The sequence below is a fragment of the Macrobrachium nipponense genome, chromosome 4 (assembly GCF_015104395.2).
Source record: "Macrobrachium nipponense isolate FS-2020 chromosome 4, ASM1510439v2, whole genome shotgun sequence".
Taxonomy (NCBI): domain Eukaryota; kingdom Metazoa; phylum Arthropoda; class Malacostraca; order Decapoda; family Palaemonidae; genus Macrobrachium; species Macrobrachium nipponense.
Genome location: NC_061100.1, coordinates 20,376,716 through 20,501,715, shown reverse-complemented (window position 1 = coordinate 20,501,715; position 125,000 = coordinate 20,376,716). Strand labels below are relative to the sequence as shown.

General features: G+C 41.7%; 2 protein-coding genes across 2 annotated transcripts; both read left to right on the top strand.

Moving 5' to 3' along the window:
- The first annotated feature begins 25,128 nt into the window (after positions 1-25,128).
- LOC135211293 (insulin-like receptor) lies at positions 25,129-67,855 on the top strand. The gene is given in 31 exon segments (XM_064244611.1): positions 25,129-25,175; positions 25,222-25,313; positions 25,907-26,055; positions 26,777-26,968; positions 28,198-28,329; positions 29,450-29,525; positions 30,398-30,570; positions 30,722-30,896; positions 31,445-31,544; positions 32,031-32,192; positions 33,383-33,464; positions 41,224-41,395; positions 42,166-42,346; positions 44,163-44,212; positions 44,302-44,550; positions 47,851-48,053; positions 48,708-48,871; positions 49,815-49,914; positions 50,442-50,523; positions 51,601-51,677; positions 53,738-53,822; positions 54,134-54,315; positions 55,186-55,356; positions 58,679-58,832; positions 59,290-59,533; positions 61,052-61,115; positions 61,117-61,209; positions 62,450-62,621; positions 64,026-64,162; positions 65,187-65,386; positions 67,002-67,855. Coding segments are annotated over 31 exon segments (4,734 nt in total). The 3' UTR covers positions 67,576-67,855.
- Positions 67,856-71,705: 3,850 nt separating this feature from the next.
- On the top strand, positions 71,706-122,217 carry LOC135211292 (dnaJ homolog subfamily C member 3-like). Its single transcript, XM_064244610.1, has 7 exons — positions 71,706-71,935; positions 111,329-111,439; positions 116,457-116,656; positions 116,798-116,941; positions 119,499-119,680; positions 121,600-121,750; positions 122,188-122,217. The coding sequence occupies exons 1-7, from the start codon at positions 71,857-71,859 to the stop codon at positions 122,215-122,217; spliced, it is 897 nt and encodes a 298-aa protein (XP_064100680.1). The 5' UTR covers positions 71,706-71,856.
- The last annotated feature ends 2,783 nt before the right edge of the window (positions 122,218-125,000 follow it).

The following is a 125,000-nucleotide window of genomic DNA, read 5'->3' as shown; positions in this document are numbered from 1 at the left end:
GAGAACCTTTACTTTAACTTCTGTTTCACAGTGTCGCCCGTGGCTTTCACTTTATTTACTGCCAGGATATGAATGAATATTATGGTTACACTGACGACTATGAATGTTATTGTGGTTAACAGTGCACTGTACGAAAGTCGAATGTTGCTATGGTGAGGGCGCAGAATCAGGGAGCTTAAGCATTATTATGGTTTCAGCGCAGATTTGGAACGCTCTTGAGGGAAATGTTATAGTGTTTACAATGCAGAATATGAATGCTATTGTGGTTACAGTGTACTGAAAGGAAACTGAATGTTATTGTGGTTATAATGCAGAATATGTATGCTATTTTGTTTACAGTTCATTGTAGGGAAATTGAATGTTATTTAAGTTGCAGTGCAGAAGTTATTGTGGTTATAGTGCACCGTGGGGACACTGAATGCTATTGTGGATAGGCTACAGTGCAGAATATGAACGATATTGTGGTTACAGTACATTGTAGGGCAATGGAGTGTCATTATGGTTACAGTGCATTGTAGGGAAATTGAATGTTATGGTCAAAGAGGAGAATTTTAACGCTATCGTTAAAAGTTTGCTCCTGTGTAGGCAGTTGGTGCCGTTAGTACTATACCTCACGTAGCGCGCTGTAGGCATTACTGTGTTGTGGAAGTGTTCTGCACCGTATGCTCATCCTTGCCTACTAAAGGATGAAGATGCAGTGATTTTTTTTTCTCTGAGCCAACCTCTGTTGTATATATATATATTATATAATATATATATAGATATATATAGTATATATATTGTTATATATATATATATATATATATATAATGATATAATATATATATATATATATATATATATATATATATATTTTATTTATATATATTTCTAACTTGTCATCACATCGGGCGTTGTTTTACCAGTAGCTTTAAAGGGGAAAGCATCCTCTCTCTCTCTCTCTCTCTCTCTCTCTCTCTCTCTCTCTCCCCACGTACTACGTTTTTTATATGAAGAGGTAGAATATGCCATTCAGTATTGACAACGGTTCGACTAGGAGGGCCTGTTGTAGGCGTTAACCACAATCTTTAACACCCTCTCCCTCTCTCTCTCTCTCTCTCTCTCTCTCTCTCTCTCTCACTGGCGTTTTCCCCGGACGTGGTGAATCTACAAGCGATAGTACGAATCGCCAAAGGGTGCCAAATGCAGGTGATCAACATGAGTCTAGCGATCTCCCGCCTTACGAGAAGCGACTGCAGTGACACTCCCTTTTCTAAGGAGGTTTTGACAAGATTCCTCCTCCTCCTCCTCCTCCTACTCCTACTCTTCCTCTTCCTCCACCATAATTTGATCATAGATAAACGCGATATTTTTCTGTCTATATATCTATCTACACACACACACACACACACACACACACACACACAACACATATATATATATATATATATATATATATATATATATATATAGAGAGAGAGAGAGAGAGGAGAGAGAGAGAGAGAGAGATGCCCAACCCAATAAAGCGTGTATTGGGAACGGAAGAAGAGCTGGGCCTATACATTAAAGCGTATAGTGAGAGGAGTTACAGAAAGAATTAACTCCTCCCCCCCTCCCCACCCCAACTCTCTCTCTCTCTCTCTCTCTCTCTCTCTCTCTCTCTCTCTCTCTCTCTCTCTCTCTCTGTTACGAATGTCAATTTTGGGTGTGGTCAGTGCTTGGACGGGTACCGACAAATAAATGCCATACTCTGATGCGTCAGTTCACGGAAAAATTAGGCCGATGAAGCCTACCAGCAGACAGACCTTGGGAGACAATTTGGAGCCGTGATTGGTCATAGTGATGCCCAAGAGGCCAAACCAGAGACAACCACAAAACTATAAAAAAAAGGGCAAAGGAAAAGACAGAAAGAAAGTGTAAAGAGAGAAAGGAAAAAGGAAAATTTACGAAAAGAGAGAGAGAAACAACCCGAGGGTATCTATGTAACAACGAGCAATGAATTGACACTGAAATTTGAAACCTTAGGGAAATCATTTTATCAAATTTTATGAAAGCCTATGAGCATACTCATCTACGAAAACTTACAGTGACTAACAATAATCTTTATCATCAACCATCGTACATTATCTGGAGATAAGACGCTTAGTATATGCCTGACAGCGATAATTCTATCTACCAAAAGGTCGGGAGTTCAATGCATTTCCTGGCTATAAGCCTATTTTTATAGTACGTCTGACTCCGAAGCAGCGAAACAAAAGCGCAACGGCTTTCTAACATAACGGCTGACCAGGGTGGAGGATTTTAATTGTATGGTCATGTCCGTAAATTACAAAATAAAGAAGAAAAGCTCAAAAAACAGGGGACTAGATGCAATGTAGCCTCAAATACCTGCCTCAAGATAGAGCAGTCAAGATTACGTAGACCACCAAAAGAAAAAAAAAAATCTCTTTTGCCTCATTCTCTACAAATGCTTGGGCTTCATATACTACGTATAAGTTTATTATTTGTTCACAAATTTCCTTAGTTACTTTACAAGTGTACAATGCTGCATCTATACCGGTAAATTTGAAAGCGTTACCTCATGAGTCTAGTGTTTTTATGTCATTACTTAGTTGGCTTACCTATACTCTGTTTTTTTTTTCATCTGTCCACCCGCCTGTGGTGTTTGCATATGGTAACACTGCGTCCCAGGCTTTTGATAATTACATTCAGCTTACATTCAACAATTATAATAATATCCTATTTCGAATATTAACGGTGTAATTCGCATACAGTAAATTATTAAAACACTTTTCAGTTGCAAATGTAGTGTACACCCAGATATCCTTTTATTTACCTAATTACACATAGCGTAACTATGTAAAGCCCGGGACGCAGTGTTACCATACGCAAACACCACAGGCGGGTGGACAGATGGAAAAAAACAGAGTATAGTTTCCATGCATTCACATTATAAGCAGCAGGTTACTTGTGTAAATTTCTTTATAAATTGCAGATCCATAAAGGATTGCGTTTCATGTATTCGAATTTCACCAGGGTTCGATGTTATAGATATTTTTCAATTGAAAACTAACCTAATCTCATTTTACTGTAAGCGTATCTTATGTATTTACATTTAATCACAAAGCACAACTATTATCCACGCCTTTTCTAAGTAAACTTGAAAGCAGAATGCTTTTAAAACAATATTTTGTTTGTTTATGTAACATTCGGATACATATTGCATCTATTATTATTATTATTATTATTATTATTATTATTATTATTATTATTATTATTATTGTTATTATTATTATTATTATTATTATTATTATTATTATTATTATTATTATATTCAGTAGATGAAACCTAGTCATATGGAACAAGCCCATAGGAGCCAGTGACTTGACATTCAAACTTCCAAAGAATATGGTGCTCATTAGGAAGAAGTAAGAGGAAATAAAGTGAAATGCAGAAAGAAGAGATCCTACTTATTATAATAGAAGAAAATAAATTAACAAATAGAATCTAAGAATGTTTTTATGACTGCAACGTCATACGATCATTCACTGAATGCGTTATCAAGCGTTGCAACACGCGAAAGACGTTATCTTTTTTTTTGTTTATCAATATCAGGGGTCTTTTTTCCTTGACAATCGAAAAGTGCTTGTAAACATCTGATAAAATATTATTTACTTCGTTCATTGGTAGGAATAGTGCGATTATTGATATGACATCGGTCTGAATTTGGAGCTATTTCATGAAAAAAGCAAATCAATATGCTAGTGCCCTAATAGGCCTATGTGGCACTATAGGTCTATACTATATATTTGTCTACTAGCCTGATTATTCATCTGAATTTTAACTAAATTTTTGTATTTTTAATTTTCAAACAAATGACTATTACAGTTCTGTAACCCGACTTTCTGTGAGGGCTTATTACTAGAAAATTAATTTTTGCTACAATGTAAGTCATAGTCTATATAATATATATATATATATATATATATATATATATATATATATATATATATATATGTATATATATATATATATATATATATCATATATATAAAACAGTGTAGATTCCCTCTTAGTATTTGAAAGAACACAACTTTAATAAACAAGTTTGAAAATAAACCTTTTTCAACTCCTATTTTGTAACATGCTTTCTTTGTTATCGCTAACATGACGACCTTATGATGACACTTTTACAAAATATAGAAATATAAATGTCATTATATCATGAAAATGAGTATAATGATTAATGAAGATTTTTATTTTGCTTTCGTATCTGTGGTTTAACATTGGTCTAGAGACTCTAGACTGAAATGAACCAACATTAAAACAAGCTCCAGTAAAATGAACAGAATGAAATGGAATCTTCAGTGGCGGTACAAACAGGATGCAAACAAAAGCTATAGTCTAAAAACAGCTTCTCGATCGTATAGACTGAATTTGCATACGAATGGAAGACCAAAACATAAGCCTAGTCCGATCCGTGTTGCTGTGCGGATGTGAATCATAGTATGGCCATGAAACTGTAACAACTATGTGAAGTATATTAAGAGCCAGATGGCGGGATAGAGTGAGAAATGATACAGTAAGGGAAATTACTTTTGTGGTTTCAAGAATACCACGATGGGTTACATATGAGCCGTCACCTTTTGTAGTTTTAGGAACATCATACTTTCGTAGTTTGAGGAATGTAATGAGGGGTTGCATTTCACCGTCAAACTTATGTAGTCTTATGAACGTCACAAACCGTCAAATTTCCATAGGCAGATGAGTTGGGTCAAATTTCCATAGACAGGTGAGTTGCTTAGACAAATCCCTAGTACTACCAGCACCCCCCCCCCCGGGAGAACAGCAAGTGACGGTGTCAGCTGGGCTTATGGAGGCCACCAGAAGACTTTGAAGACCTAGTCCTATGTATGATGAGAACTATCACTTTCCTTATTGCACGATCAGAAAAAAACCTCTAAGAATTAGTTCTATATACATAAAAGGGGAACCATCTTGAGTGATAATAATATACTGAATGATAATATATATCTTATCAGGGATTCTTATCAAACCACATACGCATACCTGAGTGTTCCCTGATAAGCAATAGTTCGGAATGATGATTAAGTTATTTGAGTGAATAGTTAAAGTGCTTTTCAGTGCTATTCCGGCGTTTGCTGAAATGATAAGCCAGTTGTATCGTGTCTAAGACATCGTTATTATTATTATTATTATTATTATTATTATTATTATTATTATTATTATTATTATTATTATTATTATTATTCCTCTGACATACAGATTTCTTATCGCCTCGTTTATTGTTGTACATAAGACACTGATTAAAAAAAAGAAAAAAGAACAACAGTTTCCTGCTGTTTGTGAGAGAAAATGCAAAACCATCGGTTACTAATCTAATCACACTTACAGAGGTATTTCATCACTAATTGACCTTTCCTGTCGTTATCACTACCGTGACTACGGTACCATATTTACCAATGTTCGTTTTTTTTTTCCTTCCTTTTTGCTTGATTCGTCTGTCTACTTGCAGGATTATGAGCAAATTTACAACAAAATAAAAATTAACAAAATAAATAAATAATTTTCCAAGTGAGTGGAATTTGGTGCAGAAAAAATTCCCGCTCTTCATCATTAATGTATTAAAAGAAAATTGCAGTTTCCTGATACTTGTGAAAGAAAACGGGAACGAATGTTCCGTGGGGTTTTACGATCTCTGGTTGCATGTGATGTTGACAATGGGCCCCTTCAGAAGGTATGATTCATGAAATGGTGCAAATCATTCTAAATTCAACAAGGCCATTGCATGAGTATGGTTTGTGGAATGCGATAACAATGAATAAGCCTAATATGTAGGTTTTTTGTATCCTTGTTCATATATATATATATATATATATATATATATATATATATATATGAGTTTGTGTGTATATACGTGTATGTATAATTATATATATATATATATATATATATATATATATATACATATATATATATATATATATATATATTTATATGTAATATATATATATATATATATATATATATATATAGAGAGAGAAGGAGAGAGATGAGGGGGGGGGGAGAGAGAGACGAGAGAGAGAGCAGAGAGAGATAATTTTCACTCATTTCCTTCCTTCCCCAATATAAAACATTTTTTTTAAATAGATAAAACATTCAACCGTCAAAAAAATAAAACATCTTTATAAAATCAGTCTCACTCACCGAAAAAAAAAAAAAAAAAAGCATTCTCCCTCCACGACAGAACGAGAGAAGGCGGCCATTTGCGAGGAAGGCCACTCGCTCGATGCTCGAAAAGTGCCTCCGTCAGCGAATGGTGACTTAGAGTCTCATTCCTCCGGGGAGCGCCCTCGAGAAAACGGATCTGACGGCGTGACGATCGGGTGACGCCGATAACCTCCTCCTCCTCCTCCCTCCTTCGAGGGTTTCGCGGCTCGAGTTACGGAGGGCCGAGGAAGAAGAAACCGATCTTTACTACGGGAGGTTTAAGGAGGACTATGTTTACCTGGTGAGGGGACTGTGTACCGTTCCTGTAGCCTACGGGATAGAAGGCTTATTGAAGTGGTACAGTTCAACGTTAAATCTTATAGTTTTTTTAGGAACGTACTGCAACGTTGCATTTTGATCGTCAGAATCTGTAAATCCAGAGGTACCTTTTAATCATCAAACTCTTTAAATCATTAAAATTCTAGAATTTAGGGTCGATTTACGAATTCAAAATCAGTATATCGTTAAACTTTCGTAGTTTAGAAACGTAATACAGAGGTGCCTTTTAATCATCAAACTCTTTAAATCATAATTTTTTTTTTTTAGTTTAAGGGTCGATTTACGAATATCGCTTTGAAAATGCTGAGTCGGCAACTTCAGTTCAATAGTGGGTATCCCTCTTGATGTCGTGGAGTTGGCTGTTAATGTATTTTAAAAAGTTGTTAATTAAGGTAAGTTTTTAACGGGACAAGGTGGAATTTCCGTCGGAATCATCTATATATTCTTATGTGAGATAAAATTTATATCATAACAAAAATTGGTGAAAAGTGGCCAAGTATGAAATGTGCCAGAAAAGAAAGCAGTCAGTTAAAAATGCAGCTCTGTTTTGTCCTTGATAATAAGCTAGGGGATTTTCATGATTAGCTAATAAAGGAGCGATAATAAATATATTAACATCTGGATAATATGAATTTGAACCACCAAAGATCCAGTAAATTCTTGATTAATTTATCTCTCTTTTAATCCTTTCGATTGACGTTCCAATAATGGACGTAAACGGGGGTATCTCAAATTACTTAGGCTAAAGCAAAGTGATTTAAAAAAAAAAAAAAAAGACGAGGAGAATTTTGAATACCTCTAATACGCATAGGCTCATACGTGTATACATATAAACGCACGTTGCAATAAACATACAAACAGACGTAAATACACACGCTTTATATATATATACACACACATATATATATATATTATATATATATATATATATATATATATATATATATATATATATGAGAATACACCTTCTGGTTTCAGTCTATGCTTTCTTGAATTTAACATTTCAAACATTGCTAAATTTGGGTCAAGATTGTTTAGTTACTAACGCATGGATTGGAACCGGAAAAAGCCACGAACGAACGGACGTAAGAATAAGTACATGCGATAGAGATAAAAAGATAGACAGAGAGAGAGAGAGGTGCAGAATAAAGGCCATTAAAAAATTGGAATCAGAATACGATAGAGGGGAAGGTGAAAATTAAAAGAATTATAAAGGAATAAAGTCATGGAATTGATAAAGAGGCTTAGTGGAATAAAAACACGCAACACAGGGGGAAAAAATAGAATAGACTCTATAAATACAAGGGACAAAGGCATAAAAAAAACTCGTATAAAATAAATCATAAAAAACTCATAGAAATAACACTAAGAAAAACTATACTAAAGAGAGAGAGAGAGAGAGAGAGAGAGAGAGAGAGAGAGAGAGAGAGAGAGAGACCCAGCAGACAAAATGAATAAGAGAAAATTAATTTAATAGCGATTGGACGGAGGCAAAAATGTCTACGGAAATTGATCATACAATTTCGGTCGAGAAAAAGAGAGAGAGAGAGAGAGAGAGTCACGTGATAGCACGAATAGAAGACAAAGGCAGAAGGACGTAAATGAAAGAGGAAAATATATGAAAATGAATGGAAGTGATAAATCCAAAATTGTAAATAAAACACAATTGAGAGAGAGAGAGAGAGAGAGACATTGACTACAGGAAAGAAAGAAAAAAACACACACACGGAATAGAAAGTAAAAAACTAAATATATGAGAAAACGCGGAATTGACGCAAAAAGAAAAAAAAAGAACAATGGAATAAACAAATCAAAAGGAAGCGAGGCACTAAAAAAAGAAAACACGAGTTCCAGTTCCAAAAGCCTTGGAATAAATAAAACTACAAGTGAATAATAATAATAATAATAATAATAATAATAATAATAATAATAATAATAATAATAATAATAATAATAAAGTTGGAATCAAGACAAAGCTAATACTTACATTGAAGTACAAAACAGATCCACTGGAAAGAGGAAAATAAATGTTATATATCTTTTACTTCCAGAATTCTGGAAAATAATCATATTTTTATCTCACAAGTCAACTAAGTCAGTGGTGTTATATATATATATATATATATATATATATATATATATATATATATATATTGTGTGTGTGCGTGTGTGTCTGTGCTATGTGTTGAAATGGGCAAGAGGCCTGATTGGGCCCTGTGGACTATTCCAGCCAAAGAAACGCGGCAAAGTTTAACAAGAAAGGATATCTGACGTACTTTCTTTACAATGTAACTCCTCTCTCTCTCTCTCTCTCTCTCTGTCTCTCTCTCTCTCTCTCTCTCTCTCTCTCTCTCTCTCTCTCTCAGACGTCACGCCCCCTGAGGCAGAATAATTTATTCATCATCACTTTGCCTCCTATTACTCATGCTGCTTAAGAGGATTAGATCCTGACAGCTGGAATCCATCATTATTTCTCACCCTTGAAATAATTTCTGTCATTTTCATTCCTCACGGTACGAAAATTCTTTCGAAAAAAACACAAAAGACAATCGGATAATTTTCTTAACTCTTGGTAAAATTCGGTTTTGTTAACATTTTTTTTTTTTTTTTTGTTCTTTGTAAATGTAAGGATTCTGGGTGTTAGGCCTATGACGTCTGAAACCCAAACCGATCTCTATATCATTTCATCTTTTAAACACTAATCTCTTGTATTCTCATATCCGTAATCCATAATATGTTAACATAAACCTTTATCTCATTTACCTAAAACATCGTGCAATGTCCCGTCACGTCACGTCATATCATGTCATGGTACTACTTCGGCTCATTCATTCAAGAGATATGAGCTAACTGCTGGAAAGGAAGGATGTCTTCAGGGTGACGTCACGATCAATAGACGACATAACACGAGACTACATATTAGACTCCGCGACGCCTGTAGGGATCAGGTCGTTGTCTTAGACTGCATGAAAAAAATCCCTTGACTTTGAAAGGCTTTCGATTGTTTTCTCTTTTATCTCCGTGTTTGATCTGTCACTTATCGCTGTTTGCAAGTTATTCATTTCAAGAGGAGAGGGCAGAGAACGTTATTTGGATAAACTGCGCTATGAGATTCAGTTTAAAATGATGGTTGCGGGAAATGGTTTGTTACTGTTACCACCCTGTTTTCTACAACCATTCAAGTACACATATCTGCCTATTATTTTTTCTGTTTTTATCGCCGTCTATTTGATCTGTCAGTTATTGCTGTTTGCAAGTTATTTATTTCAAGAGGAAAAGCCAACCCGTTATTTGGATAAACTGCACTAAACGATTCGGTTAAAAATACTGGCAATGGTTTGTTACTGTACCACCCTATCTACTTTAATAATGGCAAAAAATTCACACAAACACACACACACATGCATACACACTCACATATGATCAAACAAACAGATAAACAGCAGCTCGGCGAAATATTCAGACTGACAGACACATTACTCTGGATGCGTCAGTTTTAAGTAATGAAATTCCCAGCCACCGTTATGCATCTCCCGTCAGTTTTGCTGATTCGCTTTATAACTATGGAAAATCCTCTAGACTTATTCCTCTCAGATTGATGGTGTGGTAGAGTTTTTTTTATACTTTTTTAATGGTGTGCATTAGTTTTATTATTTTTTTAAAACTGACACCAATTCGTCTATTCTCTCTTTCTTGCATCTCATTATTTTGTTTTTTGGTATTTCCTTTCCATTATCTTCCTCTTCTTTGTCTTCTCTTGAATTCGTCCAGATGAGAGAGAGAGGAGAGAGAGAGAGAAGAGAGAGAGAGAGAGAGAGAGAGATAACAAGTGAATCACAGTATAAACGATGAAAATAAAAACAAATTAAATATGTACTACATTTGCAACAGTAATAGGAAAGCGAAGCCAATGGTACTGCAAGGCTCTCTCACTCTCTCTCTCTCTCTCTCTCTCTCTCTCATTTTGCTGATGCCTTTGTCCAAATTATCAACATAATGATGTTCTTGTCCGAATTATCAACATAATAATGACCTTGTCGAATAATCAACATAATGATGCCCTTGTCCGAATTATCAACATAACGATGCACTCCGAATTATCAACATAATGATGTCCTTGTCCGAGTTATCAACATAATGATGCCCTTGTCCGAGCTATCAACATAATGATGCAATAGCCGGAATTATTAACATAATTATCTTCTAGACGGAATTATCAACCTAATGCTGTAGTCCGAATTATCAACGTAATCATCATCTCATCTGAAATTATCTACATAATTATTTCTTTGTCAAAATGACTAACTATTTTTCCCTCGTCCGAATTATCAACATAATCTTTGTCTCTTACGAATTACCAATATAATTATTTCTTTGTCAAAATCACTAACTACTGTTCCTTCGTCCGCATTATCAACTTAATTATTTCCTTCTCAAAATCACTAACTACTTTTCCTTCATCCAAATCATCAACACAATCACCACCTTGTCCGAAATTATCAGCATAATTATTGTCTTGTCAAAATCACTAACTACCTTTCCTTCGTGCGAATTATCAACATAATCATTACCTTGTCAAAATCACTAAGTACTGTTCCTTCGTCCGAATTATCAACACAATCATTACCCTGTCCGATATTATCAACATAATTATTTCCTTGTCAAAATCACTAACTACTCTTCCCTCGTCCGAATTATCAACGTAATTATTTCCTTGTCCGAAATTATCAACATAATTATGCCCCGAGCGGACTGGGAGTAATTTTGTGCCGTGCTCTTAAACGTGAGAAAATCCACAACAAGGATGTTGACTCTCCAGCAATAAAAGGTGAGTCATTAACAATGACATCGCCTTCTTAGGCGAATTATTGCAAAGTTATCAATGCATAATTATATGACAATTCCAATTATTTGCTGCTATTAATGATCATATTGTCTACAAAGGTACAGTGTTAAATGTAATTATTATTGGTAATTTTTAAATAAAATATGGAAGACGCTGACGATGATTTCAGTTATTAACTTATAATTCTACATAATTTACACAAGCGTCGATGATTATCGCAGTTATCAGTTGTTATCATTGCTCGAAATGTACAAAATACTATTAATTCTTGGAAATATAATTTGTTTTATTAATGCATAAAAATACTGATAATTACAGCAATTATCAACTGGCATCATTGGTCATAACGTAAGCAAAATACTGATCATTATCACAGTTAATTGTTGTATATTATATAGTTAAATTCTTATGAATCAATAATCTCGCCCAAAACGTAATGAGGAAAAAGAAGCAGAATGCAAGCACCAACTAAAACAAACAAGTAAATGAACAATAAGTAAAATGATTAAAACGAAGGAATAAATAAACAAATGAATAAAGAAAGGGAATAGTACTAAAGAGTCAGTGGTGTACTCCGCAGCAAGGCGATGGAACCAGTAACCAAGGCTATGGAAAAGAGGACTCCGGCGGACGTAGTACGTAATGTCGGTTCGTGGAGAAGATTTTATAGTCTCTGATCACGAAACGAGAACTGGGTCTAGTAGCGAGTATCCAGAACAGAGAGGTAGTATCGTAACGTGGTTCAGATTGGTTCAGATATTCATTACCTTGCTCTGATTACGAGAGCTGCTCGAATGGGAAACACGCCGCCGTGCTGGCATAAGGCCAGCTAAATCTGACAACAAAACCAACTTAATGTTAAAAAAAAACACCTTTGATTACCTGTAATTTTTATTATCTTTGAGCTATTACTGGATGGACTGACTTCAAATTTGAAAGTGCTCTGGGTTAAGTGTATTTTCCTGAACAAAATAAAATTGGTAGAGTTAACTTCGATTATCAGATAACCTGGTCATGTCAAGTATTTCATTAAAATGTTCTAGACTTATAGTTTTGCGTGCTTGAATTTCTTTAATATATATATATATATATATATATATATATATATATATATATATATATATATATATATATATATCGTATATTTATGTGATTTTTACATTGATACAGTTTCTTTCTTAAAGTAAAAAGTTACCTTTTAAAGATATCAGACCGTAATTTATCAATTAATTTCCAACTAATTGTACTTTTAAATACTTGTAATAATTATAATGAGTGTATCAGTATCAGATACAAAACGATTAAATACAAGCGCGCGTCACATACTTTAACTGATGGTTTAAAAAAAATTAGTTTAATCATCTCTCATACAAGAAACATACCCATCTATTTATATTAATTTCAAAAGAATAATATCACTTTCTAAATTGTAAGCATTTTGAAAGCAGATGTGAGATTTCCTGAAGTTATATCGAAGAACAAAATAAAAATATTATTCAAGAGACAATAACCACTGGGAGAAAATAATAACGTTCCCACTGCCCGCAACAAAGAACTGAAAATGACGTTATCAGCTGCAGCTGTCAAATGGTGATCCCTCAGAAATATTGTTCTACAGGCATGTCGCCGCCGCCAGCACCGTCAGCAAAAAGGTAAACAATGGTCTATTTGGCCTACGCCTTGCCTCTTCTTGATTACGTACGGCACTAACTTTTCCAAGTCACCTAATATGTATTGATTAGAATCTGAGGCATTGAACGAAATTCCTTTGGTATATAGCAATCAGTCGAATCCTGCTTGGGAGACTTGTGTGAGCTAAGAAACTAGGTTAACTCATATGATTAAAAACCAACCGTAAATTATATCGACAATACAAAAGTACTTCTGTATAAAGTTCTCGTGGCAGGAATGGTTCATATATTTCGCCAACAAACCAGACATAACTGACAGTTACGGACAGACATATTGCTCGTGATCATAGGTTCAAAAACCTAAACCGTAGACCTACAGGTGGTCCAATTGGTTTAGATTAAAATTTGGGTTATGCCAGCATGAGCTCTGGCCCTAACCTAAGCGTAGTAAAAAGAGTAAGGGATTACACACACACACACACACACACACACACACACACACACACACACACACACACACATATATATATATATATATATATATATATATATATATATATATATATATATATATATATATTATAGTGTAGGCCTTGCTCTGGGTTCGACCTGCTATTTGTTTCCTCCCCCCCCCCAGCCCACGATCAACCCCACCCCACCCACCTCCTCTTCCAGCTTTGTGTCTATGTACACATCTTTACTATCCAACCTAGCAACAAGTTCTGTGGGAAATCTCACCTGAAGCTCTAAAAACAAAACATAAACACAACTTGCCTGAATTAGCTCCTTTTAAATAGTTGTTTTAGATGTGTTTCTTCGGTTACTATAGTAGACTAATCAAAACATTGTTGCCATCACTCATTCATTCACTATTACGCAAATTCCGAAAAGAAGAAGAAGAAGAAGAAGTCACGATCAACTGACAAATCTATCACCGCCATTTCAAGTTCGACCGATTCCCGTGTTTATTTCATGATAATAACTACTATACTAAACGCTGCATTAAAAATAAATATGACAAATTCCATTGCCATAAAGCACCCGTTCCTCCCAGGCGGGCAAGGCAAGCCAATGGCGTGCCAGTGTCAGCCATGACGTCACGACCCCGCCTCTAAGCCAATGGAGAGCAGTCACAGGTCGGGACGGATAAGGGACTTTTTTTCCCACCGCTTAGACCGAGTGAAGCTTTTGCAGGAAGTGTTTTGACTTTTCCGGTTTTATTCTCTGAAGAAAGCAGGCATTTTTTTTTTTTTTTTTACATTTTATTTAAGAGTTTTATATTTATATATTACTACGTGACAACAAGGCGTGATTGTGTAAAGCTAATCCAAGCCTGAGATGAACTACTCAAAGGTGAGTTACATTATCACTGGTTTATCAAGGTCTGGCGATAATTGGCCATATTACTTTGATATACTTTGGTTACTTTAATAATCTGAATGATAATTCGCCATTTTATTTTAATTTGTGTTGATAATTTTTTGTACTTTAATCAAAAGGACGACAAACATTTACCGGTTTGGCAGTTAAGTGATGAATAAGGCCGTTATCTGTGTGTGTGTATGTGTGTGTGCGCGTGTGTGTGTTATCGGTTTGGAGCAATTGGATGAAAAATAGATTTCAACTTATTATTATTTGCGTATTCCTGCCAATACGTAGTATATTCATACGTAGGTGTATTTATAATACACATATAGTACGTATACATATCTGGTTTCAGATACATTTGTTTACCCATAAACATGAGTTATAGGTTTTGTATAGGCCTATGTTTCTGTATTTTGAACCTAAATATATATATAATATACGATATATATATATACATATAGACATATAATATATTATGATGTATATAGTATATTTATATATATATATATATATATATATATATTATATACTACATAATATATATATATCTATATATATAGTATATATGAGTAGAGAGAGAGAGAGGAGAGAGTAGAGAGGAGGAGAGAGGACGGAGAGATAAGAGATGAGAGAGAGGAGAGGGGGGGGGGAGGAGTTATATATATATATATATATATCATATATATATATATATATATATTATATATATATATATCATATATATACATCCCTAAACTTAGTTACTTGAGCCTCAGTTCATGTTATTGGTTTGTTATAGAATAAACTTGCTGGCGTTACGACACTTGTAAAATAAAGGGCATTTGATAGTGGTTTGTGTGGAAACTTCAAAAGCAATAATCGAAATTTTCCGAATTACCAAAGCAACGAAAATACATATTAAGTCAGTTACTGCTAATGCAATTACATTTATTCCATATAAATGATCAGTTTAGGCCATTAAATTAACACGTAGGCAAATATCAGTAGTACAGTAATCTTACGACTTCTCAAGTTGTTTACCCAGAGATAATTAGCATTCTTGAAACAATGAATGGTCACGCATTCTGACGCGTATTTTCTATGTATACGCAAATAGAATGATAGCTATACGTCATATTCAAATGTGTATATATAGGCATATAAGCAAGCATAAAGGAGTACACATGCATGTACATATGTACGCATTAGGGTAGACGTATGCGGTGAGAGACTGTCCAATACAGCATTATAGTCTAGTACTACGCGGAGTGCTACGTACCTCCGGCCATATTTAAACTCCTATATTTATTTCTGCTTCACTCGCTGCACTGCCGTAAATAAGAGACGATTTTCGTAAAATATATAAGACACTAATTATGCAAAATTAATATAAATGGTACAAGTTACACGGACTATAATACATGGTACTAATTACACAAGTCATGCAAACTGTCCATACGTTTCACAAAATATGTTTGTGCTTAACATTGGGGCTGCTAAATATATCCGCAGTGTTTGAAGCAGACTGGGTCAATCCTTGTTGATATGCACAAAGTTTTTTCTACATAGCTTTAGCATCGGGTACGTCAGGTGTAACTATAGGTCTAAGTTAAGTTAAGTATATCTTAGTTTTACCAGACCACTGAGCTGATTAACAGCTCTCTAGGGCTGGCCCGAAGGATTAGATCTTTTTACGTGACTAGGAACCAATTGGTTACCTAGCAACGGGACCTACAGCTTATTGTGGGATCCGAACCACATTGTATCGAGAAATGAATTTCTATCACCAGAAATAAATTCCTCTGGTTCCGCGTTGAACTATAGGTCTAGAGAAACAACTTTCTTATATCGTTATCAGCATAAAAAGCAGCGACAGCTATACCTACAGCTCCAAATATAAAGCTACCATGAGCTTATTATTTGGGTTACCTTTGTTATTTGGGAAAATAATAATAACCTGCGTAAGTACAGTTGTCTCTGCTGTTATGATATATGGCAGTAGTTTCTCTAGACCTGCTATAGTTAACACCTGACATATCTTGGTACGTTAGCTACATGGGAAAAACTAATGCATGTCATCAACGAGTTGCCCAGTCGGCTTCAAACAGTGTAGGTGTTAAATTATAAATTTTTTCCATGAATTGATTTTGTTAAACCTACAGTTTGAAGTATAGCTCTTGATTTGGACTTGGGTAACATAGTAGCCATGCATTGGAGTCCATGTAACTAGCCCCATGCATAATAAATATGTATAATAAGTATCGTATGTATTAACGAGAATAGTCTTATGTTTACAGCAGTGCAGTGTAGTGCATGAAGGTGAAATAAATCCGGGAATTGAAATATGGCCGGAGATGCGTAATACCACTCCCAGTAGGCATTAGAGTGACTAGACCATAAAGTATTGGACATGGTGTCACCACAATTCTGTGAAATAAAATCTTCATCGCGAACTATTTATCTTCCATGACATTTTTTTCATGAACAGAAATTTATCAATTCTTCTACTTGACGTATGCTAGGCCGTTAGTACGATCAGACTATTGTTGTCACAAAAGAAAAATAATAAATAAATAAATAAATAAATAGATAAATAAATAAATAAATTGTTGAGGATAAATGATCTTACTTCAAGCAACATGGTAATTTCGAAAAATTAATTCGACAGCATTTGCTTTGTTTTGTGTTTGTCTCTGATATCCTGTATACTACTCATTACGAGTTTTAACTTTGAAATGGTACTACTACATTGTAGTTTTTTTTTTATATACTGTAGTTTAGTGGTTAAGACACTTTAGACGGGAAAAATGCTTATAGGCGAGAAAAAACTGAAAAAAGAATAAAGGAAACATGTCAAAATGCTACGGAAGAAGAAAAAAAAAAGTATTTGTAACTGCGTGTTTGTCAAGTCACCTCTTTTATTTCGGAATTAAATCATAATAAACGTAACGAGACCGGAAATGGGATGGAGGATTTCTGTGGCTTTTTGCGGATTACGGAGGGGAAGGGAGCTGCTCTCTCTCTCTCTCTCTCTCTCTCTCTCTCTCTCCTCTCTCTCTCTCTCTCTCTCTCTCTTGACTTACATAGCTGATCGGATTTCGTTAAATAATTTTTAGATACTCCCAGTTAGTCATATATATATATATATATATATATCTATATATATAATATATATATATATATATAATATATATATATATGTATATATAATATATATATATATATATATATATATCATATATTGATCGACAGATAGATAAATAATTTTGATAAAAGTACGTCTTGAGTGTGATATTGGTCATCTTGCATATATAAGAATATAACGTCAATAGTGAACACCGAACAATTTTTTTAAAATAAAAGAAACGATACAGATATCTAACGTTATTGACGAATAATTTTATTTTTATTTTAGAGAGGGAATAGCTCAATTTATTTCAGCAGCGCCCAAACTGATCCCATAATTTCTTCCTCAGCGCACAAAAAATGAAGTGCTGAAATCAACCGTTATTTTCATCAATCAATCAAGAATTGGAGTTGAATTCCAACCCATGCAACCCGCCATAACCCCACGCCCCCACCCCTCATTCGGTCCCCCTCCCTAGATCAGTCTATAACGGAATAACCACCTTATTTCCGTCTTATTTACTTTAGTTCACGTTCCATCTGGGAATGCTGTATGGTCCATATGAACCCATAAATTACTCTTAGAGTGATTTAACTTGAAAGCAAGTAAGACGAAAAGGAAATAGCAATTTCTTTCAATGAGAGTAAACGTAATCATCTGGGTCCTTCGTTGATGATCTAAGTGGTAACCTCATCGTGTACACTGATTATGAAGCTCATCCTTTGTATCACACGAATGGCTGACATTGCATTCCTCTCTCTCTCTCTCTCTCTCTCTCTCTCTCTCTCTCTCTCTCTCTCTCTCTCTCTCTCTCTCAAGAAATATGGATTGCTATTTCTGGCAAGAACAAGTTAGCTGGTTAGTTCCTCTCTGTTTTAAAACTAAAAATCTATTACCGTTTTGAATAAATAACTGTATAGGCCTACTGTATAACTGTAGACCTACAGTATTTTAGAAACGAGTAATGCAAATATACAGACGTCCTTTTATGGTACTTGCAGCACCATCGGATTAAAAATACAAAATAGTGGATTGCTTTCAACTTACGAGAGACAAACATCTCGCGCAAGCGCGCATGTGTTTGAACAACAATAGTGTCTTCTGTGCAAAGGATTGGCAGCCTGGCCAGGTTTTTCACCTGACGTCAGCAGCCAGCACCACTCGATTGTCAGCCATTGCGGAGTCCTTAAGGCTTGGGTTCACGTACAGCAGAATTTGGCGCGAGTTTAAACAAAGGCTTTTGTGTTTGGAGTATTGTTGCATTATAATTTCTGTTTATCCTGGGAGGTTGGTAGCCCATAAGATCGTTCAGCCCGATCATTTGACGACACCAACGAAGGTAAACGGAGAGAGAGAGAGAGAGAGAGAGAGAGAGAGGAGAGAGAGAAGAGAGAGAGAGTGCAAGTTAAGATTCCTCAAAACCTGTTGACTTGAGGTATCCTGGACAAGAAGCAATCGTTTCATCACAATATCCACCAGAAGATAATTTTAAACATCTTACATCCTGCACCCTCACGCAGTGGTGCTGACAGTTACTTGATGACGAAGCAGCCATAAATACACTTAGGAGCAACTTACTTAAATTAAAGGAGCCGTGTTGCCACAAGGATAAAGGCTAAAGAATCGTTGAACACAATAGACCGACTATTCAACAAGTTGCCTTACGAAGTACAAGTATACGCCATAGTTTCTTAGGCTCAATAGAGTTTTGTGTACAGCGTATGATCAAGGGCACCGAAAATAGATCTATCTTTCGGTGGTTTCGATATAAATGCTGTATAACCGTGGCCTGTGAAACTTTAACCACGGACTGGAGGTGGCCTGTCGTATATCGTTGCCAGTTGCACGATTATGGCTAACTTTACCTTGAATAAGTGAAAAAATAATAATAATGAGCTTAGTAGCCTGCAGTTTGGTATGTTTGATGATTGGAGGATGGATGATCAACATATCAATTTGCAGCCTTCTCTGACCTCAGTGGTTTAAATATATATATATATATATATATATATATATATATATATATATATATATATATATATATATATATATATATGTGTGTGTGTGTGTGTGTAATCTGAGGGCGGGCAGACAAAGCCATCTCAATAGTTTTCTTTTACAGTAAACTAAAATAAAAACGTGAAAACGTAGAGAAATTTAAGAACAACTCATAGGCGTATTATTGAAGAGTAGTTACGGCGTGGAAGACCGGTTAATTCAAGAAAACTGTAAACTGACAGACAAACAACTGTAGTATACCGTTTCATGAACCAAACAATGGCTGAAAGGTCCTTCAGAAAATAAACAAGGGTGACGATGATGATGAAAATTAATAACATGAGGAAATGAAGTTGAGATGATGGGTCTAGACCTAGTTCCTCTGCTCGTATTAATCATGAGTCTAATGTTTTCAGATTTAGGAAAATGGAAGTTGGCAGATCATATCTTATTGTTACTACTGCATTTTTTACTATTAGATTGAAAATAGTCATTGTTTTGTTAATGGGCACTACAGTGACTACAGCAGTGTAATCTCCTAAGAGTATTGTTCATCATCCCTTTATGATCTGCATTGGCCCTTGGCTACACCTCTTTTTAGCCATTTACTTTACCTCCATGAGCGGCTTCTTTTCTTCAATCTTGCTGTTAAACTTCTCTATAACCATTGCTTCGTAGTGCAACTGTGGTGGTTTCTTTCATTTCCAGTTCCAATTTTAGGACCTTGTACTACACCTTTATTTTTTGGATCTCTTATATAATGTTGTCCAGTCACTAAAAGGACAAAAGTGCTCCAGCGTTTGGCTTGACAGCCTAAACTTCATGAGACATTCAAAATCCCCTCTCCTGAGTGTAGACAGGAGATGCTGAATCTATTCACTGAGATTCAGCAAATCTGGAAAAAAAAAAACTTAAAAGCACAAAGTATGATTGTTGTAGTCCCAAGACGTAAGATACTCTTAATGTAGAATTTTTCAACGTTGTGCTTAACTACAAGCAAGAAACTTCTCAAAAGTTTTATCGTAGGTGTCATTCTTAGCAACAGATTCACATTTTAGAACAATAACATCCTGCCTATCTCTTTACTTCATTGCATTAAAATTCGGTATCCTGAGAGATTCTCTGCCGATTTTTGGAGACCTGTTCATTATCAAGATCACCCTCTTTTTGAAATTCATTTCCTTCTTCATTACTCGACATTTTTCCTTCTAGTTTTAATCAGTATCAAGTTGTTCAGCGTCTAGTTTCACTCTGAAGTCAACTTCCTCCATTTTGAATCTTGGTGCGTGAACTAAGAACTAAACAATTGCACTTTCCGTTTTGAGTGATTTCATAGATCCCAGCGTTTGGCCTTAGCCTACATTTTATATTGCAGTTCCAATATCCAGTCATTTTTTTAAGGGGAACACGGAATAGCTGCATGATTTACCTGAGGGAGGGAATGATCCCGTACGTCTAGTTTGGCTGTCATTTTGAAAAACCCGAAAGCCTTACAGGCCTAATTGACCATAACCCCGCTAAACTGACTGCAATTGAAACCTTTAGACTTCAGAGGTTACCTAGGACTTTGAGTCTAGCTTCTCCTGATGGAGGTGTGTAAGTCCAGAGGACACTCATGCTGATTCCTATCTTAATGACTCTATTCACAGACACGTTCGTCCAGTTTAACAAAATATGGCGGGATTCCTTTTGTATTTTCTTGTAATGGCGTTGTAGTGTGGTGTTGGGAAAGCGTGCTGATCTGAATAACGACTTAGACTTAAAAGTCTTACTTATCATGGCCACGAGGTTTCTGTCCGTCTGTATGTTCATGTTTTTAGTCTTTTGGATTATGCTCGTCTTGACGGCACAGAAAAATTCTCTCTCTCTCTCTCTTTCTCTCTCTCTCTCTCTCTTATTAATTGATGTTCATATTTAGTATTTACAATAGCAATATATTCTATTAACTTTGTTATATACCCTCAGTAAATTTCATACATGCTCTCTCTCTCTCTCTCTCTCTCTCTCTCTCTCTCTCTCTCTCTCTCTCTCTCTCTCTAGATACGATAATTGTGCCTTCTGATTCCTAATTTATTCTTTTATGTTTATTTCCAGTATTTACAATGACAGTATATATATTCATTTATCTAATAAATTTCATACACGAATTAAAGACATGTAAATGAGCTGAAATACATTCGGTCTACCAACTTGCCTAACATCTCAGCCATACCAGTAAGCTACAATTAACACTTACGTAATTAAGGGCTAAAATAAATTGATTTTAGCCAAAATCGGAAGATGTTCCATCAAGTTTTCATGACAGCTGAATTCAGTCTCGTAGTCAGCAACGTTTAGGCCTATATATTAACATAGTTTAGTTTTTCAAGCTAACCGTAAGTACGTTGATTAAGTGTTTGAACTTCTTTTTTTTTATTTAAAATCAAACGCGGTGCAATGAAGGCGTTACTTAGTGGGCTCTTGCAGCGTCCCTTTGGCCCCTATAGCGGCAACCCCTTACATACCCTTTACTATACCTTCGTTCGTATTCTCTTTCTTCCATCTTACTTTCCACCCTCTCATAACAATTGCCTCAATTTGGTGTTTATTAAGCACGTGAGACAGGTGGCGGTAGGAGGAGCACTATAGGCTCAGGCAGAGTAAGCAATTCGCATAGCCCTACTGCTTGTCATGAAACGGTCGTATCTAGGATTTTGAAAGTTAAACTATCGATTTAATATATATGCCCGATTAATTTTGTCTTGCGTGGTGTAGAGTGAGATGTTACCTCTCCCAGGACGTGACATTTATTTGACGCTATTGAGAGACCAACAAGTTTTAAATGCTAATTTTTTTTATCGTATGTTATCCCAGGCCGTTTAAGTTGCTATATTCTTTGGAAGCTTGAATTTCAAGTCAGTGGATTGTTCCATTATGAATAGGGCTCAACTTCTATAGATATAATAATAATAATAATAATACGATTCTGCTCTCAGTTTGAGAATTTAATTTCTTTTTAAATCCTTTCTGTTCCCCGGTATGTCACTGATTTCACCAGAAGACTAAAGGGGTCATTTCGACTTAAATTTCATAGGTTACTGATGGGAGGGCTATTCCGTTTGAGAGGTGATTTTAGTGAACGCGGAACTTGCACAGTTATCTATATACGCTTGTTATCTACGCGTCACCTCCGAGGTGCTAGTACTAAACACAGCGGTAGCTCAATTTGACCTCGTGTTTAGTACTAGCACGGTCAGGATTGCCGTTTTGAGGAATTTCGTCTATTAGTGTGGCTTTCTGGTGACATCTGGAAACCCTCCGTGGCTTTTCCGACCACAGGGCACGGCACTGAAGAAAAAAATTCCTCACTTTGCCTTTTTATGTTTTATTATGAAAATAAAGATATAAAGCATAACCTGCTTATTTATACAAATGAATTTTATTGAAATCCTTTATTTTTCTTCGTCAAAAATACTTTATATTAAGCTATTGACGTGTAGTTTTCTAACATCACCGAAAATAATCCTACATGGGAAAATACACATTCTAACCATTAAATCATAAATAAAGTAAAAAAATCAGATGAACTGCATATGGTAACACTGCTAAAAGCCAATGTTGTGAAGAAAAAACGGCATCACTGTTAGCCCCTCGGGGATCCAAGTATTATATACAACCATTTCTATATTGTGTTGTCGAAAAATTATATATTAATAAACGATGTCTTCAATCCCAGTAGTAATCACGGCGTCCCATTGAGCTTCGGCCATATTTAGTACTAGCACCCCAGAGGTGACGCGTAGATAACCAAGTAGCAACCAAGTTCTATAGAGATACATAGACCTTGGTAGCACCAATGTAAGAATTGGTATCGATAACATATCCCCAGTCTATATAAGAATATAAACAGGAGGTAAATACTAAGAAATGTATCAAGTAAAAGGCGTGACGCTTCTTAGGCTCAGGAGATGACAATAATGCTGTCATTTAGAGTAGGTCAGTATCATTGTATGTTGTGTTCTTATTCAAGAGATTCCCCCATTGGTTGCGTGTTTAATTCACGAGTGGACATCTTCACTTGATTCAGATCCGTGGCTTTCCCTTCTTAATCTGAAAGTTTCACTACTGAGCACATGCATTTGCTTATTAACATATTTATTTCTATATTTTTTTCAGTAAACTTTTACACGCTTAGGCTGGGTCCTCTCGAATTGTGTATTCGTACTTTCATACTAATAACTTTTAAACTAGCTCCCTTGCCGTTGTAGCCATAATGACATCTTGACGTTGACTTCATTATTATTTTATTATTATTATTATTATTTATTATTATTATTATTATTATTATTATTGTGATAATTTTGCGGTCATTAAGAGAGTTGAAAGCTTCCCATAGTAAATTCTTAATACTTAATAATGAAATTCTCAACGAGAAACAAGTCCTGAAAATTAAACATCTTGGAGATGTAAAAAAAATCCATTATGTTTAGTAGGTTCAGCTGGGACACATAAAAGAATATAGCTTACGTTAGGTTAGTTAATATACCTTGGCAATATAATTTATATACATACATACATATATATATATATATATATATATAGATATTATTTATGCATATGTGCATATATGTTTACTTATGCAGGGTGTCCATAAAGTCCCAGTACCATTAAAATTATTTACTGACCAGAATGGTACTGAGATTTTGTGGACACCCTGTATATATGTATATGTATAAATATACGTATGAATCCAACGTTAACACCTCATAATCATCTCTTTGCAGATGTGGCGGGTGTCACAAAACTGGGTATAATTACCGAATGTGTTCCAATCAATGGCAAAATGTATAGTTCAAAGTTTCCTCGCTCATTACCACCGCATCAGCCATAGATTGTATCAAATACTGACTCGGTAAAATGCGCACACTAGAAATCTTTGAACAGTTAGCATCTATTGACCTGGAAGAACAGAGGAACTGTTAGTTGGAATGTTAGGAGTCTTTGCAAAATTAGATTAGCAACGAATCAAGCGGGGAGGAGACAGTAGCTCAGACCAAGCAAAGAGGAGAAAGTAGACCGAATCAGGCGAGCAAAAGACTGTAGCTCCAATCAAATGAGCAGGAGACGGTAGCTTTAATCAGACGAGCAGGAGACAGTAGCTCAAATCAAGTGAGTAGGGGACGGTACCTCGAATCAAATGAGCAGGAGACGGTAGCTCAAATCAAGTGACTAGAAGACGGTAACAAATCAAGCGAGCAGGAGACAGTAGCTCGAATCCAGTGAGCAGGACTAGGAGGCGGTAGCTCAAATCCAGCGAGCAGGAGAGACAGTGTCTTGAGAACAATGAACGGATTCAAGACGGATGCCAAATAGCCAACCAAAGCTTCAGATCGAAGATGGCGGCAAATGTCTTGCTCCTATGGATATGGACGTTGCTCTCTCTCCTCCTCACATCTGGGATTGACGGCATCATGGAAAATATCCCAGGAAAGCGAATTAAACCACCGGGCATATTGAAGGACACCCTGGCAGGTATAGTTGGTAGTAACGAAATTACCCTAGTGGAGTGATTACAGTATTACAGTTGGCTACTGGAGTTATGTAACAATATATATATATATATATATATATATATATATATATATATATATATGATTTTACTGAAATTATATAAACAATCGCCTGATTATCTAGTTGAGTTGCCTTGACTTTCCAGTAATTAATGCTTTAGGATTCCTTTCCAGGTTCTTTGAAACTGCATTGCTCAGGTCCAGGAATTTAAGGCCAGGTGGTTCCTTGTTCCCTGCATCTCTCAAGCCCCACGATTCACTCCCAGGTTCAGTGTTCCTAGCACCTTCCATTTTATCTTAGAGTGAATGCTTATGTTAAGTCTTGCCTCGTGTAGTACTAATTAATTAATATATATATATATATATATATATATATATATATCTATATATATTACCTATATATATATATATATATATATCTATATATATATATATAATGTATATATTTATATAATATATACATATATATATATATATATATCATATACATATATATATATAATTCAATATAATATTATATCTATATATATATATATATATGTATATTATGTGTGTGTGCTGTATCTGTTCTAAACTATGAAAACATACTTGCAGGTATTCATTATTTATTTTATAACTTATTTTTGATGAAATTCTTAAGAATTCTTTAAACTGACTTTTTCTCTCCCTCTAAATGTACAAATATACTTGTATATAAATATATATATATATATATATAATATATATATATATATATATATATATATGTATATATAGTGTGTGTATGTGTATACATACAATACATCTACAACATACATACATACATACATACATACATACATACATACATACATATATACGTGCATTGATTCATTGATAGACCCGAAAAAGTCAGAAGCAGCCGTGAACCCTGACGAATCTCGCAGTATCTGCGGAAGTAGACGCATTGTGAACAGCGTGTCGTCAATCAAAAAACTAGAGAACTGCAGAGTGATTCAGGGGGACTTACAAATCATTCTCATCGAAAGTGTGAGTCTAGTTGCTGAGGTTTTTACGGTCGAACAATGTCCGACGGACAAACTGTGTTAACAAATGAACAATTGTCTGCCGGTCTTTGCCTTGTGAGCATAGTAAAAGCAGTCACGGTATACAACCTCATCTGGTACCACTGTTTGTTGCCAGATCTACTCCCATCGTTTCAACGCTTATGACATCATCCTGCTTCGTCTATGATATGGTAACAATGTTTGTCCTTCGTACATTGTTCGACCCTCTGGACGCACCTTTAGATAGTATTGCAACCTTCCTGATGTTCGTAGATTGATATTTAACCTTCCTGATGTTTGGAGACAGAACTGTAACCTTCCTAATGTTCGTAGATTGATATTTAACCTTCCCGATGTTTGGAGACAGAACTGTAACTTTCCTAATGTTCGTAGATTGATATTTAACCTTCCCGATGTTTGGAGACAGAACGGTAACTTTCCTAATGTTCGTAGATTGATATTTAACCTTCCCGATGTTTGGAGACAGAACTGTAACCTTTCTAATGTTTGTAGATTGATATTTAACCTTCCCGATGTTTGGAGACAGAACTGTAACCTTTCTAATGTTTGTAGATGGATTTGTAAACTTCTTGATGTATGCGGATATGCCGGAATATGCTCTTAACTTTCATGCGCTGACGCAAACTTCAATTTTACTTATTAAACAATGAACCTCACTCCGCTTCCCATCTCGTCCAAAACAGGACGAAGATCTGACGGACGAGTGGTCGAATTACTCGTTTCCGAACCTGGTCGAAATAACCGGGTTCCTGCTCGTGTTCCGCGTGCACGGCCTCCAGTCTTTAGGTCAGCTCTTCCCAAACCTGGCAGTCATCAGGGGACTCACGAGGCACAGGGACTACGCCCTGATTATCTGGAACGCAGCACACATGAGGGTAAGTAAGTCTACGCAAGTTTAAAGCAGCTGTGGATTTAACCATTGTAATTGATAGTACGTTTACCTGGTTTTCCTAATTTAATCTGAATAGGATTCCTCATTTGAGCTGAAAATTGTTCCCTATGTATTTGTCTGAAAAGGGTTGCTTATTTAACCTGAAGAGTATTCCCTATTTATTCTGAAAAGGGTTGCTCATTCAATCTGAAGAATGTTCCATATTTATTCTGAAAAGGGTTACTTATTTAATCTGAAGAGTATTCCCTATTTGTTCTGAAAAGGGTTGCTCATTCAATCTGAAGAATGTTCCATATTTATTCTGAAAAGGGTTACTTATTTAATCTATAGAGTATTCCATATTTATTCTGAAGAGGGTTGCTTATTTAATCTGAAAAGTACTCCCTATTTATTCTGAAAATAGTTGCTTATTTAGTCTGAAGAGTATTCCCTATTTATTCTGAAAATAGTTGCTCATTTAATCTGAAAAGGAGTTCTCATTTAATTTGGAAAGGATTCCTTATTTATTAGTTTGGAAAGGATTCCATTTTTAATTTGAAAATGATTCGTTATTTAATCTGAAAAGAATTCCTTATTGATGAAGCTGAAAAGTATTCCCTATTTAATAAAAGTTATTTTCTATTTAATCTAAAGGATTCCCTATTTACTCAAAAAAGAATACCCAATTTGTAAGGCTGAAAGGGTTCTTCATTTAATCTGAAAATGTTCCTTATTTAATCTGAAAAGATTCCCTATTTATTTGTCTGAATAGGATTCTGTTCTCATCTGGAAAAATACTCCTTATTTAATCTGAAAAGGATTCCCTATGTATTTGTCTGATAAGGATTCCTCATTTATTCTGAAAAGATTCCGTATTTAATCTGTAGAGGATTCCGTATCTATTAGTCCTGTCTGTAGTCATGAAAGGGACCCACGAGAATCCCTCTTACACTGAGTTCAGTAATGCAAGGTGGTGTCAAAATATTCAGCAGAGAAAACAACTGTTTATTAAAAGCTGCTGGTGGTAGACCGTTTCCTAGATACATAAAGACGATTTTGTACAAGTTTTACGTTAAATCTAATTCATATGATAACAGATTTGAGAGGTTGTCGTAGTTGTTCTGTATAAGAGAACATCAGAGAAGAGTTTTTTTTTTTTTTTACATAGTGCATAGTTGTGTTTAGTAGAACATTTCCTCTCTGAAGAGTTTTTTTTTTCTTTCTTTTTTCTAGAGTGTAGGGCTAGCCAACTTAACCAGCATCTTAAGAGGCAACGTCTGGATAGAGAACAACGCGAATCTTTGCACAGTCGACACGGACTGGTCCTTGATCACGACGGAGAATTATACAGAAAGCGTTTTCAAAGTGAGTTCGTTTTACCTAATTCATCTTCCCTCATTATGACATTTTCTATGGACAATCATCCCAGTAATCCTATGGTGATAATCTTTGTTTCCAATATACGTTGGGTACTCTACTAGATGGATTAATTGTGTGTGTTATATCCCATGGTTTGTGCAGTTACTTGAGGCACTTGGTTCCCACAGTGTTCCCAGTCAAGAATAGTCACACGTTAAATTGTGTGCTAGCATAGGAAGATGGGATTAAGGTCGTACGAAGAAGAAGAAGAGGAAGAATAAAGTAGTTTATTTAGAGAATGTATTGGTAAATGTAAATAAGATACATGGCTGTCATAAGAAGTGAAAATGGCTGTTGACATTGAAGTAAAAAGGGCCTTTGTATGAGCCGGAAGAAAAAAGGGCCTTTTTTGATGAGATGGAAGAAAAAAGGTCTTTTTTTTTATAAGGGAATGGAAGAGAAAAGGGCTTTTTTTTAATGAGATTGAAGAAAAGGGGTCCTTTTTATGAGGAGATGGAAGAAAAAGGGCCTTTTTTGAAAGGATGGAAGAAAAAAAGCTTTTTTTTATGAGGAGATGGAGGAAGAAGGGCCTTTTTAGATGAGTTAGAAGAAAAAGGGTCTTTTTAGATGAGATAGAGATAGAAGAAAAGGGGTCTTTTTAGATGAGATAGAAGAAAAGGGGTCTTTTTGATGAGGAGATGGAAGAAAAAAGGGCCCTTTTAAAATACCATCTTTATAAGACTCAAACTTAAAAGGTCACTATGTCAGCAACCATCCTTTGTGAATATGTCACTGCGGCTGAATGTACACTCTCTCTCTCTCTCTCTCTCTCTCTCTCTCTCTCTCTTACATTTCAACATTTCAATATGATTTCTACACGGGTTTGACTCACGACTTCTTTATAATAATGATGATAATAATATTTTGTGTATATATAGTTACTATGATATATATAATATATACATATATATATATATATATATATATATATATATATATATATATATATATAATGGGTGTGTATGTATGTATACATGTGCGTGTGCTGTGTTGCGCACACGCTCCTAACCCCCCTCTTCCTTTTTAAGGTAATCTAATCTCTCATTGAACAATGACCTTCTCACAGAGGAATAAGAACGAATGTGACCCTTGTACAAACTGCCAACTCAAGCACTGTCGTTCAGAACCCATTTGTCGAACAAGTAAGTGTCCCCCTCTCCGTTCTAAACAATGATATTAAACCAGTCAAGTTAGTCAAGTTTCTCGAACATTCTGCATGCATATGAGGTTATTGGTAGTCGTCCCCCCCCCCCCTTTTTTTTTTATCTTAACGCCTATACCATCGTGTACGCCGGTAATGTACACTTATTCCAGTGTGTTCTTTTGCATGCACTTTTTCTTTTATCTCTTTTCACAATCATTTTCTTTTATCGTTGTGTACCATCACGTATCATCAATATGTTCCAGAGTAAAACTCCATGCTGGTATACAGTTCGTTTAGTTGACGAAAACATTAGATTCCAATAAGCAATGTCTGTGGTTTTTGCTCTGTACCAATCATACAAATTTCGCAAATTATTGGCGTCCTTATGAAATTATTAAATGTGAGGTTGTTAGCCCCATATTGTAAATTCTGTTCTTAACCTCTTAAATTTATTTTGCCATACGTGGCTGCTGTCCTTATTGGGGCTTGTAATGTTCTGCTTTTTCATGTAGTTTCGTACTTTGCGTAGTAATATACTCTTCAGAAATTAAATTTGTACACTGATGCTTCATTGATCGCCAGTTTTAAAAAGATGCACTTTTAATGTATATTTTAAGTGCAAGTAACAATCTTTGACTTGTAAAATATAGTGTAAATTTCTCTAGAGAGTTTGATAAAGTCAAGAACTTTTAACCCTTAAGGTATAGGATGTCTAAACCCTTAAATTAAGGTTGTACCCACATTATCTGAAGGATAACTAGCTGATGAATACTCATATTCACTGAAAATTTTAGTTGAATATGAAGTTAATGGCTCGCGTGAAAGTTTCCTCAAGAGTGTAGGAGTTTTAAAAAAAAGGACTCCTTGCAGAGTGTGACCCTAAATGTGGGAATCGTGGTTGCGCGAACAACCACTTGTGCTGCCATGAGGAATGTGTTGGTGGCTGTAAGAAGCCAAATGACACTTTATCCTGCACTGCCTGTCGCCACTTTCAGGAGGAGAATCAATGCAAGAAGAAGTGTCACGGAACTGACTATTACAAGGTGAGTAACGCTGGCTTCATTAGACAAACCATGTTACAGAACCGGGGAAAGGAGTCGTCCTGTTACCCCCAAAATGCTACATACATAGATAGCTCTTTCTCCTAATGGGGTGTTCAGTTAAAAGATTTACTCAGCTCATTTTGTTACTCAGTACTTAGGTTACAGGTGTGTTACCAGTTCGAAGTGCGTCGAGATTGGTGGGTACCTTCACGCACAGCCTGGCAGGGAGCAGGAATGCGTCCGCAAGTGTCCACTGGGTTACCAGAACGACACAAAGCCTGATCTTGGAGAGACAAAGGTTCCGTACTGCAAGGAATGCAACGGGGGTGAGTTTAGAGTCTGTTTTTCATTTGCATGATACCTGGACGGTTGCATAACAGAAGTATTTTGAAGCCTGAGGAGAGAAGGGTTAGGCTGAGGAGAGAAGAGAATGGGAAGGGTTAGGCTGAGGACACAAGAGAGTGGGAAGAGTTAGTGTTAGGTTGAGAATGTTTGCAGAAGACACCAGGAGTTGATGCTCAGATGCTGTTACTAGCGGAATGCTGCTCCACAGTGGTTATTTTGGGACTGAGTGAATAACTAGCTTTGTCTTGTTTACAGATACAGAAGTGTTTTTTGTAGTTGTAGACATTAAAAAGTCTGTATCCGAGTCAATCTGTGGCATTGGTAACCTTCAGTCATTGTTCTTGGAGTTTTGCAAGTTTACAATCTTCTTTGGTTTAATGATTTTACTTGAAAGCAATCCTCTACTCAGATCGAGCTTACTTGAGGTTAAACGTGTCGACGTATATTTTACGCAATTTTCGCAAATTCTAGGACAGCCTATGACGTAATGCACAAATCACTGGCCAGTTCAACTTCTCTTTCTCAACAGGCATTTGCGAGAAAACATGCCGAGGTCGGTTCATCACCAGCCCAGGAAATGCCCAGGCTCTAAAGGGCTGTACAGTGATTGCTGGATCCCTTGAAATCAGGTAATCATACTGTATGGCTAAACTTACCAATTAGCTTTTCCAGCATGGAAGGTCAGGCTGCAGATGGTTAAGAATTCTTAGTGACGGCCCAACTCAGCAGACTAAAGATTCACTTGAACATTTGAAGGAAATGAGACTTTCCATTCCATTCAGATGTATCATTATCATCAATGTGAAGGACTTTGACATCAGCTCTTCCCGTAAAGGGGTCAGACTCAGATAAGTTCTCTCAGTGAGTGCTCTTCGTCCTTCTCTGTCTAGTGCTTTTTCGGTCCCTACCTGCAGCCCTTTGCATTCCTTTTATTAGCTCCATTGATAGTCTCATCTAACTCTCTGCAACCTTCTCCTAGCAATTGTTTCATAATTCAACTGCAAAAGGTTTCCCTCCAGTTATACATTTCAAACCTTTTTTACTCTCGACTTCACTTTCAGCACTGAATGACCTCATATATTTTGCATTCCATCCCATTCCCTTCCATTCCACAGCATCTCTGGTGGCGCCAACATCTCGAAGAGGTTGAGAGAAAGCCTGCAAAACATCCGAGAAGTGACTGGCTATGTACGAGTCTTCAGATCGAAGTCGCTGACGTCCTTGGATTTCCTGAAGTCTCTCGCCATCATCGGAGGGGACAAGCTGTACGATGACAGGTTGTTGTTTATTATTATTATTATTTATAAGTTGAACCCTATTCATATGGAACAAGCCCACAAAAGGGGCCTTTGACTTGAAATTGAAGCTTCCAGGGAGAAGTTTTAAGGCCCTTCCATACGGTCGAACTTTGCCCGACAGACTTTGTTTGATGTGACATCATAAGGTTCCGACTTTTCCCGCTTCTGACGTCACACCGAACAAAGTCTGTCAGACAAAGTTCAACCATGTGGATGACATCACATCGAACAAAGTCTGTCGGGCAAAGTTCGATCATGTGGACGGGGCTTAAGAGTAGGATAAAGGGAAATACAGAAAGAAGAGATCTCGCTTATGAAAATGTGAAAAAAATGAATTAATAAATAGCTAACAATGTATTATAATGCGAGGAGAAGAGGAGGAGAAGTTCTAAAATGACGGGTGAGATGTCAAGAAGCAGGATCTCAGATTATTATTGGAGAGAAATGATGTTCGTTTTGAAGTTTAATGATTCCCTTGATATTGGTGCGCGGTAAGATTTCAATCAATTGTTTTCCATAGTAGTTTGTGTGTGTTGCGTACTTTTTGTGCCGATTAATTTCATCATTAATTCCTCCAAAAAAATGCAGATTTCACGAGCTTGGGAACTCTTAAAAAAACAAGGGCATCATTAATTAGTGGACTGCACAACCTGCTTATCATAGAACTCCATAGTTAGAGAATGAATATGATAAAGTCTGCTGTCTTGTGTCAAGCCTTTCTGCTCTCAATTTGCTGAATGACCTCATGCGTCCCAGTGCTCGACCTTTGCCCTGAATTCTACATTCCATTCCATTCGGTGGCAGCTTTCCTTTACCGCAAGAAACGCACTGTTTGTTGTCAATTATTCCAACATTTAAATGCACATGGTGGAGCAGGTGGTGGTGTAGATGTTGGGGAGTAGGTGGTGGAGTAGGTGGTGGAGCAGACATTGTGGAGTGGTATTGTTGAGTAGGTATTGGAGCAGGTATTGTTGAGTAGGTAGTGGAGCAGGTATTGTGGAGTAGGTATTGTTAAGTAGGTGGTGGAACAGATATTATGGAGCAGGTATCGTGGAGTAGGTGGTGGAGCAGATATTATGGAGTAAGTATTGTGGAGTATCTGGTGGAGCTGATATTGTAGAGCAGGTATATTTCAATTCATCATTCGTGACTCAAATCGTCCCTTTCAGATATGCCCTGTTCGTCCATGACAACGAATATCTGGAGACCATCTGGAATCGGGAGATCCAAGGCAATCTCACCATAAGGAAGGTGAGTTCATTTTGAAGAGCGCTCAACGTTCGAAGAAGAAATTTAATACGAAATCTGAATTGTTTATCACGTTTTCTTCGCAAAATCTTAATTGTTCTTTGTCGCACCTTTCTTTTGCGTTATTGAAAGCGTACAAAACTTGGTATTTACAAACAGCAGTTTCTAGAAGAGAACGTTTATATTCGTGTGAACCCTTCACTTGTATTTTTACGGCTGTGCGTTTTTTACTGATTAATAACTATTGGACTTCTGTTTGACATATTTATTCATATCTAAAAAAAAAAAAAAAATGATGAAAATCGGTGTCAGAATGACGAGAAAAGTTATTTTCATACATTCAACTTCCCTGTCAGATATATACTTAGCTATAGACTCTGTCGTCCCCGACAGAAATTCAAATTTCGCGGCACTCGCTACAGGTAGGTCAGGTGATCTACCGCCCTGCCCTGATTGGCAGGACTAGGAACCATTCCCGTTTTCTATCAGATTTTCTCTGTCGCCGGTGGTGTCAACATTGTTGTTACTACCTCCTGACTGGAATTCTTTTTTTCAACGCAATTGATCTTCTTTCGGCCGACTTTTGGTGACGTACTTGGATCGTTGTTTTGGCATTCGCTATCGTGGACTTGTTTTTGGACTTGCTTTTGGATTTTTCTTAAAAATGTCTGACTCGAGTGTTGGTGTGAGTGTGTGTGTGAATGAAGGCTGCAAGGTGAGGATGCCGAAGGCTTCGGTAGATCCTCACACTGTATGCCGACGTTGTGGAGTAGTTGAATGTTCTTTGGCTAACACCTGTAATGAATGTGAAAGGTTGAGTGCTGAAGAATGGAAGACTCTAACTTCTTACTTGAAGAAGTTAGAGAGAGACAGAGTGAGGAAAGCAGCTTCTAAAAGCCTTAGTAGATCTAGATCTAATGAACCTTTATCTAGTTCTGTAGCTTCTTCTCCTCATAATATGAATTATTCTCCCTCTGTATCAGGCCGATCACAGTTTGCAAATCCGACTGATTCTGCATCGGAAATTGCAGACCTGAAAGCTTCCCTTCAAAGGATGCAAGAAAAAATGGCTGCTTTGGAAGGTAAGCAAAGTGATGGTGATATTTCAAGTGATGTAAGTGTCCCCAGTGTAGTGGAGGGGGCGTCTGGTCGGCTCTGTGACGCTCCCAGGTCTAGACCTCTTCCAAGCTCCCTGGCCCAGAGGAGAAGGAAAGTCGAAAGCCTTACGGAGGTTGTGAAGATTCCCCACCGATCAGGCGTCCCTTCGGCAGGCTCTGTATCGCCTCAGACTGCCAGGGACCGCTATAGAAAAAGCGTCCTGCGTGAGTGCTTCTCTTCTTCAGGATCTCCCTCACCGAAACGCGGGTGGAAGGACACGAATCTTTCTCGCCCATTGAAGAGGAACTGGAAAGAGCCTGCTTTGGATTCTAGCCCCCAGCGCTTTTCAGAAGAAGAAGCACCCTCGGTTATCAAGAGAGCTAGAACCTCAAGCGCCTTCCAGATCTCCCCCTCCTCCTTATGAAGAGGAAAGAGAGCCGTCGACCAAGAAGATCCTGTTAAATCTACAGGAGCAGCTAGCTTCTTTGGTGGGAGTCCTATCCAAAGAGCCTCCTCGTAGAAAGGACAATAAGCTGCCTATCAAAAGGTCTAGACACCGATCTCCTGCCAGGCGCAACGAACCCTCCAGGGAAGATGTCGCACAGGTGGCCATCTCTGGGGGGAACGAAGCACTGGACAGGCGAGAGGAAGAAGAAGAAGAAGCGCCAAGCAGGCGCCAGGCAACACCTGAAAGTGATTCGCTTTACAAGACAGAAGTTTTCGCAGCGCGTGAAGAGCCAACCAGGCGCAAGGCGCCAGATTACAACCAGGATCCTTCCAGGCGCCAGACGCCAACCAGGCGCCAGGCGCCAGCCAGGAACGAGGCGCCAACCAGGCGCGAGGCGCCAGCCAGGCGCAAGGAGCCAGCCAGGCGCAAGGAGCCAGCCAGGCACGAGGAGCCAGCCAGGCGCGAGGCGCCAGCCAGGCGCGAGGCGCCAGCCAGGCGCGAGGCGCCAGCCAGGCGCGAGGCGCCAGCCAGGCGCGAAGAGCCTGACAGGCGCCAGGCGCCAGTTAGACAAGAATCGCCAGTGATTAGACATAGGGAGGCGATGTCACTTAGTCCCTCACCTATGAGAAGTCCTTCGCCTTCGGAAAGAGTGAGGTCGAAGGAAGAAACATGCGATAAAAGGGATCGTCTCCTTCTGACCCTCTCGAGCTAGAGGAAGTGTCAGAAGATGAGGCTCCAAGTAAAGAAGGACTATCGAATTATAAAGTTCTAACGGCACTTCTTCTTGAAGAATATGGAGATTCTCTGACCCCAGCTGCTCCTCCTTCTCCGCGCTCTCTCTTTTCGAGTGCTAAAGCTCTGAAATCGTCGTCCTCCCTTAAAATGAGACCGGCCATCTCAATAAAAAGGGCCCTCCAGTCTCTCGGTTCCTGGATACAATCGAAGAAGGAACTGGGGAGGACGGTGTTTTGTATGCCTCCTGCCAGACTGACGGGCAGAAGAGGCATATGGTACGAGACTGGAGAGAACATGGGACTGTCTCTTCCTGCTTCGGCGGAATCTGACTTCTCGAGTCTAGTAGACTTGTCGAGGAGGCATGCCCTAAACTCGGCTCGAGCGACATGGGGCCTTTCTGAATTGGATCACCTCCTCAAGGGGCTTTTCCACGTCTTTGAAGTGTTCAATTTTCTGGATTGGTCCCTTGGGGTTTTGGCCAAAAAGACCCATGAAGCACAAGGCCTCAACCCAGAAGTTTTGCTGAGCATCCTGGCATGCATAGATAAAGCGGTTCAGGATGGTTCGGGAGAAGTCACCTCTCTCTTTGGAGCGGGGATTTTAAAAAAGAGAGCGGTTTTCAGTTCATTCTTGACTAAAGCCGTCTCTCCCTCGCAGAGAGCCACTTTACTTTTCGCTCCATTATCAGAGCATTTGTTCCCTTCTCAGTTAGTGAAGGATGTTTCACATTCGCTAACTGAGAAGGCAACTCAGGATCTTCTCATGCAATCTTCAAAGAAGAATAGACCTGTGGTCATTGAAGAAAAGAAAGGGGCTCGTACATCGCAACAGCCCTTTCGAGGAGGCCCTCCTTCTAAAGTAACCTCCAAAAGGAAAGCTACGGAAAAGCGAGGAAGAGCTTCCTTCCGACCCTTTAAGAAGGGTAAATGAGATCGAGATCCTCCAAACACCAGTAGGTGCCAGGCTACAGGAATTTGCGGAAGCCTGGGCACGGATAGGAGCCGACACCTGGTCGCTGTCAGTCATCAAGAAGGGATATTACATCCCCTTCAAGGACAGTCCTCCCCTGACGTCAACACCGAGGGAACTGTCCGCCAGATACAAGGACCCTGTACTGAAGGATACTCTTCGACAAATGGTGGATCAAATGTGGGACAAGAGGGCAATCGAACTAGTACTGGATCACAACTCCCCGGGGTTTTACAATCGCCTTTTTCTAGTGGCGAAGGCTTCGGGGGGTTAGAGACCAGTCCTAGATGTAAGTGCACTGAACAGATATGTGGAAAAGGAGAAGTTCAGTATGGAAACATCCGCATCAGTCCTTTCAGCCCTACGCCAAGGAGACTGGATGGTATCGCTCGATCTTCAGGATGCCTATTTCCACGTCCCGATTCATCCTTCGTCGAAGAAGTACCTTCGTTTCATGATGGAGGGAAGGATCTATCAGTTCAGGGCCTTGTGTTTCGGCCTGTCCACAGCTCCTCAGGTTTTCATAAGCCTGATGAAGAATGTGGCAAGATATCTGCACCTAAAGGAATAAACATCTCCCTCTACCTAGACGACTGGCTCATCAGAGCCAGATCGCAGAGACAGTGTTTGGAGGACCTTACAACGACACTAGACCTTATAAGGTCACTAGGATTAATCGTAAACCTCGAGAAATCTCAGATGATCCCCAGCCAGAACATGGTTTATCTGGGGATTCGGATGGATTCTCGGGGTTTTCGAGTTTTTCCTTCTCAGAGAGAATCACAAAAGGTTGCGGAAAAGTCTCCAGCTTCTTAGGGAAGGAGCACAGTTCAGCGAGGGAATGGTTGAGCCTTCTGGGGACCCTATCCTCGCTGGAACAGTTCTTTCCTCTAGGAAGACTTCATCTCCGTCCCCTACAATTCTTCCTAAAAAGGGTTTGGAACTGGAAGACAGGACAGCTCACCGACACATTTCCGATTCCTCTAGAAGTGAAAGATCACTTAAAGTGGTGGTTGCCCCCTGTAGAGGAAAACAGAGGTGTGTCCCAGGGAAATTCGGAACCCAAACCAAGTATTGTATTCCGACGCGTCGGAGACGGGGTGGGAGTGCAACCTTGGGAACAAGAGAAGTGTCAGGCACCTGGTCAGAAGAACAGGTATCATGGCACATCAACTGCAAGGAGCTCTTAGCCATACATCTTGCTCTAAAGGGCTTCGAGCTGATAGTCAGAGACGGGGTAGTTCAGATAAACTCAGACAACACCACCGCTCTGGCTTACATACCGAAACAAGGCGGGACGCACTCGTTCTTTCTCTACGAGTTAACGAAAGACCTTCTACTATGGGCACATCGAAGGAACATTATTCTACTGACAAGATTTGTCCAAGGAGAGAGGAACGTGAGAGCGGACAGGCTGAGCAGGAGGTTCCAGGTCCTTCCAACAGAATGGACCCTCCACTCAGAAGTGTGTCAGAGCCTCTGGTCACTTTGGGGGAGACCTCAAATAGACCTGTTCGCCACGTTCCTCTCCAAAAGGATAAGCACCTTTTGCTCATTGGTAGAGGACCCCAGAGCATTTGCAGTAGACGCCCTTCTCCTAGATTGGTCGGGACTATAGCTGGTTCACTTAAGGTAGATCCTTGGGTGAGCCCTATGCCTGCGAGACGTTTGTTTGGCAGCCGTTGATTGGCTGGGAGTGGCCTTCCTCCTGGCACCAGCCAATCAGCGGCCGTCAAACAAACGTCTCGTAGGCGTCGGCCTCAAACGAGAATCCACCTTAAGTGAACCAGCTATAGGTGTGTACGCCTTTCCCCCATTCAAGATCCTGGGGGAAGTGCTCAGAAAGTTCGTGGCCTCAAAGGGGACAAGAATGACTCTGATAGCCCTATTTTGGCCAGCTCGAGATTGGTTCACAGAGGTAATGGAGTGGACGGTGGACTTCCCCAGATCTCTTCCAAACAGGACAGATCTGCTCAAACAACCCCACTTCGAGAGGTATCATCAAAACCTCCCCGCTCTTGCTCTGACTGCCTTTCGACTATCGAAAGACTCGTCAGAGCGAGGGGCTTTTCTCGCAAGGCTGCAAGCGCAATTGCTAGAGCCCGCAGATCTTCTACAATGCGAATATATCAATTGAAGTGGGAGGTGTTCAGAAGTTGGTGTAGGTCGAAGAAGATGTCCTCCTCCAATACCTCTGTGACCGAAATTGCCGATTTCCTTCTTTTCCTGAAAGAGAAATCTCATCTTTCTGTGTCAACCATAAAGGGATATAGAAGTATGCTCTCAGCCGTATTCAGGAATAGAGGCTTAGAATTGGCTGACAATAAGGATCTGCACGATCTAATTTGGTCATTCGAGACGTCAAAGTCAAGAGAACCAAGAGCTCCGAGCTGAAATCTGGACATAGTCCTAAGATTCCTGACTTCGGAAAAATTCGAACCTCCTCATCTGGCCTCCTTTCGAGACATTACAAGAAAGTGCTTGTTTCTGTTGTCTCTCGCTACGGCGAAAAGAATTAGTGAACTGCACGCCCTAGGGTCTCGTGTAGGGTTTAAAGGAGACTCTGCCATCTGTTCGTTTCAGACTCTGTTTCTAGCGAAGAACGAGAATCCTTCAAAGCCCTGGCCCAGGAGCTTCGAAGTAAAGGGCCTGACTAACCTAGTAGGTAGGGAGGTAGAAAGGTCCCTTTGCCGATCAGAGCACTAAAATTCTATCTAGAGAGAAAGAAGCAGATGGGGGGTTCTCAACAAGGTCTATGGTGCTCTGTAAAGGACCCAAAAAGACCTATGTTGAAAAATGCCTTGGCCTCCTTTGTTAGAAGCGTTATAACAGAGGCACATAATAACTGCCCAGATGACTCCTTTAAACTTTTGAGAGTAAAAGCTCACGAAGTTAGAGCAGTCGCGACGTCTCTTGCTTTCCAAAGAAATATGTCGCTAAAGAATATCTTGGAAGCGACATATTGGAGATGCAATTCAGTTTTTGCATCTCATTACTTGAAAGACGTTCGGGTAACTTACGAGAAATGCTTTTCTCTAGGTCCGTTTGTGTCAGCGGATACGGTCCTGGGTATTGGAGCAAGCACCGATCCTTAATTTTATTATATGTGCGTAACCCTCTTGTTGGATATGTTATTGACTTCCTGCTGGAAGGAGTGTCAGATGTCGCACAGACGGCCGTCATTTTTGCTCAGTAAGGAACTCGGGTTGTATCTGACTAATAGAGGGGTACAAATTTTTTTTTTTCTTTTTTTTTTTTACTTTAAAGTGTGCGTCTTGACTGTGTGATTCGAGTTATTGGTTGTTTGTGAGTAGTTTGGGGGATAACTCTTGACAATCTTAGAACTAACACAGGTGTTAGGATCGGGTGATCGGGATCGGTTGTGTGCTCCTTGAATAAGGCGTGTTGTCATGTTAGTGGATTAGCACCCATTGACAAATGCCAGTTAGGCTCTGCCGAGTAAGTGGATAAGACCCCATCGACAGACCCACAAGAACTCTTGGCCACAGATCAATATCTCGCTAAGGCTCATGAGGCGAAGCAGACTCCTAGGCAGTAGCCACGAAGTCTTCCGCCTAATCAGGTAGGAACCAAGGTCTATAAATACCTACAACATATGTTGTTTACCTGTCTATTTCAGGAGTTGGCTGTCTCTTACCCTCCACCAAAGGGTGCCAATCAGCTAAGTATATATTTGACAGGGAAGTTGAATGAATGAAAATGATATTGTTATGATACAATAAAGTTTCATACATACTTACCTGGCAGATATATACGATTAATGGCCCACCCAGCCTCCCCGCAGGAGACAGGTGGAAGAGAGAAAATCTGATAGAAAACGGGAATGGTTCCTAGTCCTGCCACCCAGGGCAGGGCGGTAGATCACCTGACCTACCTGTAGCGAGTGCCGCGAAATTTGAATTTCTGTCGGGGACGACGGAGTCTATAGCTAAGTATATATCTACCAGGTAAGTATGTATGAAACTTTATTGTATCATAACAATATCATGTTCATAAGTCCCAGCGCCTGGCCTTTGGCCTAAAGTTTATATTTCAGTTGCTTCCTTGGAGTTCATTTTCTTGTGGAATGCCTTGCAAATTCAGAATAGCTTTTTTCCCTGTAAATTTGTGTTTAATAATAAATCAAAATTGTAGCCACTTGGCACCACTTTGTTTTATGTAAAATATTTTTGTATATAAAATGAAATCATACTGGAAATAAAGCATTATTGGTAGCATTATTGATATTGAAAAAGAAACCCACAAAATTACTGTGTATATAACGTGCTTACTTATAAGTATTTACATTTTATTTTATAATAAATTGTAAATACTTATAAATAAACACGTTATACACAGTAATTTTGTGAGTTTTTTCAATTTTCAGAAGAAAACGGAAATAAGTTTTTGTTTGGTTCGTTATTAATATTATTATTATTAAAAATTCAGAGTAAACCAACGCGTGAGCTGAAGCGAAGAGATATTGATTTCATTCCAATTCTCGTATTCCAGAGTGAGGCGAAAGTCCTGTTCCACTCGAACCCCCACCTGTGTTATGACAAGATCCGAGACTTCCTGAAGAGAGTAGTAGTAGTTGGGGTGGTGGGGGTTCTAACCCCCACAACAGTGGGGCGATCTAAGGAGTCGTTAGTCATGACGCTCTCGAACGGGAATAAAGTAGCTTGTAAGTAATTTTGTACTTTTTAGAGAATTCCCTCTGTTGGTTCAGTTGATAATGCTCCCTTGTCAAACTGACCGTTTCGTTCCTTTTACTGTACCTCCATTCATATTCTCTTTCTTCTCTCTTACTCTCCGTCCTCACCTGAACATTCTCCTGCTACAGCTTTCAAACGTTTTCATTCTCAATTTCCCTTTCATCGCTGGATGACTTCATGGGTCCCAGCGATTGGCCCTTAGCCTAAATTGTATACTCGATTCCATTGTCGAAATGACCTCACATCAGGCAAAAGGTACAGAGGGACGGATAAGAATCTTTTGAGTTTCCTAAATGAGTGCAGAAGGCCATTGAATCTCATTTTGTGAGTTTATAGGGATGGAATGGGGTTTTTGGGGTAGCCAATAGATCCACCTACTGAACCTCAGCAGCCGCTGGTCTGGTATGGTTCTTCCTGGTTCTAGCTTGCGTGGAGAGGGACCCTTTGGCGCATAGCGCACTGCACGCTAACGTGACAAATCACTAGGTCTTCCTTTTGATACCTGCTGATGCAACGAGTGGAAGTGATCATGGTAAATCAACCTGTTAAAAACCAGTGACCATGAACTTTTGCCCCATTTATCCTTTCCTCTGCAGGTCACATCATGCCCCAGGAGATCAGGGTGGAGCCAACGGACACGAACCTATGAGGCGTCTTGAAGATCTAGTGGGAGGTTCCCACCAAACCTGTAAAAACTAGTGACCATCAACTTTTGCCCCATTTATCCTTTTCTCCGCAGGTAACATCATGCCCCAGGACATCAGGGTGGAGCCAACGGACACGAACCTACGAGGCGTCTTGAAGATCTGGTGGAAGGTTCCCACCATAGATGATGACAGGCTGCTCCTTGGGTATTATGTCTACTACAAAGCCTCTGAGGGGCGCGAGACATACTCAGGTGGAAGGGATTCGTGTACCGAGTGAGTGATTGTTGTTGTTGTTCTTCTTCTTCAGCTTTCCCCATCTCTGTATGTGGTCACTGTTTCCTATAAGGCTTACCCACCTTCCTTTGTCCATGCATCTTGGTAGCTTAGCATGTGCTGGGTTGAGTAATTGGGTCAGATGTTGAATTGTATGGAATTCTTGCACTTATTGACAAACCAATAATTCCTGTAATCGTAGATGTGTTTCAAAAGACCATAGTGTTTCTTAAGGGTATGCCCACAATTCAGTACAATGTCATTGGCAACCTATCACACACACGTCACAACATGTTGAATACGAGTTAATGGTACTCTAGTATTTCATACAATTAACCAACATTTCTCAGAGTCATTCCCTACTTAAGGTCATGGACTTGTTTCCAACCTGTTTGTGATGTCTGCAATAAATTGCCTATATGGTTTATGACATATCACATATGTCACAAACATGTTGAATATGAATTGATAACTCATTGATACTCCTAAGCAGTGCTTCATTTGTTTATCCAGCATTTTCAATGATTCTTTCTCCACTTACAGTTGTCGACTTGTTTTCAACCTTTATGTGATATCTGTCTGATAAATTGCAGACGTATCCCAAACATGTTTAACATGAGTTGATGACTTACTGGTAACCCTATCCAGTGCCTCATACGGTTATCTAGCATTTGCCAAAGATTTGTTCTTCACTAATGGTTGCTGACTTGTTTTAAACCTGTTTTTTATATGTATGCAATAAGTTGCCTATGTGTGTTTATGACTAATCACACACATATCACAAACATGCAGAATACGATTTAACGACTATTTGTACTCCTAACTATAGTAGATTCAGATCAGCCGTGCATTTGATGTCTAGGCCAGTCCCTTACGAAGCTCCTGATTGGCTGTTGATAAGCCAATCACAGGGCTGGAAACTCTCAGTCTCTCCCGAGAGTTCACATAGGCAGGACATTTGTTCCACCTCTCCTGAGGGATACTTTTGAAAGACGTATCCCTCAGGAAAGGTGGAACATAGATCCTACCCATGTGAACCCTCGAGAGAGACTGAGAGTTTCCAGCCCTGTGATTGGCTTATCATCAACCAATCAGGAGCGTCTTAAGGGATTGGCCTAGACATCAGATGCACGGTTGATGTGAATCTACTATACTGCTTCATACGATTATCCAATGTTTGTTCTCCGCTCACATCAACCACTTGTTTTCAACCTGTTTGCGATGTGTAAAAGTAAGTATATCTTAGTTTAACCAGACCACTGAGCTGATTAACAGCTCTCCTAGGGTTGGCCCGAAGGATTAGATATTTTTACGTGGCTAGGAGTCAACTGGTCACCTAGCAATGTGACCTACAGCTTATTGAGGGAACCGAACCACGTTACATCGAGAAATGGATTTTTATTACCAGAAGTAAATTCCTCTGATTCCACGTTGGCAGAGCTGAGAATCGAACTTCGGGCCACCGGATTGGTATCCGAGTGCGAAAACCACCCGTCCAACGACTAACCTAGTTGTGACATGTAAGTATGCTATAAAGTGCAGAGGTGTGTTTATGACTTATCGTGCACATATCACAAACACGCTGAATGCAAGTCAGCGACTTATTGGTGCTGATAACCATAGCTTCATAAGGTTCATTCCCCACTTGTTTTCAACAAGATGTTGAAGGATGAAATCATATCACATATGACATTAATTTTTAAGAATATGATTGAACTCGGGGAAATAGAATTGTATCTTTTAGGTAAGAAGGTTGATTACTTATTGAAAAAATGCTGCCATCTTTAGAATTCCATTGCCAATCTTTGTGTTTCAGCGATTGGATGAAAAAGTACGTGAAGGCGGTTAAAGCCAAAGACGAAATCGGTGGCAAGCCAAAGCAATCGAAGGGGCAATCCAAAGCGAAATCGAAGGCAGCAAAGACGAACTCGAAAGGCAAGCCAAAGACGAAATCGAAGGGCAAGCCAAAGACGAAATCGAAGGGCATGCCAAAGACGAAATCGAAGGGCAAGCCAAAGACGAAATCGAAGGGCAAGCCAAAGACGAAATCGAAGGGCATGCCAAAGACGAAATCAAAGGGTATTTGAAGGACTTGGAGCCAGATACCACCTACGCAGTGTACGTCGAGGTAGACTCCATCCTGGATGAAACGAACTACGCTCGCCTCAGGTCACGCGTCGTCTACGCCAGGACGAACCCCTTCAGTAAGTTAGCTTTGGAACTTTTTACTTTCTCCTATCTCGACAAAAATTGCCCTTCTCTGTAGAAAGATGAGTTCCTCCTTCTCCTTCTCTACGAAGACTTTGGTGGTCCGATTGTTACCGAAACTGGAAGAATCCTTCATCAACCGTGCATATGATGTCTAGGCCAGTCCCTTACGACTCTCCTGATTGGCTGTTGATAAGCCAGTTACAGGGCTGGAAACTCTCAGTCTCTCGCGAGAGAGTGCGCATAGGCAGGATGCATGTTCCACCTCTCCTGAGGGATACTTTTGAAAGATGTGTCCCTCAGGAGAGGTGGAACATACATCCTGCTTATGCAAGTTCTCTCAAGAGAGAGACTGGGAGTTTTCGGCCCTGTGATTGGCTTATCAACACCTGATCAGGAGCGTCGGAAGGGACTGGCCTAGACATCAGATGTGCGGTCGATGTGAATCTACTATAGCTCTATGTTCCACCTCTCCTGAGGAATACGTCTTTCAAAATTATCCCTCAGGAGAGGTGGAACATAGATCCTGCCTATGCGAACTCTCTCTCGAGAGATACTGAGAGTTTACAGCCCCGTGATTAGCTTATCAATAGCCAATCAGGAGCGTCGGAAGGGACTGGCCTAGACATCAGTTGCGCGGTCGATGTGAATCTACTATAGTATCACATCGTTGTTGGATCGAAAGAAGGACAAATTCGACCATTCGATCCTACCGTGGCAGTGTAGTTGCGTGCACATCACGATCAGTAACGCTCGATGGAGGCGCTGAGTAATTCCGTAATCTATGATCTAAGTCATAATTTTTGTGTTTACATTTATATATTCTTTCCTTTTTTTATCGTAGAAGCTTTTCTGTTTCTCTTGTGGATAATTCGGCTTTACAATTTAAAATCTTAGACAATCATTTTCAAAATTCTCTGATGTTTAATCAACAACTTTTATTGAAGGGTAGAATAACTCACGACGTCTTCTCGCTTTTAATCATTCCATTTCTAAAAACATGCATAAGCGAAAGAATAGTACACGGTAGAATATATTTGTAGTCCAATAAGATTATTCGAATTAATATATATATATATATATATTAATATATATATAGATATATATATATATATATATATATATATATATATATATAATAAAAGGAGCCCATAAAAACACCAAAATGTAGAGAGAAAAGTACTATATTTCAGAGACTGCTGTCTCTCTCTTCAGGTATATGAATGAGAAAAGTTTACAGAAAAGGTGGTATTTATACCAAGAGATTCGTCCACAAGTAAGCCAATTTAGGTCACCCCGCTGATAATCTTCCTTTAATCTTCTTAAGCGTTGGTTGAATGAACACTGCGTCGACGATGTCCGATGTCCAATTCCCTTTTGAGATGTTCATTACCTGCTTCTCTTTTATTAAGGCCGATTCCATCATTTGACTCTTGTACCGGCAGTTGCTGCTATAAATTACACGTGACATATTCCAGTTTATTCTATGGTTATGTTCATTTATATGATTGAAAATAGCCGAGTTCTGTTGTCCATACCTAACTGACCGTTTGTGTTGTATTAATCTCTGGGGAAGTGATTTACCTGTAAATCCGATGTAAGATTGGTCACAGTCCTGGCATGGGATCTCATATACCCCAGAGTCTTTGGGCGATGTCTTTTGTTGGACGTTAATCAGGGATTTGGCTAAGGTATTTGGGTAGGTAAATGCAAAAGGGTTGGATTTCCCAAGGTGTGAGTTACTCTCTTAATCGTCTCCAGGTGGGGAATTTTTATTTATTGTTGGGTGTGTCTCTGGTCTTGTCTTTAGGGGGTCGGTAGAAAATTACGTTTGCTTTTTGAATTGCTTTCTCAATTATATGGTCAGGATACTTTAAAGATGAAAGTTGCTTGCGAATTAGTTCAAATTCTTTTTCCAGGAAATCTGGGGAACAAATTCGTAAGGCTCTTAAGAATAGGTTGCTAGCTAGACCTATCTTGATAGTATTGTCATGATAGCTAAAGTAGTGAATATATGAAAGTGAGAACGTTGGTTTTCTGTATATGGTAAATTTGTATTCTGTCGTGTCTCTGATTATTAAAACATCAAGAAAATTCCCCACCTGGAGACGATTAAGAGAGTAACTCACACCCTTGGGAAATCCAACCCTTTTGCATTTACCTACCCAAATACCTTAGCCAAATCCCTGATTAACGTCCAACAAAAGACATCGCCCAAAGACTCTGGGGTATATGAGATCCCATGCCAGGACTGTGACCAATCTTACATCGGATTTACAGGTAAATCACTTCCCCAGAGATTAATACAACACAAACGGTCAGTTAGGTATGGACAACAGAACTCGGCTATTTTCAATCATATAAATGAACATAACCATAGAATAAACTGGAATATGTCACATGTAATTTATAGCAGCAACTGCCGGTACAAGAGTCAAATGATGGAATCGGCCTTAATAAAAGAGAAGCAGGTAATGAACATCTCAAAAGGGAATTGGACATCGGACATCGTCGACGCAGTGTTCATTCAACCAACGCTTAAGAAGATTAAAGGAAGATTATCAGCGGGGGTGACCTAAATTGGCTTACTTGTGGACGAATCTCTTGGTATAAATACCACCTTTTCTGTAAACTTTTCTCATTCATATACCTGAAGAGAGAGACAGCAGTCTCTGAAATATAGTACTTTTCTCTCTACATTTTGGTGTTTTTATGGGCTCCTTTTATTAGATGGAATTCTGTTGTTACAGAACACTTTTACCAGTCATATATATCTATATATATATATATATATATATGATATTATATATATATATATATATAGCAATAAACTCTGATTCAAAGAATCCGTAATGTTTTCTCATGCGTTTCGTACTGAAACCCTAGCATACTCTCGGTAAGGGAGAGTTGCCGTCAGTGCCCCTCACGCGGTGGGCAGTAGGCATTACTTGATGGTTCTTTGCAGCGTCCTTTCCTTAGGCCCCGAGCTGCAACCCCTTTCATTCCTTTTACTGTACCTCCATTCGTAGTCGTTTTCCCGTCTTTCTTTCCGCCCTCTCATAGCAATTGTTTCGAAGAGCAACAGCTTCGAGGTTTCCTTTTGACTATCAATTATCAATTCGTCCTTTTATATATATATATATATATATATATATATATATATATATATATATATATATATATATATATATATATATATATATATATATCATTCCATTCCGTGCGTTTTGTACTGATAGCCTTAATTGAATATTCATTTTGGAAATGCAAATTGAGGACTCCCCCTTTCATTCCAGACCCCGACAGTCCCAGCGACATAAGACTATCGGAGGTTACCGAAGACACCGCCACCGTCAGCTGGTCTCCCCCTCGAAGGACCTACGGAGTCATAGACCATTACGTCGTGAGGGTGAAAGCGTGGCCCTTCCCCCCGGTGGGAGGCTGCGACGATGTCCTCAGTCCGGGATATTCAACGGCTACGTACTCTCTCCACGGCGAGGTATCTGGAGCCGAGGTCGTTCGTTTTGATCAATGAAATCATTCGGTTTTTGAATCTGTGATCATTTTTTTTTATCAGATCATTCATTTTCGGAACTGAAATAGTTTGTTTCTTAAACACGAGATCATTCATCTTCGATTCTAGAATTATTCATGTTTTAAACTGAGATAATTCATTTTTGAACATAGGAGCATTCTGTTTTGAAACCGAGATCATTTCAGTTTTGAAACTAGAATCATTCAGTTTTTGGAACTGAGAACATTCAGTTTTTTGGAACTAAGAAAATTCGGTTTTTGAAGCTAAAATCATTTCAGTTATTAAAACTGAGAATATTCAGTTTTTGGAACTGAAATAATTTAGTTTTGAAACGGAAATCATAAATTTTTTAAACCGAGATCATTCATATTTTATAACAGAGATCTTTCATTTTCGGATTTGAGATTGGTCATTTCTTAAATATGAAATCGTACATTTTTATTTTTAAACAGAGATCATTCAGTTTTGAATCTGAGATCATTGTTGTCGTTATTGTGAAAGAGAAAAACATGAAATCATATTTTAACTTGCTATAACTTTCAATATACTGGTTGGCAACAGAAGATGCTTTATCCTTTCCTGTTAAAATCAATAAAAAGAAAAATTCTCAACTCGCAGAATGGCAAGAGCACGACCACGATTCCTTCGGAGGACGCTGAGGCTTCGACGGAGCCAACCCCAAAGGACTGGAAGGAGGAGCTCTCACCATCTCCCCTCGAAGCCCGAAGGCAACAACTGAAGAAGATCAGATCTGAGGATGCTCTTTTCAGCCTGGTTTACACGTAAGAACAGTGTTGCCAACCGTGGGGTAATTACCCTATGCATAGGGTAATTCAGCCTCAATTCTGGGTCTGTAGGGAACCGGGTAATGCCACGAAATTTAAGCAAAATGTAGGGTAATTTCAAGATGGTTATCTTGTATTTTATTAAAAAGTAACCAATAAACAATAAATTCATTAATATTTACATCTTAAGTCGGGCGTAGGGTAATATGACAGTGAAAGTAGGGTAATTTCAGTGCCTTGGTATGGTAAGGAGCTTTTAGATGGTTGGCAACACTGTGTAAGAGGAGCCTGACGATCTCTTTTACACCGCGGAAGATCATACTTGAAGTTTGAACGTAGAATTTAGGCTGAAGGCTACTATATACGTATATATATATATATATATATATATATATATATATATATATATATATATATATATATATATATATATATATATATATATATATATATAACTTTCTTTATGTATGTATATCGTGTTGGTGGGCACTTTAGGCCAAATTAAAATGGTGTGTTCATGCTGGACACTAAATGCCCAAGACACAGTCTATATATAACTTTATTGCGAGGAATGGTAGATCGGTAGAATTTCATCGTTTTTCATTCCAAAATAAAGGCACAAATTAACATCATATTATTTTGATTTATTTACAAAAATAACCGAGTTATTAGGGAAAAAAAGTCCATTTTTTTTTTTTTTTTTTTTTTTTTTTTTTACAGTGGAGATGATGTTTGTGAACATACTGTAAATCAAATTAATGTCACAGCATCACATGGCAAGGACATCTCGGGAATTACAATTTAAATAATAATTTCTTTAGTAAAAAGGAAATGTTACCTTCCTGAAAACAGTGCACAGATACGCCATCCTGTTAAAACACTGCGTTTAATGTTCGTTTGTTAACTTTGTCCTTATACCAACCACATCCTTTTTTCGAAGGGGAGAAGGACTTGAGCATTGGAGTGACTCCAGTGATGACAGCGTTTGGGAATATACCGATTACGTCGACAGTTCCGAACTGGATCAAGTCATGCCTAAGGTAAGTCGTCCTTTTTCTCTCTCCGTCTCTGCCTCTCGTGTGAACGCCTCCCGCAAGGTCTAAAGAATAATGTTCTTCCTCATGGTTCCTCTACAATTTTCACAAGACATAAATGTTATTACGTTAATCACGGGTAAATTAATAAACGGTATTTCGGCGTATCTAAATACAGTTCAGCCAGACTGTGCTGAGAATCGTCGTGAATAGGGAGAACTTCATCATCATCTTCTTCCTCTTACGACATTAGTCCCATCTTCCAATAGGGTCTGTTTCCGACAAAGTAAAGGGAGTAAATGAGCCGGTATAGAAGGAAATTCCGACTACTATACTAAAGCTGCTAATACATTAATTTCAGTCTGTGGATTCGGCCTTGTCTTCGTCAGCTTTTGATTAAAAGTGTGTTTGTTAGTGTTATTGTGCTTGACTGAATATACCTACACGATAATTGATTAATACTTGTATTTAAAATTAATTTTTCTCAGCATTACGTAAATATAAAACTGAAAATAATTTTTTACCCGTTTCAGCTACCTGAATCGTCGCTAACAGAATACATCAATCCGGACAAGGTAGACCACGCGGACAGCTATCTGTCGATGAAATTTCAGAGTGAGTCCTTTTCATAAAACTCAGTATTTTAAGTACTTTTTTTTAAATTCTCCGAAGTTACGAAAATTATTATTATTAAAGAAAAAGAATACTATAACGTATGGCTATAGTAGATTCCCATCAGCCGTGCATTTTATGTCTAGGCGAGTCCCTTACGACGCTCCTGATTGGCTGTTGATAAGCCAATCACAGAGCTGGAAACTCAGTCTCTCTCGAGAGTTCATATTCCACTTCTCCTGAGGGATACGTCTTTCAGGAGAGGTAGGACATGCACCATACCCATGTGAACTCTAGAGAGAGACTGAGTTTCCAGCCCTGTGATTGGCTTATCAACAGCCTGTCAGGGGCGTCGTAAGGGACTGGCCTAGACATCAAATGCACGGTTGATTTGAATCTACTATAGTCAGAAGATGAAAATAAGTCATGCACTGCTGGAGAAAGTGAACATGACAGTTGCTATAGAGAACCTATACCATTGCTCATGGATGTGAAATCACAGATTTATCTTTGCTTAATCCAACTCCTAGTCAGCTCACCTCACGTGGTACAATGTAGGCATTATTGAAGGGTGTTTTACTGAGGGCCTTTGGCCCCGTAGCTGTACCCACTTTCGTTCCTTTTATTGTATCTCCTTTCATGTTCTCTTTCTTCATCTTGCTTTCCAACCTCTCTTAACACTTGATTCATAGTGCAACTGCTTCGAGTTTTCCTCCTGTTACAACTTTCAAACCTTTTCACTGTCAATTTCCATTTCAGCCCCGAATGACCTCGTAGGTCCCAGTGCTTGGCATTTGGCCTAAATTCTATATTCATCTCGACTCAACCTTGTCCTTCATCTTCTTTACGTCTGGGTATCTTGTATATTGCTGTCCAACCACAAAATCAGATCAGTTCCACTCGTAGGGTGACGGTCAGTTTACCTGTACGTGTATATATATATATATATATATATATATATATATATATATATATATATATATATATATATATATATATATTGGACGCATATCCATATACGACTAAACACATTATCATGGTGTGTATAGATTTAATTTATGTGGCTGTATATCGTTCCAGAGGAGTGGACAGTGGCCACCAGGAAGACGAGTCTTAAAATTCCAGGACTCCAGTCTCACATGCGATACTTAGTGAAGGTAAGGTCCTCATTTTCACCTTTGTGATTCTACACAGAATTTAAAATTTGTTAATACGTACTCACTGCACACAAGTTGAATATTGATAGAAACGCTGAAAATAAAATTATATATATTTTTTCTTTATGCATGTATTTAATGCTTGTCTTTGGCAAAGCAATTGCACTTCCTGCTTTTGCGTAAGCTACAGATGTTAGAAACAATGTAGCAATCTTCATAATTATAATTCTCTCTCTCTCTCTCTCTCTCTCTCTCTCTCTCTCTCTCTCTCTCTCTCTCTCTCTCAGTACATACAATATTTGTGCATATGATGTAAATTATGTGTATATATATGAATATGCATGCGTATATAAATATTGATATTTACGTACCGTATGTGAGTACGTTACATATATATGAGAAATCCGAATGACCCCCACCCCTCCCTGAAAGATTTCTAGACCCGCCACTGGATGTGCGCTTCTGAAGAATGCTGTGCGTGAAATATGATTTGGAATGGAATATATAAAATGTAGGTCAAGGGCCAAGCACTTGGACCTATGAGGTCATTCAGCGCTGAAGCGGAAATTGTCAGTGAGAAGGTCTGAAAGGCGTAACAGGAGGAAAACCTCAAAGCCGTCGCATTCTGAAATCGTTGTCAGGAGAGGGCGGAAAGTAAGATGGGAGAAAGAGAATATGAACGGAGGCACAGTAAAGAGAATGAGAAGGGTTGCAGCTAGGGGCCGTAGGGACGCTGCAAGACCCCACTAAGTAACGCCTACAGTGCACCGCGTGAGGTCCACGGGGGAAAATATGACTTAGACCAGATCTTTTATTTCTGAGTGGTCTTCATAAAGCCATTTCTTCTAAGAAAATCATGAACTTGAGGAAATCAGATTTATGAATAATTTGATCCCGTATTCACTATGACCTCTTGGAAAGATGGATCAGTATTCTGATGTGGAACCAAAGAATGAAAGCTTTTGATTTAAAAAAAATGAAATACGAGTTACTCGCTGAAGACCACAGCTGAAAACTCGATTCAAAACGTGAAGCAATAAAAAAAAATGCAACTCGTTTCTTGAGAATAGACTCGAGAATGGATTTCTGGACGACCCTGGGAATTGAAAGAGAGGGTCACAAACACAAAACTGTTTGGTAGGGAACAAAGGATTGCTTCAAGCCCTTCAGTGGCGTGATCGGTATGGTCTTGGCCTGCCACCTTGGTGGCCTCGAGTTCAATTCTCGGGCATAACATTGAGGTGTGAGAGATGTGTATTTCTGGTGATAGAAGTTTACTCTCGACGTGGTTCGGAAGTCACGTAGAAAGCCGTTGGTCCCGTTGCTGAATAACTAATGGTGGTTCCATGGAACGTAAAAACACCATACAAACAAACAAACAAACAAAGGATTACTTCAACAGAGGCATTTGGATGTTAGGCAGATAGAACCCTGTAGAGCGATGATTATGCCATCACTGTAGATACATTGCTTAAGGTTTTTTGCAGAGCATCCCTTTGGCACCTAGCTGCAACACTTCTCTTTTCTTTAACTGTACCTTCATTCATATTCTCTTTCCTCCCTCTTTTAATAGTTCCATGTGCAGCTGCGAGGTTTTCCTCCTGTTACACCTTTGAAGCCTCCTTGACTCTCAGTTTCCCTTCCAGCGCTGAATGACCTCATGCGTACCAGCGCTTGGCCTTTGGCTTAAATCTTAAGGGTGTGAGTGACAACTCCACATTTAGCTAGATGGTGTAACATCACCATTCAGGCCCGCATGGGGGTTGTGCCATCAATGCACCTCACGCGGTGTACTGTAGACATTACTTCGGCCCTTAACTGCGACCCCTTCCATTCCATTTACTGTACCTCCTTTCATATTCTTTTCTTCCATCTTACTTTCCACCCTCTCCTAACAATTGATTCATAGTGCAACTGCTTTGAGGTTTTCCTCCTGTTACACCTTTCAGAGCTTCTCACTGTCAATATCTGCTTCAGCGCTGAATAACCTCATAGGACACAGTGCTTGGTCTCTGGTTTAAATTCTATATTTAATTCAATTTGAATGTTCCTTGTTACAGGTAGTCGCCTGCCACCAACCCACAGGAGACCGGGTCCTCTGCTCCACGGAACCCAAAACCATCTCTGTCGTCACATCAGAGAAAAGTAAGTCCTTTATTTCTTAAACGTTTAAACTCTTAGTTTTCTGAAGAAATCAAGTGAAAATATTCTGAAGAAATCAAGTGAAAATATCGAACGCAATCTTTTGATCTTTTCTACACGATAAACATGCCCTCAGCGCCATCTACTAACGAAAAAAATAACTAAATTTCGTTCACAACGATATGAATTACTCACAGAACCTGATTTATTCACCGCCTCCATTATGCAAATCTCTGCTGCTGCTGTTGATCTATTCATCAACTTGATGCATACCCAGATAGTTGATCCATCCCGTAATGTGTATTCGTGGACAGGTGGTTCCAACGAAGTGACCGACTTGTCCGTGCTGGACAGCCCACGGACCGGTGTGCTGAGAATAAGTTGGAACCCACCCAGGCGTCTCAACGGGGAGCTGGTCGCGTTCATCGTCACCCTGCACGTACAGAAAACCGCCCGGCAACAGAAAACCGCCAGGCAGTACTGGCCTACGGAAAACGTGAGTTTTTTTTTTTTTTTTTTTTTTTTTTTTTTTTTTTCGTCTGAGCAATACTTCCTCTTTGCTCACGGGATGAACTTGAATTTTTTTATCTATTATATTCATTTATTATATTTATTTATTATATTTATTTATTTATTTATTTATTTATTTATTTATTTGTTTATTGTAAAGTTGTTTTCTTGTTTGAAGTGGTCGATATGCAATTAAATTTGTTGTAGTAAATCAATAGCTCGGTGTTTATTAGTCATTAGGTGGTGAACAATAACGGTGATTGTTATTCACAAGGAATTGTTATGTTATTATTATTATTATTATTATTATTATTATTATTATTATTATTATTATTATTATTAACTTCCTTTTGGTCAGTGTACTGTACCAAAGGTCAAGATTCGTTGCATGTTCTCTGCAGACCTCTATTTTGACCTTATCATAGTTTTAAAGGTTACAGACCAAGTTAAAGGTCACAATTCAAATTTTTCGTTGATTACGTTATTCTCATTAGACTTTACTGTAGATCGTATGTAGTGTATTGATACTACCAGGGAAGTTACGGGAGAGAGAGAGAGAGAGAGAGAGAGAGAGAGAGAGAGAGAGAGAGAGAGAGAGAGAGAGCAAACAAATTGATTTGCTCAAGATGTACTTAGTCATAAGGACCTAATCTTGAGAGAGAGAGAGAGAGAGAGAGAGAGAGAGAGAGAGAGAGAGAGAGAGAGAGGATAGCAAACAAAAATGGATTTGTTCAAGATGTACGAATTCATAAGGACCTAATCTTGAGAGAGAGAGAGAGAGAGAGAGAGAGAGAGAGAGAGAGAAGAGAGAATATTAATTATCACTGAATCATTCATTTCCAAATTCGTCTCCCAGAATTCCAAAATGTTGTGCATCGGAGCTCAAGAGTTCAAGGAGAGGAACGAAACTTTCGACATTGAGGTGAGCGATCTGGAGCCGGGAGTGTATGTCCTCGGCGTCAGCACCGTCTCGAACCCCCCGTCAGCCTCCAACTCTTCTTTCCTCGACGTCCTCATCAAGAGAAAGGCAAGAGGTTTACCCGTTATATATATAGATATAGCGTCTATATATTCACAACGTTTAAGGGAATACCACAGACAATAACAGGGGTACAAATGAGACTTCCTAGATGGATGAAGAAAGTTTAACAGAGAGAGTTTAGGTTAGGTTGGTTAAGTTAGAACCACCACAGATGGTTACCCTTCGTTTGAATTTCGTTTCAGTTTGCATGTAAACTGACTTTGATCCCTGAACTTTCTCTGGTAAGGCGAAGACTGGATTTTCTTTATGTCCAAACTATAAATCTCTCCTTTGATTTCCAGATTCATGTGGTTTCAAACAACCTAATTTAGTTTTTCGGTTCATTCACCACTGGTCATAAAAGCACAGTGGTGATGTAGGACCTAGAACTTCGAAAAAACGTAATAATACATGGTCCACTTATTCAAAGAGGTCTTGAGAATAAATCACAAAAGAGGCTTTTGATTAGCAAATGATGATAGTCACCCCATCAGAATGAGTGACGAGCTTCAATCAAGATTGTGAGAACTTCGGGTATTCCAAAATTTCCAAGCTAGGATGTATACATAGTCTCCGTGTCTTCATTTTTCATCTTGTGTTTCTGTCAAGTTGATTTATACTTTTATTCGACATGAACTGTCCCTTTTTATTATTATTACACATTTATACCATATAACTAAACCATTCCGTAACCGATTTGCCACATCTCTCAGTGCACCTCACGCAGTGCATTGTGTTCATTCCCTTAAAGTTCTTTGCAGCATCCCTTTGGCCCATAGCTGCAACCCATTTCATTTCTTTTACCTGACCTCCGTTCATATTCTCTTGATTCCATCTTACTTTCCACCCTCTCCTAACAATAGTTTCGTAGTGCAGCTGCTTCGAGGTTTTCTTCCTGTTACACCTTTCAAACCTTTTTACTGTCAATTTTCCCTTCAGTGCTCAATGACCTCTCAGGTTCCAGTGCTTGGCCTTTGGCCTACATCTTATATTCCTTCCTCCTCTTCGCGTTGTAAATTTTATTTCACAATTGCTTTCCCATCAAAAATTCATTCATCCCTATTTATCTGTTTCTCGAATATCACCAAAATGCTAAGAACTTCATTGACAAATTTCAGAGCTAAATATAGTTTTATAGTCAACAATTTATTACAAAATATTGGACATGTTAACGACTGCTGAAGACGTTTCGGGTCCATGAAATTTAATCCCCAGGAGACATTTTCAAAATCTTTACCAGTGTTAAAGTATTTTGAGTTCGTGTGATTTCTTCCACCATAAACAAAGTTACTCAGCCTTGAGTTTCAACCACTTGGGAGCAGTGCTGACTTGCGTTACCTCTGTAACAACACGCTCAAGTCTTCGTCGTATATAGTAATACAATATGGGACCAAATTTCCCCTGCCCCTCTTAGGGAAATTCCCTAGACAGCCCCTGATTTTTACCGTCTACTTGCGAGAAACGCTTATTAGAGTTGCGTACCTTGGAATATTTTGAATAGCGAAATACGCCACCATTTCGTCGCTTGTATTTAACGATCAAGTGATCTTGCTGTGTAAAAAGAATTCATTTTAACCGTTCCTGACCACGCAGTTTGTAATTTTCTTATCTTGTGAGCTGAAATGAGTAGGCTCTTAAGTGTTATTCGAGGGTTCGTACTGAATTTTCCTGGTATCTTGCAAGGGTAATGCCAGGGTGTTTTGTCTATTTCAGGGAATGTTCACTCCTCCTCCATTTGATAGAGCAATGTCTCATTTTCGCTGTCTAAAGGTATTTGAGTAACACTCACCTTTTATTTATGGCAGTATCTGATTATTGCACCTCCTTGTTTATTTTTTGTAGATAATACTTCATTCTTTTCATATTCCTCTAACTGGTATTAATGCCTTGTTGCTTAACAAATGATATTTTTGTAAAGCAATGGCTGATCGTTCTAATAAGACAACAGTATTTCTATCTTTATATATATATATAAGATATATATATATATATATATATATATAGATATAATATATATATATATATAGTATTTGACTTCCTCCCTTTCATAAACCAGCATTTCATTGTCTGTTTATAGCACAGCGTTGAGTCATTGCATGATTGCCCTTGACGAACTTCTTCCCCCACAGTCCTGGCAACTTTTTTTCCCTGATCGGTCATGATCATCGCATTGGTTCGTCTATATAAAGCTAGATCCCGTCCTCCGATATGTCATGTGCACTCAAATGCCATTTGCACTCGGCGAACACCTGTCAGTAACACCTGTCCACGTAAAAGCTAATGCCTAGCGGTCCTTTTTTTCTTTTTCTTTTGCATCGCGTGGTTTTATGTATTTGCGATGCTGGATTTTAAGTGTTGACCATACCCATTTGGTAAGATGATCTTATCAGATTAGCATTACGTATTATTGTTATTGGTGCTGCCTTGCAGGTAAATGGTTATATTTTCGTCATTATTAGATTCACCCTGAACTATCTTGTTGGAACTGCTGGTGTTAATGAGGTGTATTTATTGTAATTTATATTATTATGTGATTATTGTTGTGATTATCATGGCTGACCTTGTTAAAGATATTAACATCAATATAACTGATGTTCCTACCGCAGCACCTACTTGCTGTTATTATTATTATTATTATTATTATTATTATTATTATTATTATTATTATTATTTATTATTATTTATATTTGTGTAACCCTTCATTTAAGCAGATTTTATTGAATTTAATTGCCACTACCTGGTTTTGTCTTTTTCTAATTCCTCTGCCAAAAGGAGCAATTCCAAAGCAGACTCTCAAGAGAATCAGACCTCAGATGATGTCCCTAGGAGGAACAAAACTTCGGAAATAGCAGAGGAATTATAGTTAAATCACATCAACCGTGCATCTGATGTCTAGGCCAGACCCTTGCGACGCTCCTGATTGGCTGTTGATAAGCCAATGACAGGGCTGGAAACTCTCAGTCTCTCGAGAGAGTTAGCATGGGCAGGATGTATGTTCCATTTCTCCTGAGGGGTACGTCTCAAAAGCATCCCTCAGGAGAGGTGTAACATACATCCTGCCTATGAACTCTCTCTAGAGAATGGGAGTTTCCAGCCCTGTCATTGGCTTATCAACGGCCAATCAGGAGCGTCTCAAGGAACTGACCTAGACATCAGATGCACGGTTGATGTGAATCTATAGTACATCCTATCTTCAGCCTTCCAGAAGGAGAAAAAGACAACATCGGAAAATTCGAAAAAGTTAACTTTTAAGCTGAGTGGCATTGTAGCAGCAATTCAGTTCAATAAAATATTATTATCATTATTATTGTTGTTGTTGGTATTCCAGATGGAAACAGCCACAGTCTTTCCGAGCACCACAATATGGACTGTGGTGTTCGTGTTCACCATCCTCCTGATAGCGTTGGTGACCACCTTCTTCTTCAAGAAGGCCCGTAAGAAGGACCCTGACTTTAACCGCGAGGTTCTCGCCGGGGATGATGGTTAGTGCTCCCGAGAGGTTAGAAGTTACCTTCTATTCAAACTTTAACTTTATATATATAAAGACAAATTCCACGAAGGACAGAGAAACGACGGAGTACTGCAAGGCCTTTACGTAGCAGACTCTGTCGGTTCTTCATCAACAAATAATCCCCTCGGCAGTGTTGCCAACCGTGGGGTAATTCCCTATGCATAGGGTAATGCAGCCTCAAATCTGGGTCTGTAGGGTAACGGTGTAATGTCACGAAATCTGAGCAAACTGTAGGGTAATTTCAAGAAGGTTGTCTTGTATTTTATTAAAAAGTAACCAATGAACAACAAATTTATTAATATTTTCATCTTAATGCCGGGCGTAGGGTAACATGACAGTGAAAGTAGGGTAATTTCAGTGCCTAGGCAGGGTAAGGAGCTCTTAGATGGTGTGCAACACTGCTCCTCAGTCCTTTTCGTTTCCTTCAGCCGGCTCGTCCTCGACGAACAAGTATCTGAGACGCACGTTCCCGGAATCCCACATCCTGCAGAGGGACGACCTCGAAATCCAGTTCCACCACCTGCTGGGCAGAGGTCACTTCGCCGACGTTTACGGAGGAGTCCTGAACCTCGTCGGCGACGCCAGCAGGTCCTCCGTCCCGATCGCGGCGAAGGTCATCTCCAATAATTGTCAGTCCAAGGACGAGATTTTGCACGAGGCAAAGATCATGCTGTATGTTGTGGCAGGTTTTTGCGCTTTTCCTCTGGTTTCATTGACAGTTTTCTGTGTTTTTTCCTCTGATTTTTTCACAGTTTTTTTCTGTATTTCATCTGATTTAATTGACAATTTTTTTTCTCGTTTTCCTATGATTTCTTTTACATTTTTCTCCTTTTTTTCTCTGATTTCGTTTACAATTTTTTCTGTTTTTCCTCTGATTTCATTTAGTTTTTTCTCTTTTTTTTCTCTGATTTCATTTAGTTTTTTCTCTTTTTTCCTCTGATTTCATTTACATTTTTCTCTTTTCTTCTCTGATTTCGTTTACAATTTTCTCTGTTTTTCATCTGATTTCATTTACAGTTTTTTTCTTTTTTTTCTCTGATTTCACTTACAGTTTTCTCTCTTCCTCTGATTTAGTTTACTTCGACACTAAGGTATATACTGTACAGCTTTTGTTTATGCTTTATTATATAGTACTAATATGCTGCTCCATAAATGCAATGAAATGTTTATATGCGATATACTCGCACTGTCCATATAGGCTCCACCCACAGTCTCAAATGCGACTGCTCATAGTCTGAATATTCATACATTACACATAAACCCACACCCACATATGAAAATTAACTTTGAGACAGTATTTTTTTTTTAAATTGTATTTACGTCTGGTGATAATAAGAAGGTCGAATTTCTATAAAAATATAAACGAATTGTAACTCCTTGTCTACCATCAGTTTTTGGCTTCATAATAATATTATGGAAAACCTCTCCGTGGAAAATGAAAGTATTTGTATCACAGAGTCTGTATTAGTGTTGTTAATTAAAAAAAATATATTAGCTTAATGAGTCAATGACCCGAGGATAGCTCACTGCGTCATGTGACTTCCATTGCACACTCTGGAACTCAGCAATTTGCTCATTCCGCTCAGCAATTATAACTTCACGCTCAGCAATTATTTTGACATCTCGCCCCGATGATCATCTCCGCTGAGGCCATCTGGGAAGCCACAGAGAGAGAGAGAGAGAGAGAGAGAGCGAGACGAGACGAGATCGAGAGAGAGAGAAGGAGAGACGAGAGAGAGGAGATGAGAGAGAGAGAGAGAGAGGGAGAGAAAGAGAGAGAGAAGGTGGTTTTTGAAAGATGTACCTCCTTCTTGAAATAAGAAATTACTAGGATGGAGAAAAAATGCAAGTTTTTTCAAATGCTTATGGTGGAGTTAATACATATATATTTACATACACACACGCGCACACACACACACACACAACCACACACACAAACACATACACACACATATATATAAATTTATATATATATATATATATATTATATATATATAGATATATAGTATCAATCCATTTTCAAGAAGGACTCTGTCATTCATGAATTCCCATTAAAAAAAAAAAAACGAGTACGCATCTTAAGCCGTACCACATACTCTGACTCAAGGTTATAAACATTCCTAAGCACCACCCCCTCTAGAAACCTCGTTGGCAGACCAAACCTCAACGAAGGCTTCTCTCTTCCACAAGGGAGCTCGACTGTCACCACCTGGTCAAGCCCTACGGCGTAGCGGCGGGGCCCTCAGAGGTGTACCTTAGTCATGGACTTGGCCTTACAAGACTTGTGCTCCTACCTGAGATCCTTGCAGCCCCGAGACAGCAGTATATTCACCTCGCTCACTCATCAGGTTCGATGTGTCCATTCTACTTCCATAGAAGTTGTATTATTATTATTATTATTGTTTTTTTTTTTTTTTGCTTTATCACAGTCCTCCAATTCGACTGGGTGGCATTTATAGTGTGGGGTTCCGGGTTGCATCCTGCCTCCTTAGGAGTCCATCACTCTTCTTACTATGTGCGCCGTTTCTAGGATCACACTTTGCATGAGTCCTGGAGCTACTTCAGCTCTATTTTTTCCAGATTATTATTATTATTCATTATATTATTATTATTATTATTATTATTATTATTATTATTATTATTATTGTTGTTGTTGTTGTTGTTGTTGTTGTTGTTGTTGTTGTTGTTGTTGTTGTTGTTGTTGTTGTTGTTGTTGTATACTGGAAGTAAACACTCTTTTAAACATGTTTTATTTAAAAAAAAAAGGCTGCCTCGCTGCGTTCATTTTATAAAGGTTCATCTGTATTTTTCTAATTATTGTTTTCTCATTGTTGTTTAAATTGGTGAGCAAAGCACCGAAGGTTGGCATGTCTCAATAGGTAATAGTCAAAGTTGATTGAAGTTTAAAAATTGAAATTTAAAAAAATTAAACTTCAATCGACTTTGACTATTACCTATTGAGACATGCCAACCTTTGGTGCGTTGCTCACCAGTTTAAGCAACGATGAGAAAACAATAATTAGAAAATTAGAGATGAACCTTTATAAAATTAACGCACCTGAGGCAGCAATTACTTTTGATAAAACAAATTATTATTATTATTATTTCAAGCATGTAGTATTGAAGGTGATTCAGCTGTATTCAATTCATATGGGGGTTTTCTCTATCTTTCTGATAACTGGTTTTTCAAGGTTACTACACTCTGCCAGTAACTCGCCAAAGTTTGGAATGTGGGTATTATTATTATTTTTATTATTATTATTATTATTGTTGTTGTTGTTGTTGGTCAGGAAGAAAACCTCCTCGTAAGCATGTTTTATTATGGCTTGCATTTACACTTAACTTTCCCCATATTCATGAATGATTCATTTATCATCCAAGAAAGGAAAGCATTTCCATCGTACTACTATAAATAAACAGTTTCGTTTACAATCTTGCAGTGTAAAATATGGGCATATCTTACAAGTCCTGAAGGAGGAGGAGGAGGAGGAGGAGGAGGAGGAGGTGGAGGAGGTGGTCACCTGAAACGCATTTCCGAAATAGTGAGTGAGAGGTTCCTCCTACTGACGTCGCCCTCTCCTTAAACAGCAAGTGTGCGCCCTCGCCATCCAGATAGCGGATGGAATGGCTTACTTGGCCAAGCGTGGCATCGTTCACAGGGACCTGGCTGCCCGCAACTGTCTCCTCTTCGAGAACCTTCACGTTAAGGTGTCCGATTTTGGAATGTCTCGAGTCACCGATAACAATTACTACAAGATAAGTAAGTAGCCCTCTCTCTCTCTCTGTCTAACTGTGTTGCAGTTGTATATAGGAAATGTTATTGATATAAGGAAACTATGTAACTAAAACTAGACCTATGAATATAAAACTGTTATACGGAGTCCAGCAGAAAGACAGTCTCGCATAGTTATTATTGTCCCGCCTCACTTATCATCTGACAAGCCCAGCTAACAACCTTTTCAGCGTGGCTATTATCAATTACAGGACACTGGAACAGCCCTAACCTTCCACTTCCCCATCCAGATATTTTATTGAGTTTTTTTTTTTTTTTTTTTTCTTTACGTGCCACTCATTCCAAATTCCAGGTGGTGGCTTTCTTGGGTGAAAGACATTCCATTCTTTCTCTTCCTCAGTAAAGGAAAAAAACGCTACTGAGAAAGTCTTGCAAGATATCTTGATCATTAAATATCCTTAGGAATTTGTTTATAACTTTTTTTGTGCAAGTTTTTTTTTTTTTATTCGTATCTATAGGTCTACACCACGGGCACCTTTGTTTCAATGAGCTCGTTTTGCACGCTTTGTAAAAGCGGTCATATTTCGTATCTCCTTTGCAGTCAGACCTTCCCAGACTATATGATGCACCACGTAATAATAGATATATAGAAACAAATCCACAGTTATGTAAATGTACATATATTTAAATTTAAAAATTTAAGGATAGCTTTCATGAATCTGTTCCGTTCCCCTTATTGATAAGGAGAACCGAACAGATTCATGAAAGCTATCCTTAAATCTTTAAATTTAAATATATGTACATTTACATAACTGTGGATTTGTTTCTCCATTTGAAGACTCGTGCTACTATGAGGATTTTTTAAATAGATATATAGCTAATTCTGACAGGTTAGCTTCTATATGAAGTACATTCCCGCAAAGTTTTATAGGAATTTGTTGAGTGGCCTCCCTAGCCCCTGTAGTTGAATTGTTTGAACTTCAGACGTTTTTATCCCAAGTGTATATTTGTTAAGCAGGCTGACAGAAGTCTCACTTCGTAGTTTAGTGATATTTATCTTACTGATTTTACTTCGTAGTTTATCTTTGCTATATATAGTTTCACTGCTCTGTGTTTTTTTCTGGACTGAGTTAGAGGCCTTCTGCTATTAGTATATATTATTATAATAATAAAGGGATCGCGAGAAATTAAAAGTGGATTGCAATTTCCGTAAAGTTTCTCGTATACTCTTTCTCACAAATGTTACATGCTTTACAAAATTCATAATCCTTGCATGATTTATCCACCTACCCAATGAAAATACAGACAGGAGAGCTTAGAGACAGTTTGCTAAAAAAAAATAATAATAAAAAGGCTTATAGTCCTGTTTATTTTCCATTGAAGAATGGCGCCGCCAGATAACTTAGCCATTCATTCATTCGTTCCCCACAGAGACCACGATAAGTGTCCCAGTTCGGTGGCTTCCGCCGGAGTATTTCAACCATAAAAGGGTCACCAGTCAAAGCGACGTTTGGAGTTACGGCGTCGTCGTTTGGGAAATCCTGACGAAGGGAGCATTGCCTTACAAGGTTTGGAACATTTTTTGTTGGATGTTCAATTGTGTCATTCCTCTTTCGCCTACCGAATAGGTAGTTGCGAGTTCGATTCCCCGCTCTGCCAGCGTGGAATCGGAGGAATTTGTTTCTGGCGATTAGAAATTTATTTCTCGATAAAGTGTGGTTCGGATCCCACAATTATAGCTGTAGGTCCCGTTACTTGGTAACCAATCGCTTCCTACCCACGTAAAAATATCTAATCCTTCGGGCCAGCCCTAGGATGAGAGCTGTTAATCAGCTCAGTGGTCTGGTTGAACTACGATATACATAACTTTCCCTTCATAGCTCAGATGTCTGAATAAGCCTTGCCTCTCTCTATTATTTACGAGTCGTCTTCTGACTTTACATTAACAGATGGCGCCAGAATACGTTTTAGTACTGACGACAGATAAAATGAAAATTAGAAGAAAAAAATATGTTCAGACATTGGATAATGGATATGTATTTCTTTAGGTGTAGCAATCTTGAAAATGCTAAGTAGGTATGTGCAAAATACTAGCTACATTAGACTTAACTTTTAGACAGATTTATTTGCCGTGATGATCATAATGTAAATGGCACAGACTGCTATCACAGCTTGACATTTTAACTCTGTCATGGGACTCCTCAAACACTGTATTCCGTGGTTGCGGGACTCCTCCGACACTGCATTCTACACTGTATTCCGTGGTTGCGGGACTCCTCCGACACTGTATTCTACACTGTATTCTGTGGTTGCAGGACTCCTCAAACACTGTGGTTGTGGTATTCCTAAAACTGTATTCTGTAGTTGTAGGACTCCTCAAACACTCTGTTCTGTGGCAGGGGCTGAACTGCATTGTATGTGAGCACTTGTGATTTTTTCAGTACTTTATATATGACTCTCACAATTTATCAGCTGAATCACCATTGTAAAGCTCACCTTTTAATACTCGAATGATGTCCCAACATTAGGTAGCAAATATACGATTTTGTGCCGTTGTTTTTTAGTTTCATGACGATCCTTCTCCTCGCTCAGAGAGTCTCGGACGATAGAATATGGGACCACATTTCCGAAGGGAATACCCTGGAATCTGAGATTACCGACGACACCCCGCCTTTCCTGGCTGCCCTGATGACCAGTTGCTGGAACAAGGTCGAGAGTCTCAGACCTTACTTCCCCCAAATTGTCGAGAGACTGTACTCTCAGACTTCGCCCTGTTTCTCCGAGGAATTCAGGTAATTTATTTGTTCTTTTTAAGCTTTGAAATCCTTTGGAAGTTTGCGTCCTTCGAGCGAGAAGGATATTCTACATATGAACTTTACCCTGACTTCGAATCTGTTCAAAGTAATTCAAAGATATCTTGTTGTCACCCGCGAAAATAACTCATTGATATATCAAATTATTTAACAATGAGTCTGTGCGTGTAAAAAGGGCTTTATATATATATATATATATATATATATATATATATATATATATATATATATATATATATATATATATATATATATATATATATATATGTGTGTGTGTGTGTGTGTGTGTGTGTACAAACACAATAACTTCATAACTTAGAAGAGGTCAGTGTGGCTATTGCAGTATTGCACATGCGCACACATCAGGTAAAATTGATCGGTAGTTCTATATATATAGATATATATATAATATATATATATAATATATTAGTATATATATCATATATATATATATATATATATTATTATATATTATATATATATATATATTATAATATATTAATATATTATAATATATAATAATATTAATATTATATAATATATATATATAAGTATTTTAACCTATAAGTAAAAACACAGTAAAAGCTAAAACGGAATCTTAACGGTGGTGAGGATAGATTTATTCCAGCTCAGGCAATGTGTATCAGAAATCGACGGATGTGAATATATGAGCGGATATATACTGTACCTATCCTAGCAGAATGCGCTCAAGCATTAAAAGACAGTGTTGGAGTGGTTGGACCGAATGATGGAAGGAACAAAGCGGGACTGGAAAGTAAGTAGGAAGAGACGTTGCAAATACCATTTAGTAATGCTTACAGTGCACCATGTGAGGTGTACAACGACACGCTACAGATCCCTCGAAATAGAAGAATTGAGGAGAGTAGGTACTATACTCTGTTTTTTTCATCTGTCCATCCGCCTGTGGTGTTTTTGTATGGTAACACTGCGTCCCGGGCTTTAGATAGTTACGCTATGTGGAAGTTTTAGGTAAATAAAAGCATATCTGGGTGTACATTTGCAACTGAAAAGTGTTTTAATAATTTACTCTATTCGAATTGCACCGTTAATATTCGAAATAGGATATTATTATAATCGTTGAATGTAACTGTCTGAAGCACGGGACGCAGTGTTACCATACAAAAACACCACAGACGGATGGACAGATGGAAAAAAAAACCGAGTAGTTGTTAGGAGTTTTATCGGAACCTATAATTTTTCTTCAGTAAGAAACAAGATGAGAACATCATGATTAAGTTCCCATGGGAAGTCGTTTTGATAGTTCCCTTAATTACTACGACACTCCTGCATAAGTCTACCAAAGTCTTGCCCCCAACTTCTTGGAGTTGCTGTCTGTATTCTGAAACAGAAAGGACAAGTTTTTGTAGCAGAGGAGCGTTCTTTACGGACTGTCTTATTTGCATCTTGACTGATGCAATAAATATTGCTTATTGTCGACTTATCTTGCCTTATTCCTGGAAAAACTCTTTACAGTATATGACATATAATTAAATGATAGAATAGCGTAATTTAGACAAAATTTACGCAACATGTTTCCCGGCCATCGTATTGTTTAATGTTTACTCCCTTGCAGGACGGTATCGTTCTACCACACAACGCAGGGCCAACAGTATAAGCGCGAGGTGGACATACTACGGGCTGCAGCAAACGAACCCATTACATGCGAAAGTGTCCGATGTGACTCCCAGTCTCCTACACAGCCACCTGTTTCAGGCTACGTCTTGAAGAAAGGCGGCTGTGATCGCCCTTCTCTGCCTTCCTCGGTGCCTCAAGAAACACAGAGACTTTTAGGGGACAGTGTTTTGATCGAAGAGGAGGAATCGGAAACGCAGCAGCTCTTGGGTGCTGCGGAATCTGCAAATGGAACGTCTTCCTCTCTCGAAAACGGGACAACCAGCTCTGTTGATTCAACATTCGAGGTCTGCAGTGGAACAGTCAGTTTGAACCCTGACTCGGAGAGCCGGGAATCTTCGTTCAAATCGAATGATGACACTGACGACCAGGCAGAAAGCACCAGCGTCAATGTAGACATACAGAGAGCAAGGTATTCGTTCACGTCTACGCGTAATCTCTCGCAAAGCAAATCTGGTAGACGAAGTAGAGCATTTAGCTATCACGGCGTTACCTCTTTCAACATTGAAGATTAGTAGTACTACCTACTTGTCAGAGTAGATCTGCCCTTCACATTTGCAATCATGAATTCCAAGCACTGTGAAAAAGGTTTGGTGTTCGTGCAAGTTCATAAATGTATTTTGTATCATGTATATCGGAAGCTAGCGCATCAGAGTGGCCTTTGTTGTTTTGTTTAGATATTCATTATAATTCTTAAGTTTCTTATCATGATGTTATGGTTGTTCCTTCATTGTAGTACTCTCGCGCGTCGCACAATTATACGTTTGGGACTTCAAATAGCACAACATTCAAGGAGGTGGTTGTATTATTATCCTTATTCAAAAAGGAAGTTATATTGCTCGTTCCAAGAAGCGTACCAACTTCGAGGTGATGAAGTTAGGATGAAAATGAACTTCCTCACGCCGGGTGTATTACCGTGATCATTGTAAGTTAAAACATTATGGGTTGTATAAGGATATCGTTCATGATGCAACAACTCAACGAAAATTAGCATTAGAATTCTTTGTTTACTTGTTATGTGAATGTGAGACTTGTATGTAGACTTATATTAAATGTTAGCAAAAATAATTCTTGCTGCTAAGAAATATAATTGTTTGGATTGATTTCCCAACTTTTTTTTCTCATTCTGAATCTCCTGAAAGCGAGAATTCGACTGGGAAGAATTAAATACTACATCTGGACATTTGTACTATAAACTGAGACATTATCAAATTGCATTTCACTGTGTCAGAGAACTGACATCACATGTAGCGTGATAAAAACCTCTCGCATGCTCTCCTCTGTCTCTCGTAGATCGTTTTTCGTATTATATTCGTGAATGTAGGACGACAACTCGTAATCTGGAGGGACTCTCCTACAGAGAGAGAGCAAGCTTAAAAGGTTCCCTCCCCAAAATAGCAACGCTCTCTCTCTCTCTCTCTCTCTCTCTCTCTCTCTCTCTCTCTCTCTCTCTCTCTCTCTCTCTCTCTCTCAAGAAAGAACACATGAAAGGAGATTAGCATTAACTTGGAATCTTATGGATAATTGCGTGAGTCTTTTACCATGTGCATTTATACCTTCATCATTCAATGTTTTTTTTTTTTTTCCTGTACCACTTGAATAACAAGATATTAAGTAAAGGTCAGTCAGTAACTACGAAGATGACGAATTATAAAAAGCCTTGGAATACAAGAAGGGAATCCTTGGAATTAAGTAAGCTTGCTTTGAATAGACAAGAAGTCTGTGAGTATTTGGTAGAGCTATGCTAAGTTACCATGGCATGGAATGGATTTCTGTTGAAAATATGGTAGAAAAGATATTTACAATACTGCATGATATTGCAGACATCACTGCAAAAGTCCTCAGGTTGTCGTATCGTGCTCATTTGTGCTTGGGCTGACGACTAAGTCTATGATAGGCCGTGTTATTTGCTGGTGTATGAAAAATGCCAGTTTTAAATGTCTGTATAATAAGAAACTCGTGCTCATACTGAGTGCGTCTTCTGTATTCGCCTGAGTTACGTGAATATCAAGTACAATATAGAATTACCACCTTTCCTGTCAATTTTATTGAGACATTTCTTCATTCCATTTGAGTTTAAAGAGCTTAATACTCAAGGCAGATCCTGGAACATTGACTGTTGTTAGTAACTGAGACCTTTGATAGCAAAATATAAGTTTCACTACATAACGCCACGGTGGAAGCAAGTTCGATTCTCGGGCATTCCATTGAGGAGCGAGAGAGAGGTATTTTCTGGTGATAAAAGTTCGCTCTCTACGTCGGTCCCGTTGCTGAATAACCACTGGTTCTATGCAACGTAAAAACACCTTACAAACAACCTACATACTTGAGCAAAAGTTTAATGCAGTTTCATTATTACATAAATCTTAGTTAGCTGTGTTACCAAAGTAACGAATAGGACCTGTCCTCCTTTTATGACACGTGTTAAAATGAAACTTGTGTCGTCTGAACGGTATATCTGTTAATATATCAGCTGGCGATGTTAAGCCATTTACCAATTATACACGGTCCTTTCAATGCATTCTCTCACGTCCGAACCTCCCTGCCTGTAATGTTGTCCTGCAGAGATAAAGTTGCTTACTGTGTGGAATTGGCAGTTTTTTTTTTTTTTTTTTTTTTTATTTTTTTTTTTTTTTTTTTTTTTTTTTTTTTTTTTTTCTTTCAAATTCACTGCTGGAATATAGATACTCTACTCCGTAATGGGATAGTGCTGTTAGTGCACCTCTCGCAGCGCAGTGTAGGCATTACAGAGTCCCTTCGGCCCCTTGCTGCAACCCCTTTCATTCCTTTAACTGCACCTCCGACCGTATTCTTTTTCTTCCATTGAACTTTCCACACACAATATGGAGAAGGGGATGTCAAGTTATGCCCACCTTAAATACTTCATTAGGCCTATCTGGCCTCGTAAATTGCAACTTAGAACTCATTCTTCAGTGTTAACTTTAAATTGCTTCTTTAATCTCTTGTTAATTGTTTCTTAAAAGTTTTATTTCAGTTTTTATTTGTATATCTACGTATTTTTCAGGAATACAAACCTGATCATTACGAAAGCTCGGTCAATGGAAGAAAAATCTGATCTCTACACAGGGAAATTTAATAGCATTCTCATCATGAACCAGTCGTTTTCAAGAATCTGCAGTTACTGAAATGATTGCGAACATTTTCGTAGAGAATTGTTAACACTTTTTTTTCTCATTAAATTATGACATGCAGAACAGCTACCGTGTCTTTTTATTAAGGATTATTTGTGCATAGTATTCAATGTCAAGTTGGTTCAAGTTGTCGAGATATAGTGATGGAATCCCAGACACCGTCCGCCCTCTCCCCTCCACCCCCGACGCCTCCCTGGAGACAGGAGAACCTCATAGTAATGAATATATCACAACAGAACACGTGGACTTACAGAGCTGGTACGCTATCAAAATACTTATCGATTAAGCTTCTCGGCTATTTTAATCATGCTGATCTCATCTCATATCAGCTTGATAGAATATTATATAAAAAGATCCCCCCCACTCTCTCTCTCTCTGATAATAAAAAAAATTTGTCAGAAACAACAACATAAAAACCTATGTTGCTGAAGCAGCCAGCGAAAAACGTGCCTCTTCAGTGTAAACCAAATGAACGCAGCATTAACTAACTTAACTGGACGTGGAGTTATGAACACGTTGCAAGTGACGTCCTCTCCGTTGATTGGCCAGTTATCCTTTCTTAAGTTTAGGAATGCTTACGAAGTTACTACGTCGCCGAAGAAACCAATAAACACCAAGGCTACGTTCAAGTAGACTAATGAAAAAAGAATGACGAAAAGCGCTCGGCAATTCATAGCCAGTGTTTATGTAAATGGACTTGTATCCTGAGACACATTTGTGATTTTTAATTGCGGATATTTTTACTCAAAGAAGTATCAAAAAACGTCCTCATAATTTTGACAAACAAAAATATATTTCTCGTCAGTCAACAATTGTATGCATAAGAACAAACTTTTATGATGCAATAAAATGTATATTTCACTAACGCTAAAGCTAGATAACGTATGGTCAGCGTTATAGTCAGCTCAAAGCGGTCTGCATGGTTAAACTATTTAATAATAATAATAATAATAATAATAATAATAATAATAATAATAATAATAATAATAATAATAATAATAATAATAATAATAATAATGTGCAAAACTAGATTCATAAGTTTTCGTTAAAAACTTGTTATGAAGATTAGGTTCATCTAGCGTCACCACATTAAGATAGGTAAAATTGAATCATTCGTCCATGATTGCGTGACAACACGAAGTGTGTGTGTGTAACTTGTACTGTGTAACTTGTACAGTGAGCCATAATTCATTCATTGTGTAGCTACACCATATGTTTAAGAACACGTGTGCCCATAAATAACGTCTCCTTGAAGTAATGTTCATACATCCACTCATCCCGGAATTTATATAATTGATAATGACATTTCCCTCGACGTAACTTTCATTTCAATGAAACCAGAGCTCTTAAAAGAGACTATCGACCCATGCATATGAAAGCATTCATTTTTAAACAGTCCGCGTATATATTGAACCAATGGGCAGAAACCACGGCTAGTTTCACGGCAGGCAAGGAAAAACAAAAGCCGGTCAGACTAAGGGATTCCGAGAGGCTATAGACGCCTGGATTCCCTTAAAAGGAGGATCGCCGCGCCTTCAGGGCGGCCTTATTTATCCCGGAGGAAGAAGAAGAAGAAGAAGAAGCAGTCAGTGTTGTTGTTATCTTCCGTCTATTCCGATGTGATACCTGTCAACTCTCTTGAAAATGACGGTATTCAGTAGTCAGAAGCGAACGGCCTATTCGTTGTGGATTATTTTTCTCACCTTAGACTTCGATATATGGGGTAAGTGGTGCCTTTTCTGCGGCTGTCGTCCCGGTTTGGTGCCGGAAATAAGGGCCCGAAGAGGCCTACTAGGCTGCCCTACGTTAATCGCAAAAGTTAGGTACTTTTCGTAGGCTCTGCGTACTTCGAGGAGTCGTCCTACGCCTGACATACCTACTACCTATATACATTTTGACCTTCTTCCATCTTTACTTACGACGATGGCGTAGTATAGGAGTATTAATGTTTTTACGCAATGTAAGGTAGATCTAGGGTACCTATCCGCGGCGGCCCAGACTATGGCAGTTGCAGTTTTTCTATGCAGTTTTACCTAGGGTAGAACATCACAGCAGGCCAAGCAGGCCACCTACCATCAATGCAAGCCACCCTCCGAAAAAGTACATTATAACGCGTCCTGACACCCGAGATGGGCATCAGTCGCGACTTGTTGTTGGTGAGAAACGGAGCTAAAGACCTCTACTCTCCTTTCGAAGTAAGTATTTTCTCCAAAGTTAGAAATTAAGGCCAAATTTTAAGATTTAAACAGAGGGTACTGAAAACGGTCTCAAACGTAGTGCAAATCTCACCAAAACGCGTTCAACATTTTTACTTACAACTCGAGGTATTTAGAAGATTGACGCCATCTCGATGTTTACGGAGTAGCTTGTGTCAATAAACTAACCATTTCCTGTGATAAATCCGCACACCACTTGTACCCACAGACGCTGGAGCACTTTATCACAACAATCGAAACACGATTTCTCATCAACAACAAGCCAGGCGTAAACAGCTGTTTGGGTAGAAGATGACGAGAAGCGTGCTCTTGGCTAATTTTTAAATAAGTAGTAAAACATCAATATTTTACATATTTATGATGATTAATTTGAAAATATTCGTTATTGAAAAAGTAACTCGACTCTGACTCAAATTTAAGTAATTATTTTCTGAATTAGAACGTTCTTTCAAGTTCTGTATTATGACGTCACGACATCTTGACTTTCGTACCTATTGTAAATAATTGCTATACTCAACTGTCATTGCAGAACAGTTTACCAGTTATTCGTGCAGATTGTTATCAGCTATACATGTAATTGGTTAATATCGTAATGCGCATATATATCTTTATTATTTACTTTTTGGATATATGAAGATGTTTTACTGCTGGATTATCGCCTAGTGTGACGCAATCGTTTTTCGGTCCATGGGCCTCTGTCTGTTTTCGCACCATAAGAAATTATGGGGCCGAATTTGCAATGACCAGAAAGTCGTTAAAAGAGGAAAGTTAGCATTGAGGGGCATATGTTTTGACTGAGAAAAAATTTATTCAATAGCTAGCTTGTAAAAAATACTTGGTTATAAAAACTTGATTGACAACTAAGCAGCATGTCTACTATGGGTTTCAGAGACAGTGCAAGCACGTTTTTGGGCAATACCTATTTCTGTAACGAACACTCGTAAACAGAACGAGATTTTTCTTTAGTGCATTACCCCCAGTGCCGTAATTTATAAGGGTATCGTGAATCACTAATCGTAAAGAATAACTACACTTGTCCTTGTACTAATAGACCAAAACTCCATTATCCAGAAATGGATAGGAACACACCAGTAAACAGCTCCACCTACCCTCTCCCCCCACCTCCACCGCCACCCCTGTCCTTCTTCCTTCCTTCACCTTCCCTTCTCTCTCTCTGAAAGTTGTTGCAGTTTAAACTTATTTTCTATGATTTTTCCATCTATCTATCTAATAATAGTAGTTTACATTGGTGGATATATCTAACGATTCACTCGGTTGTTTACCTGCCCATTGACCGATATATTTATACACTGATCACTCAACTCTCTCTCTCTCTCTCTCTCTCTCTCCCCTCTATCTCTCTCTCTCCTCTCTCTCCTCTCTCTCTCTCTGTTTCTTTTATCGTAATTCGAAAAATGAACAAGAAAATATATTTCATACTTGATAGCATTAATTAAATACTTTCAAGTTTTTTTTTTAATTCAGTCGTAATGATGAATGTAGGTGCAATCTAATAGTGCTCGCAAAATAGTTAAGCAGGACATAGGTATGTAAAAATTTAAAAAATGAGAGAGAGAAGAGGCGAGAGAGACGAGAGAGGAGAAGAGAGAGAGAGAGAGAGAGAGATAGAGAGAGAGAGGAGAATGAGGACGGAATAAGGAAGGGACATAAAATACCTGCGAAAATGAAAATCCCCTCATAATTCCAAAAATTTAGCCTCAGGTTTGTCGAAAAAACCATTCAAAGGGTTCTGTCACACAAGTAAAGAAAGTTGTTTTGAAAATTTTGGCACACATGTCTCCTCATAGCAGTATAGTGTTGCTGATGAATGAGGTTGTGTTGTTTATTGTTATTATTAACCTCCTATATACCCTACATGGTTGGGGGACCCTTTGTGAATGCTGGTTTGTGTTGGGTAATATTTTGGAGAGAGGTTGGGAAGGAATCCGTGCGTGCGCTAATTTTCATCACGAAGACATGTTTAAACAATAATAGCCACTTGATTTATGTTTCATTTTTATGACAATTGTGTGGTTTATGTATGCTCTAATTTTAGTTTAAAAATATTAAAAATATTTTCATGCACAACAGTTTATATTGCAGGTAATAAATAAATATTATATTAGTTAGTAATAACGAACATGGGTACATCACGTAGGGCAAAGGGATGGGCCCACTTGCCCCTCACCGGATATCGTCATTTCAGCGAGTGAAAATATGGCTCAGGTTTACTATGTCAACTGAACGACTTAAGGAGGTTACAGATTCTTTAGTAACGAACATTGACCCTCCAAACTGGGTATAAGACTATAAACCAAAACGTTGAAATGGTGAAATTAGGCTATGTATTGGAAGTATATATACATAAATATTAAAGCAATTTTATCATTATTGCATTACTATGACAACTAGAATTCATGGAAACAGTTTATAATAATGGAACGGCGTATGTGTGAAGCCTCCACTAATGTGGCAACGATGATTTTGCCATTCTTAGCATGCAAACATTAAAGCATGCAAACATTAAAGGTTACATTTATTTCTGGCATACGATTATTTAAGAATTCAAAAATACTAATAAAGACTGAAATCAACGAAAAGTGCTAGCAAAAACAAAAAAGCAAAAAAAAAAAAAAAAAAAAAAAAAAAAAAACGTAGTCGTTCCTCTATGCTTACTTTTCCGTATTCGTTCCTCTATGGTTTTCGGCAGCCAGATGTACGAAAACGTTAGAAACATTTGATTTTATCTACGTTAGAAATATCTGTAATTTTTCGGGGTAATTTGGTTGCAATAAAGGGATAATATACATGAATTAAATCAAAATTTTTTAAATAACAATGTAAATTTAAACTAAATAACGAGTAAAGTAAACAGTTTAGGGAATAAACTTTGCAGTTTCGTCGTCTGTCGTCGTCTGCTGTTTGTAATTGTGTTTATGGCGCGCGCGCTTAGAAACCAGGAACAGCAACGGGTTTAAAGTGCAATGTGGAGTGAACTGAGACCAAAATGTGATAATAACAATCAAATAAGCACTGTGGAGTTTCAGTTGTGATGGCAGTAAGGATAAAAACGCCGATTACAAGGTAAGAATGAATTCAGTTCCAACATAACCCCGGGGAATAACAAGTTCATACTTTCACTAATATAGGCAACAAAATGTTGTTTTATTGTGCTGATTACAACTGCAATCTGAGTAAGATCAATAAACGTTACATACATACGCTAACATGTTCAAAATGAGTGCTGGGAAGGCTGGGGAAAGATGGTGTCCGTCACTGATGAGAACCGTCCATGAAAAACGTAGCCGCCATATTGGATTTCAAAACTGCCTTGAAAACATATTTTACGAAGAGCTCACATGCTTATTTTAGTTCGTATGGGGCTTTCATATATCACAATATGTTGACGAAACTTCAGTCTTTTAAATGGTATGCTTAGAGTTGCAATTGTATTCATGTTTCACCAATTAAATATCGAGTGAATAAGACCCGTCTACCGTGATGAGGGTTGGCCTGTACTGATGTTTCCCCCTATTTATTCGGACGACTGTAATTAGCCTAACCCCCAGGGTCCAGTACTAAACACGGCAAAATACATTGGACACCCCAATCCCTAGTGGATGTCGTATCCGCGGTAACGTTTCTTGCAGGGTAATTCTAAAGAATAGTTCTGCACGGACTGCAAGGAACGTAACTGCGAATACGACATCCACTAGTGATTGGGGCGTCCAATGTATTTCTCCGTGTTTAGTACTGGCCCCTAGGGGTTAATTACAGTCGTCCGAATAAATATTACTTTAAATTCTTGTTCAGTAAGTAAAATAACATAGGAAAATGATAATTGCCATAGTCTAGGCCACCGCGGATTGCTTCTGTAGAAATACCCAATGTAAGACTTCTAGGCTAGGCTATTCATAAGGTAAAACACCGCATGGCATGCAGCAGGCCAATGTCTACCAATGCATGCCACCCTCCGAAAAAGTACATTAGGGTAAAACACCGCATGGCCTTCAGCAGGCCATGTACGATCAATGCATGCCACCCCAAAAAAAACACATTATAAAGCGTCCTGACACAAGAGATGGGCATCAGTCGCGACTTGTTGTTGGTGAGAAGCGGAGCTAAAGACCTCTATTCTCCTTTCAAAGTAAGTATTTTCTCCAAAGTTAGAAATTAAGGCCAAATTTTAAGATTTAAACAGGGTAGTGAAAAGGGTGGCTACGGCGGTCCAAATCTCACCAAAACGCTTTCGAAATTTTTACTTACGCTTCAATATTTTAGAAGATTGACGCCATCTTGATGTTTACGGAGTCGCTTGTGTCAATAAACTTCCCATTTCCTGTGATAAATCCGCACACCACTTGTACCCACAGACGCTGGGGCACTTTCATCACAACAATCGGAACACGGTCCCTTACCAGTACATTTTTTAGTAAACAACTGTTTTGGTAGAAGACGACGACGACGAAGCGTGCAGTTGGATAATTTTTTAAATAAATAGTAAAACATCAATATTTTACATATTTATGATGATTAATTTGAAAATATTCGTTATTGAAAAAGTAACTCGATTCTGACTCAAACTTAAGTAATTATTTTTCGGAATTAGAACGTTCTTTCAAGTCCAGTATTATGAAGTCACAACATCTTGACTTTCGTACCTATTATAAATAATTGCTTTACTCAACTTTCTTGCAGAACAGTTTACCAGTTATTCATGCAGATTATCAGCTATTCATGTAATTGTTATAATCGTAATGCGCATATATATCTTTATTATTTACTTTTTGGATATATGAAGATGTTTTACTGCTGGATTATCGCTGTAGTGTGACGCAATGGTTTTCGCACCATAAGAAATTATACGGCCGAATTTGCAATGACCAGAAAGTCTTTAAAAGAGGAAAGTTAGCATTGAGGGGCATATGTTTTGATTGAGAAAAATACAAATTTATTCGATAGCTAGCTTGTAAAATATACTTGATTACAAAAAACTTGATTGACAACTAAGCAGCATACCTACTATGGGTTTCAGAGACAGTGCAAGCACGTTTTTGGGCAATACCTATTTCTGTAACTAACACTCATATCAGAACGAGATTTTGCTATAGTGCATTACACCCAGTGCTGCAATTTATTAGGGTATCATGAATCACTAATCGAAAAGAATAACGACACTTGTCCTTGTACCAAGAGAAAAAAACTCCATTATGCAGAAAGGTGATACAACCCGATATTGCGTAAAAAGCTCCACCTACCCTCTCCCCCCCCCCCCCTCCACCGCCCACCCCTTTTCCTTCTTCGTTCCTTCGCCTTCCTTTCTCTCTCTCTCTCCTCTCTCTCTCTCTCTCGTCTCTCTCTCTCTCTCTCTCTCTCTCTCTCTCTCTCTCTCTCTTGCCCTTCGGTTGTGTTCACCTTCCAAACTGGGTGTAAGACTACACACAAAGCGTTGAAATTGGTGAAATTAGGCTAGGTATTGGAAGTATATACATATACATAAATATTAAAGCAATTTTATCATTATTGCATTACTATGACAACTAGAATTTATGGAAACGGTTTATAATAATGAATCGGCGTATGTGTGAAGCCTCCATTAATGTAGCAATGATGATTTTGCCATTCTTAGCATGCAAACATTAAAGGTTACATTTATTTCTGGCATACAGTTATTAAAGAAAATCACAATACTAATATAGACTGAAATCAATGAAAAGTGCTAGCAAAAAAAAAAAGCAAAAAAAAAAAATATATATATAATCCAGTTATCCGTAGTCATTCCTCTATGGTTTTCGGCAGCCAGATGTACGACAAGGTTAGAAACATTGGATTGTATCTACTTTAGAAATATCTGTAATTTTTCGTGGTAAATTGGTTGCAAAAAAGGGATAATAGACATGAATTAAATTAAAATTTTTAAATAACAAAGTAAAGTTGAACTAAATACCGAGTAAAGTAAACAATTTAGGGAATAAAACTTTGCAGTGTCGTCGTCTGCTGTTCGTAACTGTGTTTGTGGCGCGCGCTTAGGAACCAGGAACAGCAACTTGTTTAAAGTGCAATGTGGAGTGAATTAAGACCAAAATGAGTATAATGACAATCAAATAAGCACTGTGGAGTTTCAGTTGTGATGGCAGTAAGGATAAAAACCACTGATTACAATGTAAAAATGAATTCAGTTCAAACCATGACCCCGGGAATAACAAGTTTCTTACTTTCACTAATATAGGCAACAAAATGTTGTTTTATTGTGCTGATTACAACCGCAATCTTGAGTAAGATCAATAAACGTTACATATATACGCTAACATTGTTCAAATGAGTGCTGGGAAAGATGGTGTCTGTCACTGACCAGAACCTGCCGTCCACACGGTAGCCACCATATTGGATTTCAAAACTGCCTTGAAAACATATTTTACGAAGAGCGTCACATGCTTATTTTAGTTCGTATGGGGCTTTCATATATCACATTATGTTGACGAAACTTCAATCTTTTGAATGGTATGCTTAGAGTTATAATTGTATTCTTGTTTCACCAATTAAATATCGAGTGAATAAGACCCGTCCAGTGTGATAAGTGTTGGTAGTCAGTGATGTTTTACCCTAAATCTTCCGAAGTTAACGAGACATCATAGCCAGCCTGATTAGTATCTCATTATGATGTCATTTTTCATGATTGATCTTCTGGTAGCCCTTACCAATTGTTTTTTGCGACTCGCAGTGTCACTGACAGTTTTGCATGTGCAGTTTGGCGTTAGGATAACTATTGGCACAGGGACAGAAGATTTTTTTCTTATTGTCATTACATTTGATGTCAAGGTGATTCTACAATAAAACACTGTGGGAAGCTGCGTTTACTACTGTTGGGGATAAACATGGTAAAACACTGCTGTGCGACCATTGATGCGACGAAAGACCAGTTTTTTCACTGTTTAATTAGTGAAATGACAATACAATTAAAATATTTAAGCATAGGGTAAAACACCGCATGGCCTGCATCAAGCCAACGACGATCAGTGCATGTCACCCTCTGAAAAAGTACATACATATAACGCGTCCTGACACCAGAGATGGGCATCAGTCGCGACTTGTTGTTGGTGAGAAACGGAGCTAAAGACCTCTACTCTCCTTAAATGGGCCTCTCCTCATAGAGCCACTCTTCAGCAGGTAGCTGATTTCCTCGTTTTTCTTCACCGAGACAAGCTCCTCTCCTTCCCCACAATCAAAGGATATAGAGCTGCCCTGGTCCTGAAACTGAGGGGAGTGGATATCTCGGATTCATTCGAGATCTCCTTGCTTATGAGGAGCTTTGAGAGGTCTTGCCCACCCAGGGAACTCAGGCCCCCAGGGTGGGATGTGACTCTCGTCCTTAGGAGCCTGACTCTAAGACCCTTCTGTGTGGGATGCTGCCACATACATCCATGCAAGAAATGGAATGAAGGGGTGACAAATTAAACCCATAGATTCTTTAAAATCTTGTAATGAAGATAAACACATCAAGACGACAGCAGCGGGAAGCAGGTCCGTGAATGTCACTACAATGACCACTGGACAGTGACTGACTATGCATATGGCGGAAATAAAGGTAGTGTTGACACATCTAATTACAATGTTGCCACGATGCATAATGAAATAGTGGTCTCACAGTACGTGCAATGGGAAATATACATGGAAACATAAATATCATTCTTCTATAGAATATTACAAAGCAAATGTACAAAAATGTTCATAAACTGTATGTAATGTAATTAATGTACAGCATAACATTAAATGTCTATACACCTTCGAGCCACTCCAAGAGTCGTCAGACAGGGATCTGACCTTCAAGACCCTATTCTTGCTGGCCCTGGCATCGGCGAAGAGAGTAGGGGAACCACATGGTCTTTCCTTCGACATAAAATGTATTAGGGGATGGGGATCTGTGACGCTTGATTTCGTCCCGAACTTCGTAGCTAAGACTCAGAATCCTTCGGTCCCTGACGACCAGTTCGAGTCTCACAATCCCCTCCCTAATGGATTTCACCGACAACGATACGGATGAGATGCTGCTTTGTCCTGTGAGGGCACTACGCCGCTATCTAAAGAGAACTCGGCACCTCAGGCCTGAGTGTCGACGCCTCTTCGTTAGCACCGGAGTGACCAAGAAAGAAGTATCCAAAAACACTTTCTGACTGCGTGAGGTGATCAGGAGGGCGTACGAAGCTGATGGTAGCGACGACATCCGTACCCTTCGTCTGAGAGCCCACAAAGTCAGAGGTATTGGTCCTTCCCTTGCGTTCCGCAAGAACTTCTCTGTGGCGCAGGTCCTGAAGGCAGGGGTCTGGTCTAACCAGACCACCTTTACCTCCTTCTATCTTCGGGATATTGCCCACAGGTCCATGGACACTTTTTCCTTGGGACCCTTGGTGGCTGGTCAACATCGAATCTTGGTGTGACTGCATGAATGGATGAGTGAATGAGTGTGTGACTGGCTTCTCTTCCCCATCTTTTTCTCCCCCTCTACCTGTGGGCAGAGGGATGCGGTCATCACTTCGCTGGAGCAGGATAAGATGCAGGTGAGCTACTCGACCGAGCCCCATCCTATCCCTTTCATTAGGGATAGGAGCGAATATCCACTCCCCCAACAAGGGGGGGGGGAAAGTGGAAGCCAACAAGAGACAAACCCTTGACTTTATATTGCCTCTTGCAATAGGAACAAGTTCTTGCTTGCTAGTTTTAAGAGGTACGCTTGCCTCCCTCTTATTACGTACTTGGGTCCAGAGGTCTGACCATTGATCCTGCGGTACATACCCCGATCATGGGGCAGAGGCTAGGATCCCTCCCTCTGCTCTTACGACCAGGGAGGGAATTCAAGGTTGGGCGAACATCAGTCTGTTCTTAAGACTCAGATTCCTCCCACCAGGAAGTGAGTCTTCCTATTGTAAAGGACCGAGGGTTTGTATTTGTATTGGAACAAATGGCAATTTGTCGAAAAATGACAATTTGTCTAAAATTGCATTTTTCCTAACTATACAAACCTGAGGTCCTTTTACAATAGGAAGGTACTAGCGGCAGCTGGATAGGTCGTAAGCTTTCGAACAAGGGGTTCGGTAGTTAACTGCTTGTCCGACAGGCGCTGCGCTGCGCGACTGGGAGGTAAACAAATCACTTTTTGCTTTTGGCCCAAGCAAAAACTGCAGAGTGAGGGTGGCATGAGGTGGGGCTATGTGTAAAAGGACCTCAGGTTTGTATAGTTAGGAAAAAATGCAATTTTAGACAAATTGTCATTTGTTCCGACACGGCATACAAACCTTCGGTCCGTTTTACAATAGGAAGACTCACTTCTTGGTGGGAGGAATCTGAGTCTTTTGTGAACAGACTGGTGTTCGCCCAACCTTGGAAGCCTCCTGGTCCGTAAGAGCGAGGGAGGGATCCAAGCCTCTGTCCGATTGATCGGGGTGTGCACCGCAGGATCAATGGTCAGACCTCTGGACCGAGTACTAAGAGAGAGGCATGCGTATCTCTTCGTACCAGCAATGTAAGAACTTGTTCCTGTACAGGAGCAAATATAAAGTCATGGGTTTGCTCTTGTAGGCATCCACTTCCCCCCCTCCCCCCCTTGTAGAAGGAATGGTGGATATTCTGCTCCTATCCCTAGTGAAAGGGATAGGATGGGCTCTGTCATATAGCTCACCTGCATCTCGTCCTCATCCAGCGTAGTGACGACCATGGCCCTCTGCCCACAGGTAGAGGGGAAGGAAAAGAGTGGGAAGAGAGAGCCGTCACTCACTCACTCACACATCCATCCACACAGTCACACCAGGACTCGATGCTGTTCAGCCTGCGAGGGTCTGGGTTAGCTACACAACTTGTTGAGCAGCCACCACGGGTCCCAAGAAAATGTATCCAAGGACCTGTGGGCAATATCCCGAAGGTAAAGGAAGGACGTAAAGGTAGTCTGGTTAGACCAGACCCCTGCCTTCAGGACCTGCGCCACGGAGAAGTTCTTACGGAACGCCAACGACGGGCCAATACTTCTGACTTCGTGAGCTCTCGGACGGGACGTACGGATGTTCGTCACTACCATCAGCCTCATACGCCTCCTGATGACCTCACGCAGCCAGAAAGAAAGAGTGTTCTTGGATACTTCTTTCTTGGTGACCCCGTGCTAACGAAGAGGCGTCGACACTCAGGGCCTGAGGTGTCGAGTTCTCTTCAGATAGCGCCGTAGCGCCCTCACAGGACAAAGCAGCATCTCATCCGCATCATTATCGGTGAAGTCCATTAGGGAGGGAATCGTGAATGACTCGAACCTGTCGTCAGGGACCGACGGTTTCTGAGTCTTCGCAACGAAGTTCGGGATGAAATCGAGCGTCACGGATCCCCATCCCCTGGAGTGTCGTACATCATAGGAAAGACCATGAAGTTCCCCTACTCTTCTTCGCCGATGCCAGGGCCAGCAAGAAGAGGGTCTTGAGGGTCAGATCCCTGTCTGACGACTCCCGGAGTGGCTCGAACGGCGTTCGAGTCAAACTCCTAAGGACGAGAGTCACATCCCACGCAGGGGGCCTGAGTTCCCTGGGTGGGCAAGACCTTTCGAAGCTCCTCATAAGCAAGGAGATCTCGAACGAGTTCGAGATATCCAACCCCCTCAGTTTCAGGACGAGCGCCAAGGCGGCTCTGTATCCTTTGACTGTGGGGACTGAGAGGAGCTCTCGCGGCAAGAAGAAAAACGAGGAAATCCGCTACCTGCTGAAGAGTGGCTCTGAGAGGAGATAGACCCCGTCTACGACACCAACCACAGAAGACGCCCACTTCCCCTGGTACACAGCTGCAGAGGACTGACGGACGTTTCCAGCCATCTCTGTTGCTGCGCTACGAGAAAAGCCTCTCGTTCGCAAGAGATGGTGGATAACAGCCAGCCGTGAAGACGTAGGGACTGGACTGCTCGGTGGTACCGCTCGACGTGTGGCTGGGCGAGAAGGTTGTGCCAAGGGGGGAATCTCTCTCGGTTCTCCTGCGCGAAGAGCCAGCAGGTCCGGATACCAAATGGCCTGTGGCCATTTGGGAGCCACCAGGATCATCCTGAGATTCGGGTGACCAGTGCTCGACTGATCACCTTGCGAATCAGGCTGAACGGGGGAAAGGCATAGGCGAAGAGGTTGTCCCACGGATGTTGAAGACGTCCTCTGCAGCTGCCCATGGGTCCGGCACGGCCGAGAAACACCTGGAGCTTCCTGTTGTGCCGGGTGGCGAACAGATCCACGACTGGTCGCCCCCACAGGTCGAAGAGCCTTTCCGCCACGTCCTGGTTGTAGAGACCATTCGGTCCCTATCACCTGATCCCGACGGCTGAGCGTGTCTGCTACTACATTCCTCTTCCCTGGAATGTAGCGTGCCGACAGCTCTATTGAGTGTGCCTGAGCCCACTCGTGCACCTGCCGAGTCAACTGGTACAACGGGAGAGACACTAGGCCCGGTGTTTGTTGACGTAAGCCACCACCGTGGTGTTGTCGCACATCAACACCACTGAGTGTCCCATCAGCGGTTCCTGAAACTCTTGGAGAGCGAGAAACGCTGCCTTGAGTTTCCAGTACATTGATGTGAAGGTGCTTGTCGTTTTTCGTCCCACACTCCTGAAGTCAGCAACTCCTCCATGGTGTGCGCCCCATCCCTCGGTCGATGCGTCTGAGAACAGCTGCATGTCCGGGGGGGGAGTGCGCAGATGCACTCCTCTTAAGAGGTTTCCTGTCGTCCAGCCACCAGGCTAGGTCCTGCCTCACCTCCTGTGTCAGTGACACTGGAAAGCTTGGGGGATCCGTCGCCTGCGACCAACTCTCTCCTTTAGTCTCCACTGAAGAGACCGCAGGTGAAGACGCCCGTGAGGGACTAACTTCTCGAGCGACGACAGGTGTCCGATCACGACTTGCCATCGCTGAGCTACCTGTTCCTGCCGAGACAGGAACTGGTTGGCTGCCTCCCTGAATCTGCTGATCCGCGAGTCTGCGGGGAGAGCTCTCCCTGCTACCGTGTCGATCAGCATACCCATGTACTTCATCCTCTGCTTGGGCTCGAGATCGGACTTCTCGAAGTTCACCACGATCCCCAGATCGCGACAGAACTCGAGCAGTCGATCCCTGTCCTGTAGCAACTGCGAGCGGGGAGCTCGCCAGGACTAACCAGTTCGTCGAGATACCTCATCAGACGTATCCCGTGCGAATGGGCCCAAGCAGACACCAAGAGTGAACACTCGCTGAACACCTGTGAAAACTGTGTGGGGCGGTTTGAGAGACCGAAGCACAGTGCCCTGAACTGGTACCAAACCGTCCCGTCGAGGATGAAGCGGAGGTACTTTCTGGAGGACTGATGAATGGGTATTTGGAAATACGCATCCTTCAAGTCACTGAAAGCATTGAAATCGTTCTCCCTGATGGAGTCGAGCACTGAGCGTGCCGTCTCCATCGTGAACCGGGTCTCGGCGAACAAACCGGTTCAGGGGAGAGAGATCTATCACGCGCCGAGCCTCCCGTAGACTTTTTCCACCAGGAAGAGTCGACTGTAAAAGCCCGGTGGACTGATCCGTGACGATCTCTACAGCTCTCTTGCTCCAGCATGGTTTATCTCCTGTCCTCAGTGCTACGTCCTTCGATGACCCTGGACGTACGACTGCTGTTGGACCGGTTTGGAGGTGAGGGTGGCCGAGATTCGAAGGGTAATAGATATCCCTCCCGAAGGACATCTACAATCCAGGTCTCGGCGCCGTAGCGCTGCCAAGTTGCCCAATGGCTGGCCAGGCACCCCCCCACTTCCGGCAGCAGGTGAAGGGGGAACGCCGTCCCTAGCGTTTCCCCCCTTTCCTTCGACTTCTTTCCCAGAGCCTCCACGGGATGAGGAGGGCTGGGAGGAGGGCTGGTTACGGCTCCCCTTGCCAGAAGTTGAAGAAGACAGAGTCATTCCCCGGGCTTCGACGCAGCAACGTCTTAGCCGCCGAGGAAGCGCTAGCCGATGCTCTTAGACTTGGCCGCAGTTCGAGGCTGCAGAATGCCTTCGAGACTGCCTGGTGAACCAGACGGTCACTGTTCGTCAGTGCGCCGTCTGTCCACCGCAGCGTCCACATCTCTCCTGGGTGGGAAGAGAGACGTGGAACTCCGTAGGAGGTCCGTTTCGAAGTCCCAACGCCGCTTCACGCCCGGACCCTGCCCTGGCCAAAACCCGAAACCCTGTAAGGACAGCGTCCCTTCGTCGGAGAACCAGTTGGCCCACAGGTTCACGTCTGGTGGGCAAGGAAGGAGATGGCTCTTCCCCCAGACTGGCAAATTCTCCTGAACGGCCGAGTCATCTTCGGGAGAAATTCCCCCCGGAGTTGGCTGCGACCTTAGATACTGTGAGGGACCACAGAATCTAGCCAGGAGACGGCCTGGAAAGCTGCCATGGCGGTAGATTCCAGGCCGAGTGCCTCTTGCTGCGAGAACCACAGTTCTCGGACAGGAGCTGCTGCAGAGACACACCCGGAGTCAGCCTGGCTAACTCCAGTTCACCTGTTTTGGGCGGCATCGGTCGTTCAGATGGCACTTGTAAAACCGCCGCTGTCGTAGCAGAGGAGGTGGAAGCAGCTTGCTCGACCTGCCAGACTTGAGAGAACCGTCTTGTCCCGGAGACAATCGATTCAACCTGGTCCAGCACTGAGTCCGCAAGCATCCGACCGCGGCAAACCCACCGTCGGTCTGGGTTCCCTCTTCGGGCCCCAGAACGACTCCAGCCGGACGTGGGCTCGGATGGTGGAGCGGCGATCCTTCCCCGAGGTCGTTGTGCTGACGAATCAGCGCAACTGAACCTCGGCAAAGTTCCTCTGATCTCAGGAGTGACTGCATCCTGTGGAGTTTGGACCGTCCAGTCCCATCGAACAGTTAGCACCTCCCGAGACCCCCCACTCCTCCCTCAAGGAGAGGAGCAGCGACAGCCCCCTCTCGGTCTCCTCCAATCCAACACCTGTGCGTACGACCTGGCTGTCCGAGAACCGAGCCTGGTGCGTACTACACGCGGTGGCGGGATCCTGAGGGGCGCACCCCTCACGATCAACTCCTCAATAACCTCGCCCCTCCCGGTGTAAACCCGAGGAGGTGAAGGTATGGGAGAGGAAGACCTTGACGCTCTCTCCTCGCTCGCTGGTAGAACCAGCGGGCTTGGAGGACTGCAGGCGATCGCCAACCCCGCGTTGGCGATCGAGCTGCAGACCTAGTCGAGCCGGTCTCGCTGTGAACGGCTGGACCGAGAACAGCTGGCCCCGGTCTCGTGTGTCAGAGGAGGCTGGTGCTGGTCGCCGTACCCGATCGCTCTCTGTGATAGCGACGGTCAGGCGACCGGCGAGCTCCACTGTCCACGTGAGATCGGTGCGTATCCTCACGGTGCGTCAGTTCTCTGGTACCAGCCGTGGCTGGTGCCGGCGAACGGGGGGACCTCTTCCCCGCCTCAGCCCGTGGCCGGTCATGGACCGTCACGTCCGCCCGGGAGCCGGGTATCCTAGCTGCTCGCCGCGAGAGCGAGAGCTGGCCTGGTGAGAGTCGCGTGAGCGGCTGTCACCAGTCTTCCGCTCCGTGCCGGTGAACCTTGACGCTGAGCGGACTCAGAGGTCTGGTTCCTGGCTGCACGGTCGCTGGTAGGCGACCGACACTCGGTACCTCTCGCGAACGAGTGGCCGAGCCGGTGGACCCCTGCTGCTGTGCCGAACCACTGACAGCAAGTGAGGAAGTGCCGGTGTTAGCCGGCACCCCTCTGGTCCCCGTAGTCTTCTTCCTTGCGGGAGAAGAGACGGGTCCTGCTCCCGAAGGAGCAGGGCGACCATCGGAAGAACCCCCCGTCTCACAGAGCGAGACGGGGCCCTTAGAAGTTCCCGAAGGAGACTTCTTAGGGGGGGGGGATGGCGACCTTTCTTCTTCTTCGGCGGGGGAGCTTAGAAGAAGAAGGGGAAGAGCGGCAAGACGACGACGACGACGAAGAAGACGATGAAGACGACGACGAACCACCTTCCTCCTCTTCTTCTTCTTCTTCGTCACCTCCTCAGGACCGACGTCAGATCTGTCATCCAGGACGGACCGTGGGGCTGCTGTTGCCGAAGCAACAGGGCCCGGACGTACCTGTCCGAACAGACCAGCATCGGGAGCAGCGGCGCCAGGAACGGGAACAACATCAGCAGGTGCGAGCATCACAGGAACAGCAGACGAGACAGCAGGAGCAGTACAGGTACAGCAGGCGGTGGTCACGGCAAGTACGGCAGACTGTGTGGGGAGGTACAGGTGGTCGAACCAGCGGCAACAGACATCCTAGGTACCGGTGGGTAGTCCAGGGGCGAGCTCTTCGGGCACATGAAGTCCGGTCGCGGCAGCACGGCAAACCCAGGTGGCGGCATCACACTCCCCCGAGTTACGGCGACTGGCCCCTGCACCGATGTAGTGGGTGTTACAGAGACCGCGTGCTGGGTGTACACCAGGTGAGGAGGTGAAGCATAGCCAGGGGTTGTAAGGGTCGTGGTGGTGGTCGTGACCGTTGCATGGGTGACCGCCACGGAGCCAGCGAGATGATAGAGCAGCCCCTGGACACTCGGCACGCCCTGCAGCCCCAACGTGCCCACACCATGTCCGAGGTCATCCTTCGCGGCAACCGCACCTTGAGGAGGCAAAAGTCGGGTGATTAGAAGGATCCTCTACCCGTTCGCGCGAAGACGAACGGATAGAGGACCCAGAGTACAGCTCTACGTCAGGGTATCTAGCGCCCTCCTCCACACTCGACACGTCAGGAGAGGAGAAGGACCTAGACACCCCCCCCGAAGGGGAAGGCGCGATACGTGGAAGTTGAGCGGGCGGCAGGAAAGAAGACGAAGTGTCCGTCACCAAAGGAGTCGCGGGAGAGCTTTCCGACGACTCCTTTGCAGGCCTTCGCTTCTTCCTGCCCTCATACAAAGTCCACTGCGCCTCCGACCAATCAATACAACACATCACAGGGCTCGGCTCGGGTTGCATTCGCGCCCCCGACACCGAGCCACATAAAATATGAGGGTCAATCTCCGGGAACGATCTGAACTTCCCGCTTTATGTTTTACGCCTTCGATACCCGGGCAAAGTCTCCGTGGGGTAGCGAGGCGAGGAGATTCCATCATAACCAATAATTGAAGGCAGCAATTAATATGAAAAAAGAGAATAATTGTACTTACAATAACTCTTTCACACACAATTACAACCAAATACTCAGAAAGCAAACGACGAGAAGCGGGCAGAGAGCGTCGAACAACACGTCCATCCACTGCGAGGCCGAAAGCAAAAGTGATTTGTTTACCTCCCAGTCGCGCGCGCGCGCCTGTCGGACAAGCAGTTAACTACCGAACCCCTTGTTCGAAAGCTTACGACCTATCCAGCTGCCGCTAGTACCTTCCTATTGTAAAAGGACCGAAGGTTTGTATGCCGTGTCGGAACAATTGCATTTTGTTCATGAAACTTACCTGTCAGATATATACAAACGCAGTCAGTCGGCAGCTGTCAGAGCGCCCGAGTCAGTTACGAACTACGCTGTTGACTTAGTTCGGTTGTTACAAAGCAATCATTACTTAGTTTTAATAGCTTGTCACAGTACCCATACCATCGACACCCACCATTGAGTGTCGGTGTCCTATCCACTACCGAGAAGAACTTCACTGCATGGGGATAGGAGAATGTGAGACACTTCGCTGCAGACGGATAGACCAGTATGGGTACAGGACATCACCGAAGTCGAGAAGAGGGATAGGTCATACGACCATTCCCTTCTTTTCCTCTGAGGTAATTGCATGACTTTTCCTGCGAAGTCAAGCATCCAGGGGATGGGGATTCGTGACGCTCGATTTCGTACCGACTTCGTAGCGAAGACTCAGAACCCTTCGATTCCTGACGATCGGTTAGAGTCCTTCACAATCCCCTCCCTAATGGACTTCACCGCCTTCGATGCGAAGGAGATGCTGCTTTGTCCTGTGAAAGCGCGACCACGCTTTCTGAAGAAACTCGACATCCCAGGCTGAGTGTTGAAGACTCTTCGTCAGCACCAAGATGACCTGGAAGTACACTCCCTCGAGTTACACAAGAACTTCTCCGTGGCGCAGGTACTGAAGGCAGGGGTCTGGTACAACCGGCAGAACCACTGGGCACCTCCTTCTACCTTTTGGATATTGCCCCACAGGTCCTTGGATCCGTTTGTCCTTGGGACCCGTGGTGGCTGCTCAACACGTTGTGTAGCTACCCATACCCTAGCAGGCTGAACAGCATCGAGTCCTGGTGTGACTGTAAGAATAGATAAGTGAATGATAAAGTGACTGGCTTCTCTTCCTATCTTTTTCTCCCCCTCTACCTGTGGGTAGAGGGATAGGGAACGGTCATCACCTTGCTGGATAAGGACGAGATGCCGGTGAAGCTACTCGACAGAGCCCCACCATCTATCCCTTTCACTAGGGATGGGAGCGATTCCTCACCACTTCCTCCTACAAGGGGGGGGAAGTGGATGCCAACAAGAGACAAACCATAACTTTATGTTGCCTCTTGCAAATAGGAACTTGTTCTTGTTTGCTGGTACGAAGAGATACGCTTGCCTCTCTCTTAGTACTTGGTCCAGAGGTCTGACCATTGATCCTGCGGTGCACACCCCGATCAATCGGACAGAGGCTTGGATCCCTCCCTCGCTCTTACGACCAGGGAGGCATTCCAAGGTTGGGCGAACACCAGTCTGTTCACAAAAGACTCAGTTTTATTGTAGTGTCTTACCGAACAATTATAGAGCCGTGATTTCCACGAGCGGGCCAGGATACTAAATTCAAATTAGCGCTCGCGTCGCCAACACTGGTGGTGATGACGTCATCTCCCTCCACTCGCGGGAGAACCAGGTACAACTGCCCAGGTGAATCCAATTCTTTTCCTGCCGGCGTCCGGTGAACATCGTGGTCGGTGCGGTTGGATGACTTTGCTTCGCTTTTTTTCTGGTGGAATTGATCTTCGGAATTGGTTGAAAGGTACTCCTTTTTTTTTGGCGTTTGTTGGGTTTTTTATTTTGCTTTTTTATTTCGGCGTTTCCATGTCGGATTTCTAGTCCGTCGGGTGAGTTAGGTTTTGCATCTCAGGATGTAAAACTAGATTATCCAAGTTAGAATATGATTCTCACACTAAATGTGTTAAGTGTAGGGGACAGGTTTGTTCAGCAGATCGAACATGTAACGAGTGTAGTGATTGGACTGATTCTCAATGGAAGTTTTTTTTAGTTCATACTCGGAGAAATTAGCTAAAGACAGAATTAGAAAAGCAGCGCTTAGGGAAAGTAGACTTAGCTCTGCTTCGTCTTGCGATGCACTGTTCCTTCTGTTTCTCCTCAAATTGTTATGTCTCCTTTAACTACACCTCCTATTCCTCCTACTAATCCCACTTCTCCGGCTTCCCGTGTAGTTTCTTCCGACCGACCATTGCCAGTCTGGAATCGAGTTAGATCAGAAATTTTCGGTACTAGCGAATACGGTTTTGCAACTTGGTAATTCAGTTAAGACGTTTTTGGAGAAAGCGACCTCAGGTAGAGTGTAGTTGAGGGTGCGTCTGTCTGTCCTGACACGTCTCCTAGACAAAGGTCACTGTCCAGCTCCCCCGCACCGGGGAGAAGACATACCGGAAGTCCAAGGGAGTCGATCGGATTTGCCCACAGACAGGCGCCTCTCTTGTTGAGCCTGTTGCGCCTCAACAGGGCTCGGTTAAGCGTTGGAAAGGTGTTGCGGTCAGACGCCTTTCGAATGATTCAAGCGATTCGTCTCCGGTCGCGCGGCGCTCTTGGCGAGATTCGCCCGTTTCGCGTCCCTTAAAGAGGCGTTCAGGCGCCGATTCTTCGCCTCCTCCAGTCAAGCGGTATAAGGAGCCTGAGAGTAGGGTTGCGCCGCGGCACGTTAGCGGTCTCGTTTGTCGCCTCAATCTGTGCCTTTTTTCGGCTCCATCTACTAGTAGAGATTGTGGTTTTAGCGCTGTAGCTAGCAGTTTCTAAGGGTTGTTTCTTTAGGCGCTTTTTCGTTCTGTTACGCCTGATGCGCCTGTTTCGCCTCGAATTTCGGCGGCTCCGAGCGAGGCGCAAGTAGTTTTTTCCGCCTCCTGCTGAACATTTAGGCTCTTCCAAGCCTACGTTAACTGTTTTTGATTCGTCTCTGGCGCCTTTGCGCAAGCAGTTAGAGATGTTAACCAACTGGATGAATGAGTCCAAGGGTGGTTCGAAACCTTTCAGATCCGGTTGTAGTTCCGTCTACTTCTTCGGCGGTATCGGAGAATGAAGAAGAAGTAGAGGAGGAGGATTCACATCACCTCTCGTGTTATTCACGTCTCCTTAGATTTCTTCTGGTATCTTATCCAGATTATTTTGAGAAAGCGGCTCCGCGCTCCCCAACTTCGACTTTTTTTGATGAGGAGGAAAACTTCAGACCCTCTCCTCCCAAAACTTGTTCTATCTAAAGCGGTTAGACATTCGTTTGAAGAGACGGAGAAATGGATGTCTATGAAAAGAGACTTAGGGAAGGCTCTTTTTGCTTACCCTCCCTCTAAGTTGCTTCGTAAGAGGTATAGGTTTTTATGTAACTGGGGAAGCTCCTTCTCTGGGAGTTTCTGCCTCCTCCCAGGGAGACTTCTCCAGTTTAATCGACTCCTCTGAAGATCTGCTTTCGCCGCAGCGAAAGTTTTCTTTACAGCGCCTGAGTTGGACCACGTTGTAAAGAATCAATTTAAACTTTTTGGAAGTCTTTAGCTTCCTTGATTGGACTATTGGCGCTTTAGCGGCCAAGATCGAAGACTGTCCTTCTCTTTCCCAGGAGTTAGCGGAGGATTGGATTGGTGTTCTGTCCTGTGCGGACAAATCCATTAGGGATGGATGTGATGAGTTAGCTTCGCTCATCGCCTTTGGTACCCTTAAGAAAGGCAACTTGTTTGCTCCTTTGCTCTAAAAGTTAAACGTCCCAACAGAACGCTCTCTTTTTGTTTCTGTGAAAGATAACCTCTTTCCAGACGATGTAGTATTGTCAATTTCGTCTGCGCTAGATAAGAATCTACTTCGGATTTACTGGGCACAGTCTACTAAGAGACCTAAAGCTCCTGTGGAGACTGTTCCGTTCGGTTTCTCCTCTGGCCCAAGCGCCTTTTCGAGGGAGAAAACCCAAGCGCTTCTTTCGGCCGAAATCGAATTTGCGACCTCAGTCTAAGGCCTCGCCAAGGTTAACAAACCTTCCAAATGAAAGCTCGGTTCTTCATGCACCAGTGGGAGCCAGGCTGGCTCTGTTTTGGGAGGAATGGGAAAACAGAGGAGCAGAGCCTGGTAGTGCAAGTACTCAAGTTCGGCTATCGTATTCCTCTCGTTTCACCTCCCTCGCTCTCACCTGTGCCAATTCCATTCCAGGCATACTCTCCGGGCTCAGACAAATTTCTGGCGCTAGCCGCAGAGTGGAAGCGCTTGTTCTCAAAGAAGCGATAGAACAGATAGAAGGGATTTTCTCCAGGCTTTTACAATCGCCTTTTTGTAGTTCCCAAGTCATCAGGGGGCTGGAGGCCGGTTTTGGATGTGAGCGCCCTGAACTTGCATGTCCAGAAAACAAAATTTCATATGGAGACCACTCGGTCGTTCTGGAGTCCATCAGACAGGGGGATTGGATGGTCTCTCTGGACATGCAAGACGCTTATTTTCACATTCCGATAACATCGCGAATCTCGGAAGTACCTGAGGTTCATGTTCGAAGGCAAGGTGTTTCAGTTTCGGCGCTTTGCTTCGGACTAGCGACCGCTCCTCAAGTTTTCACCAGGGTTCATCCCCGATAGGAAGCCCTGGCTACACATATTAGGAGTAAGAATCTCCCTCTATCTGGACGATTGGCTTCTCCGGTCGGAATCAGAGAGTCGGTGCATGAAGGACCTTGGAAACAAACTCTGGATCTTGCCAGAAAGTTAGGAATTCTGGTCAACAAACAGAAAGTCCAGTTGGTTCCATCTCAGAGCATCCTTTATTTTGGGATGATTCTGAATGCTCAAGTTTTCGGGCTTTTCTGTCCCCGAAGAGGGTTCAAGGCTGTCTGGAGAACAGTTCAGGAGTTCTTGGACAAAAAGGTAAGAAGTTCTGCCAATCAGTGGATGGATGGAGGCTCCTGGGCAAATTGACGTCAGTGGAAAAGAAATTTGTGACGTTGGGAAGACTGCACATGAGACCTCTGCAGTTTTTCCTGAGAGGCCTCTTGGTGCAGGAAGACACAACCAGACTCGATTACCTTTCCTCTGTCACGATCAAATAAAAGAGGACCTAAGGTGGTGGCTCTCTCGAGCAAGGTTGGAAGAAGGGTTAGATTTACGACCCATCCTCCCGAACCTACAGTTCTTTTCCGACGCATCGGACACAGGTTGGGGAGCCCTACTGGGAAATCAACGGACTTCAGGAGCTTGGTCGGAGAAGGAGAAGAAGTTCCACATAAATGTAAAGGAACTGTTAGCAATTTTCTTAGGGCTCAGACAGTTTCGGAGCTAGTAGTAAGGCCGAGTAGTGGCAGTGCATTCCGACAACTCCACGGCTCTCTCGTACGTGCGGAAACAGGGGGGGACTCAGTCTTTCTCTCTGTACGAAGTAGCCAAGGATCTCCTCCTGTGGTCAAACGAAGGCGAAGGTTCAGCTAGTCCCCGAGATTTGTTCCGGGAAAAGATGAACGTCCTGGCGGACGAGTTTAAGTCGTCAACAGCAAGTGTTACCTCTGGAGTGGACTTTGGACAACAAGATTTGTCAGAAACTTTGGCGCCTTTGGGGGACGACCGTCAATAGACCTGTTCGCGACATCGAGGAACAACCGTCTTCCTCTCTTTTGTTCTCCAGTCCCAGATCCTCTAGCTTGGTCGGTGGACGCAATGCTGTTGGATTGGTCGGGTCTGGAAGCTTATGCATTCCCTCCGTTCGTCTAATAAGAGAGGTGCTGAACAAGTTCATGCGCACAGCAATTGTAACGCTAACGTTAATCGCTCCCTTTTGGCCCAGGAAAGAGTGGTTCCCGGACCTTCTCCAGTTGTTAGTAGACTTCCCCAGACTTCTTCCTCCAGAGAAGTGGCTTCTCAAACAACCTCACTTCAAGAGGTTCCACCAAAACATTGTCCGCTCTAGCTCTGACAGGGTTCAGACTGTCCGGAATCTTGTCAGAGCGAAAGGATTTTCAAGAAGAGCTGCAGAAGCTATCGCTCGTTGTAGGAGAGAGTCTTCTAACAAACTCTATCAGGAAGTGGAGAATCCTTCAGAGAGTGGTGTAGAAGTGCTAAGTCTCACTTCTGCGACCTCTTTAACAGAAATAGCAGATTTTCTTCTATTTCTTAGGAACTCTAAGAAACTGGCTCCTTCGACGATCAGAGGATATAGAGCCATGCTCTCTTCGGTTTTTCGACATCGAGGTTTGGATATTTCCTCCAATTCAGATCTGTCGGACCTCATTAGGTTCTTTCGAAACCACTAAGCTCCCGCAAGATACAGTGGCTTGGAACTTAGATGTGGTTGCTTAAGTTCCTCATGGGCCACCGTTTGAGCCTTTGAAGTCGGCTTCACTCAGGAACTTGACTAAGAAGGCACTCTTTCTTATTGCACTAGCTTCTGCTAAGCGTGTCAGCGAATTGCACGCTATAGACAAAAGAGTCGGTTTCTCTCAAGGCAATGCTGTATTTTCGGTATCTTTGACCTTTCTAGCCAAAAATGAGATCCTTCTAATCCTTGGCCGAGGAGTTTTGTGGTAAGGAACTTATCTGATTTGGTTGGACATGAGGAGGAAGAAAGCTCTTATGTCCAGTCAGGGCTATTAAGCAGTATCTGTTTGCCACTAAGGGTATCAGAGGACAATCTTCTAAGCTCTGGACCTCGGTTCAAAATCCCTCTCGTCCTCTTTCTAAGAATGCTATATCGTTCTTTATTAGAGAGCTTATCAGGGAAGCTCACTCGCAGTCCGAGAACGACAATCTTCCGTTCTGAGGAGTTAAAGCTCACGAGGTTTAGAGCAGTGGCAACTTCTTAGCATTCAGAAAGAATTTATCTTTAGCTTCGATTCTTCAGAGGACGTTCTGGAGATCGAATTCGGTTTTTGCGAGTCATTATCTCAAAGAGATAGAAACGGTTTTCGAGAATTGTAAAACGTTAGGTCCGGTGGCGGTTTCTGGCATGGTGTTGGGAGAAACGGCACAGGGGTCGTCACCTCTATGCTAACTTTTCACCTTGAATAGGTTGTCGAGTTCAAGGGAAGCTGGGGGTACTGAGTACCTGGGATACTCACCAGTCTGTTAGGTCAGATTTTACAATGGTTGGGTATATATGTTTTTAAATCTGGTGTTGGTGACAAATGTTTTGTATGATTGAATTTCTGGTCTTAGCCCAGGGCAAGGGCAATCTTTGTTGTTACTATCCTCCGTCAGTCAGCCTTGACTCGCTTGAACTACGGAAGGATTCCACTCCTGTAGAGGCTAACTTTGGGCAAATTCCAATTCCTCTACAATAGTAAGAGAGCACCGACCAGAGGCAGTAACAGTCTGCTGTAGCTCTCTTACAAGGTAAGGTACAACAGACACCTTGAGTGTTTACTGGTATTGCAATAAATGTAACCATTTAAAAATACTAGTGGTCCACTGAATCCCACCTTCCCATAAATGTGTAATCAGCTCTATAATTGTTCGGTAAGACACTACAATAAAAATGAAATTTTCATTATTAAAATGAAGTTTTATTGTATACTTACGAACAATTATGATTATACCCACCCTCCTCCCCTTAGGTGGATGGACGGGCAGAAAGAATTGGCATCACCTGGGCAGTTGTACCTGGTTCTCCCGCGAGTGGAGGGGAGATGACGTCATCACCACCAGTGTTGGCGACGCCGACGCGCTAAATTTGAATTTAGTATCCTGCCGCTCGTGGAAATCACGGCTCTATAATTGTTCGGTAAGTATACAATAAAACTTCATTTTAATAATGAAAATTTCATATTCCTCCCACCAAGAAGTGAGTCTTCCTATTGTAAAAGGACCGAAGGTTTGTATGCCGTGTCGGAACAAATGACAATTTGTCCAAATTGCATTTTTCCTAACTATACAAACCTGAGGTCCTTTTACACATAGTCCCACCTCATGCCACCCCTCACTCTGCAGTTTTTTGCTTGGGCCAAAAGCAAAAGTGATTTGTTTACCTCCAGTCGCGCGCGCGCGCCTGTCGGACAAGCAGTTAACTACCGAACCCTTGTTCGAACAAGCTTACAACCTATCCAGCTGCCGCTAGTACCTTCCTATTGTAAAAGGACCTCAGGTTTGTATAGTTAGGAAAAATGCAATTTTGGACAAATTGTCATTTTAATGCTTTGGGTGCATTAAAAACTATGTAAACTTCATTATTATTGCATTTTCATACATTCAACTTTCCTGTCAGATATATACTTAGCTATAGACTCCGTCGTCCCCGACAGAAATTCAAATTTTGCGGCACTCGCTACAGGTAGGTCAGGTGATCTACCGCCCTGCCCAGAGTGGCAGGACTAGGAACCATTCCCGTTTTCTATCAGATTTTCTCTGTCGCCGGTGTGTCAACATTGTTGTTACTACCTCCTGACTGGAATTCTTTTTTCAACGCTTTTGATCTTCTTTCGACCAACTTTTGGTGACGTACTTGGATCGTTGTTTTGGCATTCGCTATCGTGGAATTGTTTTTGGACTTGGCTTTGGTTTTTTCTTTAAAATGTCTGACTCAAGTGTTGGTGTGAGAGTGTGTGTGAATGAAGGCTGCAAGGTGAGGATGCCAAAGGCTTCGGTAGATCCTCACACTGTACGACGACGTTGTAGAGTTGTTGAATTTCTTTGGCTAATACCTGTAATAAGTGTGAAAGGTTGAGTGCTGAGGAATGGAAGACTCTAACTTCTTACTTGAAGAAGAAGTTAGAGAGAGACAGAGTGAGGAAAGCGGCTTCTAAAAGCCTAAGTAGATCTTGATCTAACGAACCCTTATCTAGTTCTGTAGCTTCTTCTCCTCATAATTATTCTCCCTCCATATCAGGCCGATCACAGTTTGCAAATCCAACAGATTCGGCTTCGGAAATTGCAGACCTCAAAGCTTCCCTTCAAAGGATGCAAGAAAAAATGGCGGCTTTGGAAGGTAAGCAAAGTGAAGGTGATATTTCAAGTGATGTAAGTGTCCCCAGTGTAGTGGAGGGGGTGTCTGGTCGGCTCTGCGACGCTCCCAGGTCTAGACCTCTTCCAAGCTCCCTGGCCCAGAGGAGAAAGAAAGTCGAAAGCCGTACGGATGTTGTGGAGATTCCCCACCGATCAGGCGTCCCTTCGGCAGGATCTGTAACGCCTCAGACTGCCAGGGACCGCTATAGAAAAAGCGTCCTGCACGAGTGCTTCTCTTTCTCGGGATCTCCCTCACCGAAACGCGGGTGGAAGGACACTAATCTTTCCCGCCCTTTGAAGAGGAACTGGAAAGAGCCTGCTTTGGATTCTAGCCCCGAGCACTTTTCTGAAGAAGAAGCTCCATCGGTTATCAAGAGAGCTAGAAAAGAGTCGACTCCCTTTGCTGCAAGCGAACCTCAAGCGCCTTTCAGATCTCCCTCTCCTTCTTATGAAGAGGAAAGAGAGTCTTCGACCAAGAAGATCCTGTTAATCCTACAGGAGCAGCTAGCTTCTTTGGTGGGAGTCCTATCCAAGGAGCCTCCTCGTAGAAAGGACGATAAGCTGCCTATCAAAAAATCTAGACACCGATCTCCTGCCAGGCGTAACGAACCCTCCAGGGAAGTTGTCGCACAGGCGGCCATCTCTAGGGGAACGAAGCACTGTACAGCGAGAGGTAAAGAAGAAGAAGAAGCGCCAGCCAGGCGCCAGGCAACACCTGAAATCGATTCAAGGTACAACAGAGGAGTTCTCACAGGACGTGATGAGCCAGCCAGGCGCAAGGCACCCAATTATAACCAAGATCATTCCAGGCGCCAGACACCAGACGCCAACCAGGTGCCAGACGCCAACCAGGCGCCAGGCGCCAACTAGGAACGAAGCGCCAGCCAGGCGCCAATTAGACAAGAATCGCCAATGGGTAGACATAGGGAGGCAATGTCACTTAGTCCCTCACCTATGAGAAGTCCTTCGCCTACGGAGAGAATGAAGTCAAAGGAAGAGACATGCGAAAGAGGGATCGCTCTCCCTTCTGACCCTCTCAAACTAGAGGAAGTGTCAGAAGATGAGGTTCCAAGTAAAGGAGGACTTTCGAACTATAAAGTTCTTACGGCTCTCCTTCTGGAAGAATATGGAGATTCTCTGACTCCAGCTGCTCCTCCTTCTCCGCGCGCTCTATTCTTGAGTGCTAAAGCTCTGAAGTCGTCGTCCTTCCTTAAAATGAGACCGGCCATATCAATGAAGAGGGCCCTTCAGTCTCTCGTTTCTTGGATACAATCAAAGAAGGAACTGGGGAGGACGGTGTTTTGTATGCCTCCAGCCAAACAGACTGGCAGAGAGGCATATGGTACGAGACTGGAGAGAATATGGGACTGTCTCTTCCTGCTTCGGCAGAATCTGACTTCTCGAGTCTAGAAGACTCTTCGAGGAGGCAGGCCTTAAACTCGACCCGAGCGACATGGGGCCTTTCTAAATTGGATCACCTCCTCAAGGGGCTTTTCCACGTGTTGGAAGTGTTCAATTTCCTGGATTGGTCCTTTGGGGTTTTGGCCAAAAAGACCCATGAAGCAGAAGGCTTAAACCCAGAAGCTTTACTTAGCATCCTAGCATGCATAGATAAAGCGGTTCAGGATGGTTCGGGAGAGGTCACCTCTCTCTTTGGTGCGGGGATTTTAAAGAAGAGAGCGGTTTTTAGTTCATTCCTGACTAAAGCCGTCTCTCCCTCGCAGAGAGCCGCTTTACTTTTCGCTCCTTTATCAGAGCATTTGTTCCCTTCTCAGTTAGTGAAGGATATTTCACATTCTCTAACTGAGAAGGCGACTCAGGATCTCCTCAGGCAATCATCGAAGAAGAATAGACCTGTGGCCAGTGAAGACAAGAAAGGGGCTCGTACATCGCAGCAGCCCTTTCGAGGAGGCCCTCCTTCTAGAGCAATCTCCAAAAGGAACGCTACAGAAAAATGAGGAAGAGCCTCCTTCCGGCCCTTTAAAAAGGGAAAGGGTAAATGAGAAAGAGATCCTCCAAACCCATAGGTGCCAGGCTACCAGGACCGGAATTTGCGGAAGCCTGGGCACGTATAGGAGCCGACACATGGTCGATGTCAGTCATCAAGAAGGGATATTACATCCCCTTCAAGGACAGCCCTCCCCTGACATCAACACCGAGGGAACTGTCCGCCAGATACAAGGACCCTGTACTGAGGGATACTCTTCGACAAATGGTGGAACAAATGTGGGACAAGAGGGCAGTTGAGCTAGTATTGGATCACAACTCCCCGGAGTTTTACAATCGCCTTTTTCTAGTCACGAAGGCTTCGGGGGGGATGGAGACCAGTCCTAGATGTAAGTGCACTGAACAGATATGTAGAGAAAGAGAAAATCAGTATGGAAACATCTGCTTCAGTCCTTGCAGCCCTACGTCAAGGAGACTGGATGGTATGTCTCAATCTTCAGGATGCCTATTTCCACGTCCCGATTCATCATTCGTCGAAGAAGTACCTTCGTTTCATGATGGAGGGAAGGATCTATCAGTTCAGGGCCTTGTGTTTCGGCCTGTCCACAGCTCCTCAGGTTTTCACAAGTCTGATGAAGAATGTGGCAAGATATCTGCACCTGAAGGGAATAAACATCTCCCTCTACCTAGACGACTGGCTCATCAGAGCCAGATCGCAGAGACAGTGTTTGGAGGACCTTTCAACGACACTAGACCTTATAAGGTCTCTAGGATTAATCGTAAACCTCGAGAAATCTCAGATGATCCCCAGCCAGAACATGGTTTATCTGGGATTCGGATGGATTCTCGGGTTTTCAAGTATTTCCTTCTCTAGAGAGAATAACAAAAGGTTGCGGAAAAGTCTCCACTTCTTAGGGAAGGAGCGCAGTTCAGCGAGGGAATGGTTGAGCCTTCTGGGGACCCTTTCCTCGCTGGAACAGTTCCTTCCTCTAGGAAGACTTCATCTCCGTCAACTGCAATTCTTCCTGAAAAGGGTTTGAAACTGGAAGACAGGACAGCTCACCAATACATTTCCAATTCCTCTAGAGGTGAAAGATCACTTAAAGTGGTGGTTACTCCCTCTAGAGGAAAACAGAGGTGTGTCACTGGAAGTTCGGAACCCAAACCTAATATTGTATTCCGACACGTTGGAGACTGGGTGGGGTGCAACCTTGGGATCAAGAGAAGTGTCAGGCACCTGGTCAGAAGAGCAGGTGTCATGGCACATAAACTGCAAGGAGCTCTTAGCCATACATCTTGCTCTAAAGGGCTTCGAGCAGATAGTCAGAGACGGGGTAGTTCAGATAAACTCCGACAACACCACCGCTCTGGCTTACATAAGGAAACAAGGCAGGACTCACTCGTTCTTTCTCTATGAGTTGACAAGAGACCTTCTAGTATGGGCGCATCGAAAGAAACATCTCTCTACTGACAAGGTTTGTCCAGGATGGAGGAACGTGAGAGCGGACAGGCTGAGCAGTAGGTTCCAGGTCCTTCCCACAGAATGGACCCTCCACTCAGAAGTGTGTCAGAACCTTTGTCACTTTGGGGGAGACCTCAATAGACCTGTTCGCCACGTTCCTCTCCAAAAGGATAAGCACCTTTTGCTCTTTGGTAGACGACCCAGAGCTTTTGCAGTAGACTCCCTTCTCCTAGATTGGTCCGGACTGATGTGTACGCCTTTCCCCCATTCAAGATCCTGGGGAAGTGCTCAGAAAGTTCGTGCCTCAAAGGGGTACAAGAATGACTCTGATAGACCCATTTTTGGCCAGCTCGAGATTGGTTCACAGAGGTAATGGAGTGACGGTGGACTTCCCCAGATCTCTTCCAAACAGGACAGATCTGCTCAAACAACCCCACTTCGAGAGGTATCATCAAAACCTCCCCGCTCTTGCTCTGACTGCCTTTCGACTATCGAAAGACTCGTCAGAGCGAGGGGCTTTTCTCGCAAGGCTGCAAGCACAATCGCTAGAGCCCGCAGATCATCTACAATGCGAGTATATAATTGAAGTGGGGAGGGTTGTTTCAGAAGTTGGTGTAGGTCGAAGAAGCTGTCCTCCTCCAATACCTCTGTGACCGAAATTGCCGATTTCCTTCGTTTTCCTGAAAGAGAAATCTCATCTTTCTGTGTCAACCATCAAAGGATACAGAAGTTTGCTCTCAGCCGTTTTCAGGAACAGAGGCCTAGATTTGGCTGACAATAAGATCTGCACAATCTGATTCTTCATTCGAGACTCAAAATCAAAAGAACCTAGAGCTCCTAGCTGGAATCTGGACGTAGTCCGAGATTCCTGTCTTCGGAAAAATTCTCGAACCTCCTCATCTGGCCCCCCCCCCTTCCTTTCGGGACATTACGAGAAAGTGCCTGTTTCTTTTGTCTCTCGCTACGGCGAAAAGATTAGTGAACTGCACGCCCTAGAGTCTCGGGTAGGGTTTGAAAGGAGACTCTGCCATCTGTTCGTTTCAGACTCTTTTTCTAGCAAAGAACAGAATCCTTCAAAGCCTGCCCAGGAGCTTCGAAGTAAAGGGCCTGACTAACTTAGTAGGTAGGGAGGCAGAAAGGTCTGTTTGCCCGGTCAGAGCACTAAAATTCTATCTAGACAGAAAGAAGCAGATGGGGGGGTTCGCAACACGGTCTATGGTGCTCTGTAAAGGACCCCAAAAGACCTATGTCGAAGAATGCCTTGGCCTTCTTTGTTAGAAGCGTGATTACGGAGGCACATAATAACTGCTCAGACGACTCGTTAAAACTTTTGAGAGTGAAAGCTCACGAAGTTAGCAGCAGTCACGACGTCTCTTGCTTTCCAAAGAAATATGTCGCTAAGAATATCTTGGAAGCGACATATTGGAGATGCAATTCAGTTTTTTGCATCTCATTACTTGAAAGACGTTCGGGTAATCTACGAGAAATGCTTTTCTCTAGGTCCGTTTGTGTCAGCGGATACGGTCCTGGGTATTGGAGCAAGCACCGATCCTTAATTGTTATGTGCGTAACCCTCTTGTTAAATATGTTCTTGACTTCCTGCTGGAAGGAGTGTCAGATGTCGCACGGACGGCCGCCGTCCACTTTGGCTCAGTAAGGAACTCGGGTTGTATCTGACTAATAAAGGGGTACAAAAAAATTTTTTTTTTGTACTTTAATGTGTGCGTCTTGACTGTGTAATTGCGAGTTATTGGGTGTTTGTGAGGAGTTTGGGGATAACTCTTGACAATCTTAGAACTAAAACACGGTGTTAGGATCGGGTGATCGGGATCGGTTGTGTTCTCCTTAAACAAGGCGTGTTGTCATGTTAGCGGATTAGCACCCATTGACAAATGCCAGTCAGGCTCTGCCGAGTAAGTGGATAAGACCCCATTGACAAGGCTCTTGAGGTGAAGGAGACTCCTAGGCAGTAGCCACGAAGTCTTCCACCTAATCAGGTAGGAACCAAGGTCTATAAATACATACCTACAACATATGTTGTTTACCTGTCTATTTCAGTAGTTAGCTGTCTCTTACCCTCCACCAAAGGGTGCCAATCAGCTAAGTATATATCTGACAGGGAAGTTGAATGTATGAAAATGATATTGTTATGATACAATAAAGTTTCATACATACTTACCTGGCAGATATATACGATTTATGGCCCACCCAGCCTCCCCGCAGGAGACAGGTGGAAGAGAAAAAATCTGATAGAAAACGGGAATGGTTCGTAGTCCTGCCACCCAGGGCAGGGCGGTAGATCACCTGACCTACTTGTAGTGAGTGCCGCGAAATTTGAATTTCTGTCGGGGACGACGGAGTCTATAGCTAAGTATATATCTGCCAGGTAGGTGTGTACGAAACTTTTTTGTATCATAACAATATCATTGTTCCGATACGTAATACAAACCCTCGGTCCTTTAACAATAGGAAGTAGCTAGCGGCAGCTGGAACGGTCGTAAGCTTCGAACAAGGGGAGAACGGTAGTTAACTGCTTGTCCGATCGTCGCGTGACTGGGAGGTAAACAAATCACTTTTGCCTTCGGCCGTGTGTGGATAGGACGTGCTCGTCATCGCTCTGCCCGCTTTGTCGTTTGCTTTGAGTTTTGAGTATTTGCCCTCTCTTTCTGTGTAATTCAGAGTGATTGTAAGTACTTTGCATTTCTTTTGATCATTTATGATGAGTGAGGAAGAAATGGAGATTTCACCACGCCCCCCGGTCGCCCGTAGAGTGTGTCCCGGGCTGGAGGGGCGTAGATGTGGAGGATTCAGATCGTTTGTTGATGTAGATCCTCACGAGGTTTTGTACTCGTTGTCGGGGCGAGAGTGCTCCCGCAACGAGCCCTGTGTAACGTGTATGCATTGGTCCGCCGGCGCAGTGGGTGCTGTACGAGGTGGGCAGGAAGAGACTTAGGCCGCCCAAGAAGTCATCGGAAAGTCCAGTGACTCCTTTCCTTTTGGTAACGGACACTTCGTCCTCTTTCCTGCCCCCCGGCCAGCCCCCACGTTTCGCGCCTTCCCCTGCGGGGGGGGTAGCGGAGTCCTTCTCCTCTCTCGATCCGTCGAGTGTGGAGGAGGGCGCCCGCTACCCGGACGTCCAGTTGTACTCGGGGTCTTCCGTCCGCTCTGGGTGGGGTTCTTCTCCCCCCAGGCGCGAGGAAGCCCTCTAACTAACCCGACTGTTGCTTCCGCAGGTGTGCCATCAGCGAAGGACGACCTGGGACAGGTTGTGGGAGTCGCTGGGACTGCAGGGAGCGCCGAGCATACAGGGGTTGATTCAGCGGTTGGCGGGGTCGGCAGTGGTTACTCATGGTGCGGTAACCACTACAACAACCACAATCTCGACACCAGCATATGAGATGCCACCGCACCTGGTGTATACACCACATATCATGTCGGTAACACCCACGGCTGCAATCCAGAAACCAATTCCTGCCGTGCCAAAGAGGACGGTGCCACCGCCACCTGGGTTCTTTGTATTGCCGACCCCGGACTTCCGCTGCCCAAAGAGTACCCCCTGGACCTGCCGCCAGTGCCGAGGATGACGGTAGCTGCCGACAGGACGCCTGGCTCTCCTGTGGTACCTGCCGTGCCTGCCGTACCTGTTGCTGTTCCAGCCACTCATTCCCTTTCTTTCAGATCAGGTGCCTGCTGCTCATTCACTTTCAGATGTTCCTGCCGTTCCTGCTGTTCCTGGACCTGTTCCTGTTGTTCCTGCTGTTGGTGGTGCTGTCACAGTCTCAGGTCTTTCCGGACAGGTGGCAGTCGGGCCCTGTTGCTTCGGCAAACTGCCCGGCCCCCTCCCTCCTGGATGGAAGACCTGAACGTCTGTTCCTGCGGAGCCTGGCGAAGAAGAAGAGGAAGAGGAAGAAGGTGTCGTCGTCGTCTTCGTCGTCTTCTTCGTCGTCTGCTGCCTCTCCTTCCCCTTCGACTTCTAAGGCCAAACAGCCGAAGAAGAAGAAGGTTGCCTCCTCCCCCCCTAAGAAGACTCCTTCGGGATCTTCTAAGGGCCCGGCTCGCTCAGGCGAGCTGGGGAGCTCTTCTGCTGGTCCTCCTGTTCCTTCGGGAACGGGGCCCGTCGCTTCTTCTGCAAAGAAGAAGTCGACGGGGACCAGAGGTGCACCAGCCTCGCCTGGTGCGTCCTCACCTGGTGCTAGCGGTTCTGCCGCTAAACCAGGTTCCGTCTCGGCCGCTGCTCGTTCGCGAGAAGCACCGAGTGGACGCTCTTCCAAAGAAGACCGTCCAGCCAAAGTTTTGACGCCCGAGCTCGCTCGCCGTCAAGACAACGGCGCGGAGCAGAAGACTGGCGAGAGTCGTGCACACGACTCTCGCCAGGCCAGTGGACGCTCTCGCAGCGATCAACTGGCTGCTCGTGGCTGACGTGACGGTCGCTGGACCAGCCACGGGTTGCGGCGGAGGAATTCCCCCGGAAAAAAAGTCCCCGCGGCCCCGCCGGTACCAGCCACGGCTGGTACCAGCGGCTCGACGCGCCGAGAGGACGCTGGCCGGTCTCGACGCGACAGAGAGCCTAGCAGGTCACCCGTCCGCCGCTCCCGATGGGACCGGGCGGAGACGGTGACCAGCGGCAGCTCGCTCTGCTAGAGATCGGTCTCTGACGTTCTCAGCCGAGCCAATCGCCCCAGGCGAGCGGCAAGGCTAGGCCTGCTGCTCGACCGTCACCGCGGGTTTGACGATCAGCAGCAGCCCTCCACGCACGCTGGTCCTGCCAGCGAGCGAGAGAGCGTCAGGTCTGCCTCTCCCGTACCTTCAACCTCCTCGGGCTATACCGGGAGGAGCGAGGTACGAGGAGCGATCACGAGAGGTGCGCCGCTCGTGACTCAGCTATGACGCCGTACGGCTCAGGCACGGTTTTAGGACCGACCAGAACGTAACGCAAAAAGTAGTTGGAGGCGACCGTCAGGGGTCTGTCGCTGTTCCTCCTTCTGAAGGAGGAGTATCGCGGGATATGCTCTTGCTGGAGGGGACTGGACGGTTCCTACTCCACAAGACGCAGTAACTCCCGAGATCAGAGGAACTTTGCAGAGGTCATTAAGCTGATGCGTCTTGCATAATGACCTCGCGGAAGGATCGCCGCTACCACCAGCAGAGCCACGTCCCGGCTCGAATCATTTTGGGGTCCCAAGAGGGAGCCCAAAATGATGGTGGGGTTACCGCGATCTGAGCTTGCAGACTCGGTCCTGGATCAGGTGGAGAATCTCGTCTCAGGACGGGAGGACTCGCTAAAGTCCAGGACGGTCTTCTAAGCTGCTTCCTCCTCCTCTACAGCGGCAGAGGCGATTCTACGTGCCTTCGGAAGACCCGATACTGCCTAAACAGGTTAACCCGGAGTTAGCGAGGCTGACTCCGGGTTGTGTCCCTGCAGCAGCTCCTGTCGGAGAACCTATGGTTCTCGCAGCAGGAGGCACTTGCCCTGGAATCTACCGCTATGGCAGCATTCCAGGCAGTTTCCTGGTTGGATTTGTGGTCCCTCACAATATCCAAAAGTAGCGGCCGGCTCCGGGAGTTCTGCTCTCGAAGACGACGCTTCTTTTAGGAGACTGTGCCAGTCTGGAGGAAGAGCAATCTCTTACCTGCGCCATCAGACTGCTAACCTGTGGGCCAACTTGGTTCTTCGACGTAAGGGACGCAGTCCTTACCCGAGTGACCAAGGGGGCTGGGCGTGAGGCGGCACTCGGGCTTCGAAATGGACCTCTAGGAGTTCCCCAGCTCTCTTTCCTGGAGATATGGTGGACGCTGCGGTGGAAAGGCGGCGCACTGACGAGAGTGACCGCTTAGTTCACCCAGGCAGTCTCGAAGGTTACTGGGCAATCTCGAGCGACTGCGGCCAAACCAAAGAGCTTGGCTAGCGCTTCACGGCGGCGAAGACGTTGCACCGCCTCCAAACCCCGTGTGAAGACTCCTGCTGTTTCAACTTCTGCTAGAGGAGGCCGCAACCAGCCCTCCTCCCAGCCCTCCTTTCCCCGAGGAGGTGCTGGAAAGAAGTCGAAACGAGGAGGGAAACGCTAGGGACGGCGTTCCCCCGCCCTCACCTGCTGCCGGAAGTGGGGGGTGCCTAGCGAGCCATTGGGCGACTTGGCAGCGCTACGGCGCCGAGAACTGGATAGTAGACGTCCTTCGGGAGGGATATCTACTACCCTTCGAGTCTCGGCCCCCCCTCATCTCCAAACCGGTCCACCTACAGACCTATGTCCGGGGATCAGCAAAGGACAAACGCTCTTCGACAGGAGATCAAGACCATGCTGGCGAAACGAGCTGTAGAAATCGTGGAGGACCAGTCACCGGGCTTTTACAGCCGCCTCTTCCTAGTGGAGAAGGCATCGGGGGGCTGGCGTCCGGTGATAGACCTCTCTCCCCTGAACCGCTTCGTTCGCACGACGCGGTTCACGATGGAGTCGGCACGCTCGGTGCTCGACTCGATCAGGGGGAACGATTTCATGCTTTCAGTGGACTTGAAGGACGCGTATTTTCAAATACCCATCCATCAGTCCTCCAGAAAGTACCTCCGCTTCATCTTCGACGGGACGGTGTACCAATTCAGGGCACTTTGTTTCGGTCTCTCAACCGCCCCACAGGTGTTCACGCGAGTGTTCACTCTGGTGTCGGCTTGGGCCCATTTGCACGGGATAACGTCTTCTGAGGTATCTCGACGATTGGCTAGTCCTGGCGAGCTCCCGCTCGCAGTTGCTACAGACAGAGATCGACTCCTCAAGTTTTTGTCGCGATCTGGGGATCGTGATAAACTACGAGAAGTCCGATCTCGAACCCCAGCAGAAGATGAAGTACCTGGGTATGCTGATAGACACGGTAGCAGGGCAGGTCTTTCCCGCAGACTTTGCGTATCAGCAAATTCAGGGAGGCAGCCGGCCGGTTCCTGTCGCGGCAGGAACAGGCAGCACAGCTGGCAAGTCGTGATCGGCCATCTGTCGTCACTCGAGAAGTTAGTCCCTCACGGCGTCTTCACCTGCGGTCTCTCCAGTGGAGGCTAAGGGAGAGTTGGTCTCAGGCCAAGGATCCTCCTTACTTTCCCGTGGCTATCACGGACAAGGTGAGGCAGGACCTAGCCTGGTGGCTCGACGACAAGAACCTCTTAAGAGAGTGCCCATACGCACTCCCCCCCCGGAGATGCTTCTGTTCTCAGACGCATCGACCGAGGGATGGGGCGCACACCTGGAGGAGTTGCTGACTGCAGGTTGTGTGGGACCATCACGAAAAGCACCTTCACATCAATGTCCTGGAACTCAAGGCGGCGTTCAACGCTCTCCAAGAGTTTCAGGACCGCTTGGTGGGACACTCAGTGGTGTTGATGTGCGACAACACCACAGTAGTGGCATATGTCAACAAGCAGGGGGGCTAGTGTCTCTTCCGCTCCATCAGTTGACGGTGCAGGTGCACGAGTGGGCCACGGCTCACTCGATAGAGCTGTCAGCACGCTACATTCCAGGCAAGAGGAATGTAGTAGCAGACAAGCTCAGCCGTCGGGATCAGGTGATAGGGACCGAATGGTCTCTACACCAAGACGTAGCGGAAAGGCTCTTCAACCTGTGGGGGCGACCGATCGTAGACCTGTTCGCCACCCGGCACAACAGAAAACTTCAGGTTTCTTTTCAGCTGTGCCGGACCCATGGGCAGCTGCAGAGGACGCTCTCCAACACCCTGGGACAACCTCTTCGCTTACGCCTTTCCTCCCTTCTGTCTGATTCGGAAAGTGATCAGTCGAGCGCTGGTCACTCCCAATCTCAGAATGATCCTGGTGGCTCCCAAACGGCCGCAAGCCGTTTGGTATCCGCACCTGCTGGCTCTTCTTGCGGACGCACCGAGAGAGCTACCCATTTGGCACAACCTTCTAGCCCAGCCACACGTAGAACGGTACCACCAAGCAGTCCAGTCCCTTCAACTTCACGGCTGGCTGTTTATCCACCATCTCTTGCGAACGAGAGGCTTTTCTCGTAGCGCAGCAACAGAGATGGCTGGACACGTCCGCAGTCCTCTGCAGCTGTGTACCAGGGGAAGTGGGCCGTCTTCTGTGGTTGGTGTCGTAGACAGGGTCTGTCTCCTCTCAGAGCCACTCTTCAGCAGGTAGCGGATTTCCTCGTGTGTTTCTTCGCCGAGAGAAGCTCCTCTCAGTACCCACAGTTAAAGGATATAGAGCCGCCCTGGCTCTCGTCCTAAAAACTGAGGGGACTGGACATCTCGAATTCGTTCGAGATCTCCTTGCTAATGAGGAGCTTCGAAAGGTCTTGCCCCCCACCAGGGAACTCAGGCCCCCTGCGTGGGATGTGATCTCTCGTACTTAGGAGTTTTGACTCGAAGACCCTTCGAGCCACTCCGAGAGTCGTCAGACGGGATCTGACTCTCAAGACCCTCTTCTTTGGCTGGCCCTGGCATCGGCGAAGAGAGTAGGGAACTACATGGCCTTTCTTATGATGTTAAACCATACCAGAGCTGGGGATCTGTGACGCTCGATTTCGTCCCGAACTTCGTAGCTAAGACTCAGAATCCGTCGATCCCTGACGACAGGTTCGAGTCTTTCACGATCCCCTCCCTTCTGGACTTCACCGATAACGATGCGGATGAGATGCTGCTTTGTCCTGTGAGGGCGCTACGGCGCTATCTGAAGAGAACTCGACATCTAGGCCTGAGTGTCGACGCCCTCTTCGTTAGCACTGGGTTACCAAGAAAGAAGTTTCCAAGAACACGCTTTCTTTCTGGCTGCGTGAGGTGATCAGGAGAGCGTACGAGGCTGATGGTAGCGACGACATCCGTACGCTCCGACCGAGAGCCCACGAAGTCAGAGGTATCGGACCTCCTTAGCGTTCCGTAAGAACTTCTCCGTGGCGCAGGTCCTGAAGGCAGGTGTCTGGGCCAACCAGACCACCTTCACGTCCTTCTACCTTCGGATATTGCCCACAAGTCCTTGGATACTTTTTCCTTGGGACCTGTGGTGGCTGCTCAAACACGTTGTGTAAGCTTTACCAGCACCCGAGCAGGCAGAACAGCATCGATTCCTTGGTATGACTGGGAGAATGAATGTGCGAATGAGAGAGTGACTGGCTTCTCTTCACCATCTTTCTCTACCTCTACCTGTGGGCAGAGGGATACGGTCGTTACCTTGCTGGAAGGGAGTCAGATGCAGGTAAGCTATTCAACAGAGCTCCATTCTATCTCTTTAACTAGAGATAGGAGTGTATATCCACCACTTTCTCCAACAAGGGGGAGAAAGTGGATGCCTACATGAGACAAACCCATTACTTTACATTTGCTCATGTAAAGGGAAAAAGTTCTTACAATGCTGGTACAAAGAGATACGCTTGCCTCTCTCTTAGTACTCGGCCCAGAGGTCTGACCATTGATCCTGCGGTGCACACCCCGATCAATCGGACAGAGGCTTGGATCCCTCCCTCGCTCTTACGACCAGGGAGGCATTCCAGGGATGGACGAACACCAGTCTGTTCATCAAAAGACTCAGATTCCTCCCACCAAGAAGTGAGTCTTCCTATTGTTAAAGGACCGAGGGTTTGTATTACGTATCGGAACAAATGACAATTTGTCGAAAATTGCATTTTTCCTAACTATACAAACCTGAGGTCCTTTACACATAGTCCCTCCTCATGCCACCCCTCACTCTGCGTATTTTGCATGGGCCAAAAGCAAAAGTGATTTGTTTACCTCCCAGCCGCGCGACGATCGGACAAGCAGTTAACTACCGTTCTCCCCTTGTTCGAAGCTTACGACCGTTCCAGCTGCCGCTAGCTACTTCCTATTGTTAAAGGACCTCAGGTTTGTATAGTTAGGAAAAATGCAATTTTCGACAAATTGTCATTTTTTCATCAAAAAACCCTCAAATATTGATTATTTTGCATTTTTGGTGTCATATTTCATCTGCCAGATGAGTGCTGTAGGCATTCGTAACCCTGGAAATAATGTCTGATGAATATAATTGAGAAGCGCCTTAACCTCGGAATGTCATAACCCAAACTCGTCGTAACCCGGGGACTCCCTGTACACTGAACAAACCTAGGTCTTAACTTTAGGATGAATCTTAGTTGAGGCTGTTGGTCTGTTAGTTAAGAAAAATACAAATTAATAAAAAATATTGTCGCTTTATCTGTTCTAAGTTATGAAAAATACAAATGAATAAAAAGTTTGTCATTTTATCTGTGATAAGTTGAATTTTTTTTTTTTTTTTTTGGGGGGGGGGATGTTTAAACATTTTATTACTAGAAGCTCTCTAGAGTGATGACCATAACTGTGTTTACTTTCTTTTCCAGAAGTGAAATGTACAAGTGTAGCCGAAGTAGATCGCCATTTGCAAATGGGTGTGCAAATGCTAGCGAAGGGTCAGCTCCATGATGCTCTTTCACATTTTCATGCTGCAATAGGTAATATGTTTACTTGTGTTTTTTATTGAAAATTTTTGGGTATTCAGATACTCATTATGCAAGTTATTCTAAACTGGTTTTCCCCAGACATGGCTTAACTTTCAGATATGGAGAGCAGACTACAGTGGTACCTTGAGATACGAAATTAATCCGTTCCAAGGCGGCCTTCGTATCATGAGCTTTTCGTATCTTGGACTGCATTTTACATGTAAAATGGCTAATCCGTTCCAAGCCCTCCAAAAACACCACAGTAAATTTCATAATAAAGCTAAATTGACCTATAAACAATGAAATACTACAACAATTTGGACCATCTAATACCTAACTTAATATGTACTGCTCTATGTATACCTGTAAATAAAGTCTATTAGTGTGCATGGTATACAAGAAATACTGTACGTACATACGATCGTATGTAGTAAAATGTGGAAGCTTACCTTTCGAGTGAGGCTATCTCTGAAAGTGGCGACAGAGGAGGAGGACAAACGGCAGATACGTACGTACACTTAACTTTACGAAACACATAAAAAAATGTAAGGAAAACATACATAAACTAAACTTTACGAAACACATTAACAAAACTGTAACACTTAACTTTACAAAACACTGAAATAAATTTTTTTTTTTTTTTTTTTTTTTTTTCTTTTTTTTTTTTTTTTTTTTTTTTTTTTTTACATTTTTTTTATATTTTAATTTTTTTTTTTTTTCCAAAATTTCAACTTCTTCACAACTTTCAACTTTCTGTTTTTTAGTAGTATCACTTGGTTCTTCCTTTTTGCATACTACTCCTATTAAAGGCCTCTTTTAAAAAGTAACTATCCAAGGAAGATTGCTTCTGCCTACTTTTAACATGTTCCTGATGACTCGGGCAAATGTCATCGAACTGTACAAGCATACGACCTGTGTAAGCCTTTTCGGGGTTGTCTCTTTCTACGAATGATTGCAACCTTATGAAAAAGCAGCTAGAGCATCCTTAATTTCTGCCGTTGTCATAGAGTCGTCGTCCTCCTCCTCGCCGCTGCTAGAGAACTCCTCTTGAATGACGTTATGTTGCATGGCCTCCAACTCCTTCATGTCATCCGTCATAGCTTCCTCTTGGTGCTCCTCGAGAAGGTCATTGTGTGTCGTCCTCGTTGACAACCAGCCCCATGGACTTGCCGAGTGCAACGATCTCGTCAAGATCTGGTTGCGAAACAGTTTCAGGATCGTCAACTGTTTCTGAATCTGAAGCACCAGCTTCGCCCACGTCGAATCCCTCGAAAATCTCGGGTGGATACGGCATCAGGCCAGAGTTTCCTTCACGAGGAATTCAAGTTCGCCTCAAAACCTCCTGCCAAGCTTGGTCAATGAGTCGGATGCATATCACAACATCGAAATGCTCTTCCAAAATTGACGCAAGGTGAGGTTTATGGTATCGGTGATGTCGAAACATCTCTTGAAAAGATGTTTCGTTTACAGCTTCTTGAAGTTCGATATCTCTTGCTGGTCCATGGCTGGAGGAGAGGGGTGGTGTTAGGGGCGGAAGATAAAGAACCTTGATGATGGAATACTCCGCTAGGATATCTTCCTCGAGGGCCAGGAGGGTGAGCAGGGTCATTGTCCAACACCAGCAGGCATTTCAGACGGAGGCACTCCTCTTCCAAGAATTTCTTTACTGTCGGGCCGAAACACAGATTTATCCACTCAGTGAACAAAAGCCTCTCTCACCCAGGCTTTTCGCATTAGCCCTCCACATCACTGAAAGCTTCTCCTTAGGCATTTTGTGGGCCTTGAAGGCTCGAGGAGTCTCGGAATGATAGACAAGTAGGGGCTTCACCTTGCAATCCCCACTGGCGTTGGAACAAAGTGCAAGCGTAAGCCTGTCTTTCATAGGCTTATGCCCGGATAGCTTCTTCTCTTCCTGCGTGATGTATGTCCGACGAGGCATTTTTTTCCAAAAAAGGCCAGTCTCATCACAGTTGAAGGCTTGCTGAGAACTGTAGCCTTCCTTGATCATCATCTCGTTGAACGTCTTTTTAAAGGCTTCGGCCGCTTTCGTGTCCGAGCTGGCGCCATCCCCGCCGCACTGCCAAATGGATGTCAGTCTGTTTCTCGAACCACCCATGCGAAGCCTTGAAGTCTGGGGTTGGCGTAGATGTCCTTTCTCCTCCGTCGTCTTCGGCCTGCGCAATCAAATCGCCAAAAATAGCCCTGGCCTTGTGGGAGATTGCCGTATCCGTTATCATATCGCCAGCAATTACTTTGTCTTTTATCCAAACAAGAAGAAGCCTTTCCATTTCATCATGCACGTGGGTCCTCTTGCTGGACAAAATAGTGACGCCCTTGGAAGGTGTAGCTGCTTTGATGGCATCCTTCTGCTTAACGATGGTGCTTATTGTCGAATGATTTTGGTCGTATTCCTTGGCGATCACACTCAATCGCATACCAGCTTCATACTTCTTGATAATCTCTATCTTCGTCTCCAAAGAGAGCATCCTCTTCTTTCCGTGAATTTCAAGTTTCATGGGACCCATGACTACGTATATACTGTACGTAATTATGTTATGTAGTACGTAAACATATGTAGTAAAGTTCTCACACAACACGATAAATTATACTACAACGAAATCCCTAACAAATTTACGTTAATAAACAAAATCATTAGAACGAACGAAAACCGCATGCGTACGATACAGATGATGCCGTGCAGTGGCCAAAGAAGCATGCCGCTACATAGATGTATGATGGGAGGGATGCTGACCAATAGGAGAGAAGGATCTCATGGCGGTGACTAGCATCAGGAACCAATGGGAGAGCGGGAGGATGGTGGCGAGTCTACTCAGTTGGTGGCGTATGTAGAGCCGTAAATTTTTCGTATTTGCTTTCGTATCTCGAGTTTTTTCATAAGTTGAGCCTTTCGTATCTCGAGGTACCACTGTATATTTATAATTGTACTTGATTACTTTTTTACCAGCGGTAATCATTTCTTGGACAATCCCACTGAGCTTTTTTTCATTATTTCCAGTAAACATTGTCTCAGTTGCTGTACGTAGTTGTCCATAACACATAAATATCACCTTTCATCTTTTGCTACATTACTTTTCTGTTGTGGGAAATTAATGGATCACTTTGCATTGAACCTTACAGAGTGTTTTTCTTTGCTTTTCCGTGTTTCTTCTATTGAGGATGCTTTCAGTGATTGCTAGCCACTGGTGTTGGTGACATCGTAGAGTGTTCACTTTACTTATTTTCTTTTTCTGTGTTTATAAACAAAAACAAATATTCACGCATGACCCTAATAGATGTCTTATAATAAAACAAGTTTCTTACAAACCCATTAGTACAGTCAAACCCCTGCTATTTGTGGTCTCATAATTTAAGGGATCACCTATTCACGGATTTTCTCTATGGAACATATTCGTTATATGTACACATTATTCATAGAAAATTTGCCTATTTGCAGTATTTTTCACAGAGAAATATTCATTAATTACTGTATTTTCATATTTTCATGACTGAATGCACTTTTTGTGATAAAACTTGAAATACTCAGGTACTACAGGCATTTTTATATTTTTTTTATTAATTTTTTTTACGGGGGTTTTAAGTATTCAAAGAATTTAGCTATTTTGAGGGGATTGTAGTACACATCCACGTGATACTTCATTGTATGAAAGAAAAGTTCCTCTTTGCATAGTGAGCTCATGTTCCAGCTGCTATCGCTAAGTGAGGTAAGTCGTTTGTATGTTAATCATTAATTTCATTACAATAAGGTCTGGTAACATTTTGAGCCTATACCAGAAAATTTTATCCAGCATGTCATCTGGCCAACACATAAATCCGGAGAATTTGAATATCCACATAAACAAAAGCATGTAAACTTACTTCCTAATGATGGGGTATGAATTTGGCATAAGCAAATTCATACCCCAGGGAAGAGACTCTTGGTTCCAGGAAGTATCCACTCTCTTCTTGGTACAACAGTTCCCCAGTCCTTGAGTTGTAATTTCTCAGACAAATATCCTGCTTATAGGAAACTGGTCCCTTATGAAAAATGCCATATAAAAGATCAGTCTAGCTTGTTCTCAATTATGTTTAGACTATTTTAATACAAAGCTGTCAAAAAAACATTATGTGGAAGGCTGTTCATTCTAATACAAAGCTGTCATGGAAGATCCCAGCAATGGGTGCACCAGCGAGAGGCTGGATAATCACAGAAGATGCAACTGATTGAATAAATGTTGCAGGAGCATTGTTCCACAAATTACAAACGTTTCAGCATCTGTGGTACTTTTAAAATGAGCATCAGTATTTAAGTACTAGTTGCATGAGCAAAGCAGCCAAAAAATATTACAAATGTTTTTATACTTGGGCTTGAGATCAGCTAGTGGGTGAGAGCCTTTATTTTTTAAATTTTCAACCTTTCCTCCAACATGCAGTTATGACTGTGACAAATACGTATTAACAACTAAAACAAAGCAGTAGCAAATGTTCATTTCCGAACTGAGGCGTTCACAATATTATGGGTCTCCAAGGGCTGATTAGAAAAAAAAAAAATTGTGAGAAAAAAAAGTTTGTAAATTGGCTTTTTCAAACACGCAACATCAGCACCCCCTGCACCCCTGTTAGATAATGGATTTTCAACCACTTTGGATCTACATATGCAATATGCTTTTCCATGGGTAAAATAGGATAGTTTTTTAGAAGACTTTGGAGCAAAAAAAAAAAAAAAAAAAACAAAAAAAAAAAAATGCGACTTGGAGCTCTGGGGACCCTTGATATTGTGAACGCCTCAATGATCTTTTCATCACACTGCCAGATAATTTGGTGAAACTGATATTGTAACTGAAGTTGTGGTTATAGTTGTCTTGTACAGTTGATAGTTAGAATTTCTACTGGCATGTGTACAGTGAACGGGAAAAGAAAAACATATCGTAAAGCCATGGTATCTGAATTTTTATTGGTTTATTTTATTGTGATTTGTTGTAGAAGTAGATTTTGTATTGCATAACTGATTTTAAATTTCACTGAATTGCAGATGGTGATCCTAATAATTATTTGACTTACTATCGCCGAGCGACTGTATATCTTGCCCTTGGGCGCTCCCGACAAGGTCTCCAAGATTGGATGAAGTCATTAGACTCAAAACCAGACTTTACTGCAGCTAGAGCACAAAGAGCAGGGGTTCTAGTCAAACTGGGAAGACTTGAAGAAGCTCATATAGATCTTGAACATGTGGTAAGTGAAATTACTAAGAGAGATTGTCTGTTTCCTTTTTCCAGTTCGTCATATCACAGTACATTGGACTTTCACAGCCTCCACAAGAAACTTGCTTGTAAAAATTGAATACTTATTCAGCATTCATTTTTTTTATTGCAGTTACGGAAAGATCCAGCACATGAGGAAGCTAATAGGTTGTACACCTCAATAGAACCATTGAAACGAGATATCTTGGAAGCGTATTCCCACGTAAGAACAGGACGCTACAATCACGCTATTCTGATTCTCAAAAGTGTGATAGAGGTAAGAGTTATCCTTGATACTATTTAAGTTAATTATGGTCATGCATGTGTCCATTTAGGAAGTTTTCTTTACTGCATTTCCACATCAATGTAAGATGTTCATGTGGTTCTTAGGATGTTAAAAATGTGAAGTCAAGGTAAAAAGAGGGTTTTGTAAAACCAAGGTAATTTTGATGGAAAAATTTGCCAGAATATGTTGAAAGTCCTTTTAATTGCATGTTAAAATCTTTGGTCCTTTCAGAGGTACAGGTTAGGTTTGGAAAAATTAGAACAAGTCCAGGCAATCCCTGGTTATCGGAAAAATCTAATGCCTTCTGTTCCCTCGATCAGTTCATAGAACTTGAGTCTTATCAGACATACTGTGATGTCAGGAGGGGACTGTCAATTTCCTGACTGCTTAGATTTGTGGAATCTATGGGACAGACCTGTCTGGGCCCTTCAAGCAATCAGTGTCTTCCTCCTTTTGCATCAAATTCCGTGCTATAGTCTGATCTGTCGAACCTCCCTTCCCCCACAACTTCATCACAATCAAGGAGGACTATGACGATGTTTTAGACTATCTCCAGGTATATGGTATGTTTAGCTCTATTTCAGCCTATATCATGGTTCATAAACCTTTTCGGTTGTGGATGGATCCTACAGGATCCTCCCTCGCCATATCTTCTCAGACTACCTCACTTCAAAAGATGTACTGAGGTAGTCTGATTTTCACCAGACAGACTCCAGACTACGGAGGATTATCAATTGGGAGATCTTTCCTTAATGTATTGCAGAGACTATTACAAGTTGTGTAAGTCAATCTTCTTGTCTTCCAGACCTGGGGTCAACTTTCTGAAACTAGTTTCTCAGGCCCTGTGTCTCCTCTGCAAGACATCTGTCCCTTTTGTAATTACAGTATTATGAGGTATCGAACTGTATAACTTATGTGTAAGCACCAAGACCTAGTTCCTTGGCATCCCTATCATATTTTCCTTTAAAGTTTCTGACACACCCAAGCAAATAAAAAGAAGATATAATTTACTCATCTTTGCATGGGATTTCAGTCAAGGACAGGGACTGGCCGAAGACCTGGATCCTTTTCATTGTCCCTTAAAAGTTTTGCAGACATCCGTGTCTTCCAGGGGCAGCTGTTGCTCTGAGTGCCCAGTAATGCTCACGTTGTTTCCGAGGAGAATAGATTTTCCTTTCTTTTTGAATTTTCAGGTACGAAGACCATCCTGGAATTATGTTGCTTTAGCAAGAGCTAATCTTTTCCTATGATTAGAATTGCTGACAGCAACTACAGCTTGTTCTCTGATAGTTAAGAGGGCTCTGTGACTCTGAGGAGGAATAGAGAGGTTTCTGCCTGGCTGGATGGTGTGGTATTTCTTAGAAAATCGGAATCCCAGGCAGTTGTAACCAGGATGTTATTGCAAGAACTCGTCTCATCCTCTGATTAGAACATCTTGCCCTTTACCCTAATGGACTTTTATCTTCTGAGACATTCTCAGATTTTTGGGAGCAGCATTTTTCTCCTTTTGACAAAGGTAAAGATGTTAAACAGCCTCTACCTCATTAGCTTTCAAGTGGTATATATCTCTTACATCCATTCGAGATTCGACCTACTGGTAGTATGATCATTCTTTGTTTCTCATGATTTTGAGTTTTTAAAAGTTTAAAAAATTGGGAGTATATCATGAATTTTAGTTGCTGGCATGATATCGTGGAGGGAAACATTTTTAGTTATACTTATCAAGTAATTACTACATTGATTGGAGCCCTCCCTCCTCCCCCCGATGGACGAGCATAAACGGGATGAGTATTGTTTGCTGAGTCGTTCCTAACTTTCTCGCTAGAGGGCGAGACTGGTCCCGTTGGGAATAAATGAAACTAATAGCTATTTGCTAAGGATATATAAAATTTTGTCTTCTTATAGAAATGTCATGTTTGTGAGGGAGATATTTGTATTTGCACAATAAGATTTACCAATGCTAACTGAATAGAATTATGTCTTTAGTAGAATCACAATGAGCAACCCCAAGCAACAGCTTGAGTCATTAAAGGCAGAGAAATTTTGTCGTATGGGAAATTAAAATGATCTTTTACTTCATTTTAGCTTGTAAGTTATTCTTGTGCAGTAAAAAGCTGTTTAGTTTTGTGTACTTAAAAGAGAGCACTTAATACTGCTTGTTAATAGTTTTGTTTATTTATGGTTTTTCATATTGTACCAGTTTCCCTTAACACTTTTCTATATATTATACCTGTACTTTAAATACACAGTATAATATATCTAATACAGTGTTCTCAGTAACAAGATAGTTTAGTCATGTGCTGTTTTTTTATGAAGAATGTCTATGAAAGTGTATACATTAACAAGAAGTGAAATATTCTCTTATTCTGCAGAATACAATTATGCATATCTAATCATAAGTGACCCTCATGGGTAGTGTTATTCTGAATTGTGTGGATTGTTGCATTTTTAATCTTATGATCATACTCTTAAAACCTATTTATTAATGTCTGAGTACAATTTTATGTTAGTAGTGTTGATGATCAACTGGTCGGTTCTTCCCTGATAGCACTGCCCGTGGGATGCTGCATTGCGTGACTTACGTGTAGAGGCCTACCAAGGTGTTGGGGATATGATGAGTGCCATTGCTGATATACGTGTCACAACTAAACTTACCCAGGACAACACTGAGGGTTATTTAAAGCTGGCAAACATGTATTACCAAATAGGAGATGTAGAACAAGGATTGAAGTGAGTATGAGTTGTAACTGTTGCATGGTATTTACCACAGGTAATTTCCATAAGCTATACTTGTTGATATAGGAATTTGTCAAACCTTAGCCTTGCGCAATCAATAAAATGTAGAAGATAAAGAAAAAATTTATGACATATGAAACCTGTTAATCATAATTAGCATTGATCTTTGTGAAATGGACCCAGTCACACAAACTGGAAGCGTTGAAAAGAGAATGTAGAACATGCCTAGCTCACCATCTGCTGTTGAGTTAGGTGTATGCTTTGCTTCCCAGATTAACAGAGGTTTCTTAGACATCTTGCTGTTTCATTCATTTCATATTCATGTACTTTTCATGTTTTAGCAATATTTTGAAGTAATTCACAAGCTCCAGTCTCCTCTTTTGTATATTATAGATCATTATTTTTCATTATAACACAAATGATTGAGAATAAGATGAAATCAGCTAGAAAAAACTGCAGTAATTTCTCTGTACAATATAATATTTTGAAAAGAGAGCAGTTGAGTCTTCAAACAAATTAGAGTTAGGGAAGGGATAATGAGCTTTAATATCTGCCAACAAATCTCCTAAGAGTTGTGATTCATGTAAATTAATGTTTCACATCAGTATGCTTATTATTAGAAAGTACTATATTGCTGTATTAACCATGGTTATAGCAGTTGTGGAAGGATTAATCTGGGATTTGAAATTCCTTGAAACACAGTTTCCTCTTAGGACAGGCATGGGGTTTTTTTTATCACTTAAGGAAAACATCTTAATTGTGAGAATTCTGGAATTTTCATGTTTTTACTATATTAATAGATAGTTATTATCACCATTATTTTCCATAATGAACAAAATTTTTGTAGAACAAACAGAAAATTTAATTAATTTGCAAAGAACACTTCAACAGACTGGAAACTTATGTAAAAAGAGTAAAAAAAAGGATACTACACCTTATTAAAAATAGGGTATTATTGATGCAAAACAAAAGGAAAATTAAAAAACATAAAAAGTAAGACAGAAGTGGAGCTAATCCCTTCCATGTTAAAACCTGTAAAAAGAAATCTGATGTAAATATATTAGTGATGATGATACAAAAGGAGAAATGCAAGTCAAGAAATTCAGGCAAATGTTTATGTTACTTGGAAGCAGACTTTCATCAGTCCATACCATCCAGGAAAACAAATTCACAGTTTTACAGAAAAGGAATGAAGACATTCTAGCAGAGAGTGTGGCAACATGGCTTCTGACCTAACATAGATGCTGATACTCTGGGATGTGAGAAGCATCCTTTTGTCATTGGGCCACAGGCACTTGAGATGCTGATCAATGCATCCTGTCGAGATACAACCTTTGGAAGGTGACTGAATGGAATATCCTCCTGCTTTGGCCTAAATCATAATCGCCATTCTTTGGAAAAAAAACTTACTCCTTTAATTCTTGTAGATGTCGGAAGCTTTCAATGTCTACCTAGTTTTTGGCATTATTTTGATGATATATTTCCTAAGTGTTGTGGTGTCTTATAGGTTTTGTTTTTTTCCAGAGTTCAGCCTTGTGCTGTACAGAGTTCAGCACATCTTGTCTTGATCAGTACCAATTTAACCCATAATTAGTATACAACAGAGGAATTGTCAAATCTTGAAATTACAGCAACTGCGTCTTCCTTAAATTAGTACATAGTTGGTGAAAGTGGAAGAATTATATTTAATAAAACGAGAAGACAAGGTTTGATAAAAAAGGGGTAAAGAGGGTGCATAAATAATTGCTGCTCATGATGTGGGAATTTAAGTCCTTTTATATCTTGATTGAAGTTTGTGTTTTCATTATTACATTACTGCTACAGAGATTAAGCTGCATGTAATTTGCAAAAATATGCTGTGTAGAAATCGAAGTGTTTAATACCCTATAACAGTTTGTTTAATTTTGTTTCAGTGAAATTCGTGAGTGCTTAAAGTTGGACCCAGACCATAAAAATTGCTTCACATTGTACAAAAAGATTAAAAAGATCAATAAAATCCTCAATGATGCACAGGAATATGTCAACAATAAGGAATACGAAGAATGTGTGAACTCAGCAAATAAGGTAAGAGGATAATAATTTGTAGCTTAATACCTCTGTTTGCAATAGTGATTATTCCCATGGCAGGTGTTCAGAAACTGACTATACTCTGTTTTTTTCCATCTGTCCCTCGCCTGTGGTGGTCGCGCATGGTAACACTGTGTCCCGGGCTTTAAATAGTTACGCTATTTGTAAGTTTTAGGTAAATAAAAGGATATCTGGGTGTACATTTGCAACTGAAAACTGTTTTAATAATCTACTGTATGCGAATTACACCATTGATATTCGAAATAAGATATTATATAAAGCCCGGGACGCAGTGTTGCTATGCACAAACACCATAGGCGGATGGACAGATGGAAAAAAACAGAGTATAGTTATACAGTAGAAGAGGATATTTTCATTTGTGTTCTGGATATAGTTTTTTTCATGATGTTGATTTTTTTTTTTTTAACATATAGGTGCACATCATCAGTGTTGATTTTCAGTGAGATCATTATTTTTATTTTTGGCATAATGTTTTCTGAATCACCACAGGTCAGTCATATAGTATACAGTGGTCCCCCCCGTATTCGCGGGGGATGCGTACCAAGCCCCTCCGCGTGAATAGTAGTTAGAAACCGTGAATAGTTGGAACCCCTGTAAAAACGCTAAAAACAGCCTGTTTTGTTAGTTAAAACTCAAGAAAAACCCACAAAAAATTTTCATACTTGTTTTTTTTAATAGTTTTATCACAAAAAGTCCATTTTATGATGAAATTGATAAAAAAACAGGAATTTTTGTGGATAGTTTCCATAGTAAAATACTGCGAATGTGTTTGTCCGCGAATCCAGAGAACGCAAATACGGGGGGGTCCACTGTACTTGGAATTTGGTCATTATAATCTAAAATTCCAAATGAAACCAACCCTTAGTTAGTTTGATGCATATTTCTCATTTTCATTTTCCAAATTAAAATTAGGTGTTAGATAAGTAACTTGCCAAGTAATTACATAGCTAACAATTTCAAAGTATTACTGCCAACTAAAATTTGAAAATCACAGTACAGGCAGCCCGCGGTTAACGCTGCAATCGCTCAACGGCGAATCAGTTTTACGGCTGTCGTGAAAAATATTTATTTGAAAAATAAGGCATTTTAAAGGTATTTTAGGGCACAATTTTCAGTTAACAGCGCCACTAGTGCCGTTGCCTAACGAGTTCATACATTTGTAGAAATACTGTTCAGACCATAAAGGTTATGCAAATTATATTAACAAATTTTATGGAGAGTTATTGCGTAGGTATTAGGGTAAAATAATGCCTCTGACGCTGTTCTATGCCAAAAATATTGAGTTACATAAGTGCAAATTTAGCTATGGATGTGTCGATTTATAAATGTTCTTGCTTTTATGTTTAAAATGTGTATGAAAATGTATTACATGTAAGGTATTTTTATTTCTGCACAGAAATATGATACGAAGGCAGCTTTTGAAATTGCCCTTCACGTTATCAAATACTATGTTTTTTCATGTTCTTTCTTGCGAGCTGCCACCTGCCGCTCTTCCGAAAATATCGATTTAAAAAAAGTGCAAATTAGCGATCGATGTGTCGATTTTATAAATGTTTATGCTTTTATATTTAAAATATGTATGAAAATGTATTACGAATAGGGTATTTTTATTTCTGTGCAGAAATATGATAAAAAGACAGCTTTTGAAACTGCCCTTCGAGTTATCGACTACGATGTTTTTTCATGTTCCTTCTTGTATGCCGCCGTCGCCGCTCTTCCGAAAATATAGTTTTCAGAGTGCAAATTTAGCGATCGATGTGTCGATTTTTTAAATGTTTATTCTTTTATGTTTAAAATGTGTATGAAAATATATTACGTAAAGGTATTTTCATTTTTGTACACAAATTAAGGTAGCCTTTGTAACTACGCTCCACGTTGTCAGGGGATGTTTTTCATGTTCGTTCTTGTCCGCCACTGTTCCGAAAAATGCATGGTGTTATTTTATTAATTATGCATCATTTCCATAAATCCTTTAAAAAGTTATACATTATTTCACTGTATCCAATAATATTGTATGTATTCTCATATTATTGTACTATTTTAAAATATTACGGCAATTTTAAGCCAGTATTCCGCGGAGCGGCCAATGTTGTGGTTTGAAATCAGCTGATGGCAAATACGAGTTTGTTTCACCATAACGCAATTCTGAATGAATTCTCTTGCTTCTAGTTAGCATAAACGAATACGTATCTAGATACTTGACTTATATGAGACAAGGTTATTTTTCCTTATACAACGTGTTTTAGGAGGAAATATTTGTTGAATATGTCTCGTTGTGAATGTGAACTACGTACTTTATTTTTGTTCCGATACGTAATACAAACCCTCGGTCCTTTAACAATAGGAAGGTAACTAGCGGCAGCTGGGACGGTCGTAAGCTTCGAACAAGGGAGAACGGTAGTTAACTGCTTGTCCGATCGTGCGCGCACCCGCGCGCAGAGGAGGTGAAGAACCACTTTTGCTTTCGGCCGCGGGTGTGAAGGACGTGTTCGTCATCGCTCTCTGCCCGCTTCATCGTCGTATGCTTTGTTTATATTGTGTTTTCTACTAATGGTTGGTTTGACTTGAAAATGAAACTGTAAGTACACTGTTTTCATTTTCATTACTTAATTATGAATCAACATGGAGCTATCGCCGTAGAGACGGCGATTTCCGCTCTTTTCATGAATTGAACCCTTGAATTATGTCTCGGTGCCGAGGGCGGGCGCACTCGCGCCGAGTCATGTATTTTGGGCGAAAGTGTGTAATTGAAAGATGTAAGTACTCTTTTCATTATATTTTTGCCCTGTGCGTTCGTTGCCGAGAGCTTGATTGCGCTCGGCAAGAGCCTCTTATTTTGTATGAATAGAATGCAATGAAAGTGGATTCGCAATGCAGTTTTCTTTTAATTTTCATTTATTAATTGCATCAAATTTAAGTTTTGGATCAATTTCCGCTCTTACCCGGGAATTAATCCTTACGATTTATTGCTGTGAAAGTGAAAATAGCAAGTGCAGTATTGTTCATTTTCATATATATTTATGATAGCATCATATTATTATGGATCAAGTTTCCGCTCTTACCGGGAATTGATTTTTCCCTCTTTAAGTTCTATGAAGTGAATCGCAAGTGCAGTATTCTGTTTCATTTTCATATTACTTTTCACTGCTGTGCGGGGGTAGGGGAAGCGAAGGTCTGCCGGGAAGTCGTCGGAAAGCTCTCCCGCGACTCCCTTGGTATCCGATTC

What these genes read in the sequence shown, in the direction of transcription:
- LOC135211292 (XM_064244610.1), top strand. Translation starts at nt 71,857, where the DNA reads ATGACGGTATTCAGTAGTCAGAAGCGAACGGCCTATTCGTTGTGGATT. An exon ending in TTCTCAAAAGTGTGATAGAG is followed by an intron (nt 116,942 to 119,498) that starts GTAAGAGTTATC and finishes CTTCCCTGATAG; the next exon opens with CACTGCCCGTGGGATGCTGC. An exon ending in GTGTGAACTCAGCAAATAAG is followed by an intron (nt 121,751 to 122,187) that starts GTAAGAGGATAA and finishes TTTAACATATAG; the next exon opens with GTGCACATCATCAGTGTTGA.